The 124,316-nt window shown below is 32.4% G+C and overlaps 15 protein-coding genes and 2 long non-coding RNA genes across 25 annotated transcripts; 10 read left to right on the forward strand and 7 right to left on the reverse strand.

Moving 5' to 3' along the window:
• The first annotated feature begins 8,193 nt into the window (after positions 1-8,193).
• LOC101214830 lies at positions 8,194-12,200 on the forward strand. Its single transcript, XM_004149506.3, has 3 exons — positions 8,194-8,999; positions 10,458-11,227; positions 11,773-12,200. Exons 1-3 carry the CDS (start codon positions 8,286-8,288, stop codon positions 11,975-11,977), a joined length of 1,689 nt encoding a protein of 562 aa, XP_004149554.1. The 5' UTR covers positions 8,194-8,285; the 3' UTR covers positions 11,978-12,200.
• Positions 12,201-12,851: 651 nt separating this feature from the next.
• Positions 12,852-16,090, forward strand: LOC101217459 (ATP-dependent RNA helicase DEAH12, chloroplastic). Of its 2 annotated transcripts, XR_969783.2 has the most exons (4): positions 12,852-13,706; positions 14,119-14,873; positions 15,430-15,601; positions 15,715-16,090. XR_969783.2 is itself a non-coding variant. In XM_004149516.3 (3 exons), the coding sequence occupies exons 1-3, from the start codon at positions 13,083-13,085 to the stop codon at positions 15,536-15,538; spliced, it is 1,488 nt and encodes a 495-aa protein (XP_004149564.1). In that variant the 5' UTR covers positions 12,852-13,082; the 3' UTR covers positions 15,539-15,996. The 2 variants fall into 2 exon arrangements, 1 of the variants encoding a protein (XP_004149564.1); XM_004149516.3 differs by having other exon boundaries at positions 15,430-15,996.
• Positions 16,091-19,051: 2,961 nt separating this feature from the next.
• Positions 19,052-23,294, forward strand: LOC101214346. Of its 4 annotated transcripts, XR_004217500.1 has the most exons (8): positions 19,052-19,719; positions 19,928-20,122; positions 20,215-20,454; positions 20,743-20,960; positions 21,303-21,554; positions 21,651-21,983; positions 22,314-22,709; positions 22,813-23,294. XR_004217500.1 is itself a non-coding variant. In XM_004149504.3 (6 exons), the coding sequence occupies exons 1-6, from the start codon at positions 19,365-19,367 to the stop codon at positions 21,912-21,914; spliced, it is 1,524 nt and encodes a 507-aa protein (XP_004149552.1). In that variant the 5' UTR covers positions 19,053-19,364; the 3' UTR covers positions 21,915-22,246. The 4 variants fall into 4 exon arrangements, 1 of the variants encoding a protein (XP_004149552.1); XR_969784.2 differs by having other exon boundaries at positions 22,314-23,294; XR_969785.2 differs by having other exon boundaries at positions 19,053-19,719; positions 22,345-23,294.
• On the reverse strand, positions 22,300-23,291 carry LOC101214584 ((R)-specific enoyl-CoA hydratase). The gene is made up of 3 exons (XM_004149505.3): positions 22,988-23,291; positions 22,708-22,823; positions 22,300-22,612 (listed from the first exon to the last, which is right to left on the reverse strand). The coding sequence occupies exons 1-3, from the start codon at positions 23,255-23,257 to the stop codon at positions 22,510-22,512; spliced, it is 489 nt and encodes a 162-aa protein (XP_004149553.1). The 5' UTR covers positions 23,258-23,291; the 3' UTR covers positions 22,300-22,509.
• A 1,262-nt stretch (positions 23,295-24,556) lies between the features above and the next one.
• On the reverse strand, positions 24,557-26,282 carry LOC101214103 (adenylate kinase isoenzyme 6 homolog). Its single transcript, XM_004149503.3, has 3 exons — positions 25,973-26,282; positions 25,735-25,880; positions 24,557-25,044 (listed from the first exon to the last, which is right to left on the reverse strand). Exons 1-3 carry the CDS (start codon positions 26,168-26,170, stop codon positions 24,858-24,860), a joined length of 531 nt encoding a protein of 176 aa, XP_004149551.1. The 5' UTR covers positions 26,171-26,282; the 3' UTR covers positions 24,557-24,857.
• Positions 26,283-27,743: 1,461 nt separating this feature from the next.
• LOC101213860 (exonuclease V, chloroplastic) lies at positions 27,744-32,698 on the reverse strand. The gene is made up of 7 exons (XM_004149502.3): positions 31,984-32,698; positions 31,546-31,650; positions 30,935-31,056; positions 29,323-29,472; positions 29,065-29,218; positions 28,548-28,624; positions 27,744-28,285 (listed from the first exon to the last, which is right to left on the reverse strand). The coding sequence occupies exons 1-7, from the start codon at positions 32,359-32,361 to the stop codon at positions 28,093-28,095; spliced, it is 1,179 nt and encodes a 392-aa protein (XP_004149550.1). The 5' UTR covers positions 32,362-32,698; the 3' UTR covers positions 27,744-28,092.
• A 592-nt stretch (positions 32,699-33,290) lies between these two features.
• LOC101217228 (vicilin-like seed storage protein At2g28490) lies at positions 33,291-35,894 on the forward strand. The gene is made up of 5 exons (XM_004149515.3): positions 33,291-33,956; positions 34,224-34,405; positions 34,507-34,587; positions 34,673-35,071; positions 35,173-35,894. The coding sequence occupies exons 1-5, from the start codon at positions 33,644-33,646 to the stop codon at positions 35,722-35,724; spliced, it is 1,527 nt and encodes a 508-aa protein (XP_004149563.1). The 5' UTR covers positions 33,291-33,643; the 3' UTR covers positions 35,725-35,894.
• LOC116404613 lies at positions 34,589-35,302 on the reverse strand. The gene is made up of 2 exons (XR_004217561.1): positions 35,162-35,302; positions 34,589-34,771 (listed from the first exon to the last, which is right to left on the reverse strand). It is a non-coding gene; the product is annotated as an uncharacterized LOC116404613 (long non-coding RNA).
• Positions 35,895-37,963: 2,069 nt separating the features above from the next.
• LOC101213464 (protein disulfide-isomerase 5-1) lies at positions 37,964-40,583 on the forward strand. 3 transcript variants are annotated; one of them, XM_004149500.2, is made up of 5 exons: positions 37,964-38,270; positions 39,156-39,214; positions 39,317-39,492; positions 40,012-40,112; positions 40,241-40,583. In XM_004149500.2, the coding sequence occupies exons 1-4, from the start codon at positions 38,148-38,150 to the stop codon at positions 40,104-40,106; spliced, it is 453 nt and encodes a 150-aa protein (XP_004149548.1). In that variant the 5' UTR covers positions 37,964-38,147; the 3' UTR covers positions 40,107-40,112; positions 40,241-40,583. The 3 variants fall into 3 exon arrangements, with proteins under 3 accessions (XP_004149548.1, XP_004149549.1, XP_031744097.1); XM_004149501.3 differs by having other exon boundaries at positions 37,979-38,270; positions 40,225-40,583; XM_031888237.1 differs by having other exon boundaries at positions 37,979-38,270; positions 40,012-40,583.
• Positions 40,584-42,573: 1,990 nt separating this feature from the next.
• On the forward strand, positions 42,574-45,271 carry LOC101213221 (elongation factor 1-alpha). 2 transcript variants are annotated; one of them, XM_004149499.3, is made up of 3 exons: positions 42,574-43,013; positions 43,447-43,923; positions 44,014-45,271. In XM_004149499.3, the coding sequence occupies exons 2-3, from the start codon at positions 43,462-43,464 to the stop codon at positions 44,899-44,901; spliced, it is 1,350 nt and encodes a 449-aa protein (XP_004149547.1). In that variant the 5' UTR covers positions 42,574-43,013; positions 43,447-43,461; the 3' UTR covers positions 44,902-45,271. The 2 variants fall into 2 exon arrangements, with proteins under 2 accessions (XP_004149547.1, XP_031744096.1); XM_031888236.1 differs by lacking the exon at positions 42,574-43,013 and having other exon boundaries at positions 43,786-43,923; positions 44,014-44,048; positions 44,144-45,271.
• Positions 45,272-49,680: 4,409 nt separating this feature from the next.
• Positions 49,681-51,830, forward strand: LOC116404786. Of its 2 annotated transcripts, none has more exons than XR_004217861.1 (2): positions 49,681-50,620; positions 51,158-51,830. It is a non-coding gene; the product is annotated as an uncharacterized LOC116404786 (long non-coding RNA). The 2 variants fall into 2 exon arrangements; XR_004217862.1 differs by having other exon boundaries at positions 49,683-50,620; positions 51,184-51,830.
• A 465-nt stretch (positions 51,831-52,295) lies between these two features.
• LOC101212741 (proteasome subunit beta type-4) lies at positions 52,296-54,563 on the reverse strand. The gene is made up of 7 exons (XM_004149498.3): positions 54,369-54,563; positions 54,209-54,273; positions 53,969-54,045; positions 53,623-53,752; positions 53,297-53,456; positions 53,011-53,196; positions 52,296-52,638 (listed from the first exon to the last, which is right to left on the reverse strand). Exons 1-7 carry the CDS (start codon positions 54,372-54,374, stop codon positions 52,525-52,527), a joined length of 738 nt encoding a protein of 245 aa, XP_004149546.1. The 5' UTR covers positions 54,375-54,563; the 3' UTR covers positions 52,296-52,524.
• A 4,473-nt stretch (positions 54,564-59,036) lies between these two features.
• Positions 59,037-69,552, forward strand: LOC101216988 (isovaleryl-CoA dehydrogenase, mitochondrial). The gene is made up of 15 exons (XM_011658914.2): positions 59,037-59,240; positions 59,509-59,592; positions 59,670-59,727; positions 60,037-60,161; positions 60,274-60,318; positions 65,781-65,829; positions 65,932-66,041; positions 66,697-66,773; positions 66,968-67,018; positions 67,109-67,173; positions 68,202-68,356; positions 68,434-68,474; positions 68,552-68,606; positions 68,774-68,830; positions 69,073-69,552. Exons 1-15 carry the CDS (start codon positions 59,133-59,135, stop codon positions 69,217-69,219), a joined length of 1,227 nt encoding a protein of 408 aa, XP_011657216.1. The 5' UTR covers positions 59,037-59,132; the 3' UTR covers positions 69,220-69,552.
• A 695-nt stretch (positions 69,553-70,247) lies between these two features.
• LOC101212503 (auxin response factor 4) lies at positions 70,248-77,589 on the reverse strand. The gene is made up of 12 exons (XM_011658915.2): positions 76,720-77,589; positions 76,547-76,603; positions 76,132-76,326; positions 75,947-76,031; positions 75,784-75,874; positions 75,280-75,444; positions 73,415-73,534; positions 73,248-73,323; positions 72,269-72,425; positions 71,435-72,180; positions 71,156-71,346; positions 70,248-70,798 (listed from the first exon to the last, which is right to left on the reverse strand). The coding sequence occupies exons 1-12, from the start codon at positions 77,059-77,061 to the stop codon at positions 70,615-70,617; spliced, it is 2,409 nt and encodes an 802-aa protein (XP_011657217.1). The 5' UTR covers positions 77,062-77,589; the 3' UTR covers positions 70,248-70,614.
• An 11,117-nt stretch (positions 77,590-88,706) lies between these two features.
• LOC101212258 lies at positions 88,707-91,033 on the reverse strand. The gene is made up of 4 exons (XM_004149496.3): positions 90,894-91,033; positions 90,723-90,807; positions 90,168-90,639; positions 88,707-89,238 (listed from the first exon to the last, which is right to left on the reverse strand). Exons 1-4 carry the CDS (start codon positions 90,919-90,921, stop codon positions 88,912-88,914), a joined length of 912 nt encoding a protein of 303 aa, XP_004149544.1. The 5' UTR covers positions 90,922-91,033; the 3' UTR covers positions 88,707-88,911.
• An 11,810-nt stretch (positions 91,034-102,843) lies between these two features.
• LOC101212018 (MLO-like protein 6) lies at positions 102,844-108,301 on the forward strand. Its single transcript, XM_011658916.2, has 14 exons — positions 102,844-103,137; positions 103,244-103,301; positions 103,386-103,642; positions 104,117-104,233; positions 104,343-104,403; positions 104,495-104,583; positions 105,773-105,847; positions 105,970-106,064; positions 106,172-106,221; positions 106,320-106,360; positions 106,509-106,718; positions 106,795-106,862; positions 107,396-107,456; positions 107,556-108,301. The coding sequence occupies exons 1-14, from the start codon at positions 103,015-103,017 to the stop codon at positions 108,030-108,032; spliced, it is 1,782 nt and encodes a 593-aa protein (XP_011657218.1). The 5' UTR covers positions 102,844-103,014; the 3' UTR covers positions 108,033-108,301.
• Positions 108,302-111,610: 3,309 nt separating this feature from the next.
• On the forward strand, positions 111,611-115,619 carry LOC116404593 (NADH dehydrogenase [ubiquinone] 1 alpha subcomplex assembly factor 3-like). Its single transcript, XM_031887561.1, has 5 exons — positions 111,611-112,642; positions 112,730-112,846; positions 112,946-112,980; positions 114,250-114,350; positions 115,308-115,619. Exons 1-5 carry the CDS (start codon positions 112,467-112,469, stop codon positions 115,392-115,394), a joined length of 516 nt encoding a protein of 171 aa, XP_031743421.1. The 5' UTR covers positions 111,611-112,466; the 3' UTR covers positions 115,395-115,619.
• The last annotated feature ends 8,697 nt before the right edge of the window (positions 115,620-124,316 follow it).

Here is a 124,316-nt window from a genome sequence, read left to right on the forward strand (position 1 = left end):
AACAATTTAGATATTTTCATAAATTCAATACTTTCATATTTGATATTATTGTAAAGACCAATGCTGAATCTTGTCAATCCACTTCAAACCTGTGAGTCTTGTTGTTCTCTAATGTAATTTTTCTTTCATTTGTTCGATTGCAACAATAATTAATGAATGAAATTAGAAATTCGAAGTTTTTTTTAGCTTGAAGACAGAGTCTGATTTTGCGCTCCTTACCGTGGGCAGAAGGCCCGCTCGACCCACACGCCCAAAGGCAGGCGAAGGGCGCTCTTCGATATCCTACTCTCTTGTAAGGTCTCCAACTTGAAACAATTATATTCTATACTTAAAAAATTACCAAAGAGATCACCAACATGAGTTTAAAAACCTATTCATGACATCCATAATTACTTTGTTCAAAGTTCAAACATATTTTTATGATCATAAAGTTGTGATTTAATTGGAATTTCAATCTTTGATTATGATCACTATTATTATTATAATTATTACAAAATTCAAAACTACCTTTTAGCTACTTTCTGGTAACCTACTGTTTTTGTTTTCTTCATTTATTTATTTATTCCCTCTAAAAAATAAAATAGTGTGTGACTTAGAAATTAAAAAAAAAAAAAGTTGAAAAATGTTTTGGAGTGTTTGTTTTGTTCAAGAAAGTCAAAAGATAAAACTGACCAACACACTAATCCAACCATAACATTTTGTTTTCTCTTTAACGATCCATTTTGTTTCTTAAGATTCATTAATTCTTATAAAGTTTTGTTTAATTATGGTTTTGTAAATTTTAATCATTACTGTCGGTTTGTCCCCTCAAATTTTTTTATTAAAAGTTAGTTTCTTTTCCTAAAATGATCGTAAACTACTGTAAATATATAACACAATTTTAAATTCTATCGTAATATATCGATAAACTTCTATCACTCTCGATTAATTACTAATAGTCATTCTATTATTATTGAAATTTGATATTTTATAATATTTTGCTTCATTTTTTTATTTATTTAAAAATACTTCATTTCTTTATTACAATTATCTCAAATTTATTAATGAGAAAATTATTGAAAATGTTTATAGATATTTACTATAGTTTATAAATTATAAATTATAGTATTTGTTTTTCCTTTGCAAACACACATTTTGGTTTCTCATAGAAAATAAATATGTGTTGTATAAATAATTACCAAAAATAGAAGTAAATATTTTATTAACCATTTGATTTTTCAAAATTAAATTTATAACCACTAATTCGTCCACAAAGTTTGTATATTTGGTCATTCATTTTTTACTTGTAATTTTAAAAAATAGATTAATATTGTAATAAAGAAAAATGGATAAAATAAACATAAATTTAAGAAATAAAAAAGAGTTGTTACCAGCAACCAAACACAATTCCTCCTCGAGAATGATATAAAGAGTAGAAGAAAATAACTCTCATAATTTAAAAAAGTTGGAAGAATGCTAAAGTTGTTAGATCACGAGTAACTTTGTTATCCCATCTCCAAGAATCATACTAATGAAAAAGCAACAAATAGCCTTTTTTAGTAAATTTAAAAAAAAAAATTAGATTCGAGATATTTAAAAGTGTTTGATTACTTTGAATGGATCAAATTCCACCTCCAACAACCGAACATAAGTAAATGAAATTTCAGAAAAAAATGAATGAAAACTGCTAGTAAATCTTTTGTGTGTCGTTTCCACACATTCTTAAAGTAAGTAAGCCATTAAGTCGAGAATTTTTTTTTTATAAAAAAGCCTTTATTCTAACCTTCAATATCAAATTGTCGATTCATTAATGTTAAATTTTATTTTGTTATATTTAAAAACAACATCGAGAAAAATACACGAAAAAAACTATAAATCTTTTTCGTGATAATTTATTGATTAATCTTTTCTTTTTTTCTTTTCTAAAGATGAAAGTTGGTAGAAATATTTTATTTGGATGATTTGGTTTCATTTGGTTAAAAAGAATTAATTATACACTAAATTATGTTGAGATTTATTGTAGAAAAAAAAATATATATATATATATATAATAAATGACATATTCGTGGTATGAAAATGAATAAATTAAATTACTTTACAATAATAAAGTTGAGTTTCTTTTTTCTTCCAAGTCTACATTAATTTTTTCTTTATAGCTTTCTTTGTTCTCATAGCCTACCAACTTTTATTCATTACCTTTCTTTTGTAAATTCTAACTAATCAACTGAAAATAATAATAAATTCTCAATTTGATATTGAAAATTTAATAAGCTTTGTTTTTCCTCTCAATTTCAGTAATACTTTCTATTCATTTTGGTATTGCTTTTCTTCTGGTATAATACTATACTTGAAAAGAGGAGAACAAAGTTACACGTGATCTAACAATTTTAGCTTTTTTTCTAACTTTGTTTTTGGAAGAGAATTATTATTTCTTTCCTTTCTATTATGTCTATAATTGTTGAGAGGGAAGCATTGCTAACAATTGTTTTTTTAAAAAATATGTTTATTTTCTCCTTATTTTTCTTTATTACAATGTTCGTTTATTTTAAGAAGAATATTTAAAAATTCCAACAGAAAATGGATGACGAAACATAGAAACGGGAGCAAATACGGTTATAAACTTAATTTTAAAAAGTCAAATGGTTGACAAAAATGTTTACTCCTAGATTAAAAAAAAAATCCCAATTTTGGTAATTTATTTATACAACTCGAACTTATTTTCTACGAGAAACCAAAATGTAGTTAAAAACAAATAAAATTACTAGTTAAGTGAAAATTTTTAATTAGACAATCAATGAGTTACATAAAGATATGTAGAACTCAACAACGGTTAGTTTTCTTAGAAAGAAAATCAAAAGGAAGGTTCTTATATTAATAAAATTTTGAAAGAAATTGATTAACAACAAAATTGCTAGTTGAAAGTTAAGACGAGGTCTTGGTAACCATTTTGTCTTTTGTTTTTAAAAATTAAAACCTATTTTCTTTCTATGTCTTATAAATACAACGATAGAATCATACCCAAATTCTAAAAGCAAAAACAATATTTTAAAAGTTTTTCTTTGTTTTTTAAATCATTGGTAAAATGTAGATAACAAATAAGAAAAGTCAGAGATATAAAATGGTAAATTTAGTTTTTAATGGTAAATTTAGTTTTTAAGATTGATAGTGGTAGATAGATCCAGACTTAAGCATCGTTACTAAATTACAAAACAGTCGTCACGAAAGAAATCACATACACGGGGAATTAAAAATGATGGTGAGGAGTTTGTTTGTAGAATAAAATGTTGAAATCAAAACAAAGGGCTTTTCCTTTGTCCTAATTGCATCTCTGTTTTTCCCCCTTGGTGATGACATCTTTGAATTAAAACTGAATGTTTCTTTCTTTTTGGGCATTTTGTTTTGTTATGGACAAACTTCCTATTCTTTTGAACTTCTTTTCTTCTTTCCACTTTAAGTATGACATGTTCTTTCTTCCAAATCAATTTTCACATTTTCATAATTTTGAATTCAATCTTGGCTTCGCTGAACATGACAAATTCTTTCTCTATAATTGTTGGAATTCTATTCCATTTTCTTAAGTATTGTTTCTTCCATTTTCATTTCATTCAAACAAAATATATTTTTTCTATTTTTATCTACATCTTTTTATGTTTTGATTTAATTTGATTAGTTATCCCATGTGTTTAAATAAATGTTTGTTTTAGTCTACCTACTTTTAATATGTGTACTTTTGTTTTTGTAATTTAAAAAAGAGATTCTTGCAAAAATAGCAAAAAAGAAAAAAAAAACAATAGGACTTATGCCACTACATTTTCTAAATTGCAAAAATAGCACATTTAAAAGTTGATAACGTTATGATTATCGTTTGATATCACTAATTTTTCCACATTCATAATATGCAAAAAGTTAGTGCCTTGAGCTACTTTTTTTCTAGATATTTTTGTCATTTGATGCAATTTTTCATTTTAGAAAGTGTTCATGTATCAAAACCGCCCGAAAACTAAAATAGACTACTTGATAATATATGGACTAAAATTGAAAATACATAGATAAAAAAAAAATACAGAGGCCAAAGTATTGTTGAATGAGCATTTTGTAAAATAAACTAAAATATTTATATGTTATAGCAAAATTTTGGATTCTATCAATGATAGAAACTTATAAACTTCTATCTTTGTCTATTAATGTCATCGAGAAAAACATATTAATGTTTATCAATATTTAATACCGATAAAATCTGAATTTTACTATATATTATAAATATTTTATCAAATTTACTACTTTTTCTTTACGATTCTCTGTTGCTTTAGTTAGACCATTCAGAAAAAACTAAACTTCATTTTAAGAATTAAAAATTTATACTCTTGACGATATATATAAAACAATAAATCAAGGTATGTTGTTATTGTTTTATATAATCATAGAGGTTTATTATGTAATTACGAAGTAAAACTTACAATTATAGGAATTAAATCTCACGTTCAAAATCAAATGAACTATATTTTAATTTTTCTTCAAATAATATATGAAATTTATAATTTAATTTAATATATCTTTTATTTACCTAAATATATATAAAAAATGTAATGGTTAGACAAGTTAAGTACAAGATATTTAAATCGTGCCTTTTCTATTTTGCAAAAATATAATAATAGAGTGTGAATTGTATCAATGTATCTTCGTATTTTACATCTCACGAACTGGCTTCTTTTTATCATTTTTGTAAAAATAATAAATTTTTAAAAAGAAAATGGTAAAAGATCGAACACTTCCAAAAAATATTTTTCTAAAAAAAAGTAAATAATGAATTTACATTTGAATTATTTTGTTGTATAAAGTATAAATGGTTTGTAAAACATTGGGTGAAGAGTGAAAAGAGGTGGAGGTAATGTGAGAAAAGGAGTTGAGGTGGTGGCTGATGATGCAACACTCTTCACAGTGGAACAATCCTTCCACACCAAACTTAACTCCACCTTTTTCTTATTGCTACTCAAACTCATTATTTCCCTCTTTCGTTGAGTTTCATGTTGTATAGTAATACGTGGAGTAACTCCCGATACAGTAGTAAAGACAAGATGTGTAGGCGGATCAACTCATCAAGTTTCCATTGAAATAGGATCCACACAAGGAAAAACACTTGCCATTCGTTTGTTATTAGGGGCATCCCGGAAACGTCCCGATCGAAATATGGACACTCAATTTGAATTCTGTTTTTTAACTCTACATTCGAGATCATTCAATTCTTAAGAAATAAAACATTCTTTTTTATTCTTCTCATTGTACCAATTTTAAAATGATTTTTTATTAAATAACAATCAAAATAGAAGAACTATCGAAAATAGTAAATTTGACACAATATTTACAATATATACCAAAATTTTCAGATTCTATTAATAATACACATTGATAGTCACTGATATGATTCTATTAGTGACTGATAGTCGGTGATAAAAATCTATCATCGATAGAATCCAAAATTTTACTATAATTTTTTATTGTTTTAATTTATTTTATTATTTTTAAAAAATGTTTTAACTATAATATATCATGGAATATTGTAAGTTGTAAACTTTTTCTACAAAATTATAATACAATTATAATATGTATTATGATGTAAGATAAATGATATAATTTTACAAAATAATAATTATACAATTTTTTTTACATAAAATATGTCCATAAATATATTGATATAGTTTATTGGTTATATAATTTATATATAAGAGTACTTTAAAAAATAAAAAATATTGAATTTCTTTTATAAAAAAATAGCAAAGTCTGTCAAACTTTCTGGACTTCAATTAAATGTTCTCTCTTTCCTTAATAATAGTATCAAACACATTTTAAACAAAGTCTTAAATTATAATTTAATTTATGAATTTACTGCCAAATACATATTTGAAAACATAAAACTATAAGTTTGGTTTTTTTTGTTAAATGAATTGTTTTCAAATTTCCGACTAAATATACATTGGATTTTGTTGAATAATATTATTTGATCGCGAAAATTAACCTATAAATTCTATGTTTATCTCGAATTTTCTATCATTCATAATATATCTTTTCCTTTCTATCAAAGTGTTTAAGAAAAAAAAAGAGTCTAAAATATCATTTTGATATAGTTTGAAACTTGTTTAATTTTAGTTTTTATACTTTCAAACATCTAACTTTAGTTCTTCAACTTTTATTAAGATATCTTAAATTCAGCTCACATTTTTTATTTATGTTATTCTTTTTTTAAAAAGTTATCTACTAATACTTTTAGCTATAAATTTTGAAACACATACGTACATATTAAACTTGGACACTTAAAAATACATGATAACAACGAGAATGCATAGATTTTTATTAAAGTAACGTGTACATATATATGTGTATTTGTTCTTGAGCTCTTCTTGATAATTGAATTATATTTTCAGTAGATACTTAATAATGTAATGTTTATTTTTAACAAAAACTTCAAATTTGAGTACAACAATTATGTGATAAAAGATTGAATCTCTTATTTTTAGGAATACAAATTGTGTCAATCCCATTTAACCAAACTTTGTTATTTAAGTTTTACTGTTAATTAAATAAGATAGCGTTTATCTATTTAATTTTAAAATACACAAATTTATTTAGACAAATTATGAAAAATGGACTTAAATGGATAGAAAACGTAAATATATTTTATTTGGAATCCGAAGGATTTCTCGAGTTTTATGGTGCAATGGGCCTTATAATCAGACGGGTATGGGCCAAGTTCCCAATTCCTTTGATTTTGGGCCTGCGCCTTGGTGAGAATCAAACATCCGAGCAGCCTAGCCCATCCAAAATAGCTATTGGGTTAAGTACATAGATAGCTCTAAGGATAGACTCATATTTCGTAGGAAAAGTAATTGTATTATTGGTATGACTTTTGGATTAATGATTAAATATATAACCACATCTAACGATAAACATAGAAAAATCTATAGATCAGAATCTGTTTACGATACATTTATAGAAATGAATCTAAAATTTTAGATATTTTGAGCTTGATTGCTATAATTTATAATTGTATTTTCAGAAATTGTGACCCATTACTGTATTTTCAAATTTACAACCAGATACAAAATTTAAATTTTAAAATTTAAAATTAGAGCCAAACCTATTTTCGAATTAAGGAAAAAGAATAATAAAATAAATGAATTATTTATTTTTGAAAGTAGTTTTTGAATCACGACTTTACTTTTCTTGTTATGATTAAATTAGTGTGTATCGAAATGGACAAAACAAAAGATGGGAAACCAAACCTCTCTTAGAGATGTCTTTATCCATATTTTGTAGATGAGATTAGCGTTGATACATTCATAAAAGCACGTCTAAATTTTGTAATATCTACAAATTATTTTGTACGAGTTGTGTTAAAGTTTCAAATATTTTGAACTTTATTGTTATATTTGCGGTTGTTCCTAAAAAAAACTCATATTTCATGGTATAAATCCATTTCGTTTTTCCTTCGACTTTTCATGTGTTTTGCAACTCAAATTTTTTACTTCATTGCCAACAATAGCTTGGCCGAGTTTATATTAATGACCAAAATGATCATTATTTGAATCTCCATACTTTCATATTGTACTAAAAAAGATTTCTTTCTTCGTTATACAAAAATAATATTTGAAACAAATGAACAACTTCCTTCTCACCAAAATATCCTCCATCAATAAAAAGAAAGTGTATAAAATTTTACTAATTTTGTCATTTTAATGTTTATGAAAACTATTTCTCCTCCGCTTTCAAAATGCGAAAGCGTACATATTATCGTGAGATTTTAGTCATTAATACATAAATATAATGGAAACATTATATTCATGAAATGAAAATTTGAGACCTACAAATTTAATAAGAAAATGATTTTAAATAAGTAAACTTTTAAAAAATATTTCAAAATATAGCAAAAATATAAAAAATATCTATTTATGATAGGCACACACAAGAGTTTACATTCATTTATCACGATCCATTGGATAGGTATTGTGATTTTTTTATACTTATTTTGCTATATTTAAAAATAATTTAATAAGATATACAAAATTATTTATTTGATAAAATTAAGAAAATATTACATATAAATTTAACCAAAAAAAAAAAACAATGAATAAATTAGAAAAAAATAGAATTGTTGAACTAAAAGCTTTAAGATGCGTTATTTTTGGTAAATTTTTCAAACCACATTGTTACAAAATTAAAGAAGAAGAAAAATTAAGGATTAAAAGTGATTTTTATAATTACTTCTTGCGATAAATACTGAAAACCAAGTGTAGAGTCCGGCCGGGCCGACTATGGCAGCCAAACCCTCTCTAGATTCCGACGACGACGACTTCAGCGCCATATCGTCTCAGCAGCTTCGTGATTTCATGGACGTCTTATCAATGGAATCGGACCTCGACCTTGCCTACAATCTCCAACTTGAAGAAGCTCTCGTTGCATCACTCGCTTCATCCTCTTCCTCCTCTTCAATTCATCGGCCTGAAGTTCAAAATTTCGAACACGTTGATAGACCTAGAATCGGCACACTCCATTCCAGGGACGTCGAGGAATGCGATCGGATATTCCAAGACTGGCTGCAAACGGAGTTTGATATGCGCAGGACTGGCGGCGAACGTCACCGTCAGGTTCACAATCATGGTTGCGCTAGGGGGATTCTAAATATTCGCGATGATGATTGGAGAGATCAAAGTGAGAATTCTCGTAAACCCTTCGGTGAGGGATGCTCGAATGGCGTTGACGATCAGGGAGTTTTTAAGCTTTACTTCAAGGGTTTGGTGGGCGAGGAAGAGATTGGTAATGAGAAACGTGTTGTGGCTGGAATCGGTGTTGCAATTTGCAATCCGGAAGATAAATTAGTGGTTGAAGTGAAAAGACGCCTTCCAGGAAATGAAAGGAGTAAAATTGTGGCTGAGCTTAAGGCTTTGATCGCAGGATTCAATGTAGCTTTGGATTTGAAATTGAAGCGCCTCTGTTTTTACTCCGACTACTATCCTCTCTTTCAATTTGTAAGGCTTCTCTTTGCTCTTGTTCATTGTTTAATCCTTAACAAATTTCTTGCAATTACTTGTTTATCAATGAACTGCTCCCAATATAATTCTGTATTTAAATACTTTAGCTGTCTTCTACATCGATCTCGAGACATTTATATGTTGGTATATTACTATATTTGTATCACGTGGCATGGGACCCTTGTATATTACTTTAATAATGGTTTGATTTCTTGTGCACATACCACAAGATGGAGGACTTTAACTGCGTAGATGACTGTAAAAAATGTGATGATAATGTTAGTTAAAACCCATTTTAAAACACTTTCTTAAGCTACTCGAGGAACTAGGTCCGTTTATATCTTTTACATGAGTGGATGGAGCTGCTAAATGATGCAATGTGAAGTTTATTGTTTAGTTTCAAACTTTGAAGATAACCCCATCAATTTTAAGTAATTTCGATAAAGAAATAGTGATTAATTTCTTCTTGAGTATCTGATAGATCCCGGATATAATTAATATAAAAGATAGTAGAAAGTCAAAGGACCCTCCCAATCTTGAGAACTACACTCAAGCCCTAATTCACTCACTACAACTAATTACTATTATGTCCTTAGTACCCTAATAACCCCTAATACAAATCCTATCAGCATCATGATAGAAGGGGGTTCTAAATTTATTCTCCATTAGCAGGAATTTCTATCTAGAAGTTAGAACTGAGTCAACTGACAGTCATTGAAGAAGATGCGTCTGCGTTAAAGTAATATTGAAAATGGATATATTAGCAAAAATAGAAGATGATAAATAGAGAAACAGAGACAGTACTCTGCTATGATTCTATTAATGATAAATTCCAGATGAGTTCACAAAATATCCACACAATACACTAAAGAACAGCACAGTAAAATAAGAAAGAAAAGGCAGAAATAAATGCCAAGGTTATTCTCCAGCTCCTTCGAGAAAGCTGGAATCTTCTCTTCAAAAGCCTCAGCAGCGTTTACCCAAATATGACCCGGTTTGCTAATCCCCAAAACATTCCTTATATACCTCATCAAGGGTGAGTTCCCCCCCCAAGAACCTCCCCACCATTGGTCTTCTGTGTAATTCCCATCACACCCTTTTTGTAGGTGTAAATGATTTGGAGGTCTAACATAATGTTGAGCAAAATGTTGTAGATGGATGATGTTTGACTATATTGTAGATGGCTGATGTTTGAATATAAAGGGCTAGTTATATCATTAGGGTGTCTTCTTTCCATGAGTACAATTATTAGTAATTCCTTCCCAAGCCTTTCAAGTAATGTTTTATAGTTTGTTTTTAATGAAAGCAGTGTTCCAAAACAGGTGATTTCGATGTGCTCCCAAGGTTGAGTGTTTTTGTTTGAAATTGTTGATATCAGGTTAAGTTGTTCAACTTGTAACTTATTTCTAGAAACATATCAGACAGTCCAATATCTTATTATTAACCCATGGACAGATCACTGGCAGATGGCCACCCAAGCAGCGCAAGGTTGCTGCTCTACTCAGTCAGTTAGCTCATCTTCGAGTACGTTTTGACTCTTGCACTCATGTGCATGTGGCTCGACATGATATCAAATATGCGTTCAAATTAGCCAGAGATGCAATAGGTCCTCAGGTCACTCAAACTGAAGTTCCTGCTCCAAAGAAGAAGCTAAATGAAACTTGTGTTATTTGTTTGGAGGATTGTGATGTTAGTAGGATGTTTGCAGTTGATGGCTGCTCGCATCGGTACTGCTTTTCTTGTATGAAACAACATGTGGAAGTGAAATTACTTCAAGGATTGGTGCCTAAGTGTCCTCATGATGGTTGTAAGTTTGACCTGAACGTTGATAGCTGTGCAAAATTCTTAACACCTAAAGATATGGCTACCATGCGCCAACGTATTAAAGAAGCTTCCATACCTGTCTCGGAGAAAGTTTATTGTCCATATCCAAGATGTTCGGCTCTCATGAGGAAAGTTGAGGTCTTGGCATACACTAAAGATGTCTTTGGTACTGCCAACCAATCTGGAGTGCGGAAATGCATGAAGTGTCATGGTCTTTTCTGTATCGACTGTAAGGTTCCTTGGCATAATCGCATTACATGCAACGACTATAAAAGATCAAATAATCTTCCAACGGAAGATGTGAAATTGAAGTCCCTGGCATCAACGTGTCTGTGGCGCCAATGCGTGAAGTGCAATCACATGATTGAACTTGCTGAAGGTTGCTATCATATGACCTGCAGGTAGGTAACCTTATTCCTATTTATATCATAGTCATGACAGATTTTTATTCCCAAAGTGAAATATATGGTAAAAAGATAGACAGTTAACTCTGTTATTAACTCTCACTTTAAATTATTATAATTGTGGATCTGTTTAATGACTCTTAGCCCTGACTAAACTCAGGTGTTTACATCTGACTAGAAATTGAAATTCTGACCGATTCTTTACATTTTTTTTTTCTGCACACGAAGTTGAAGTTGATTGAGAATTAAATAATAGTACTCGTGAAAATGGAATGGAAGTGGTTTTATTTGTTTGAATTTGTAAACGTTAGGTTTAGGGATACCTACTGCTTATGTTGGAAAAGTGAAAGGAAGGTTATCCATCATGAAATTCCCATCATCATTCCTTTTATTTGTTTTCTGGATGTGCACTATGAATGTCTAGAAGTTAATAGCGTATTCACGACTGCTTTTCAACTTATACCTGAAATTTATCTGAACCCACTCTAGTTTGCACCCCGATCATTTTGACCTCGAATTAACTTCTCGTCTTTTTGTTGTAGATGTGGTCATGAGTTTTGCTATAAATGTGGAGCAGAATGGAAAAATAAAAAGGCGACGTGTTCTTGCCCGCTTTGGGCAGAGAATCATATTTGGCACGACGATGATGATAGAGACTTTGATCATGATGATCGATACTACGATGACGAGGAAGACGAAGAAGAGCTTTATGATTCAGAGGATGAGTATTTTATTTTATTTGGTTAGCAAAAAAAAAAAAAAAGAAAAAAAAGAAAAAAACCATCCTTTCAGCTTCACTCTTCATAATGAACCAACTTATGATTTCATCTTTTGGTTGTAAATTGGTTGACCATGGATGATACATTTGAACTTGCAAAATGATTCAAATGTTGAAGTGTAACTCTTGTTGGGGCTTCTGTTTTTGCAGCAGCTTCTAATCAATGAAGTTTCCCTTCCTCTAAGTTCTCTATTTCATGTCTTTTTTATGTATGTGTTCGATACCATTGTGTGTATTTTAATTTACATAAAATACTATATTTCTAAACGTGTTTATTGCTACTTATAAATTTTATAAACAATTTCCTTCAATTTATATTCAAGATGTTAAATTAATTTTAAAAATAGTTTGTGCAGTAAGGACAAATCTGATGTTGTCATTTTCCGATTTGTCGTTTTGAGCTTTCTAAATTGTACGACCGACGATCCTCACTCTTCGAGGAAGCGACATGCAATGCAATGCAAAGACAGTTTTTTACCAATGTCCCCACGTCTACATTATTATTAGAGACTTTTTCTTTGAAGGGATATTGTTATTAGAGTTTGAAATCTGTATTGTTGTGAAAATAAACAATTCTAGTTTTATTGTTATTGTTTAATAAATAGCTGTGGGAATGAAAATTGTAAATAAAGTTGAAATTTGTATTCGAATTAGTAATATATAACTTACAATTTATTATCTATTGATGTCATTTAAGAGTAGGAATATGGACAGTAAAAGAACCCATTAGTAATTCAAAAACATAAGTTTGCCTTGATCTAATTCTAAATTTGCTTCCGTAACTCTTAAAACAATACTCTAATCTTACTAAATAAAGATTTGTTAGTTGAAAAGTAGTATTAATAAACTAATTATGTTTATAATTCTAGAACATTCGGAGGATAAGAATCGGTTTTTTCAAAAGGAAAATCACAATAGTTAAACGAATTAGATTTTGACTCATAAGTCACAATCTTCATTTGTTTGAGGATTTTTGTTAGGAAATGAGTAATTACTGAGTCATTCGAAAAGTTTAAAAGAACCGCCAATTGGAATCGGTAACCACATTTAGAGCAGCGTTTCTCGTTGGAATCCATGGCGTCCGGAGCAACGAACATCGATTCCGACCTAAACGACGATGAACTCGCTTACGACTTGCAAATGGAGGAAGTCATTGCCGCTTCACTCAATTTACTCCCCTCTACTTCTCACTCTCCTCCACCATCCACTTCATCTCGACCATCGCCATTCCCCGATGATGATTCCGAGAATCACGATGCGGTTATGTTATCGGACGATGATGCTTCGGTGGGCGACGACGGGTTGGATCATCGGCTTAATGACCTCGTTGCCGGAGACTTTATCAACGTCTCCGATGATGAGTGGGGAGGCTACGATTGGATGTCCTACCGTACGAGTGTATCTGCTCTCAAGTTATGTAATCCTTTGTTTGATCCCGAGGGTTCCAGATTGTATTTCAAGGGTTTGGTTAACGAAGATAGTGTCAGAGACGAAACAGTGACTGTGGTGGCTGTTTTTGATCCGAGAGAGAATTTATTGATGGAAGTGAAGAGTCCATTGGAGACTGTTAGAGAACGCATGGCTATCAATCCAGTGGTTGCTGAGCTTATGGCTTTGATCGAAGGGCTTGAAGCGGCTCTTGTTTTTCCTTTGAGAAGAGTTTCCTTCTTCTGCGATGACCGTGCGCTTTACCGATATGTAAGTTAGTATACTCATCATTTTCACTATTTTTAAACATTTCGAACAAAAATTGTCATTTCTGATGAATTAGATTTATCAATATTTGGATCGTTGCTAAAATTTTTAGTACATGCTTGCTTCATATGATATTTGATTCTGCCCTTTTCATTGTACATTGGCGACCCACCATTGGAACACTCAAGTAGTGATCTGAAAAGAAAGTGACACTGTTGAAAATTCTCTGTTCATTTCTTTTTTAATTCTAGAACTCTTTGCCACTGTTGTTGTCTGTTGATTTGATACTAATTCTTTCCTTATCCTTCAAGCCGCCCTATGGTTCCTTTGTTGGACTGTTGCGAGTCATGATTCTGTTCAACTTTTAGATTCAACAGCAGAATTATTTAGTACTATGTGTGATTACTGAATGCAGATTACAGGCAGATTAAGGCCAAAACTGAAGGAGGTTGAAAGATTAGTCGACCAAGTGGGTCTTCTACGAGGGTACTTCAGTTATTGTGAGCCCTTTTTGGTAGAACGAAATGATGTGAAATATGCCTTTAGATTAGCAAATTGCTACCCTGCTATAGAAACTAAGGACAGTAGGAAGTTTGTGGAGAATTGTAAGATTTGTTATGAAGATAGGGAATTGGATCAAATGTTTACAATAGATGATTGCCTTCACCGATACTGTTTTTCTTGCACGAGAAAGCATGTAGAAGTGAAGTTTCTTGGTGGTTCTGTGGCAAAATGTCCTCATGAAGGCTGTGAATCAGTAGTGAAAGTTGAGAGTTGTGATAAGCTTCTCCCACCCAATGTAATTGAAATCATACAACAACGCTTAAAGGAATCTTCCATCCCCTTTTCAGATAAAGTTTATTGCCCACAACCTAGATGCTCTGCTTTGATGTCAAAAACTGAAGTTTTGGAGTATACCAAAGATATTCATGAGAATGCAGAGCACTCTGGCACCAGGAAATGCGTGAAATGCCACCAACTTTTTTGCATCAAATGCAAATCCTCCTGGCACGTCAATATGACTTGTGAGGTCTACAAGAAGTCAATCCATAACACTCAAACAGAAGATGCGAAGCTGAAGATTCTAGCCAGAGAGAAGTTATGGCGACCATGTGCAAGATGTAGTCATTTGGTTGAACTTTCAGAAGGATGTTATCACATCATTTGCAGGTCTGCTTCCTTCGTTATCCTCCCATTTTTCTTTTTGTATATGCCTAATCTCACTCGAGTTTTTTAATATAGTCTAGTTTAATATAGTATTCGCATGAGAAGTTTTGGATTCTATGGGGTGTATGGGTCACTAACCTCATAAGTCAGTCTTAAATAACTCAACTTCATTCATCGGCGAGCTCCATTTTTCCCTCTTTTCCCTCTCTCTATTGTTTCCAAAATCCAGTCCAAACAACTTAGCACCTCAAACATAGACTTCCTAACTCCAACGTATTAACTCTAACTTCAGAATATGGCTCAAACGATTGGCCCTAAAGTCATTTCTTCTGCATTCCAGTCAATATTGAAAACTACCAACTAGGTTAATTGCTATTTCAAACCTACATTGTAGACAGTGGTGGGGCTTGTTTGGAATGACTTAATGAGTTGCAAAAAGTGATTTTAAATACTTTGATAGTCATTTCAAGTAGGCTCATTTTATGCTTTGAGCTTTTGAGCATAGTGATATAACGGTTTTTGTACTCGTGGTTAATGTGAGGGGGTTATTTTTCTTCAGATGTGGACATGAGTTTTGCTATTCTTGTGGAGCTGAATGGAAGAACAAGCAACGAACGTGTTCATGTCCCATATGGGACGAAGAGAACATCATAAATGATGAACTGTGAAAGGACCAATCCAATCGGAGGTGACAGTTTGTGAGATTTGCTTGAAGAATTCAAATGGTTTCGGTAAATATTTTTTACTTTCCTATGGAATTAGTTAAGATTATAGTACCTGCAGGCTACAAAGTTGAAATTACTTTCAGTACTAACTTCGTTCTTTTTCCATTGAATCTTGATAGTTCCTATACTTATATAGGAGTTATGCTGGCCCTGAGCATATTTAACAAGAATAAAGAGAAGCAAAGTTAGTGTTCTACTTCTCATAGTTTATTTCCATTAAGGCTTATTATTGGTGCATTGATGGTTTCAATTGAGCCAGTTGGTGGGAATTTTGTCCATATCAAATGATGCTTATTTCATTCAGTTATTAGAATATAGTATTTATGATTCTACATCATCCACCTTTTCTTTTTCTTTCTTTTTTTCAATGAAAAAATTATGTAAATGCGCGTTGAATATAATATGTATTTAGTCTTTATGTTTTAAAACGTTACTTGTTTGACTTAGAGTTTATTTGGTCTCTAAGATTTTAAAATGTAACATTTTTTGTCCCAAGTTTTGAGTTTAGTTTCCATAGTTTATATTTAACAATTTTGTACATCTACCTTCGTATTTTCTCTATTGACACTTTTAATCTATGTTATTTGATTTAAAGTTAGCATATACAGTTGGTAAAAAGTGATATATGATAATGGTATGCAAATAGATTTGTTTTAAAAAATTATTTGATGATATTGAAGCATTTCAATCTACATGTCTGCTTGGTTGTCTTCGACTTGATGACTTTGTACCATTTCAATCTTTCCAAGAGGCTGAATTCAATACAGAAGAAAAATGTATACTACTTTTACAAATAATTTCAAGATCTCTATCTCTCTCTCTCTCTTTTTTCTAATAATTTCTAAAACAACTCTATTTTTCCAAAAATCCATAATAAAATAATAAATCTATTATTAGCTAAATATGTTTTGACTACTTTTTAATTTAGAAGTCAAAGGCTCAAAATTGTCAATCTATTATGAAACTTAAACTTCTTTTTCTAATAATTACTTTGTCTTTCAGTACAATTAATAATTTTGGATTTGAATCATTGGAAAAGTAAGGTTGCTTGTCACAACCACTAATTATTTGGTTAGAATATAGTGTCTCTAATTTGAATGATGATTATATCTTTTTCACTATTATTTATTGTACTTGCTGTCCATGTGGTGGTTATACACACACATGTGTGTGTGTGTGCGCTCCTTCCAGCCTAGAAGATAATTGGCTGTGGTCACTAACTTTGAGTTTAATCATTTGACGACTATTCTTAATCCACTTACCTTTTATTAAACGCAAGAGATTCTAGTTTTTATGATTTTGAGAGCTACAATTTATTCTTTATGATTTGGTAAAACCTTAACAATTCCTATAATTTCTCATAAATAGTTTAGTTTGATAAAATTGTCATAGTTAATCCCTACAGTTGAGTGTATTTAAGAAGGTTAAATCAAATTTATCTATTACCAATTTAGTAGTAATAAAGTGATTAAAGAAATTATTAGTGACTAAATTTAACAGCAAAAAAGAAAGAAAAAGAAGAGTTCATATTTGAAAGGGGTGGCTGAAACTGAATTAGCACAAGCACAATAGGCACTGACACAGTAGCGTTTCCTTTACGGTTCCTCAATTTTGCATCTAAAGAAAACAAACAAAACCGGTGGTGGTGGGGTGAACTGGAGGCCTCTTTCCGTCTTTTCATTCATCTGCCTATTAAATATGAATTTATTTACCTTACCCGGTTCGGACCGGAAAAGTGGGCCCTAATCTTAATTGCCAGTTTGAATTTTAGAAAGGAGAGGCGGCGATTTCGTCGGGCAGTGAGACGAAGATCTGCCGTCGTCGCCATCGCCGCCGTAACAGAGACGGTTTCTTTCAACCGCTGGCCACCAACCTTTATCGTGGCCCTAAGTGGAGAAAAGAGGTTTGTTTGTCTAACGGTTTCCAAAAATCTTCTCGGGATTCTCCATTTTTATTCCTTATTCCCTTATTCCCTTATTCCTTATCGTTGTTTATTTCCCTTTTTCTTTTTTCAGTTTCAAATTCGTTGGTTTAAACTCCTTTTTAGAGGGGAATTGTTATAAATAGGAACAAAAAAAAAAAAAAAAAATGCCAAGATTTTTTAAAAATAATTTTAACATTTTGCTCTTTTTTAAAGAAAAAGTTTAGTCCCTTGGTTTGTAATATTTTAGGATCAAATCTAAGTAATTAAGTATTTAAGTATGTAACAATTTTGTGTTTGTACTCTAAAATTATAAAAATTTAATAAAGTGTTTAAATAGCTTCCACAATCCTAATCATTCTAGCTACCCAACATAAATTGTGAATATTTGATCTATTGGATTGATTTTTTTTTTATTGGATTGGATTCGAGTTATATTTTTTAAAATTTGTGTTAGACTAGATTAAGAACATTGTAACTTACTATATTTGTAATAAATAGTTTTGATATCTAATCCGACATAAACTATTAATTTGGACTAGATAAATTTTTATATATTAAGTGAATTAAAAAATATACTTAAAAGAGGAAAAAAAAATCCAACAAACGAAATGAACCTAAAAGATAGAGATTAAATTGTTATAAAATTTGATTCCATTATGAAGACTAAATTAATAGCAAAAATAATGTTATTTTTACGAAAGTTAAACCAAAAATGTCTTTTAACCAAATTTGTAGATGAAATTAGATTTATATCTAATTTCAATAACTTATAAATAAAGTAGCTGTTTAGTAATATTTTATTTGTTATTCTTTACTTAAAAAATAAAAAATAAATTTGGTCAATATATTAAAGTTGATTACATTTTCGATAATTTATTAGCTACTACACTAATTATTATAGAAGTGGTTGGAAGATGCAATCATATATTAATTATTAAATAGTGAATAATGCATGAGGAATTTATTCCTCAATACCTCACCTTCATATTCTTTTCAACTTTAATAATGTAAAAAATAACAACCACACACATTTTTTAACTTTAATCTTAATCTATACATTATTTTTTTTGTTATAGTTTTTTCTATAGTTGATGATTTAAATTTCCTTAAAAAATATTTATTAATAAATATAAAAAAGAAAAAAGAGGTGAGAGGATGGTGGATAACTGGAAAAGTAAGAATTAAAAAAGAAATAATGGCTACCGAAACGGTTGAGTGGTAGAGCCGTCCATACTTTGAAATTAGCAAACATCTTTTGGAGCAATCCCTATACGCTTCTCTCTCTCTCTTTCTCCCATAAATATTTTCTTTATGCAAATTGTAAAAAAATTGTTTGTATATTTTGAAGATATAATTGAAGTAGGAAATGTAGTTTTGTTTTCATTTTTCATAAAAACAATAAAATTTTGGGGACAATTTAATGTTAATAACTAATTATAAAATTAAGGTTATAGGATTTTTAAAAATAGAATAAAACCAAAATAGTAAAATACAACACCAAAATGGTATTTTAATTAATAAAAATAAAATAATTGAATTCGTCTTCGTCTTCGTCTTCGTCCCCACCCACCACCACCACCACCATCACCATCACCACCTTCGCCATTGCCTTTTCACTTCCTCAACAAATTTTTCTTCTCCTAAACCCTAGAATTGAAGATTCTTCTCTTTCTCCTTTTCCCCTTTGCGTCTCATTCAAGCCTTTTCCAACAACATCACTTCCCTTTCTCTTTCATTTCTTTTCTTTTCTTTCCACACTGAATTTTATGCCACACTCTCTCCTTCTCTTTCCACGTCCTCCGGCGACGCCATTCTACTCCTTCCTCATTTGGATCTGCGGACACTATGACTTCCGCACTGCCGCCCTCTTATACTACTAGTCATCCTCCTGGACTAGGACCTTCTACCGGTGAACCGGAGAATTTTGGAGATCAAGCTATGGAGTTTCTTAAAGCGGCTGGAGAGATGGCTCTGGAGTTTGGGAAAGGGTGTAGGGATATTGTGGTGCAGAGTTTTGGTGATAATGAATCCTATCTTGTGAAGACGTTTGGGAAGGGATCGTTCATTGGGAAAAGAGTGAGAGGACCTTGTGAGAAGGTTTTTGGTAAATTGCGATTCTTCAATGAGTATTTGCCTGAGGATAAGGATCCGTTTCATGTTTGGATGGTTATACTGTCCGTTTCGGTTTTGGTTTTAGCAGGTGAATTTCTGGACTTGGGAGGAATAGTAGGAATTAATTCATTTGAACTTCCTTCGTGTTTTTTCGAAGTTTGCTTCGCGCTTCCAACTGTTAGAAGAATCTAAACGGAAGAATTTCCTTTGACTTGCGTTTTCGATTGTTGTCTTCTTGTTGACTGAGGAATTTCCTCTGAAGAATCTCTTTAATGATTTGTTTTGTCTATCTGCAGTTTTAAGTCTAAGTGCTGAACGGGATGATATTACCATCTCACCGATTAAGAAGATTTACATTCATCCTCCGAGCGCCAGGCGAGTTATGCTTCCAGATGGTAGATTCTTGGCTTACAAGGAGCAAGGTGTATCGGCAGAAACAGCTAGATTTTCATTGATCGGTCCTCATACTTTCCTATCTTCTCGGCTTGCAGGTTGTATAGAAAGGGTTCAAGATTTTGGGAAATTTTATGTTAAATTTGAATGACCTTTTCTGAACTTATTTTCCTATGATTCTTATCTTTAGGAATGCCTGGGCTTAAGTCTTCGTTGTTGGAAGAGTTTGGGATTCGCTTGTTGACGTATGATCTCCCGGGGTTTGGTGAGAGTGATCCTCATCCTCAAAGAAACCTTGAATCTTCAGCAATGGACATGTCTTTTTTAGCGAATGCTTTAGGTGTCAACGACAGATTCTGGGTAATAGGGTATTCCACAGGGAGCATGCATGCTTGGGCAGCTCTTAGGTATATTCCTCATAAACTTGCAGGTATGAATAAGGGAATACCATTTTTCTTCTTCACTTAAATGCTCAAAATTCAATGCTGAAATGTAGAATTTATAAAAACGGACGCAATTTGTGTAACTTGTAAGATTCTAGCTCAAATTCTGTAGAACATCTTTGAATTGAAAGTCTACTAAAGTGGGATTTTTTAAGCCAACTGAAAAAGAGAGACAGACAGGGATAGTGAATGAGGATGCCCAATTACATTTTCAAAGTTTCAATGACTATATGTCGGTAAGAAAATTTCTGATATTTATTGGCATCGTTCTGCAGGTGCAGCTATGTTTGCTCCAATGGTTAATCCCTATGATCCAAGTATGACGAAGGATGAAAGACATTGGACGTGGCAGAAATGGAGTAGAAAAAGGAAACTTCTGTACTTCTTAGCTCGAAGATTTCCTACTGTTCTTCCTCTGTTTTACCGTCGTAGCTTCCTGTCTGGGAAGCATGATCAAATTGATAAGTGGTTGGCATTATCACTAGGAAAAAGGGTGAGAGTCTGAGACGCTATTATCTTCAGTCACAGTTGATTTTTAATTGCGATCCTATTGTTGAAAGAATGGCCTTTCCCTATTGTTGATGTTTAAACACCTATGATCTTGATATGCTAAGAATGTTTTCATGTTTCTCAAAGTCTTGGCTGAACTCCTATTATATGCCGATGTCCAATTTCTTGTTTTGGTAATGTTGTCATGTACTCATGTGTAATATGTAGGATTTGTTAACTCGTTTTTTTCCTTGAGATTTCACTTTAACTTTTGAGATTGGATAGAAACATCACCCATGTAAATCATCACTGAGGATATAATCAGAATATTCTTTTCACTTTTCAGGATAGAGCTTTAGTTGAGGATCCAATCTATGAAGAGTTCTGGCAAAGGGACGTAGAAGAATCAATCAGGCAAGGTATTGCAAAACCTTTTGTGGAGGAAGCTACATTACTTGTATCAGATTGGGGTTTCAGGCTTCACGATCTCAGATTACAGAAACTTCGAGTAAAATCCGTGATTCATTGGCTCAAGTCTTTGATAGGTGACGTCCAAGAGGAATTCACTGGCTTCCTTGGTCCAATACATATATGGCAGGTTAGATTTTGATTGATAATGTTCATCTTCCTCAAAATTTAACTTTTAGTAGCTTGCTGATTCCTCTTTGGAGATCTCATATGTTTATTCAAACAGGGGATGGATGATATGGTGGTTCCACCATCAATGACCGATTTCGTTCATCGGATTTTACCAGGAGCTGCAGTCCATAAGCTCCCATATGAAGGCCATTATACATATATCTACTTCTGTGATGAATGCCATAGACAGATATTTACTACCCTCTTCGGATCCCCAGAAGGTCAACTAAACATTTCCCGTTCCGTGGATCAATCTTCCTTGGATCGTGACACAGAAGATCTCAAAGTTCAAACCATCAATGATTCTGCCACAGAGTAAAAGATAGGTGTTGTAGCTCACTATAGATAATGTACATACCACACGATTGTTCTGTTGCTCCTCAACCAGGTACGGAGGAGAAAAGATAGTTTTCTTTTTCATTTCCCCCCCCTTTTTTGCCCCATTTCATATATTTTTTTTTGGAAAATAATGAGTTTAAGGGTAGTTAAGGGTCTAGTGAACATGGTATCAAAGGGGCAAGTTATATTACAAGCAATAGAAATATTACCATATCAGAATCTTCTGATTCTTAAAACTTCGATTACACTTCTACGCTGCTTGGATGTCTCATTGAACACAAAGACAATTGAATAAAAATTCAATTCATTATACTTTCTAGTTTATGTGAATACAAGTGATATTTATGTTTGTGATAGAAAATCTGTTTCATTTTGTTAGTCTCTGTTGATGATAATTGATCATTTTGAAGATGGAAAGGAGCTCATGGCAAATTTATTGAAAAAGAAACAGACCCAGAACGATGGCCTACAATAGAGATGTTGTTCATATCCCATCAATAAGAGATGAAGCAACATAAAGTGGAGGCTAGGAAATCATCTGAAAGCCCTTCGAGACCTGAGTACAAGCTCATCTTCTACTCGTTTGTGGAATGAAAATCAACGGGTAAGATGGCCCTTGCCTCGCCCTCGAGAACAAGCTCGTCTCCATTCCTCAAGCACTTTGTTTTGAATTTAGCCCTGAAACACATTTGGCAGTACCCAAACTCAATGAAATGATAACTTGAAATTTGAATTTGAGAAGGTAGAGATTTGCCCCCCAAGAACAAGCTTACAGGTATCTCTTCTTATTTTCTCTCAACTCGATTGCTTCTACCTGACCAACAATCTTCTCTCCGACGTAAACCGGCAACTTAAAGTTTAAACTTTGCGACACATAGATGGCTCCAGGCTACAATCATCCTCAACATTATAAATCAGAGCATCTTCAAAGATTAGACCATCACCATACATTAAAAGATAAGCATTAAATCAGTTGTAAGAACGTTTCAGGTGCCATTTCTCAGTTCCCCCAAAGTTCTATAAGTGTTAGAAACGCAAACGGGGTAGACTTACATAATGAGAAGAAATGATATGAGGGAACATCGAAGCGACAAGCAAACCGTGAACAAGACAACCGTTGAATCCAGCACGTTGAGCTAATTTGGAATCGAAATGCAGAGGATTAGAGTCATGACTCACTTTGGAGTATTCCAAAACATCTTCACTAGTGAATATTCTGTTATAGCTCAAGATATCTCCAACTTTGAGCACACTAGAAGTTGATGAAGAGAAGCATTTCAAAGAAGAAGAAATATATGTTGAGAATAAACCTTTACTTAGCATACTTGTCAATAAAGGACTTTTAAGTATTTGCTACAAAGCTGTATCAAGAAAACAAAGGAGGCAACCATTAGAAGCTGTAGAGAAGATCAAGACATAGAAAAATATGTAAGCACTTAAAAAGGTAATACTTAAGTGTATTATGGGATGCATCATTCCCTTTACATCACCCACATCAAACAAGTAATTTAAACATTTCATAAAAAAGACCAAAAGGATTTTTCTCAAAGTTTTTGATTCGTAGAGATTTTTGTACGAATGACTCAATTTTAGTGGTGTTAAAGCAGAGTGAAACACCACTAAAAAGACCAAAGAAAACAAACATTTTGCTTACATCATAGAATACATAACTATTCAGAGCTCAATATCGCAACAGAGACGTCTTGTCATTCACGGAATAGTTGTAGCCCTAACCCTAACCCAATGCTTGTTCAGCCACAATTTAAGTATTGTGGTGAGACTTGGGAGGGCATTTGCAAGCCCAATTTAGGAACAATTGATTAAAAATGAAAATCGTAATGGACATGAATCAGTTATGGCTACAACTATTTCACACTGGGTCGACATTCTTAAAGTGATATTAAGTTCCGAATGTCTATGATTTAAGCAAAAAGTTAGTTTTTCATTAGTTTTTAAGAGTGGCTCATGCGGACATTAACACATCTATGATTGGACAATCTATATAAAAATATCATACTTTATGCGTAGGGTGTAACTATACTACAAGAATGCTTCACTAAGTCATTGAAATTCGAATATGGCATTTCATCAACCACCTTCAGGGCAAATTTTAGATGCTGCATAAAAATGGAGAATTGGAAGGAACAACGAAGGAATTTGGAAAGTAAAAGAAAGCAGATTACCTTTAATTACACGATTCTGAGAAAATGTAGAGATTCTGTCCTCTTGAAGAATATAAATGGGTCTAAACTGAGAGAAGGAGAGGAAGATAACAGAGGAGAGATGAAGGAAAGCCAAGAAAATAACTTTATAAAATCACTGCCTATATGCTATATCTTTTTTCTTCTTCTTAAAGGTTAAAGTGGTAATTTCATAGAGTGTTTCATTTTTAACTTTAGATTCTATTTTCAAAGAACATTCTTCTTGTACTTGAAATTGATCAATATATATATATAAAGAACTTCACTAGAAATTTAAAATATATGATCAAACTTGACTTAGGAACCAAAAGTTACAAGGTAAGATCATCGTTATCGTTTGAAATAGTTTACCCAATTCATACGTTTCACAGTGTTGGGTCAATATTGAATTTACTGTAACGAGAAAACCATACAAAGAATATTTTGAACCTAAAATAATTAATGTTGAATGCAACACAGTTGAATTCTTCATAATATCCATTGGGTTTCAATGATAAACATTGATACAAAATAGAGAAGACCTGATTAAACAAAAGGCCTAACTTTCTAATTCTCCAACAATGGAGAATTCAGAAATGTACAACTACAAAGATAAGGCTAAAAGACCAATTGCATCAAGCAGCAAAGCCAACTTTCTTTTACTTTACATAAAATTAGAATCAAGAAAAACAGATGAACATTAAAAAAGTAGTCTCTTCTTCTTAGTTTTCTTTGATCTGTTTTTAGCTTAGAGGTTGCCAATTGTTGGCCCAATTGGCCAAAGTTTCAACATTTGAAGCTACATCTTCTACAGTGTCACTCCTTAGAGCCACCACTATGTTCTCTTCATAATTTTCTTTGGCCTCTTCAAGTAATATCTGAAAGATTTCACATTCAATATTGTTCGAAAGCTTAGCTCCCTCGTATCCCCTGCTTGCCATAAATACAATCGGAAAAATTTGTCAGAAATAACCCTTTTTATGTTTCATCTCTCACAACTAACACATGAAAGCTTGCTCAAGTAGTTTTTCTTCGTGCTTTTTCAGCTGAGATGGTCATCAAGGTTTATATGAAAAAGTTAAGTTTTCATGAGGAATGAGATTCATATAATTTTTCCAAATTTTACTTGAGCTTTCTCGTCTTTTCAAAATTTAAAAGTCACACTGCCAGAATGTTAGGAGAACCAAATATTATAAGAAGTTTAGAAAAATGGTATAATATTTGAAAAAATGAGTTCATCTCAGGCAAAACTTTATAGAAAAAGCCTGATTTCAATATTCATCCTCACAAAATTGTACCGAAAAAGACCAAAAGAAATGTTAGTTAGTTTTGGGCTTTCTCAATGCAATCGTTTCAAATCTATAACTCTTACCTTTTTCAAATTTTCTCCTTAAATCTTTTATAAAAGCTTGTATAATCTCGCAAATCTTATGCCCAATGTTGCTTTTGAGATAGAAAAGATAAAGATTTGAGAAAATTATGTGAATAATTGGTCATCATGACACGATGAAAAAGGTTAACTATCTATACATATTTTCTGACAATTTCACAACAAAATCCCTTGAGCAAGAGAGTCATAATGGATAAACAAACGGCACAAACATGCTTTAATTTCTTTACCTCTTCGTCAATCGGTCGTACAAAATGGAGTTCTCAGTTTGGAGAACGACAACGCGATCAAACCACCGCTCAGGAAAAAAATCACAACCGTGATAGTCCACAATGATTCCACCTTCTTCCATCAAATCCTCCAACTCATCGCACACCTGAGAATTTCGATACGAGGGAAAGACCAATGGAATTCATAATTAGAATACAGGGGGGATGGAATTAGAAGTTCAAGAGGAAAAGAGCTAACCAAATCTTCGTTGATAACATAGCACTGAAGTTCGTCGTCCCAACCATCGTGCAGACTCTTCTCCTTCACAAGATCTCCGATGGAGACATGACGGAGTTGAGCGGCGTCTGCTAAAGCGGATGAAGTTGTTGTCTTGCCAGTTCCCGGAGTTCCAGTGATCAGTATGTTCGGCCTCTGCCTCTTACGATCTTGAGGCATTGAAAATTTTCGGGGCTTCTGATTGTGAGAATGGAGAATGGGAGAGAAGATCAAAGAGGAGATTGAATTGAAAGTGAGGAGAGACTTAAGCTTTGGTTAGGGTTTATTTCAATATATATATATAGTTATGGGAAATTTTAGAAAATATATAGCAACGTTTTCTAAATATTGCAAATTTCGCATCAACTTGATGTTAAGAATGTGTTCCTAAACGAGGATTTAGAAGAGAAAGTATATATATGAGTCTTTCACTCGGAGTCAAAGCTCAGTTTGACCATTATGTTTGCAAACTTTGAAAGTCCGTGTATAGATTGAAACAATCACCAAAAGCTTCATTCTATAGATTTACCATATTTGTAAGGTTTAAGGGTACACTGAGGGGCACTTTTATCACACTTTATTCACAAAATTATCTAAGTCATGAAAAATTACAGTTTTGTAGTCTATGTTGATGACATTATTGTTTTAACTAGAGATGACACCAATGAGATTCTCCAACTAAAAAAGAAGATGGAGATGAATTTGAAATTAAAGATTTGGGAATTTAAAATACTTCCTTGGGATGGAAATTGTCATATTTAGAGAGGGTGTCTCCGTATCCCAAAGAAAATACATAATTGGTTTGTTAACTGAGACATGTATATTAGGATGTCGTCACACTGTTACACCTATTGAGTTCAATGTCAAACTCGAGGATACATGTAACAAAGTTTCGATTAATAGAGAGACATATCAACGTCTTATGGAAAATGTGCTTTATTTATCTCACACTAGACATGACATCTTATATGTTGTGATTAGTGTTAGTCAGTTCATGCAAACTCCTTACGAAGAATACATGGAGACAGTAAACAAAATTCTGAGATATTTAAAAGCAACTCCTATTAAGCGGTGGAGATTCAAGAAAACTGACAAAAGGTGTATTGAGACCTATATAAATTCTGATTGGGCGAATCTATTGTTCATAGAAAATCCACTGTGGGTACTATATTTTTGTGTGGGGCAATCTCGTTACTTGAAGAAGTAAGAAGCAAGGGATTGTTGTCAGAAGCAACATTGAAGCTGAGTACAAGGCCATGGGGTTGGGAATTTGTGACAAAATTTGTCTCCAAAAAGTATTATTTAATTTTGATAAGGACTATGACATGACTAAACATGTGGAGATTGATAGACACCTTATCAAAGAGAAATTGAACAATGGTAACATCTACATTCCTTACATACCTTCAAGCCAAGAATTTGCTAAAATTGTTGAGGTTCTCAAAAAAGGGCTTTTCTCAGATAGAGCTTGAGTCTTGTGTTGATAAGTTGGGTCTTTTTGACATCTACAACCCAACTTAAGGAGAGTATTAAAATTAGCAGGTGGTTGTATGTTGAAAATCGAAAAACTTTTTAAAATGTTGTTGCTTGAATTATCTTTTATTATTTTAATTAGGCTATTGCCTATAAATTAACGCTCCATTTTATCACCAATGATATAGAAAGATCAGTGTGGGGCAAAAAGAGATCAAATGTATTTACTTCTCATGCAACGCTAAAGAGCATGAATACTTGATTCACCAACACAAAATGATAGAACAAGGAATTATTTTATAACTTCTTTAAGATTATAGGTTTTTTCCTCTTGCAATCGCTGCTCAAGCTTGTCAATGAGATGGAATTAGGAACTTCTGTTTGAAGGTTTGGAAAAAGGAATTGAAGATTAATCAGAACTTTATTTCACAACAACGCTTACATCTGCTTCTAAGTGTAAAATATACATACATGATGAATAACAAATTGATATATCTTTTGTAAATAAATCACAAGAAGCTTGCACAAAACTAGAGCCTCCGAGGGAAAGAGGATCAGAAGAACCCAAGGAGAAACTAAACTCCGATATTTTCGAGTTGAATTACTCTGACTTTCGGGTAGCTTCGAGGTTAAGCATTCGTAGGGCAGTCGAAAGCAAATTGACAATGTCGACATTTCCACCGCTCTTCCTGGGGAGTACATTCAGGTTCTCGTTGTCCATGCCAGACCTGTAATTGGGTCTCAAGTTGAGTCTTGAGCCAACCATGATCATATGCAAATTTATCTTCAACAATGATTGACTGATCCTTTTGTGATTCATATCTGCACCATTAACGATTAACCAAATCTTATCAGAACTGAAATATTTCTCTGAAACAAATACAACCCAGATCATAATGAAAATTCTATCATAAAAAGTTTCGGTTTCCAAATGGCAAGAGGCACAAGTGTTGGTTCGATCGAGAAGAAACGGAGGTGTACACAACAGGGTTCAGTTCAAAACCCAATATTACATATAGAACTATTGCAAATCAAGCACAACCATTGAAAAAATAAGAACTTTTTTTGGGTAAATGTAATGTACCTTATTAAGAGTTGATTGTGAGTAGGAGGCAGCATGCTACAACAATTTATGTAGTATCTTACTACATCATCAAGAGTCTGTATAAACAAGATAGTGATAATAATTATAAAAAAATACAAAAACAAATTTGCACAAGCTCGAAGAGTTACCTAATATTGTGGGGACACTACTCTCTCAAACTTTCCAAAGAAAATCTAATTTGTCGGGAGCTTGAAAGTAATAGTGTAAAATATATGCATAAATTATGTGTGTGACACTCAGTGAGCACTTTAACTATTTCTCACAAGACAACCACCAAACACTACTACCTGTATGGATAAGAACACCTGAAATGTTAAATTCTAGGAAGAAAGAAATAAAGCACCCTTTGGACGTAGCTAGCCACTACTTCATCGGGACTATTTTCAACTAATAAGAATCTCCTGACCCCTATGACTTGTAGTGTAAAGTCAGTATCATTTTCTCATCATCCGTATTAGTATTGTGAAAGAAGACAAATAGCAGTTAAAAGATCTACCTTTGCAGTGAAACCAATTGACGTAGTGGTGTCCGAAATTTCCTCGGACAAGGTGGAATGAGGATTCAAAGAAAAGAAATCAAAAAATTGTCTGATAGAGAGGCCATCAGAGATAAGATTGTCCAATAAGAACTTATAAAACATTAATTGAAGCCTGCAAAAAGAATGAAGTGTAGTTAAATCAGTATACATTGCAATCAAGAGAAGAGCATTGACTGGTAATCCAAAGGCTTAAAGAGAACAACCATAATAACATACTTCCCATTTCTTCTTTGTGGTACAGCAGGAATCGTATCCCGCACTCGGGTTTTTGTGTCTATCAACATTGGTATTTTAGTGGTGTCAATCTCCAACATCTGGATCTCATCAATAATACCAACAATCCATACACCTTCCACCAATCCCATTCTGACACCAATGCAAACATAGCTTCTGTGAGATTAAGAGAACTGGACATCCTAATAATAGCTTTAAGTGGTGTGCGCAAGAGAAGGACAGCAGTTGAAAACTGAAAACCGAAAACCAACGGAAGCAAAAGAGAATGATCTTTTTAAATCACATCATGCTAAAAAGTAATCTCAAAACAGAGAAACAACTGCCATATGATAGGGATCTACATAGGAATTCAACTTATTGGTTTTGGTATTTCCTAAATATATATATGTTAAAATTCATTATGACTAACAAAAATAAATATTGTTGCAGTGGCAGAGGCACGCTTCGAATCCCCAAATCATTGGTTCAACACTTACATTCTACACACAAATTAGATGAATTTTTTATTAAATTTCAGCCCAATATATCATCAATTAATGTCCAAGGCGCCCAACATCAACAATTTATGGCATGCTAGCAACTCAATCCGTCATGAAAACGTAAATTGGTTATTGGTGCCCTACTATTATAAAAGGAAAATACGTTTTCTAAAAGAAAAAATCTTGCCTAAACATTTTTCACCACCATCACTTAACAAATATTTTTTAAAACAAGTTGGCAACAAAGTTTTAAATTTTGAGATTTGCCTTACTTATATATATATATATCTTTATTTTAATTAATTTAAGAGTTAAAGACTCCACGATAATTTTTTCATTAATTGTTAGAATATACATATCATGTCATTCACTATGAGTTTAAATTCTTCTTAGTCTATGGATTGCTCATTTCATTGGTTTTTTTACCTCATTTTATTGATTTTACCTATTGCAATAGCTACGATAGATATAACATTTTCTAATATGAATATTGTGAAGATTCAATTGCGTAATTGAATGAAAAATCAATTTAGTTAGATAATAAAGTTATCATGGATCGATTTTAAAATTGTATTAAATTAGTTAATGTATGAAGCTATGAATACTTTTTAAAGCAATTTTTTATAGTTTGTTGATCATACAGTACCCTTCTATAAATTTTCTGGATCTGACTATATATAATAGGTCATAAGAGTGAAAGCACCAACTCATTTTCACAATATGATAGGCCATAAGAGTGAAAGCACCAACTCATTTTCACACTAACACACAGACTCATTTTCTAACCTATGCAACTAATTTGAAAGGTAAATTAGTGTCCAAAGTCAATGATGCTAAAATTGGAGCATTTTCCACTTCGTTCATAAGAATAAAGCATAGTGCAATAGTTAGAATAACGACAGTAATTGATATTAAAGAAACCTGCAAAAGAAGAACAAAAAAAGAACTAATTTCATCAAACAAATCATTCCCCTATTCATCCGGGGGAGTTAAACCAGGCAGTAGCTTTGATGTCCCCATCACAAGGCATAACTATTTACGAGAGTAAGTAGAAACAATGTGGATGGACAAACAATATTGATTGGGAGAAATCGAACACAAAAATTGAGACTTACACAGGCAGTTCGCGAGTCAATCCTTCAAGCACTAGCTGATGTACACCAACTATGAAATTAAGAAGCTTCAGAGCCCAAATATCTTCAATCGATTGCACCTGAACTTTGACTTTTTTGACAACCTACAACGATTCAGAGAAAGTACAAATTTAAGGCGTAAAGAGGAGTATTACAATTACTAATTGGTTCTGTTCACGATGATACATCCCTACATCTAGATTCTCCAAGGTTATTCAAAATTAATATTTACAAGCTTTGGTATTTAAAACTCAAGGACACAATGTACAACCTATACAACAGATCTTGTTAAAGTTATTACTCACAGGTTTTGATAACTATGCTACAGATCGACTCAAAAAGGCATGTAAGTAGGAGAAATATCACAGAAGACTCGGTCTTTAACAGGGTCATATTAAATACATGTGATAAATAGTTTACGTACGTCAAAAGAAAAACCATCGAGTCCCTTCTCTTATTACCAATTGATGGACCATTTTCTCTTGTTACCAATCGATTTTGAGATGAAACTTGGTGAGAGAATTTTTCTCTGCTAGGAGTAAGAAACAGCAAACACAAATGAAATCAGTTCAATTTGAAGACTAGAAATTTACCTCCGCTTCAAGCATTGCATGGCGCGCAATACCTGCTTCCATAGCTTTGGTTTTTTTCCGAACTCCAGAAAGAAGAGAAAACTCCATCTGTTTTTCACACCATTCCTGCAGATGCCATGTCAGGAGATAATTAAATTAACTTTCCACCCCATAGAAAGATGGGAAAAATCAGAAGTTCCTTAAATAACGAGAACAAAAACAAACATAGGGATTTTCCCAACTTTCCCAATTCAAATAAACCAATGGGCTTCAGCTTCAGGCTCTGTTTGGAAGTGTTGAAAGACATCCATAAACTGATAGAATTGCTTTTAAAAAGAACTTATACTGATAGAAACAGACCAATTAGTTCAATGTTTATTCCAATCAATTGAACTATTGAAATAAACTTTTAGACAGCCACAAACAAAACAAATGAGAAGCGCAACAAGAAGCCCATACCATGCGAGTAATATCAGTGACGGCCAAGGGCTTGTTCCTCTTAAACCGTTGAAGAAGGGATTCGTTGACTTTGATCTTCTTCTGGGTAATCGGGATTTTGCCCAGATCTTCGATATCTGGCTGAGTAGAATGGATGCCCCTCTTGGATAAGAGGGTAATAGAGTGAATAGACCTGGTGTTAAAGAGACTATGAGAAGAGGAAGAAGTAGAATGAATGACGGAGGATGAAGATCGAGAAGTGGTGACGGCAGCGGCCAAGGCAGCTTCGATTAGGGCCATTTCCTCGTCGCTCACAATCTCAACCGGAATATTTGGAAAGCCTTCGTGGGTATTGTCATCGTCTTTAAATGGCGGTAACCCAGAATGTGAATCCGCCATTTTTGGGGGACTTAGTAAAGATGAGATGGGTATGTGGAGCAGTTACCGTTGCAATCGTCATATAGTTGAGTTTCAAATACTTCCTTAGAAAGCCAATGGGTCGTTCGTTGATGGGAATCGAAGATTTTCTTGGGATGAATGTCTGAATTACCACATATGTTCCAACATTTTAATCCTCCTATTTTTGGATTTTTTCCTAATTTTCTTTTTTTTTTTCATATAAATATAAAAATATTGGCAGATTTGATAGATTGCAGATAAATTTTACAATATTGTTTTTAAAAATAGTTTCAATTATTCATAAATTAAAATCTCTCTGTCCATTTAATTTCTTGTTTCATTTTTGTTATGTTTGACAATTATCCTTACTCATATTTATATTAATTTTTGAAAATTAAATCAATAACAAAATTCTTCAATTCAATTTTTTTATTAATAAAACTGTTTCTATAATTTGACCAAACTCTTCTACTGAAGAAAAATAATAATAAATAAAAACAATGATATGTTAAAAAATTACGAGAAAATAATTTTAATTTTCAAAAACTATGTGGGTACCATGGATTCTAAAATAATTGTTTTCCCAAATATCCCAAATTTTGTAGGCATTCAAAGATTTAGAAATGATAATTAGAGGAACATCATAAAAGAAAAAAACTCACGAATAAAGAAAAAAAAAAGGAGAATATTATTATAGATGAAAAAGATGAACTATTTATAAAATATAGTGAATTCTTTTTAAAGAGCCCTGAGATTTTAATAAAATATAGTATATTTTATAAATAGTTTAGATATTTGGTTATTTAAAAAAATGTATCCATTAAAAATTCTTAAAACTTTGTGTTTCATCGTGAATTTTATAGTGGAAGATACCCCTACTCTTATCCTTAAGAAAAATACGGTTTTTTTTCTTTTGGGAAACTACAATATATGATTGTAAATTTGTATAAAGTCATCCACTCTTAGGTGGATCGTATGCTTAAGCAGATGGAAAATTCTAAAATGTATTTGTCCAGGCAACAAAATACCAAACACAAAAGTGAAACAAATGGCATATGTTTTTAGCTATTCAAGCGAAAGACTCTGTCCTGGTTCTGAATGTCCCACAAACTTCTCAACTGTGTCTAAGTTAAAACCCGCCAGCAAACCGTATAAACTTGCATGAACGACACGTGTTATCCGCAATCTTCTGATCTTCATCTTCATAAAGCCTCACCAAAACGTCACTCATTGCCACCAACAAAAAAAGAAAGAGAAGGAGAAAAACAGAGAAGCAACAAAGATGGGGAAGAAAGAAGCCCTTTTGATACTGTTGATTGTTGCGGTTTTGGGAAATGCAATTGGGATTAAGGAGGAAGAAGAAGAAGAATGGTGGAGAGAGAGAGAAGAAGAGAAGTTTGGAAGCAAAGAAAGGTTTCTAATGGTGGACTCGAAGAAAGTGATAGAGACAGAAGCAGGAGAAATGAGGGTTATGAGAGGTCCAATTTCAAGAATTCTTGACAAGGCCATGCATATTGGCTTCATCACCATGGAACCTAAATCCTTGTTTGTGCCTCAGTATTTGGACTCCACCTTGATTCTCTTCGTCCGTAGAGGTAATTCACTGTTCTCTCTCAACTCTTTCTTGCTTACATGCATCCACATATCACTATTACAACTCCAAAAGCACACTAGCATAGTGAACCAATAAGTGATTTTCAATATCAATGGAAGGATATGACATGAAGAGCAGGCTAGGATGGGAAATACAGGACCACTGTTATTTAATTCATATTCTTAACATGCAATTAGTTTACGGAAGCTAGAATGTGAACGAAATGGGAGACAACTGAAAGGAATGGGGAATGTTTAAATGATTGCAGGGGATGTGAAAGTCGGATTGATTTACAAAGACGAGTTAGCAGAGAGGAGGATGAAGGGTGGGGACGTATTCCGCATACCAGCCGGTTCGGTATTTTACATGGTGAACGTAGGGGAAGGACAGAGACTTGAGATTATCTGCAGCATTGATAAATCTGAGAGTTTGAGTTATGGTACTTTCCAGGTAAATTACTCAGTTGGGTGATGATGGGGTTGGAATGTAAGTACAAATTTGATTTTCCAAATGGAAATTTCATTCTTGTTTCTCTGTTTTAATAATGGCAGTCCTTCTTCGTAGCTGGAGGAAAGTATCCTGGGTCAGTTCTTGCCGGATTCGACCAGGATACATTAGCTACAGCATTTAATGTGAGAAATTCGACTAAAATCCCTAATCTGCCTCTCTAATTTCCAAACATCAACTAGATTTCTCACAATTCAGTGTACTCCACAGGTTTCTTATACAGAATTGAGAAGGATTTTATCAAGACAACGACAGGGTCCAATCGTTTACATCTCAGACACTGAATCGCCTAGGGTTTGGAGCAAGTTTCTGCAAGTGAAAGATAAAGCCAGACTAAGTAAAGTAGCTGATAACAATGAAGATGGTGAAGAATCGGAGAAAAATAAGCGATGGTCGTGGAGGAAGCTCATGAATTCGATCTTCAGAAATGAAAATCGGGACAAAAGCAAAAAAATAACAAGAACAGGAAAATCCCCCGATTCGTACAATCTCTACGACAAAACCCCAGACTTCAGCAACGCCTACGGATGGAGCGTTGCCCTAGACGAAACCGAGTACCATCCTCTAGGTCACTCCGGAATCGGAGTTTATCTAGTCAATCTCACAGCGGTAAATCTAGTTTATCTAATCCCTAATTCTGCTATCAATTAGATCAATAGTTCATGTACATTCTACGATGTGCGAATCACTACGAACTACCTCAAATACAGGGATCAATGATGGCACCGCACGTAAATCCAACGGCAGCGGAGTACGGCATCGTCCTCAGAGGCACAGGTACAATACAGATCGTGTATCCAAACGGAACCTCCGCGATGAACGCGGAAGTAACCGAAGGAGACGTGTTCTGGATTCCAAGATACTTCCCTTTCTGTCAAATCGCATCTAGAACAGGTCCGTTCGAGTTCTTTGGATTCACAACGTCGTCGCGGAAGAATCGGCCCCAATTCCTGGCGGGAGCGAGTTCGATTTTCCACACCTTGAGAAACATGGAGATGGCGACGGCTTTTGACATAACAGAGGATGATATGGAGAGGTTGCTAGGGGCGCAGTACGAGGCGATAATTCTGCCGTCGGCGGAGATAGCGCCGCCGCACAAGGAGGAGGAGAAGAAGAGGAGGAAAGAGGAAGAGAGGAGGGAAGCGGAAACGGAAACGGAAACGGAATGGGAAAGAGAGAGGGAAAGGGAAAGGGAAAGGGAAAGGAGAGTGGATGAAGTGGTTGGAAGCTTTGGAAGGAATTTGGTTATGGGATTTGCTTAGTTAAAGAGTTGAAACGGGCGGGAAATAAACTATAATTTCCATTGCTTTTTTTTTTTTTCTTTTTCTTTTTCCTTTTTATTTTCTTCTTTTAAGGTCTGCTTCGTTTTGGTTTAGGGTTTGTTCATGAGAAGTTGAGTATTTGTTAATAAAACCCGTAACTTCTTACTCCACTTTCTATTGTTCTTTTTCTTCTTTGCTTAGCATTCCCCCCATAGGCCATATCCATATCAATTTTGTTTTCTTATTTGTTACTTCAATTATTCTTTTCCTGTTTTCATTACTATTATTTTTTAATTTGGGAAAACAAATATATAAAACAAGTCTATTTTAAACTCATTTCATAGAAAAAAGTTCAAATAAAATTTAATTTTTTTATAACCAAGACCCTTAATGAGTGATAAAATTGTACCATGTGACATTTCTTTTCCAATAAAATCAATTATAACAAACAAACTTTCATATCTTCTTCTTAAAAAGGGGGGAAAAAGGTTTGAAATTAATTTCACAAATATTTAAATATTTTCAGTTTTATGAATTAATATTTTATATGTTATCAAAATTCTTAGAAAAAAAATCATTTATATATGTTGTCAATATTAATGAATAATGAATAATAAAATGTTTCTAGAAAAATATAATAACCATCTCTTACTATGTTATGGTTTCATTGTCTTTTATTCCTTTATTTCTATAATATCATGTTTACTATCTCTTCAAATTAAGATAAAACAATTTTATTTTCTCTTCACATTAAAATAGTTTACATTTTACTAAACCCTAACTTCATTTTTTAGATTCATCCATTTGTCTCAAAAACTATTCAACCAAAATACTATAAGGTTACTAGTTAGTTTGTCTATTAGTATACAAAAGCTTTCGATGTGAATACAAATTTGAATAAATTTGAACGTTAATCTATGTAATAAAACTATGGTCGCAGTTGTTTTTCATGGTGAGCAATGGTCACAATAATTACTATAAAAGAACTTGTCACATTGAATTCTATTACTAATATAAGTAATTTCAATTAAAATGCATGTAGTTTATCAATGACATAATCATATTATTATCTCTTTCTTATCAAAATATTAAATGTAAAATCATTAGTATTCATATGGAAAATTTTCACTTTTATCGTTGATATATTTGTATGATAAGTCAATTAGTCAATTACATGCATGTGAGATGTTATCAATTATGTTTGATCAACTATATGCACCAAAGAGGTTTTCTAAAAAGGCAACAACACAAAGGATGAAATGTACAAATGATGATATGCTACAAGTCATGTGATTACCTAACATAAGTGTGATAAAATAATTTCTATTACTATAGAAGTATATTACAAGACTTTATGTTTAAACAAGTGACAAGTAGGTCTAGGTTCGTTATTAGTAACAATATGATTTTTGGAATTTTAATAATTAAACTTATAACACTAGTTTCATCTACAAATTTATTTATTTAATTGTCTACTTTTCATGAAGTGAAGCCAAATTTTGAAAACTAAATCAAGTTTGTTTTTATATATAAAAAAAATATTTTCATTTTTTAAATTTGATAATAAATAAGCAACCTCTAAGTTTAGTCTCCAATGTCATGGTGGAAATGGTTCTTAAACACTAAAAATCACTATTCAGATTTTCAAAGTTACTTGGAAACACATTTTGAATGGTTCAAATTATAATATTAAATCACTAGAGATATAATTTTAAACTTAACAATTGTTTTTTATTTTATTTGAGTACTACAATTAAGGTAGGAGGATTCAAACCTTTAGGAATCGTTCTAGTGGAGAAAATTGGAATGTGAAAAAGATTGGTGGAGATTAAAGATGTATGCGAATAATAAGTTTGAAAATAAAATTATTAGAAATTACATGTGTTTGGTTGTGCATGATAACATGTGTATGTGTGGAATTAATTATTTTTGTTAAATTAATCATAAAATCTATAAACTTTTAATATATTAATTGATAATTCAATTTTTTGAGAAAATAATTATTTAACAATCAAATAAAAATATTAATTAAATTAATAATTAAGAGTATTCGTAAATCTAGTAACTAATTGTAAATTTACTAAGAAATAAATCCATATCATATCAATAACAATATCATTAACTACCTACAAATATAATTAATTAAAATAAAAAAGAGTATATATTGATAAGAAAAGGTAAAAAAAATAACAAATTTGAGGAAATATTATTTAAAATTTTGTTTTATAAATATTTTAATTTATTTTGCTAATTTTATTTGGTGAAATACAGGGAATTTGGCGCATCCTTTTCTCAAGGTTTTCCAGATCGACCGAGTCTCTCATTTCAATTGTATAATGCGAACTCCGGCCACCGAGGCTGGTCTTTTCTTCTTTTGAATTCAATTCACACCAAAACAGAATTTCCGGAGACTTCATTCAACCATGAGATTCCATATTTCATCTGCAATTTTCCCCTTTCTGTTCATTTCTCTTCTTCTTCTAAACACAGCTTCCCTCTACAGAGCTGAAGTCTTAACCCTAACTGCCGACACCTTCTCCGATAAGGTACCATTTTCGAACCCTAATTTACTCATCCGGGTCCATTTATGTGTTCTTTATATGCCAAACACATGTGAGCGATGGGAATGGGTCTTTTGGTTTTTTTAACAGTGTCTGACGATGTAAAGCTTATTTTTATGATTTCGGTTGTCGTTCCTCTAAAATTGATGATACGTAATTGAACCCAGTTTTTTTTTTTTTTTTTTTTTTTGGTCTTTGAGTTGAAAAACACTCTATGTGTTCCTCGGATTTGATCAATTGGTCTGAGATTGATATTGGTACTGTTTTTGATCCGCAAGAACGAACTGTGTCCGAGGAAAAAATGAAGATCCTATTGCCTAAATGAATTTTCTGATTATGTTTATTCTGATTTCCATCGTTTGCTTCCAATTGCGAGTAGAAAATAGCTTTATTCTGATTTTCTCATTTAGAGTGAAAATGTAGGTTGTTCAGTAGGATTCTGATTAGTTACATTTTAGTTTGTTGTTCCTAGATTTAGTAACATTAGTGAAACTTGTTAGGAGAAGGCTGCTCAGAAACTGTGGAAAGGCCGTAATAATAAAATTTGAGGCTTTTATCATTTTTAGTGGGTAACCCATTCTTAGTCTCACATAGTCGTCTAAACTCTTCATTGACGTAAGGTAAAATCAGCTTTCGTCTCTGGCTTACACTTCTTGATGTTTGGGCTTACTACTTTCATCCTTGGCATACATGTTGTATGCTGTTATGTCCTTGGTGTATATGCGAATGGATTTTAATTTTACGTCTATAATCCAAGAATGCCCAATCGAAGTTTCAAAATAACAGTCTCAATTTCTGAAAGAGTTAAGTCTGATTAAAATTTGATTTCATTTAACACTGTTCCTCATGATGAATATGTGTATTTTGCAGATAAAGGAAAAGGATACTGCTTGGTTTGTGAAGTTTTGTGTTCCTTGGTGCAAGCATTGGTTGGTATTCTTTCTCATTTGTAGTTTCCTGGTCTTTGTGCTATCATTATTCCATTGCTTACTATTGCGTAGTTACTCAGCAACATAAATTATGGATTTCAGCAAGAATTTAGGATCATTATGGGAGGATCTGGGGAAGGCAATGGAAGGTGAGGATGAAATCGAGGTTGGGGAAGTTGATTGTGGTTCTAACAAACCAGTTTGTTCTAAAGTTGATATTCATTCATATCCTACATTTAAGCTTTTCTATGAAGGGGAAGAAGTTGCAAAGTATAAAGGTAAGTTTTCCACCCCTTCTCCTCCTTGGCAGTTGCATTGCTTTATTTCAGTGTTACTTCTCATCCATGTTCTGGATATTTTCTATTTTTCTTTTTCCTTCTTAATTTCATAATTTAATAACTGGCAATTTACATAATGAAGTTTTTTTCTTCTATGCACATTCTTCACCAGTCACAGCAAGCACGAATTAGAAAAGATCAACTCGTTGGTCTAAAGTTTCCTTAATATATCTCTCTCCAGTCTCCGTGAGCTTAGTTCTGAATCTTATTCAATGTTGTCAATAGCCATCCTTCAAACTTTAATGGTTGGCAGTTTATGTTATTATGCATGTTAGATGGTATAACCTTTATATATCCACATGTCAGTTCACTCAAGTTATCAACCTCGGTGATTCTACTACAAATTATATATGTTTGTCGATATTTGAAATTAGAATGAAATGCCCCAACTAATTGTTATAGCAGTATAATTTTTTTCTATTCGGACGACTTACTAGCTATGCTACTACGATGATTCAGGGCCAAGAGATGTTGAATCTCTCAGAATCTTTGCTCTTGAAGAATCTGAAAAGGCAGCAGAAAAAGCAGAGCAGGACAGTGACAAAGAATTGTGATGATAGGTAGGACAGATCTTTAAGTTATTCAGAGTAGTTCTTTGCCCATTCCCTCAAGATTCCACTCACATCGTGCACCAATATTTGATGAACATTTTTTATTTTGACAATCAAATAGATTCTTTTTGATGCAGTGTTGGACTATGTACACTTGATGCTCTTGGCATCCAGAAACAATGAATCTAGTTGTTCGTGAACTCTACCATTGATCATCATGGTCCTATTTGCACTATGATTAGAATGCTAAAATTTGGATAGAGATTTGGACCATGATCTCGGTGACATTGTTTGCTCCCCCTTCTGTTTAGACTTCTTTTTCTGACGTTTATTGTCTGGCTGCCTTTTCGGTTGGGATATGCCAAAGAGAGGTAACAAAGATAAGAAGTAGGGAATTTTGTACTTAATAGGTTGATTATATATATACCTTAACCTTACATTATATGCAAACTATTTATTTGAAACGTTGGTGTTTATTTCTGTTGTTGATAGCCATAGGCAAATTGGATATGGCCTATTCTGTATAGTTTGTCTGAAATAAGAATGGGTGATTATGAAAACCAAATCATGGTTTTAGCTGAGGGTTTTGAAGTTTTGACATTTTTCAATGAATTTCCTCACTTCATCGAGGAAAAAAAATGAAAACGAAAGAATACAAGAGCATACAAAAAAACAAGCTCACAAAATAAGGGAGCTCGTCTACCAATAGGGACTATGAAGTAGTGTCTAGAATATTTACGCAAAAGTCATTGAAAATGAAGCTCACAAAGAAACATGAAATTGGATGAGTGATTAAATCTCACTAGGGTCTCCTCTTTCCACTTCTCCAAACACTTTGCTGTTCTGCTCACCCCACAAAACCCATAAGATAGCCTCCAACCCAACAAACCATAACAAGCACCTCCTCACAAAGAAACATGAAATTGGATTGTGATGAACATACAACTTACAAGAGCCTCCTAACGACAACCCAGTTCTTAGGAATCATTAGTGCTTCAAAGGATGCTTACCGATCTCATTATTTGTTCATAAAATTTTGTAAAAACTTTTATACCTTAACTAAACCCATTTCAAATGAGAAGCAATTTTAGGATTCAGTTAAATCCTGTGGAATTGTAAGCTTTATAAACGGATATAGAACAGGGCAGTTGTAGGATGGAAGCTCGGTGATTGGTTGGAAAGAGTGCTTGCTTGACTAGGATTTAATTATCTGCCTTAATTTTGTTTTTAAGAGGTTTGATTTTATTGGGAGAGAAATAGAATAAGTTATAGGTCACGATCTATTAAATTTGGGCAAAAAATGAGATCAAATTATAAATCTTCTCTAGACGTTGTGATCTTTAGGCTTTACATTTTAAGAAAGTCCCAATTTTGTTCCAAACTCTTGATTATGTTTTGTTTATGAACCCTAAATTGACATCTTTTATATCACATTCATTTAAAATGAAATCAAAAGGATGCTTTTAGTTTTTTAGCTTTCGTTATTTGATGTTATTTTTCATACTTAGTTTCTGGTGAAAGGTTGATAAATAGAAGAAAACAACTAAATATATATGATTCAAAATTGAAAAGAAGAAAACATAATACTACTCTTTAAGATTTTAAGATTCCAGTTCTTATGAATGTGTTTGAGATTGATTATAACTTAGAATGAGGGTAACTCGTGAGCCATTGAATTACACTCTCGAGAAACTTTAGATTGCTTATTTGATGGAGATCATATGTGGACTCAAAAGAAGGTTGGTCACATATCGTAGAGTGGTACTTTTCAATCTAGAAAGACTTAACATAGTAATCTCTTCAGTAAGGTCATTCCATATGGTTGTAGAGTGGTAATTTTCTATTGCCATTGTGGATGAACAATTGCTTAAATACCTGCACTTTTGGTTAAGCACAAGTACATCTAAAATTACCTTCAGCTAATTTGCATATGCCTAAGTTCACGTATTGTGAAAGAAGAGTCTCATTTAATTTTGTTTGACGGTGTTTATCAGTATTAGTCGTATTGTGATAGTGAGATCCACTTCTAAATTTGCATTAAAAAACTACGATATGATTGAGCAAGAAATATCGTTATTAACATCATTTACATATTATCGTTGAATGACCGTAAAAAGACATATTACATATGTAAAACGGCATCAAATTATATATATATTTATTTATTGTGTATATCGTTTAAGTCAAGTTCATTTTTTAACATTTATGTATGGAATGAAGAAGTTTAATTAAAATTATGAAATTAGAAAGTGTTGGTTAAATATAATACAAAATTAAAATAATTTATTTTTAAATATAGAAAGGTAAATGAAAGTATTTATAAATAAAAGTAAAATATTATTTATAAATACGAATAGACTATTATCATTTATCACTTGTAGACGTCGATAGATATTTAATTGTTCATCAAATCTTTTTTAAAAAAATTATGAATTTTTATAATATTGAAAATATTATATTAAAACAATATTTTTAAATATAGAAAGATAAACTAAGTTATTAATAAATACACAAAATATAGTTGATAGAAGTTGGTACAGGCTAATACTTCCATAAAACCTACCTCATATGAAAGAGAGGTAGAATTTAATTAAAAGTATGAACATGCATGTCCCTTGAAATGTTTACATGATGTTTGTGACACAAAAAACATCCATATTTTTTGAGAGAGAGTTTACTAAATTTTAAAATAAATTGCAAATTTAAATTTAATACTAAATAAAGTATCACATTTAAATTTCTATTACAAAAATCACATTTAAAAATAGTCTCATCTAAAATTGGTTTAGAAATTACATGATAATTTCTTCATCTTCCGCTTTCCTTCTTTCTCATTTGTATCCCTCCCTCGTTTCTTGAATCGGCGGTATCTCTCATTCCGGCATCTCCATCTATCTTCGTCTTTTTGAGGTTTGGTTTTGTCACAGCTTGATGAATATTTTTTTTGTATAGAATGTGTTAGAACTTCATACGTGTGCATGACGTTTAATCCATTGTTGTATTACGGATTTGTTTCAATAGGTGGATCCATCTACGTTTGATTCGTACAAGGAGGATTTTTTTTTTTTCAGTTTAAGAGGATTGATTTTCTGTTTGTATTTGTTGAAGATGGAGTCGAATTTTGTGATTACGTACAAGAGACGATGATGTATCATTGAATAATTTTAGAACTTTTGGATGATCTTAGTAAATTTCGTTAAGTTTCTGGAGATTGATTATGTGTTTATTTATGGATTCGATGGAAATGTGTTGAGGAGAGATATCCATTTGAATTACTTGTAGAGTGAATGTTGTTCCGTAAACTTACGGTTTGGTTTACGATTAATATTATTAGATCTTTCAGGATACAAGTTTTAAGATGGGGAAAGAGAAGACTCACATTAACATTGTGGTCATTGGCCATGTCGACTCTGGGAAATCTACCACCACCGGGCATTTAATCTATAAGCTTGGTGGTATTGACAAGCGTGTCATTGAAAGGTTTGAGAAGGAAGCTGCTGAGATGAACAAGAGGTCCTTCAAGTATGCTTGGGTGTTGGACAAGCTTAAGGCTGAACGTGAACGTGGTATTACCATTGATATTGCTTTGTGGAAGTTTGAAACCACCAAATACTACTGCACCGTTATTGATGCTCCTGGACATCGTGACTTCATTAAGAACATGATTACTGGTACCTCACAAGCTGATTGTGCTGTTCTCATTATTGATTCCACTACTGGTGGTTTTGAAGCTGGTATTTCTAAGGATGGTCAAACACGTGAGCATGCTTTGCTCGCGTTTACTCTCGGTGTCAAGCAGATGATTTGCTGCTGCAACAAGGTGAGATTCTGCTTCAATATTTGCGTTTCGATCATGTTTGTGGCCTTGGTTTTTTTTAGTTGATATCGTTAACCTAATTTCTGTTTTTAGATGGATGCCACCACCCCCAAGTACTCCAAGGCAAGGTATGATGAAATTGTCAAGGAAGTTTCTTCCTACCTCAAAAAGGTCGGATACAACCCTGACAAAATCCCCTTTGTTCCCATCTCTGGTTTTGAAGGAGACAACATGATTGAGAGGTCGACCAACCTTGACTGGTACAAGGGTCCAACTCTCCTTGAGGCTCTTGACTTGATCCAGGAGCCCAAGAGGCCCTCAGACAAGCCACTCCGTCTTCCACTTCAGGATGTGTACAAGATCGGTGGTATTGGAACTGTACCAGTTGGTCGTGTTGAGACTGGTGTCCTCAAACCTGGAATGGTGGTCACTTTTGGCCCTTCTGGATTGACCACTGAAGTCAAGTCTGTTGAGATGCACCACGAATCTCTACCCGAGGCCGTTCCTGGTGACAATGTGGGATTCAATGTGAAGAATGTTGCTGTAAAGGATCTCAAGCGTGGTTTCGTCGCTTCCAACTCAAAGGATGACCCTGCCAGGGAGGCTGCCAACTTCACTTCTCAAGTCATTATCATGAACCACCCTGGACAAATTGGCAATGGTTATGCTCCAGTGCTTGATTGCCACACCTCTCATATTGCGGTGAAATTTGCCGAGATTCTAACCAAAATCGACAGGCGATCAGGTAAGGAACTTGAGAAGGAACCCAAGTTCTTAAAGAATGGTGATGCAGGTATGATTAAGATGATTCCCACCAAACCTATGGTGGTGGAAACCTTCTCTCAGTACCCTCCTCTTGGACGTTTCGCCGTAAGAGACATGAGACAGACAGTTGCTGTTGGTGTCATCAAGTCCGTCGAAAAGAAGGATCCAAGTGGTGCTAAGGTTACTAAATCCGCAGCCAAGAAGGGTGGAAAGTGAACCGTATTTACAAAACTTCACACAACTCTCTCTAACTCTAAGGTTTGCAAGCATTACAATCAAAATAAAGAACTGGCAAGTTTTCTTGTTTATGCTTTGTGGAGTCTTTTAATTTACATTGGTGATTATAGTTGTTGGCATTGGTTATTAAGTACTCGGTCTCAGAATTGGGTGCTTGATAGACGGTGGCACAACTATTCTCTATAGTCTCTCTTTTCGTTTTGTATTCTGCTTTATTGGTCCTATTTGAGTTGGATGTGCTTTGGTTCTTCCCAAATGGATAAAAAAAAAAAAAAAATCGATTTCTATGTTGCTGAGGTGAAGACATACTACATTTTTAATACTAAAAACGTATTTCTAATTTATTTGATAGCATGTGTTCAATTTGGTGCACTCTTTGAGCTTTGGTCCTAAAATTGTTGTTTAGGATTTGTTCTTGTTATAAATATTTCGTATAAATTTTGAAACTCTTTTGAATCTCAATTACGCAAATGGGAAAAGGAAAGGAAAATTAAAGAAAACTGCATTGCCATAATGGAATACAATGTCATTCCATTAATAGGAAAAATGAAACAAAATGATTTATTATTAAAAAAAAATTTAAAGAGAATGAAGTCTGTCAAGTCAACCTTCCTTCAAACTTAGGCCATATTTATTTTAGAAAAAATGTAATTTGTCATCAATTATGAGTCTCATTTCATTACGATTGTTGTTTATTAATGTAATGAATCTAAGGTCTATGGTCAAATTTGCAATCAATAAATGTAATCTACTGTGAAGTTGGAATTGCATTTGAAAATTATTTTTGGTACTCACTACGATATTTGGAATAGAAGAATTATAAATCTGTTATGACTGCATATATAATTATCATTTGACCCTAAATGGTAACTTTAGAAAGACAATGATACCATATAGTACAAACTAAACCCTCTCAATCATAGTCAAATTATATTTGCAAAATGTGTAAGTAAATATGACATGTTTGTGATTGAGATCACCTTGTTCTTTTCCCTCGGATTAGTAATAGCTTTTTGTTTCTTTAATTCAATGTGTGCAAGGACCATCTAGTAGAGTTGTATTACAACTTTAATTTCATAACATACAACTATGTCGTTCATTTTGTATGGAATGACCACTCGGAAAACAACATGGAGCTGGACAACCTATGAATTTACTAGAAATGTTAGGACAAGGTTTGTTTGATATTATAAGCCAAAGAGATGTGAAACGTGGTCTCATATTGTTCAAACATTTCTGCTTTAATGTCCCAACCTATCTTCTCTCCCATCATTTTCCCACCCCTTCACTACAATTTATTTCACCTTTATTCTGTCCATTGCTCCATCACTTTGTTTCAATTCTTTTACCAATAATGAATAAAACAGTATCATTTTGTTTGTTTACTACATCTTCATCAATTCAAATAAAGAAGTTTGTACTAAATGACAAACAAGTTCTTGAGTTTTTCTAGATTCCCATTCATAATCAGTCAATTTTTTTTCCCAATCTCACTTAACATGGTACATGAAACAAAACAAATCCCATATCATATCAAACAACAACAATGCATATAAAAAAAAAAAACAAACCCATACCAAAATTAACAACATATATCAAATCCAAACCCAGATCATGGATACTCTGTTTTCCTAATCTAAGCAGCTTTTGCAGCACAAATCATTAAGTCGTTTTCATTGACGAAATCCTCAAGATCTCCTTCTCTAATCGCTTCCAATAATCTGTGCTTCATGTTGCTTGATCTTTTCGTTCTCGTCTTCATGGCTTCCCTTCTTCGATCATGATCTGCTATCCTGCAACTCAAAAAACAGAGCAACGTGATAATAGGAGTGTATTATGGGTTAAGAGAAAGAGAAAAGTTGGTTTAGAGTTAAGGGGAAATACTGAGTAGAGAGGGAATGATTTGAGAGAGTGAAGGCTGAAATACAGAGAGGAAGACCTTGAGATCCAATCTTAGACTGCATTTCTCTGACAAGAAGAAGAAGAAAAAGAAGAAGAATTGGTTTTTAGTTGTTTGATGGAGAAAAAAGAAAGGAAGAACAAAAGGAGAGAGAATAAAGATCGTAGAAAATGTGGGTTTTGGCTTTGGGGTTCTTTGAGGGGCCTTTGGTGTTTGATTAACTCTACTTGGGTCTTCAAACAAAGAAAGTTGTAAAAGTGATAAAAACCTTAAATTTATTATAACCCAACGACATAAACTTTTAAGTCAATTGATAACACTAATTAGATCGAGAATGATTAGGGAAAGTACTCCATCCTATCTAATAGCACAAAATCAATTGGATATAGTTAAAAAGATGAAAGAGTAGAGGTAAAAACCAAGATGTGAAGCATCCCAACTTATAAGTGTTCATATTTATGTAACTTGTCCTTGCTGAATTTACCATCATTTAAGTCTTTTATTACTATCGTTTTAGAACTTTTTCTTAAAGTAACGTAAATTTTGAAACATAGGTCAAAAAATAGGTTGAGTGCAAAATTATTAACAAAAACAGGTGAGTTGAGATGAAGTCGTGTACTGATTTCCATGTTATAGATTTCACATCTTCTATTTTTTTTTTCTTTCTTATTTTTATATATATACTACACGAGTTTCACATTTTTTTTTAATTTTCTCATTATTTATATTTGTAGGTCTCACACGTTTTATTTTTTTCTCATTATTTATATATACATACCCACATATAATATAATATATATATTAAACATTCAAAATCTAAAAATATTTTTCTTTATTAAATTAATTAATTTTTTTCTTTATATATATTTAAATATCTCAATCTTCAATCCTCAATTTTTCTTATTAAATTCATTTTTTCTAATCTAATTTAATTATTACTTAATCAAAATTATACATATTTTTTTTCCAATTTTCAATATTTCTTTTTAAAAAAACTCGTATATTAACAAAATATGTTATTAAAAAATATATTAAACAAATAAAAATAGTAATAATAATAATTAAAAAAAGTTGAAGTTACTCATTTTTTACAATAGTTTTGCACTCAACCTATTTTTGACATATGTTTCAAATTTTACATTATATTTTTAAAAAAATCATCGTTTTATGAGCATTATTATTGAAATGATCCTACTATATATTATGATCGAACATTTTGGTGGAATATACAAATATAAGTGTAAGATGGCATACGATCATTTTCTAGTTTTATTATTTTGTACCTTTTTCTTTTCTTTCGATTTTAACTCATGCCTTTTTTTTGTTGGGTTAAATAGTGTTTTTAAAAATTGAATTTATAAATACTGCATTGAAGTTTTAGCTATAGTTTTCTCGTTTTTAATCAACATTTCAAGTTTGTAGAAGCGAAGAAATGAGAATCGAAAATAGTTTACTCAATTAGTTGCTTATTAACTACAACTTAGGGGAGTACAAATATAGGTTGAACCCGACAACTATGACTACTCAACCCCCTAAACCCTATAGGTTGGTTGGGTTAAAAAAATATATATTTTATTTATATTGGGTTTGGTCTCAGGTTGGAGGGTTAATTTAGGTATTCCTCCTCTCCTTCCCCTTCAAAACTTAAAAAAAAAAAAAAAAAAGGTTTTTCTCTTCTCCTTCACCTTCACACACAATATTTTCAAATATAACAAAATAAACCAAAATATAATAAAATTTTAGATTCTATCAATGATAGACACTTAGTATTTAAACTTAATTAGTCAATTATTTTAGGATGAATTTCACTGTTTAAATTTTTAATTTCTTATTTTCATCTATTGATTAAAATTAGGACAAATATGAATAAAATTCATTAATTTTAGTCAATTTAAATCTTAAATTAATAATTATATCTATTTAAACTCTAAAATTTGAGAATTTGTATTCACTTAAACTCTAAACTAATAATTACAATATAAACCCTAAACCCTAAAACGTAAATGATTTTGTTGCAAAGTTTTGTCCTTCCAAGTTCTACCAAGATTTTAACTTTATACGATCATCTTTTTTTATTTTCCTTTTCTCTCTTTCTTGTAGTTTTAATGCTATTTTGGAATATATCATATTATTTGATAAAGCCAATGAAAATGTTTTCAAAATCAAATATTCTAAAAACTTACGTTTTCGAGGTAGAAAATGACAAAACAAAAGGGGAAAAGTTATATACATAATGAATGAGTAAAAATGAAAACAGAGCAAAAAACAAAGACTTGGAAATAAACAGAAAACTTTGAACTGTTTTTGACCAATAGAGAACAAGAAAACACTTATGAACATTAGTGATTAGACAGCACCACCACCAACAAATGTTGATTTCAAGAATCTAATACATCTCACCCAATGTGTGTTGCCAACAATCTGAATTTTGAAAAACAATGAATTCTAATTGTTTTGCTTTGGTCAAATATACTTCCCTTTTACTCTTTCTGCTTTTGCCTTCTCATGCCCACACTTCTTTCTTCTCTTTCCTTTTGATGAAAATGACTTTTGATCTAAACCAAAATACAAGAGTTAATGGAAAATGAATTGTTAACAGATTTAGCATTCACAAAGGGATATATATATATATGAAAGCATGCAAGGAAGTTTCTAAATTCTGGTTGTTCAAATAGAGACTTTCCACATTGTTACTGTTCCTTTTGTCATGATTGGGTAACTATGCTTGCTTTTAAAAAAACAACTAATTTTTGCTTTATTGTTTTCTTCTTCCATTGATTTTCAACTTTTTTTCTTTGTATATTATCGATTCCATTCATTCTTTGACGATTGCATGTTTGAGTTTGAATAGTCAACCTCGGAAAACAACTAACAATCACAATTTAGTATTAAGTTCAAGCCAAATTTTGCTTTTAAATCCACAACAATGGTTTGGCATTTGGCACTTACACCTTCTCTCTCTTGCTTGCCTTCAAAACCATTGCTTGCTTCAAAGGACACTCACACTCGCACGTCATGCCATCGGCATCGACCGACTATTTCATCATCCCCTCCAACAAACTCTCACACTCGTGCATCTAGCCACCTTTCAATCATTTATTGCAAGCACAAGAATCCAAGTGGAGGATGCAAGGATTTTCTCTGCTTCCAATGTTTGAAAACAAGGAAGAGAAACAAAAGCACAAACAAAAGAACAAGAAAGAATAGTCAACGAGAAGGAAGTGGTAAGCGATACAAGTCAAAGTGTTAATATTCATTGTTTTCAAAATCCAAGTCATGCAACATCGCTAAGGTAAATCGGGTCTTGTCTAGGAAAATAGTAACATTTATCATGATGTTGTCCTTCCTGCTTCTATATAACTGCTGCTGACGTACAAGGACTGACATCAGAACAACATGATATTACAAATGCAATAGATAACCAAGCGCCTGCCCTTTATATCAAAACACAACCACCCAAAAAATATATATAATAATAAATAAGAATGAATTAAGTTGACTTTTCAAGCTCTAAATAATGCATTCACCAAATAAATATAAATCAAACATTAAAAGATTGCAGCTGGATCCATTCTGGATGGAAGAGCTAAGCTTTTCTCTCTATACAATATAGAAGCCAACAAAAGAGTCTGCAATGAAAGGTTTACTTCGCAGAAGAGATGGTGCCGTCACCTGTTCTTCTCGTTCGAGGTTCTGGTATCGGCATCATATCCTCTGCGCAACAAACCGATACATTTGAATATAGATTGAGGAAAACAAGAGAGCCTTGTGTTCATCAATCCTCTCATTGTGGTTCATGTGAGTGTTTTGTTTGGTGTATACCAAAGGTTGATAATGTTGGGATAGTGTTAGATTTAGAGTCGTATTATACTAAAAGTTTGATTCTGAGTTTTTGCTACGGGATTTATTATTTATTTTATATAGTAATTTCGACCTTTGTTTTGTAACACAGTAGTTTTTAGTTTTTAGTTTTCAGTTTCCAGTTTTTGAAATTTATATTATTTCCTCCATGTTTCTCAACTATAATTTTCAGACATTTGAATTAATAATGAAACTCTAAAAACAAAAACCTTTGTTTCTGTTTGTTTTCAAAGCTCAACTTGATTTTTGAAGTCATTAGTAGAAGAAAACATAAAATGTAAATCAAAATGGTTACTAAACCGACCTTAAGAACCAGTGTGGCGTTGATACCCAGATTCATGACAGTAAATATGTTAAAAGGAAGATTGAGTGCAGAAAAGTGCATTTATCCTAATCTTTCCAATTAAAAATCTAGATTTTATACTAATTGAAGATAGTTCTTGGAATGTTTTTGTGCATTTCTGGCTGATACAGATAATTCATAAATGGTTGATTCCTAGATGTAAAGCCAACTTGACTGATATGAAGCAGTGAAGATTTTACGGTAATTGAAGATAGTTCTTGGAATGTTTTTGTGCATTTCTGGCTGATACAGATAGTTCATAAATGGTTGATTCCCAGATGTAAAGCCAACTTGACTGAAATGAAGCAGTGAAGATTTTATGGTAATTGAAGATAGTTCTTGGAATGTTTTTGTGCATTTCTGGCTGATACAGATAGTTCATAAATGGTTGATTACCAGATGCAAAGCCAACTTGACTGATATGAAGCAGTGAAGTGAAGTAATAGTAAGGTTCAATAATATATATTTTCTTTCTTTTGGAGATCGAAGGATTTGAATCCAACCTTTTAGTCGAGAGACGCTTAAACTAGCGGAATTATGTGAAAGTTGGCCGAGTGTCTTTGTTCTGTGCTAGTTGCAGCAATGAATCTATTTTCACATGTGACGAGGAAGTGTGGGGATTTTGAGTGGTATTGAGTTAATTGAAATGGAGTTCAAAAGTGCTTTTGAGAGAACTAGAAAATTCAAAATATAAAAAGTTGGTGGGCTGCCATAAGATGGTAGAGTTAATAGCCCTTGGATGCAAATTCAAATTCATGTCATTATGAGATATAAATTCAGAGATGTGTCATTAGAACAGTGAAACGTTTTTCTTAATTAAAAAAAATTATTAGGTGCCAATAAACCTTCAAAACAAAACAAAAAAACAAACCTTACGTATTAGGAAAGTCTCGTTCAAATTGAAACAAAGAAATAACCAAGAAAACATAAATGTGAATATATACCGGAACATAATTAAACTAAGATAGAGCTTACAATATTGACATTAAAATTAAAACTTTGAATCTATGACCAATCTACTGTCAAAAGAAAGAAAGAAAGAAGAAAATTTTTCTTGATCAATTTTGGCCTAATTGTATCTCGCCCCTAAGCAAAAGTAATTGAAATGATTCTGCACTTTTGATTGTGAAGGATGAAGGATTATAAATACACATTTATGAAAACTTGAGAAATAAAGTGTATGATGCTTCAGCTGTAACAAAAATAAACCAGATTTAACTTTACTTTATGTGAATCAAAGAAGTTCAAGCAGTTGAGTAGGCAGATTAATAATGAAAAAAGAAATCGATTGTGATTATAAAGAAATCAAGACAATCAAATCAAAGCATTCACTGAGTTGGATATAACTGATAATAGTTCAAGTAGAGATTCCATACAAATCCAAGGTAAGAACAAGTATCTAAGACATTCTAACTTTGATCTGTCAATTGTTTCACATCTGATGATATGAAGAACAGTTCACGAAATTGGGATCTGAGATAAACAAGATAGCTTCAATCTACCATGAACCTTCAGCACCAGAAGTCGGATTCTCAAAAGCAGAGTAGTTCCAGAATGTTTTCAAAGAGTAGGGTTGGGAGATTGTCACACCTTCCTCAGTTATTTTTGCAATCTGAAAATTCCAAATTCAAAATGCATGAGAATAACATCCCGCCATTCAAATCAATAATCAGTGAATAAAAACATGGGTAGTAAGTAGAAGGCAGCTGTGATCAAATAACCAACTTGGGATGTGATGGTTTAGGATGGTTGAGTGGTTTTGTTAGGGATAAGATAAAGAAAAACAAAGGGACTCTAGTAGAATGAGCCGGAAACATTAGATATTCAACTCTTTCTAATATTAAAATCTTACAAGTTTCATGAAAACCAAATGCTATAATGTTAGATGGCTATTCTCTAAGATTTGTCCATATGCACAACATGTGTACTCACAAATGTGTGAAGCAAACAAAGCAAGGATTGTAGTTCATAGAAAAATCCAAACCTGGAGCTTGTTCACAGCAGACCTATCACGGTACAAGAGTACCCTCATGCATTTCTCCAGCAATTTCACACCTTCTTCAAAAGTCAGATCCTCACGCCACTCATCACGAAGAATAGGCCGTGCAAGGTGATTGCCAAAACCAGTAGTAACATGGTTATCTTCAAAGGTTACACCTATCATATTAACCTGAATAAAAAGGAGTTTATTGTTAGCTGATGAAGCATCTAAATTGAAAATACATGCTACGAACTTATTTGAATCAATATGAAGAGAACCAAAGATCTACCGTGCCAAGATACTTTTGCCCATTCTTCACCCCACCTAGAACAAGTGCGTTCCAATATGGGTCGAACTTGTTCCGCCTGTTATACATCACTCGAGTTAAGTAGCTATGGATCTCCTTTGGCCCCAGAGCATTACCATCATCCCACATGTTATCATACAAGCTGCACCGTTCAATACAACAACAGATTTCACCCAATTTCTGAATCAAAATAGATGACAGTAAAACTACAAGCAACTGAATTCCAATCCAGAACACCATCCAATTCCCTTGTGAATACATCTATATAAAGCAGCATGAGAATAAAAGCAAAACCGTCCTAAGCTTACATGAGCTGGTCAAGATCTCGCAATAACTGCTGAAAGTCACTAATTTCACCACTAGCACCAAGAAGAGAATGCTTTCCAATAGCTTTTATTCTCTCCACACTCTTATACCGCAGTGTAGAACCATAGGAGCCTGTAGTTAGTTAAAACGCCATATAAGTAATAAAAAAACACGGGATTGCCTTATAATTTGGCCATACATACATCTAAGATTCAGAATCACATAACGAAATAAACATCATTCCAAGAAGTGTTATCCAATCAACTAACAAAAAGTGATAGACATGCTGACAGCCGTCATCAATTTTCTTACAGAGATATAATAAAATGGGAAGGATTTTCCACTAACCTCCCAAATCAGAAACCATTAAAATCCCATCTTTATATTTGATAGCAACCACGGATGTACCAGTCACATAAGGATACCTATGCAACAGAAGAAGTAGACGATTCAAAAACCTCGATCTCGCCAAACTCTATATCCCAAAATCTTAGGTCTTTAAAACCCCAAAACTCCCAGTACCAAAATACGAAACTTATAGTCTAAAACCAAAAAATACCCATGAAAGAAAACAGATAGAGAACGTACTGGGTTCTTTGAATTGGAGCTTCCGGGCAGAGAAGACCGTGGTTCGCCTGGTTGGAATCAGAGGGCTGCATTGAAAAATCAAAAGATCGATGAATGTTAGAATTGGAATGTAATGAGAAAGAGGGGGGTGGGGGTTTGGGATTTCAACTGAAGAACTTACACTCATATTCGGATCGATTAACTTTGGGAAAATGAATTGAAAACAGAATCAATGTCGAGAGTTGCAGCGAGGTTTGAGTTTTCTTTTATCGACTGCTTTAGTAGAGCTCTTCTTTTCCCTTCGCTCAAGAAATGATTATTCAGATCGTCCTCTTTTCCCCAGCTCTTGCCCTAAACGGCGTCGCTTGAAGCCTTTATTATTATTTATTGTTATTGTTGTTGCATTTTTTGCTTTTCTGTGAATTACTTTTGAGAAACTATTGTGAATATTTGGGATTCTATCCCTAATAAACATTATTCTCTTTCTTTACTAATGTTTTAAAACATCAAATTGAATTTTTAAAATTTAAAGAATTTGTTTTTCACTTTTAAAATTTACTTAGCGGAAAGAAGTCCATAAAAGATCAGAAGTCAATAGGTTTAATTGACTGTAAAGTGTTTATAAACACTTTTTTTTTACACTTTAAATATATTTTTTTCTACTTTGAAAGTTAATTCATATTAATATTTAAAAAATATATGTAAAAGTTAATACTTATGCCTAAACACTTGTAGATTTCTATCAATATTTATAAACACTTGTAGATTTCTATCAATATTTATCATTGATATTGATAGATAGTGATAAAAGTTTTATCTACTATTAATATAATATAAAATTTTGTTATATTTTATAAATATTTTCAATAATTTTATTAGTTATAATAATTTTTCAAAAATCATGAAAAAAACACCAATTTTAAAAATTAAAATAAAATAACAAACTAAAATCTTTAGTCTCTAAGCCAAGCCAATGGTTAAAGAAGCCTTTCATGAAACTCCCCAAGCCAACAGCGTGGAGATTGACAACAAAAAGTTTGACAATCTTTGTAAGTCCGTAGTACCCAAAAAAATGTAAGTTCTTCCTTAGGACCGCCCTAGATAGGAAAATAAAATACTATAGACGTATTGCAGAAGAAACTTTCAAACTTCTGTTTAAACCTAAACTGTTGTGTCTTCAGCTGCTCCAACAACGAAAGTATAGATAATCTTTTCATGAATCACAAAGTATCAAAGGATCTATGGGATAGGCTTTTGCCCCAAAATGGAGGAAACTTCGATAGAAATAGCACTACATCTTTATGTGAATCTTTGTGTAAGCTCAAACAAACAAACAAAAAGATGTCAATAGATACAATGCAGTTACAACACTCCTCTAGACGATATGGTTGGACAGAAATAATAGAAGAAATGTTAGAGAATATTTAGAAAGATTCAATTATTGTCGATCGGTCTTTGGTTAAATAGACACAACTATTGTAAAGATTACGACTCTAGTACTATCTCTCTAAACTATAGGGCATTGCTAGATCAAAGAATGGAAAGACCAACCTCTAGCCTACTCACCATCTATCAATACTTTATTATTAATATAATGCCTCTAGAGACCTTTTTTTTTTTTTTTTTTTTGAAGGTCTTATGGCTTGTTTCTTGCTTAAGAAAAAAAAAAAGAAAGCTTAGTATCTAAATATACATAAAACCTAAGGGGATTGGTAAGAATAGCACCAAAAAATCAATTTATCTATAAAAATATAACAAAAATTTCATATGAGCTATGGAGTAAATTTTGTTATATTTTGTAAATAGTTTTAATTTTTTCCAATTTTTTAAATACATCTAAATCCAATCGCTTAGAATCTATTTGTTTTGTGTTTTTTTATTTTAACTAATATTTTTTAAAAAAGTAAGAATTTTGTCTTTAAAGTTACCAAGAAAATTTGAAAATAAAAAAAAAAACTTAGAAAGGTTAAGTTGTTTTAAAAAAATAGAAAACATAAATCAATCACCAAACTTTTTTTTTTAACAAACAAAAATATAAAAACATAATTTAAGAACAAAAAACAGAAACAAACAATTGAAATAGTCATCCTATCTCCAATTAATATTGGTTCCAACCAATTTATGCAAATCAACATCAAATAAGTTGTAAGTATTCACATTTCAGGTAAAACAGAGGACGACCAAATGATCATTTTTTTAACTTCAAAAGCCATATATATTTTGAAAATTCATTGGGCTAGGGCTACAGTTTAATACCTTGAATTTAAACAGTCAAAAGGTTTAAGTATGCAAATTGAAAGTTCAATTAGAGTTATGCATATGTACTTTAATGATATGCCATATGAGACATTCAAATATGATCTCTTTCTTAACAACATATTCAATGTAAATAAAACAAATAAGTGCTACTTTAACGTTTAGATTCATTCAAATAGTTTGGTATTTATTTCCTTTATTATCTAACTAAAGAAGGAAGACAGAAGGGAGAGTGAAGCGAGAAGGGAAAAGAAGGATTTCAATCCCAAGAGACTACGAGCAACTCTTACTAGCCAAAACTGCTATTGCTACTGCTTTTAGCATCCTCAAATGCTTCCTGTCATAAAAGATCCAATGCAGCCTTAACTAGAACTAGATAGATTAGGCAAACTCCACTAATACCTTTCACGAAAGCGTATTCAAGGTCCATATGGAGTTCATTCTTCTGCTAGTGGAAAGGTTGTGCCTTTGATCTTAGGAATTGCATAGATAGAGTTTTCCCCCTTGAGGAACCTGTTAACCTAGTCTTAGAGTAGAGCGAATTTCTTTTTTCGAGTAGAGAACGGGTAGTACAAAACGCAAATAAGGTAATGTTGGAATTTATATACGAGTTTGTAAATTACATTCAATAATCTGATTACTAAATTATTTATTAGTGAAATAGAATACAATAATCTTTAATCCAATAAACTAAGGTTTTAAAGCTATTTTGTAGACTTAATTTTAGGTAGAGACATAAATGTGAATCCAATTCGAGTTCATAACCTAAATAGTCTATAGTATATGAATAAAGTTTTAGACACCTTATTTTGGTGACATTATTGACGAGACTTGTTATGTAATTAGTACAAACAATGTAACACCTTAACGTGGGGACATCCTATGTAAAAAATTTGTATAAGATTACTATTTCTTCTAATTTGATTACCTAGGTAACTTAACCTCCTTAGCTACCTATGAACTTCTGTTCACATGTGATTATTCTTAGATCTGCATAGGTGAGGGCAGCTCATAAGCACTAGTCCAATATGTCTACCATTTCAGAGGTAATACCGGGTGGATAGTTGGAGACATAGAATGCAAGATGAAATTCACTCATTAGCTCTTTAGAGTTGGGAGATACGTTATTCCCTTATGCAATGAATTAAAGTCTTGAACAATGAGCTCTACCCTCTCATTGGCTCGAGAAGAATTTAGTTTATAGGTAACCTTAAACTAGTTGTTCATTAGAAAATCAGTGGTACTTAAGGAACAATAAGTAATCTTAAGGGTAAAACAATAAATCATGGTTATATCATGTGAACATAAATATATCTATAGTGAGGAGAGTGCAACTACAATACTTGGAATGAGAATAGGGTGATCGAAAATTCGAATAGTTTAAAATTATGTTAGTGAGTTAATCTCTAATTGTTAGAGCTCATGATCTATAAGGCCTTCTACAAGCTCATTATGGTAATAAAATTTAGATTGGAATTAATTTTTAACCATTTTTTAGAAATAAAAGATATTTAAATATTAAAAAAAAGTCGAATAGAGACTCAATTAATTCAATTGGATTCATCTAGATTTAATTTATTATTATTATTGATTAATTAGATTAATTAAATGTTGAATAATAAAATAATTAGAAAATTATTTCATTGAAAATCAAATTTTAAAACAAATTGAATTTCTCCTTCAAAGATGATATTTTACCACTTCTTCCACCGTTTTTCAATTGTGAGGTGTCATGCTACTGCAAATCTATTCTGATGAGATTGATGGATAATTTTGAAGTTTTTTTTTAATATTTATATTCTCATTTTTTCTAAAAAAAACTCGTTAAATCGATCATCAATTTGACTCCACAATTGCGTTTCATGATAGGTTATAACATGAAATCAACAAAAATGATCAAGCATGGAACAAGAATTTTGAACTAAAAAATTATTGTTCTTGAAATGGTTACTTGATACACATGAATAATAACAAATAAGGACAAAATATATTTTTGGTGTTGGGCATTGGAAGTTATATCTATTTGGAGTTTGAAAATAAATGATTTGGCGTGTTTTATTAATTTAATAATATTGATTTGAATGAGTTGGACTTCTTTTCTTTTCCAATATTCTTCAACGCTCCTCCACCAAGAGGTGTAGGAGAGGACGGACCTGCCAATAAGGTGTAAACGATATGCACCGCCAGAGAATGGAAGTTGAAAACGAGATAGGAGGGAATGAAGAAACATTCAATTTGGCCATTGCAAGTTTAGAAGGAAAAAGGAGGAATGCTTTTTTGTAATAGAAAAAACAAATGAATTAAATGAAAAGAAGATAAAATTCAATTTATAAATTAATATTATATGGTAATAATTGCGATGAGATGAGATGATGCTGAGTCATATCCAAATCCAATAAAAGAAGAGGTTTCCATACCCTGTGGTTATCACTACATGAGCTCGGAGTCCAATTGGACGATATCTAGCTTTTTTTTACTTCCTCTTCCACCAATCATAACTCCCCACGTTTCACCCTTTTCTAATTTTACCCCAAAAACACTTCCGCCCTATTTACGTAAACTCCTTCTCTACTTCCAACTATTTATATAAAAACGGCACCTAATAAATGTGTAACTTTCGAATTATATTCCCCGTTTCTCTTCTATACTTCTCTTTGTTTTTGTTCAACCAAATTTCTTTGTTAAGAAGATGCAGAAGCTCTTTGCTGCAACAACTGCTTGTGCTTCGATTCTTCGGACACACAGACATTCTGCTTCTTTCTCTTCTGCCTTGCTTTTTGATGATACTCAATTACAGGTATCGCTTTATTGTTTGTTAATCACGGTGGAATGGGACTTGTTGGATTTCGTTCTCGATGCCTTTGTATTTTGGATTTTTCTCGGTTAACTTACTTTGGACAATCTTCATTTTACCTTTGATTAGTATGTTTTGTTTGTGGATGGTTGGATTGTTTTGGATCATTTTTGGTTTTCATGAAGCCTTATTTATATAATGTTATTGGAATTTTTAGTTTCTCTTTAGTTTTTTTTTTTTTTTTTTTAAAGAATTGATTAATTAATTGCAGTTTAAAGAAAGTGTTAAACAATTTGCTCAAGATAACATTGCTCCCCATGCCGCGAAAATTGATCAAACCAACACTTTTCCAAAGGTCAGTTCAGTTGGATATCCTTCTCTGTATGTTTAATGGGTTGCTCTATGATTTGACTAAAATGTATCGTGTTGTAGGATGTTAACTTATGGAAGCTCATGGGGGACTTCCATCTCCATGGAATTACAGCACCAGGTACAGGGTTAGAAATCTAGTTTCGATGCTTCCCTCGTTTTCTCTTATTTGGAGGGGTTCCATGCCTTGAAATTTGTATTTATATTCTCTTTATCAATGAATTTTCATTTTTCCGCTTCTAGTTTTTCTTTAATTGTGCTTTTACAGTCCATTGTATCCTGAACCTGAGAGTTAAATTTGATTAAGATATTTGACACATGGTAAGTGCCTCCTTATATTAGATGAACATTGAGATGATTATATATATTATTGCATTTGTGTCTCATTCTTTCAAGATATTTTGAAACTGAATTGTTGGTTGTCTTGTAGAGGAATATGGAGGACTTGGTCTTGGGTACTTGTATCACTGTATGGCAATGGAAGAAATAAGCCGCGCTTCTGGGTCTGTTGCACTCTCCTTTGGTGCACATTCTAACCTGTGCATCAATCAGCTGGTAAAGTGAAGTATGATTACACATTTTGTTTGTGATGTCTTATCATGATTATATATTGTCTTAGACAATATGGACTCCATTTGTTATCTTAATCATATATTTTCTTCTTCAGGTGAGGAATGGAAACCCAACTCAAAAAGAGAAGTACTTGCCTAAGGTTTTATGCATTTCTGCTTACACTCATTGTTCCCAATTTCCCTAAGAATGTGTTAGACCTCCAATATTATTTCAGTACAGGAGGAGAGGAAATAAAAAGTAACACGTGAGGGTGAGGCACATGTGAGTGATGGGTTGGTTAGGCATATAAATAAGTTTGTTAAGGGCGGGAGAGGGTATTGAGTATTTTGGTTATTTGAATTTTTCTGTTATTCCTTGAGAGAGAGGGAAACAGAGGTTGGTTACTTTTCTGTTATTTCATTCAATAATATTGAATTCCTATACACTTGCTACGAGTTCCATCAAATTGGTATCAGAGCCATCGATTCAGGGCAAGAAAGAAGAAGATGGTACAGACCAGAATGGAGGACAAAATGGAAACGTTTGATCAAGAGATTCAAGGAATCAAAAAAGAGATCGGGAAATTACCAGCGATAGAGAAAGCATTGAACGATTTAGTGAAAGGATTGGAGAGACAGAATCAAATGATGATATGATTCATGGAATCGGCCACCCAGGAGAGATCCACGATGAACGAAAAGATTACAGAGCTGTTGATACGGAGTACTCCGATGAAGAACAACGATGACGGCGAAGGATCTTCCATTCGCAAAAACAAACCCTAAACCCTAAACCCTAAATAAAAACGAATGAGGACGCTAATGGCGATCGCAACAAATTCAAGAAGGTGGAGATGCCAATCTTCAATGGAGACGATCCGAATTTGTGGTTGTTTCGCGCTGAAAGGTATTTTCAAATTCATAAACTGACTGATTTCGAAAAGATGACTGTGGCAATAATTAGCTTCGAAGGAACTGCGCTGAACTGGTATCGGTCTCATGAAGAGCGAGATAAATTCGTCGATTGGGTGAACTTAAAAGAAAGAGTGTTGGTCCGATTTCGATCAACAAGGGAAGGTTCTTTGTACGGGCGGTTCTTGCGCATTCAACATACAACTACGGTGGAAGAATACCGAAATCTGTTTGATAAACTAGTCGCACCTCTGTCGGATCTGGCCGATAAAGTGGTAGAAGAGACGTTCTTGTCAGGATTGAAGCCATGGATACAGGCTGAGATGGATTTATGTGAACCTTAAGGATTATCACAAATGATGATAATCGCGCAGAAGGTAGAAAACAGAGAAGATATTAGAAGAGAAGCGAACCTTCCTGGTTATTCGGGAGCGAAACTGAGTAATTCTGGAAGTGGAAACAAAACCAGCACATTTGGGAATTCTGGAGAAAGTAAGGGAAATTGGAACTGGCCGATGAGAACCATCACGTTGAGAGGAACGGCTGGCGAAGAGGTACGGGAAACAGGTCCAACGAAAAGATTATCTGATGCCAAATTTCAATCACGAAAGGAGAAGGGACTCTGTTTTCGGTGTAATGAGAAATATTCTCATGATCACAAGTGTAAGATGAAGGAACAGAGAGAGTTACGTATGCTGGTAGTAATGGGGGATAATGAGGAATATGAAATCATTGAAGAAGAGGAGGTAGAACAGAAAGAGTTGAATGTGGCTGAAGTTATCCAAGAAGAGCAGGCTGTGGTGGAGTTGTCGATAAACTCAGTAGTGGGATTATCTAATCCAGGAACTATGAAGGTGAAAGGAAAATTACTAGGAAAGGAGATCATTGTGTTAATAGATTGCGGAGCAACACATAACTTCATTTCAGAAAGTTTAGTTGAGGAATTGCAGATAAGCACGAAGAGTACTACAAATTATGGAGTCATATTAGGCTCTGGAACGGCTATAAAAGGGAAGGGAGTTTGTGAAGCCATTGAAATGATGATTGGAGAATGGTGAGTGACTGATGATTTTTTGCCGCTGGAGCTAGGAGGCGTGGATGCAATATTGGGAATGCAATGATTATACTCTCTTGGTATAACTGAAGTAGATTGGAAAAACTTAATTCTGACTTTTACTCACCACGGAGAGAAGGTTGTTATAAGGGGAGATCCAAGTCTAACAAAGGCAAGAGTCAGTTTAAAAGCCCTTGTGAAATCTTGGGGAGATAGGATCAAGGGTTCTTGGTCGAATGCAAAGCCTTAGAAAGAAGGGAATCTTTAGAAGTGGATGATACGTTTGATGAAGTCTTGACTGTAGAAGAGTCAGTGGCAGTAGTGTTGAAAAGCTTCGAAGATGTCTTTGATTGGCCCGAAACCTTACCACCACGAAGAGTGATAGAACACCAAATTCATCTAAAGAAGGGAACTGATCCAATGAATGTACGACCTTATAGGTATGCATATCAACAAAAGACAGAAATGGAGAGACTGGTGGAAGGAATGCTGGCATCGGGAGTAATACGGCCGAGCACAAGTCCCTATTCCAGTCCAGTATTATTGGTGAGAAAGAAAGATGGAAGCTAGCGTTTTTGTGTGGATTACAGGGCTCTGAATAATGTAACCGTACCAGATAAGTTTCTAATCCCAGTGATTAAGGAGTTGTTTGATGAGTTGAATGGGGCTACAATTTTCTCGAAGATTGATCTAAAATCAGGGTACCATCAAATTAGGATGAGTATTGATGACATTGAAAACACAGCATTCAGAACTCATGAGGGTCATTATGAGTTTATGGTTATGCCGTTTGGGTTGACCAATGCACCATCCACTTTTCAATCATTGATGAATACTATATTCAGGCCATACCTGAGAAAGTTCGTTTTAGTGTTCTTTTATGACATTTTGATCTATAGCAAGGGGTTGAAAAATCATTTGAATCATTTGAGAGCAATATTGGAAGTGTTGAGGAAGAATGAACTTTATGCAAACAGGAAGAAATGTAATTTTGCTCAGTCTCGTGTAGACTACTTAGGACATATTATTTCAGGAGATGGAGTTGAGGTGGATCCTGAAAAGATCAGAGCTATAAAGGAGTGGCCCGTTCCTGTTAACGTGAGGGAAGTCAGGGGGTTTCTTGGTCTGACAGGGTATTATCGCAAATTTGTCCAGAATTATGGGACAATTGCAGCCCCATTGACACAGTTATTGAAGATAGGAGGATTTAAGTTGACAGAGGAGGCTCAAGAAGCGTTCAATAGGCTGAAACAAGCCATGATGACGCTTCTGGTATTAGCTCTGCCTGATTTCAATGTGTCTTTTGAAATAGAGACTGATGCTTCTGGATTCGGATTGGGGGCTGTATTAATCCAGAACCAACGTCCAATTGCATATTATAGCCATACATTGGCAGTAAGGGATAGAGTAAAACCCATATACGAGAGAGAGTTAGTGGCAGTGCAAAGGTGGCGTCCATATTTGTTGGGGAAGAGTTTTTTAGTCAAAATTGATCAACGCTCTTTGAAGTTTCTGCTGGAACAGAGAGTTATACAACCTCAATACCAGAAATGGATATCCAAACTTCTGGGATATTCCTTCGAGGTGGTGTATAAACCGGGGTTGGAAAATAAAGCCGCAAATGCATTGTCCAGAGTACCATCAACAGTACAATTGAATCAATTGACAGCTCCTAAGATGATCGATATCGAAGTCATCAAGGCAGAAGTGGCGCAAGATGAGAAGTTGAAGAATATTATGCAGAAGCTAAGCGAGACAGAAGGGTTGGAGGAAGGAAGGTATTCAATTAAACAGGGTATGCTGATGTACAAAGATCGAATAGAGTTATCTAAAACTTCTAAATTGATTCCAACCATCTTACACACTTATCATGACTCGGTTTTTGGAGGTCACTCGGGATTCTTAAGAACGTATAAAAGGATGGCTGCAGAGTTACATTGGGAAGGAATGAAGCGGGATGTGAAGAAGTATTACGAAGAGTGCATGATTTGTCAAAGAAATAAGATTTTGGCGCTATCACCAGCTGGACTATTAACACCGTTAGAGGTACTCGGTCGTGTGTGGGAGGATAATTCAATGGATTTTGTGGAAGGGTTACCTAAAGCAGCAGGATATGAAGTGTTATTTGTAGTGGTTGATCGGTTCAGTAAATATGGGCATTTCATACCTATGAAACATCCATATACAGCAAAGACGGTAGCTGAAATATTTGTGAAGGAGGTCGTTCGACTTCATGGATATCCTAAATCCATTGTTTCGGATAGAGACAAGGTGTTCTTAAGTCACTTTTGGAGGGAATTATTTCGCGTGGCAGGAACGAAGTTGAACCACAGTACAGCGTATCATCCACAAACGGATGGTCAATCAGAAGTGGTTAACCGTGGAGTAGAGACATTCTTACTTTGCTTTTGTGGGGAAAAGCCAAAGGAATGGGTTAAATGGATACCGTGGGCAGAATATTGGTATAACACCACGTATCAGTGTGCACTTGGAGTCACACCGTTTCAGGTTGTATACGGACGTTTACCACCTCCTTTGATATACTATGGGGAGAGGGACACTACTAACTCCATGTTAGATGAACAGCTGAAAGAACGAGATGTGGTGTTAGGAGCCTTACGTGAACATTTGAGAGTTGCACAGGACAAAATGAAGAAATATGCCGATACCAAAAGAAGAGAGGTTCATTACCAGGTCGGGGATTTGGTATTATTGAAGATAAGACCATATCGACAAGTGACGGTCAGAAGAAAAAGAAATGAAAAACTTTCTCCTAAGTTCTTTGGGCCGTACAAGGTGATAGCTAAAATTGGTACAGTGGCTTACAAGCTAGAATTACCAGAGAACTCTACCATACACCCGGTATTTCATGTATCTCAGCTCAAGAAAGTATTAGGAGAGCACAAGGAAGATAGGAATGATGTTCCCTGTTTAACGGAAAATCATGAATGGAGAGAGATTCCCGAGGAGGTTTATAGTTATTCCAAAAACAAAGCGGGAGAATGGGAGGTGTTAGTTCAGTGGGAGGGTCTTCCACAACATGAGGCTACTTGGGAGTTATATGAGGATTTGAAGCAGCGTTTTCCAGATTTTCACCTTGAGGACAAGGTGAATTTGGAGAAGGAGAGTAATGTTAGACCTCCAATATTATTTCAGTACAGGAGGAGAGGAAATAAAAAGTAACACGTGAGGGTGAGGCACGTGTGAGTGATGGGTTGGTTAGCCATATAAATAAGTTTGTTAAGGGCGGGAGAGGGTATTGAGCATTTTGGTTATTTGAATCTTTCTGTTATTCCTTGAGAGAGAGGGAAACAGAGATTGGCTACTTTTCTGTTATTTCATTCAATAATATTGAATTCCTATACACTTGCTACGAGTTCCATCAGAATGTTCATGTTATAATGTTTACCTAACTGCAGACAGAAATGTCATACTTCATTTTCTTTGGTCATAGCCATATGGCATTGTCATACCAGATAATTTCTGTTTTTTCATCTGTGGAAATAAATTTTGTCATCCCTTAACGATTTTTAACTGAAGAATATAATTTGTCTTTCATGCGTTCTCATTCTCTATTTCCTTCTCATTGCTCCTTTTTTTTTTTCTATTGAAGTAATTCTTTTTGGCTACTAACTTAACTATATCTTTGTTAATAAGCTTATTAAAGGCGAGCATGTGGGAGCTCTTGCAATGAGTGAACCCAATGGTAACTTCAGTGAACTTTTGTTTTTCATGTATGCATATAAAGGGCGATCTTCAAAAGGACTAACAATATTTTCATCCTTGATAATGCACTTCCTACTTTCAGCTGGGTCGGATGTTGTGAGCATGAAATGTAAAGCTGACCGGGTGGATGGTGGATATATCATTAATGGAAACAAAATGTGGTGTACAAATGGTCCAACTGCTCAAACATTGGTATTTTTTGTTTCAAATTTTCTAAACGTGTTAAAAAGAAATTCCTCTCTGTTTCTGGTTAGCATGTATTTGTGTGTCACCTAAGGAAAGATGTATCTGTAGATAATGCACATTGCCTGAAACTTTTTCACTGTTGCTATTTGGTGAGAAGAGAACTTTACTTTTTTCAGAATTCAGGGGTTTATCATGAAAAACTTTGAACTTGTTCACTTCCATGTTATACTCATGGTGAAAGTATTTGGCTTATATGGAAACCTTGTTTTGATTTGTTATATGCTTGTTACAAATAGTGTCTTAAACTTAGTCATTCGTTGTTATAGTATGTTAGTATGAACCACCTACATTTCCAGTGAAATAGAGACCTTTCCCTACAATTATCCTGGTGAAAGCTGATTTTTTGTGTGTAAACAATAAAGCAACAAACTAAATGGTGAGTTATGCCGTGGTTTTATGTTTTTATGTTATGTCTTGTCATTTAATGTGGGAGGGAACAAGTAGGTTGAGGGAGTAACATTCTATAGTACCAGGTCAGGTTTAGCAGTTTTTCTTCCACCTTAAAATCTTAAAAGCATGTAGGTTGAACAATTCATGTTGCTGAAAAGTGTTTTCCTTGCATATTTCATTAACCCTGAGCCAATTTACACAATTGCAACAGGTTGTGTATGCAAAAACGAATCCAAATGCTGGCTCAAAGGGAATTACCGCATTTATCATTGAGAAAGGAATGCCCGGGTATTTAAAAATCTGTTGGTCTGGTTCATGCAAGTAACGGAGTTTTCTGTTCAGTTTCTCTAGGATGCAGTAGTGTAGCAAATTTTGAAACTGTAATCATAAAATACCCCTAAGCTTCTGATTCCAAGTTCATTTAGAACCTTCCAACGTTCCTCATACTTGATTCTTATATCGGCTGCTTCTATGTTTCTCAGATTCAGTACTGCCCAGAAATTAGACAAACTTGGGATGCGAGGAAGTGATACGTGAGTCTAATGTGCATGGAATTTCAAATTTTTAAAATAAGCACAAAATTTTCTTTTCTCTTCCACTCATGTTGGCAATGGATTCCACAGATGTGAGCTTGTCTTTGAAAATTGCTTTGTTCCTGAAGAAAATGTGCTTGGACAAGAAGGAAAAGGTATACTGCTGATGTAATCTTGGTATTCGTTCATGCATTAAGTAAATAGTTATATTTTTTTATAATTTATCTCAGTAAGATCATTTCAATAAGGTCCGATGCACAATTGATGAGGTATTTAATGGCGGCAGATTTCAATGCATGGTTTCTGGTTTAGGGTCCTGCCTAATTGATTAATCTGTCTGGTATTCTCAGCCATTCCACAAAAGAAAACAAAATATTCTGTGATCCTACCGTTAGGAGTCTTTGGACAAAGACATTCATATTTGTTGTGTAGGTAAGGGTAATTTTCTGACCAAATGTTGTGGCCGCTAAATGTGATGTCTCCAAGAATTAAGAGTAAACTCCAATGGCATCTCATAGGAGAATTTTAGAATTATTTTTTAATCTCAATGGAAAAAATGGAAGGGATTAGACGAGGGTCAGTAATTTGATGTGCTGAAATTTTTACTTAATACTTAGTACCAGCATCGGCCCTTTCATGTCTGGTTTGGGTTTAATGTAAGGGGATTACTTTGGCACCGTCAACCACCATGGGTTGGCCTCTTGGTCTATTGGCCATAAAAAATCCTTGAAGAAATGTGTTCAAATCATGTTTACCTGCTCAAAATTTAATATATCCCTCTATTTATCTTGGTGACCAGATATAGTAGGGTGAGACATAGTTCTGTGTGAATAATCTAGCAAGTCAATCTAAACAATTTAGAAGATAATAATAATAATAATAATAATAATAATAATAATAATAATAATAATAATAATAATTTTAAAAAAAGATAAGAAAAGTTTTGTTGTTTGTGGTTGAGTTCAACAACACATCCAGGTTTAAGATTCAAAGCTTTGACCTCTTGGTCAAGTATATATTTTAAGCATTTGAGTTATATATTCATGTTGGTGATAATTAGAAATATAAATGTGATTAAACGCTACTTCATCTTGTTTGCAGCCATATTGGACGAGAACCAAATTATTATCATCTTCATACTAATCATTATCTAAATGACGTAATGTACAATGTTTTCTTTCAGGAGTTTATGTTATGATGTCTGGGTTAGATTTGGAGAGGCTTGTTTTGGCTGCTGGTCCCCTAGGTCTTATGCAAGCATGCCTTGATGCTGTTCTTCCTTACGTTAAACAAAGAGAGCAGTTTGGTCGTCCAATTGGGGAATTCCAGTTTATACAGGTTCTATCACTGAGAGTATCTTCACATATACATAGCTCATAGTTCCTTTAAAATTACTCAACTATCTGCTATTCCAGGGAAAACTTGCTGATATGTATACATCTTTACAATCATCAAGGTGAGAGATTCTGAAGTAATCATGTTTGTCTTTCACTTTTTTGTTCTCATGTTAACTTTCTCTCTCCCTCTCCACAGGGCCTACGTTTATTCTGTTGCTAGGGACTGTGACAACGGAAAAGTTGATCCCAAGGTTTGAAGGACATCTAAAGCTTTTTTCTGTTGCTTCTAGTTTATGCTTTTGATCCATTTTTTCTTATTCCATGGCCATGAGAGCATTTGGTCAAGGGAACGAGATTGTGGTTCGATGTCGCAACTTAAAATCCTTCAAATATTCACCCCATGTGGTTTTGTTTCCAGGATTGTGCTGGAGTAATATTATGTGCAGCAGAAAGAGCAACGCAAGTTGCTCTGCAGGTAAAATTTGTGTTCTCAAAAACATTTTCTTTTTCTCCAATAGAAACATATAGCTTCTATCATTCTATGTTCCATGCCGTAGCTGAACCTTGTGAAAAAGAAAGTAGCAAACTACAATTTGATAGGGAAATATTTATGAAACTATTTTGTGAAAAACAAATTGATGTCATTTATGCATTTTGTTACATCACATTATATACATGTGGAAATCATTCATTTTCATTTCACATTCAATCTTGCAGGCCATACAATGTTTAGGCGGCAACGGTTACGTTAACGAGTACGTAACGGGTCGACTACTCCGAGATGCAAAACTATATGAAATAGGTGCAGGTACTAGTGAAGTGAGAAGGATGATCATCGGTCGCTCACTGTTCAAAGAGCAATAGGTGACAGACTTTTACTCTCAATTGGTTTGCTTGGCTCATAGAGAACATCCCACGATCAAAGTTAACGATACTCAACACTCAGTAACTCATAAGAAGCAAATGTGAGTTGATGGTTGAGGTCTTTATCTACAATGTGTAATTTTAAGGGAACATTGTTCAAAATTGTCATCATAAAATAATAATTGCATTAATAAAAGAAACAAATGTCATTCAAATCAGGGATAGGGTGCTAATTTTGCTTCACTTTTCAAGTCTTTTGTTTTAAATTGACTGAATTTACATCAGGGCACTTATATGACTTGTCAAATCAACCAACAAATTCAATTGTCTTTACTATTATTAGTATTCCTTTCTTGAAGTTGATTCAAATTCTATTACATTATACTATACTAAAAAGATGTAATTATATATGTATAATTTATGGGTTTGTATCAATCACTGTAGAGGTTGTATCAATATGAATTTCAAACTAAGAATGTTACTAATTTAGATTACTGTGTCAAATTTTATAAATGTATTCCAATAAAATGAAATCGAGAGTTTAAATTAATCTAATTATTTAAGTTTAAAGTTCTCATTTTCCTCTCTCACCTTTGTTTTCCTTTCAGTGGATTGGCCATTTTGTTTTAATTATGCAAATGAAAACCTGGATTTTTATATTTTTCGAAGTTTTTGTTTCAAAATTCTCATTGGCTAGCCAATATTTAGAGAATATTTTAATCAAAATGTTAATTTATCATTTTGATTGCTTTTGTTGAGGGGGAAAAAAGAAAATCTTTAAGGAGAAATACCAAAGATCAAATGAGAACAATAAAAATAGAAACATGTATTGCAAAATCAAACGAAACTACAATATATACCTTGCTAAATACTAATATGCCCTCCTAATAGTCATATGCTAATATTCTCCTAATAATCCTATTATTTCCCAAACTAGGTACCTTATAAAATGATATAATTTGAAAAGGAAAAAGTTACTTCTTTTTCTTATTAAATATTTAGATAAATAAGAAGTGCAACTAATCCGATTAGTGGCTTTCAAACAGCAAACCAACTCCATGAACTATCTTACAAAAAACCAAATCTACATGATCTCTGATTCCAATTACAAGCAGCTGCTGAACAAATTTATTCTTTTCTACAAAGTTCAGAATCTTCAATATCATACCATTTCACACAGCTTAAAAGATGAGTAGAATTACACAAACAGTCCATTAGAAAAGCACAGATTTGAAACAGATTCTAACCTATATGGCAGAGAGACACGAAGCTACATGACGCCGTTCATGGCAGCCAGCCAAGCTACCAACTTCGAGCTTGACATATGAAGCGATAGATATTGAAAATACATGCTTCTAAGGAAATATGGGAAAAACACTCAATCTTGATTATTAATTAACCTCTTACTGCCGTTGGAGGAGAATCAGGTTGGCCCACTGAAGAGGATTTTGATGCTTCCATACATAAAGGAGCCTGGTCTAAGCAGCTTTGAGTATCATCGCTGATCACTCCATTTGTCATCTTTTCCACTTCTTCTTGAGTGTATATGTGGATTTTCGAAACCGCATCACAGAAGTCACTGCACGGCATGAATGAGAGATGAAAACAATCGTTCAACAAGATCAAAAGCTGAGTTTCCTTACGAACTAATATTTGAAAAGCTTCAACTTAGTTTTTAATGAAGGGGTCAATAATAATATAATCATCTACTTTGCTACCAAAATCATCAGATGAGACTCTCTACTTAGCTTTCTTGGGCGTTCAAAAGTTTTATATAGCTCTATGAAGAAAAAAGCTACTTTCACCTAGGTTATAAAAATTCTTTAGCCAACTAATCCAGTTTATACTTAACGTTTCTGGAAGTTCCTCTGTCATAATTCATTTTAGTTTGTTCTCATGAAGGGAAATAAAGAGGATTTCAAGATAAAGAACTTACTGCCATGGATAATCCCCAACAACCATTACATCGTTCTCGTTGTCTGTGTACAAAACTCGCCATCCTTTATCGGGATCTTTTAAGAGACCTTCCATGCTAAACAGCCGCTCCAGTTCAGAAATCAGATCAGTATAGCCATTCAGCCTAGAGAGATCGATAGCTCTTCCCACCAAGCTGCCTTGTTTGTGAACCTTCACTTGATAAGAGAAAGATAAGCATGGATGAAAAAGAACAGTAAAGATAACATTACCGGTCAAATTCTCTGCAGCCAATTCTTACTTTGGTACAACTTCTCTTTCCTGAACTTTGCACGTTTGTAGCAGTTTCCGTAGTCAAGGAAAAGCCAAAAAGTTTACAGCCAGTTGCATTATCATTCACATGTTCATCCTTGGAATTCCGCATATTCGACCCTAAAGTTGGAGGAGCAGATGCCAGATGTAGAGATTCCCGATCAAGAGAACGACTAGTCCTTTCCATTTTAGTCCTGATAACATTAGCACCAACAGCAGATGGGTTGAACAAGGCACTCTCTCTTGGAAAGTTGCTATCATTTGAGAGCATCATGGCCGCTTGGCCAGTACTGTGCATCTCACTACGAGGGAAATACATCTTTTGGGCGCTGTTAGACGCCATGTGATAAAAATTGGAGTTTGGTGATTGAAATGTGTTAAAAGAGTTGTCACTAAGATTGAACTTTCCCCAAACACCTAAACTATATTCTGGTTTACTAGTTGGTGGCCTCAATGAGCATATTTCTTGACCTTGCAAGACCTTCAGAAATCTATCAGATTCCATAAAGCCTGTGAAAGAAGAGTTCGCATGAACCTTTACATAATCAGCTATATTGAGTTTTTCAACTCCACCTGACACTTGGTTTTGTTGTGCAGAAGATCGCACATCAAACTCCAGTGAACGTTTCACAGTATCACATCCATAAAAGGGTGATACAATACCTACATTTTCTTGACCTTGCAAGACCTTAGAGGATCTAACTGAATCCTCAAAGTCCATAAAACCGCCCCTCCCTGTGTAAGAAAAATTAAAATGATAAGGATTTTTTAACTTGAATTTAGAAGAAACACAATTCATCATTTTCAACTTGGACGCTCGTACCAGTAAAGGCGTTGTTAGGCGGGGCTGCCTGCAGACTAGTCCTCAGTTTCTTCAGCCTTGGAGAAGACTGAACACTCAAAGGCGGAAGAGAAACAGAAGGATCGATCTCCCAGGGTGACACACGTTCTTGATGATCACTGTCTTTATCCCATCGGACCTGATGGATTGTACTCATTAGAAAGTTTCCTATATATTGTGATAACTTCCACAAGGTTCTTACTAGCATCTAGTCTACAAATTTGCAAGGTGCCCAATAGATAGATTGTGCATATTTATATGCAGCAACTCCCTTTTATACAACATAATTGTCACGAATCAACAAATAGAAAATGTGGTTCACTAATAATGTGCTAGCTACGTCGACAGGCAAAGGGAGAGATCGGATTTTAGTAAAGAGAAAATAGCAGAGTACAAATTCAAAGAACGACCTTACTTGAGTAGGATCTGTTCTATTGGTTGTACATGTATGTCCTTGAATTCTAAAGAGTACAAGTTCATAGATGTTAGAGAGTTTGCATAGTGCACTCCTTTAAACCCAAGGACCAACCAATACCATAAATAGCATAAATATGAATACAAACAAGACCCCTTGCACCGAACTTAATCATTTAAAGCGTTAAGATAACAAATTCAACGTTCTAACAATAATGTTTAGTGATGTCCATATTCTTCCAATATCAATGCCCCTAATTAATTATTCAAATTCTGGGATTGATTCCGGACAAATCACATAATTCAGGATGCAATTGATGCCTTAAAAGACATGCTAAGCGAATAAAATTGCCTAGAAAACTTTTCGACGAGCCTTCTTTAAATTAGACTACTTGAGAATAAAATTTACTAGATCAAACACAATATTCTCATTTTCACATAAATAAACTCCTTGCAGTTGCACATTGAAAGTATTAAGATGCTGCAACTGAAGATATGGGGATGTTTTTTTTATGTGAACCAATATGGGGATTACAATAACACTTACCGTTAAGCATCTCCATTTTGAGTTCGGCCATCTAAAGGAATCCATGTCACTAATTCCAACAACTACACCATTAAACCTGCAAGAAACAAATACCTATAAACATAATTGTATTATAAGAATGGATGAACAAAGTAAAGCCCATTGATCTTGCTTGTGTAGGGATAAACCTTCTTTCTGGTGAATCATCCATCTCAAATCTCATTTTGAATCTTGTGCCTACACTCACTGGATTATTGATGCTCTTCACATACTTCTGACAAGATATAATAAATTGTGCATGATATGCCCTGCAAGTCAGTATGTTCTAACATGTTACCATATTTTCTGAGCAAGTAAAGGCTGGTCAAACACACTATCAAGTTCTAATTGTGGATGAGTAATAATACAAGCCAGTAAAATATAGCACATTAACCAGTATGAAACTAAATAGAGAATATATGAAAGAACTGACCATAGCACGAACAGTTCTGATTCTTACTAGTTCATAAAGTTTTACATCTGTCAAGGGAAACACCATTTGGCTACCACAACTTACACTAGAGGACCCTTATTCATTCCCATGGTTTGAACTAATAAATTTGCATGATTAATAATCCACTAATAACCATTAGTTTGAACCATAGGAATGATTAATGATCCCCTATTACATGATCCAGGGTCATAAATATCAAATTTACAAGATCAAGTTACAAATATTTGTCTGGCCTCAGAAAAGTAATGACCATAAAACCAAGAATAATGAAGTAGTAAGTAAAAACTGTCTTTCATTGTATGTAGGGAAAAAATACAAAAGTCTGCTTGTTGTAATTGCTTTTAATATTTGTAAATATTTAATTCTAATACTTGTGAAGCTTTCCTCATGAAAGAACAATAAATCGGTTCTAATCTGGGATTCTGGAGTAATATTGTCTAACTAGTATAGGATAAAGCAAAATGATATTCTCCTTTGCTTGTTCCATAAACGTCCGTAAATTTAGAGAAATAAAATCAATGTATACCCTAAGCTTTGGAGTGTATCAATTAAAACTAGATCTAACAATTGAATCAATTTAAACTCTAAACTTTCATGAGTGAATCAATTTAAACCCTCATTTGGAGAAATAAAACTACTTTCACTTGATTTCATTTAAAACAGCTCTAGGTTCAGATTTTAAAAAATAAAATAAAATACTTCTCCCAAAATTCTACCAAAGTAGCAAAAAAGAAAAATTATCACGCAGCCTCTAAATAAGTAAAAAAAGATGGGAGAAGATGAGAAGATGAAAACCACTCCTAGCAATGAAATCCCTTACTATCCATTTGATTCTAACATTTCTCTTCAATGTTATGTTAATTTGTGCATTTAAAGAAGTCTTATGTATGTGTGCAAACCAAGGAGTAAAATATCAATATTTCAATTTTACGGATATATCAATATCAACATATATTTTTTAAAGTTGCAAAATTAATAAAACTTATTCAGATTAATATTAGACTCCTAAACTAAGTTACAAATATTGTTATTCTATTAATATTGGATTATATAGACACATATTTTGTGTTTTACAAGCATTTATAAAAGATGTTAAGAGATATCCATGGATTTTTAATATGGATACTGAACCCTTAGATTTAGGGATATATCGACATATCAACGGATATTTTCGCCCTTCATGAAAACTTTGCCTTAACAATTCTAAAACGAAATCCTAATAAAGGAACTGTGTCGATTCCTTTTCCAAAATTTAGGTTATGAAAGCTTAGGATTTTAAAGATACAATTATTAGTTCGATAATTGAAGTTTTACAAGCCTTGAAGTTTAGGAGGAATTAATTAATTGTAATGGATTGACTCAAAGTACTAACTTACAAACTTCTACATTTTTTAAAAAGAACTTACAAACTTCTACATCTCTGAATTTTCATTTCCAATTCATCTCCCACAGTCAGAGTGAGACATCTAAAGTGCAAAAACCCTCTAAGGCAAAGTGTTTCTTGATGTTGCAAATTCTCTTTCATGATTAAAAATAAAAACTACTGAACCATGATGGTACCTTGGATTATAAAACACATCAAATGTGCTCTTGGTGGATATTGCTTTCACCACACGAGCAAGATCATTTGCACAAGAATTTTGGTTGCCAACAATTGAATCAGGAAGACCATTTCTAGGCCGAACAGCTCGCCTTATTCCCAATCTTAACTCTCCATTCTCACCCCTGCAGACACAACACAATCACTTACGTGGTTTGAGATCTCAAACTTCATTTCAACACTACCGGCATAATTTTGTATCTAATTTGACAGTCAACTAAGCGTCTACATATGTTTTAGTTTTTTAAAAAAAATTATTATTCTATAGATTATTTTATATTTATAGGAAAGTACACTTATCTTGATCTATACTTGGCCGTATAGACAATATTTCAGAAATAAGAAATAGACACCTATTTGATCTCAACTAGCTAAGTTAAGTCCATGGTAAATAATGCCGGGGTCGCAAAAGGAAGGATTTGCATAAATATGACCAATGAAGGGGGTACTACGAAGATAAATACCTTAAAAAGAGCACTGCATCACCAGAAATAAGATTCTTTTGGCTTACAAAAATACTCCATCCAGTAGTGAGCAGATGCCGCCTAGGTTGACCTGCCAAGTTATTAAGATTGAGTTCAATTACGTCAGCCAATCAACAAACACAAAAGGAATCTCACAATATACCTCTGTAAATATGTCTAAATCTCCACTCCACGCCATGCAGGTCCTTGGCTATTAGCTCTTGAGACGGCCTAAGCTGAGTGTAATCCTGCAGTAACCATCAACTTCACTCAGAATATACCCAAACAAAACCCAATTCGCTTCATCTGAGGAAAATTAAAATTAAAACATGGGAAAGCAGTGGCAACCAGAGGAGGGAAACAGTCTTCAGCAGCTCTGCGAGGAACAGAGAATCCTCCATGGGTGCTGGTGTCAGACGCTGTAAGTGTTTTGCAGAACATGTGAGGTGTAGATCTAGTAGGCGACCCCCCGCTCCCATCTCCATCAGCTCCATTCAACGCCAACTCCTCCAGCTCTTTGCCCGCTACACCAGTGCCTAATAACTATAAGATATCAAAATTTACCGTTCAGCCACTTTAAGAGTCATCTCATCCTCAAGCTAAATTAAACAGAAGAGAATACTAGATTAAATTTAGCTCCAGAACATGAGCATATTAAAAAAGCTACAAACTTTATTAACCGTCCCAAATTTCAAATTAAGATTAACATAATACAAAGTCCCAGGTAGAACAGGAATAGATAAATTGAGTAGTTGGAAGCTACCTCTGGCAAGGGACGGAGAGTAAGTTGCGTATAGACCTCATCATTCTCCTTATTGGCCTGTTCAAATGGTAAGAACAGTTAAAAGTCGAAAGGGGTCAAGGAAAACTGAGGATGAGGCTAGTTGAGAGTGGAAAAGGCAGAAATTGAATTTAAAATGTAAACCCAGTACTTACGAGTAGGTGAACATTGATGACCCTGCAGAGGATATGTGGCTGAAGGTCAAAAGTGCGCATCTCCATGGGGGAAAAGGGAGACGCCGAGGCAATTTGCTCCAAGTGACCTTGTGGGAAATAGACAACTACATTTCCTTTCTTGGGCAATGAGGTGAGAGGACCAGCACAAGCATGCCAAAGCTCCAAATAGGTTGAAGAAGAGACGGGAGTTGACGATGAATTTGAGGAACAAGAAGAAGTTGAGGAGGATAAACAACAATTGCAAAGACCCTCTTCACAATTTCCATAGCAATATGCATTCTTCCCCACCTCACTGGCTGTTTGGTTCAGATCAATTTCCATGAACAACCCAGGGGTTACTCAAGTGTCCTATTGCTATGCTTCCCAACAGAACTAAAACAAGAAAGGGGAATGGCACGGAGTGATCAATTGGCAATAAGGTGACAAGAAGACCAGAGCTGTAGAAAACTGGAAATGAGGTCAAATCATGGTAAAGAATGCTGAAAACATATCCTGAATGGATACCAATAAAGCTAAAAACAGGAGAGAAGTGAAAGGAGATGAACAGAAAACAACAAGAAAGTAGTGTTTGGATGGATGCTAAGCCAGTAGGCTAAAAAGATAGTGAAGAAAAAAAAAAGAAATGAAAAAAAAGAAAAGGAGGGTATCAAATAATAACAAGAAATTCAAAGTATGATTCCTCTCCCATTTGCAGGTACTGAGAAGAGGGAGCAGAAGCAACAGACATAGACAATTGCATAGGAAACACAGAAGCAAAAGGCGAAAAAAGGCCAATGCTTTGGTGGCTTTTGGACTGTTAAGAGAGAGAGAGGAGTGCGTATATGTGTGGGTGGGTGGGGGGACAGGCTAAGACAGAACAAAACCCACACTCCCCCATCCCCTTCTCCTTTGCTTTGCCTTGGCTTTATCTTTTTTTTTTTTCCCCTCCCCTCCTCCCTCCTTTCCCCTTTATTAATAATTTCCTTCACTGTAACAGAGTGTGTGTGGGGTGAGACCCTGGCCCTCCACCAAAGACAAAAAGGTTGGTTTTCATTAATGCAACAAAAATAATATTTCTTTTTCTCTTTGTACAATCTTTTCCCCTAATAAACAAGAAGATCCTTCTCTTAGTTATTTTAACAAACAGGTACTGGGCATATTAAGCCAACGCAATTAAAATCTCTTAAACCCCATTTTGCCTATCACCCAAAGTGCAAAAAGGAAACTGATAATCACAAACCCAGATGAATTGAATCCTAATGTAATAAGAAAACAACCCAAGAAAGAGAGAGAATTGGGGACCATGAACAAAGCCATCGGTGGGGTTAGAGAGTTTGGATGAAAGGTGTTTGTTAAAGACTGAGAGCCCCCGCACATTGCAACAAAATTACAAATTGAAAAATGGGAAATGGGAAGACAGAGAAAGCTCAAACAGCGTTACCAGTTAGGAGTGAGCAGTATGAGTACAACTCTTTTCTGCATCTCACGTCTTATCAAAGCTTTTGTTCTTTTTTCTATTTCTAGTTATGGAATCACTGTTTTTCACTCCCTTAAAACGCGCGTCCTCTTCTTCCTCTTCTTCTTCTTCTTCCTCTTCCTCTTCTTCTTCTTCCTTTATTTGTTTCGTTTCTTCCTCTAATTTCTTTTGTTACCCTTTTTTTCCTTTCTCCTCAAATTTGCTTTTACAATAGTATTGCAAAAGTTCTACATTTTTTAATAGATTTTCAAATATTTCCTACAAAATATTTGTAGAAACGTAATAATATTTTTAAGAAAAATGGTCAAAAATATAGCAAATTCAATCTCACTTTCATCTCAATCTTAATACTAAAATTAAACAAAATAATAATAACTTTAATCAATCACACAATACTTTCTTATGTTTTAAATGTTTTTAACAGTTTTTAAATTTATTTTATTGTTTTATAATTTTATTAAAGGTTTGCGTTTTTGTATGAACAAAAGTTAAAAGAGGATTTAACTACCTAGTGATTATCCATACTTTATCTCCTGCCTTGTAAAGGTTTCAATCCAATAATATACTTTTCTGTATTTTATATGTTTTTTTGATTGATGCGTATTTCTTCCCTAACTAATATTGTTCCATTCACAATTTCTTTAGTTCAATGATAATTCACAATTTTAACTTTTACATGATTGGATAATTTTATTGAATAGTGTTTAAAGACTTGTAAGTATTAAAAAAGATTATCATTAATTAACACTAATGATATGGTTTATCGTTTATAAATTATAAGAGCTTGATCTAAATTTGTTATATATATATTTTGTATCGTGTGTAAGTTAGTATTTGTAATTTTGTTTTTTTATTTGACTAGAGGAATTCAGTAATCATAAAATCATTTTTTTTAGCAACATGAAGTGAAATTTTGAAGGTCTGATTTCACTTTTATGATGAGATGTCCTTTTATTTCAGTATATGACTTTGGCAAGTAGTTTTCAAGAATATTTAATATTTAATTGTCAATTTATTTACATTGTCCTTTATTTTTCTAGATTATCAAACAGAAATGAACGTTAATCGGATGTAGATTTGTGGTGTAAAAATTTCAATAAATATCTAGCTTACATTTCAAATTTGATGAATGAAGAAAATTTTTAATCTATTCACCTCCTCATAAATTGAACTCCACCAATTTGTTTGAAGCAAGTAATATAATGGATATGCAATGTAATGTAATTTAAAATTGATGTTTGAAGCATCTTGAACTCGATTTGTAATTCTAAACTCATGTTATCTTCACACTCCAATCATCTTTCATGTTCAACGATTATATTTTTGTTAATGGTTGATTAATTGGTGGCTCATGCCAACGGGTCGTAATTGAGAGTGTACAGAAGGAGAGAGGTGGAAGAATAATAGAGGGATGGAATTTGAGAACTGATCTAAAATGTATGAAACATAAAATGGGGAATAAAATGATAGTGTTGGAGATGAAAATGGTTGAAAAAGAAATGAAATTATTTGGGGGAGGAGGTGGTGGTAGAAACGCGAGAGAAGGGCGAGTGAGATGAAGAGAGATTGGAGTTTGAGTTAGTCGTTTTAAAGAGAGGGAAGTGACCGAGAGGGCTGCGTCTTTGGCGCTGCTTCAATGCCCCCACCACTCACCACTCACCACCCACCACTCACCACTCATCACTCACCACTCACCACTCACCACTCACCACCATATATATATATATTTACCTTTCTCTCTCTCTCTCTTCTCAATTTCACATTTTACCCTATTTACCCTTTTTACCATTACGGTTTAAAAATCTAGAAATGTTTGATATTTGGTACACTTATGACTCTTTTTATTTACAACGTTACAAAAACTCTATGAACGACGTTCTATCAAATTTTGTTATATTTGTTCATTCTATTTGAAAACATATTAATGATGTTTGAGATAATAAATGAGTTATAATAGTTTGTATTTGGAGTATAGACGATTTTTTATTAAGTTGTATTAGTGTATGAATATATTTTCTTCTTATTTCTTTTGGATTTTTTGATTCATCCGATAAATATTTGTCTACTATTTCGTAGTGTTTATTTTATAAGTGTGGTATTTATTTTATTTTTTACTTCATCTTATCCTGTTCGTGGATATTAATATCAATGTGTCAGTTTTATATATATATTAATTATTAATTATACTCGATGTTCCTCTAATTTGTTGTTTCAAGATTCTAGTTTGAAAAAAAAAACAAGAGTAGGGTTGTCAAGCAAGGATGTGAGAGATTTGAGTTTCAAGAAAAAAAAAATAGTTTTTGGGTTTATTTGATTCAATAATGTTGGTAAATTAGTAATACTTATTGACTATTTGTCAATTTAATTAATATGACGAATATGGAGTATCATAATAGTATGGACCAAAGCAACTTTTTTTTAACGTTGAGAGACTAAAACAAACGTTTTTTTTTACAAAATTAGGGACTAAAATAGAACATGATATAAAGTTTATATACCAAAATAAGATTTAAATCAAAATTATTTTTGTTTTTTAATTTTGGTTTCGAACTTCAATGCTTTTAACTATTATACTCTACAATTATTACTGCTTTAGAACCATTTTTTACAATATTTATTATTCCACGGTTGTTTTTCCAACTCATACTCTCTTGTGTTTACTATTTAATGTTTATATTAAAATATTTGTATCTCGAACACAAACTATTATAACTCACATTACAATAGCTTTTACCTAAAACACAAACTAATATAAAATTCACGTTATTATAACTCTTATACTATGGTAACCACTAACTATGATAATCAAGTCAGCGTCCCAAACATCTTATAATTTTTATATTTTTAACAAATCTTAAATTTAGTCTATTGAAGTTAAACACGGTGAGTACGTCATTATCATTACCATGTGTTGGTCAATTTTGTTTTTATTTATTAATGTGTGGAATGCACATGTTATTGTTGTAAATTCCACTTTTTTTTAGTTTTCAAAATTATATTATGACTTTTTAAATACAATAAATAAAAACGGGATAACAAAACATAATAATTAATTTTTTAACGAGAAGGAATATGTATGAATTTAATTTTAGAAAACAAAAAATTAAATGATTTACAAATGGGCTCTATGTAATTAGGTTGTGATATCTTTTGTTTTACAATAAATTTTAAGCCATTTATTTTAGTTGATATATGAAAATTTGTCTACACCTTCAAGTTGAGTGTTATTCACTTACCAATTTGATGGTAAATAAAGAAATACTCATTTCAATAATCACTTTATTTTTTAAAAAATATATAAATTTCTATCCATAATTTTCGTTTTTCGATTTTTTTTTTATCTATTTTCAAATCACGATTTCAAAAAAAAAAAGTTTCTAACGTGATTTTCCAAATCGACTAAATCAAATGTTTTATCATGTTTGTTTAATTGCCACGAAAATGAGAAATCGAATACTACACTTATTGGATTTATTATTCATATCATAATAGTGACAAGCAAACTAATAAATATTTTCTTATATATTTAATTAAATCAATTATTTGACTTGGGTGGTACAAATTTAACTAATTACTTTTATTTATTTATTTATGACAATGGATTTCTTGCCAACTTCATTAAATTGCCATTTTTATGGCAAATTGAATAATGGAATATTATTTTGTCTTCCAATAAATTAATTAAATCGAGTCACCAATGTAGCTCATAGAATTTTATAAGTGAAAGCTATTGTGTTAATGTTATGTTACTTCCATAATCAAATTTGGCATTGAATTACATTTATTTTAACGAAAAATAAAACTAAACTAACAAAAATTCCTAGATCAAACATTTTATTAATTAAAAAAAAAATCAAAATTTACCCTAAACTCTAGACGTATATTCATTTCGACCGCATGATTTAATTTCATCAAATTAAAATCAAAATCTAATCGTAATATTCATCGGATAAACTTTAAAAAATATTACAATTTTCATCTTATAAAAACAATGCTTAAAATAAAATTGATAAGACTTAAGACGAAAATTAATGACATAAATTTAGTACCAATGACCCCATATTAGAAATCTAGATAGAAAAAAAAAAAAACCCTATGTTTTAGAAAACCAAATTATTTGCCTTCAACATTGCTTCGTCACACAATAAAATGAACGTAGTAACCAAATTGTACCACATGTAGCGTGACCTTCAATGCTCCATTTTTGCAAATTGCTCTTACTCATCTCAATACTCACTATATACCTAACTTAAGAATTGTCTCCGTCGAACTCACTCACTTTTGGTCATCTCTCGTTTTTTATTTTCTAAATTCATTAATACGAGAAAATAATAAAGAAAAAATAAAAATATGAATGGTCTGCCAAATTTTGAAAGTAATATAAAGTGAGAATTTAGAAGAAATAATGAGAATGAGAGGTGAAGGAAGTGTGAAGCCAACCAAAGGTAAAACCAAAGTAAATATGAAGATATGAAGATAAGCGAAGGTGAATAGGTTTTTTGGGTATATAATTTGATGAAGATATAATTGAAACAAAAATTGGAAAATTTTAATTGAAGTTAATTAGAAAATTTTCTTACATGAATGAATTTGGGTAGATAATTTACATTAATAGTGAAGGTGAGAATAGATTGAGTAGAAAGGTAAGGTATGTAGTGAAATTGGAAGACTCATTTATGTTGAAGAAAGCTATTTAGGATAGTAATAAATTTAAATTAATGAATAGTAAAACCGGCCATCAGTATTTAATTCTCCAATACAAAATGACAACAAAGCAGCCCAATAAAACAAAACAAATAACTAAATAAACTTTCGTTAAAAAGCCACACATTCATAGCTCAATCAGACAAAATTCAAGATTAAAATATACAAATTAGGAGACTAAAAATTAAAAAAACCAAAATATATCATATTTTCCGAAACAAACACAACTGTAATTCTCAAAATAGCAACTTTTTTTTTGTTAATAATATAAATTAATTTAGGGTCTAGGAAAATAAATATCCTAATGTAGTACATGTAAATATTATTTAAATTTAAAGTTTCTAACTTGCTATTCTTTTTTGTTTTTTTTGACAATAAGAATTGATACTGTCCTAAAAGCTTGCTAGGGTGGAAGTCATCTCCACTTACATACATTATAGGAAAATTCTCAAAATGTCAATCAACATAGAATTGTTGTAAACTAAACATTTAACTTTTGAGTTTTTATGATCAAGTAACAAAAAAAAGTGTTGAAAAAACATGTGGGCCCTTTGGCCCAATAGAAAGTTACCTATATTGTTGTCTCACGTTGCGGGAATAAAAATGTAATTTTTGATACTCATCGGAACAGTTTTTCTAGTTTCCCTAACTGTCCGCCACGTGTCACTCAGCAACACAGTCGTTAAAGTTTTGCCACGTGTGGCAATCTCAGTTTCATCTCAATCCGAATTGTTGTTCTTCCACACTCCACACCCCCGTCGATCTTTCCTCCATGCCTTTCTTTTGACAAAATTTCATATGGCAATCGAGGGAGACTCAATTATAAATAGAGCCCTCATCCAATTCATTTCATTCATTTAAATACACATTCTCCACTCTACCGATACACCATCCTCCCTACCAATACAAAGTTCTAAGCAAGTTTCTTCATTGTTTTTATTTCTATTTTCGACGAGTGCACGTTAGAAGTAGGGAGCTGTGTTAACCTCGGGAAGCAACCAATATTAATATTAGCACCACGATCTAGTTGAATTTGCTTTCAAAGCAGTGATTCGTGCAACAAAAATGATAATAAACAAAGTATTTGGTTGGAAGGGTTTTGAATGGAGATTGGTTTAACATGCACCATTATGGCACACGTGGGAATGGAAGAAAGATATTAGTATGAATAATTTAGAGAAATATATAATAAATATGGAAGAGAATGGAAAGAAAAAAAGAAAAGAAAAGGAAGAAAGATACGTAACATCATGGTTAGAGACAGTGAGAGGTCACACCAACAATTGTCGCAAAAATAAATAAATAAATTTGTGTATATATATATAATGAAAATAGAGAACACTTTATTAAAGACGTAAACACCCACTGTCCCCTTTCTTCTTCCTCTTCTTCTTCTTCCTCTTCCACTCTCCCAACCCCCACTCTTCTCCAATATCACAACTTTACCCCTCCACGAAAGAAGAAAAAAAAATAATTACCTTTTTAAAGCTTAGATCATCTCACTCTTTGGTTTCTAAGTTGTATGGTATATATAATGGCATAAATCTAACTGGGGCTTCTTTTTTGGTTTAGAGGGAACTTAATCTTGGTAGTTTTATCACTGTCCATGGTTGGTTGACGTGCAATTAAGGGTTACAGGATTTACATGATACACCACTCTTAAACCTTAAATTGAATACACCTTAAACTTTTTCTTTTCTTTTTTTTTTATAAAAAAAACTTTCTGTTTCTTCCCTTCCAAAATTCTTAAAGAAAGAAAGAAAGAAAGGGAGGGGGGGGTAAAAAGAAAAAAGTGAAAAAAAGAGAGAGAGAGAGAGAAAAGAAAAGAGAAAGAAATGAAAGGTGTGTTAATTAAGGAAAAAATAGTGAATGGTGTTGTTGTTTTATTTGACACTTAAATCAATGTGTGTGTGTTGTCTCGTAGATTTTGTTTGTATTACTCTTTCTTCTTTTTATTTGCTTTAATCGCCCGCATCTTTCGTACTCTTTCTCATATGTCCTTGTCCCCCTCAAACCCATTCCTCTTCTCTTTTTCTTCCTTTTTCCAACCCCTTCTTTCTTTTTTTCTTTTTTTTTTCTTCTTTTTTTTTTATAAAAAAAATGTATGAACTTATTATTTATTATGTGGTCATACCCAAACAAAGGAATCCAACCAATTTTAATATAAATTTTCCAACTTCTTTTTTTAAGAAAGAAAGTAAATAAATGAATGAATGAATAAAAAAAATAAAGGCTAAACTATGTGGGGCCTTCTTTAGAGGGGGACAAATGGTATCCCCATGATGGCAAACTTGCAATTGGGGCATCATACGAATAATTACTTGCTTTTAACAAAGTTTCAATCCTCTACTCCAAATCCAATCCCTACAACTCTATTTTCACCATTCCCCCCCTCCCATCATCATACCATTAATTAAAATAAATGGATCTACTTCCCTTTTCCATTTCATTTACTTTACATTTCTTTTCGGTTGATTTTTTATCTTACACAAAAAAAAATTCAAACCTTCACGTTCAAATGTAATCACAATCACTAGAAATATGTTCGATGGTATTAGGACGTGGAAAACAAACTTAAATTAAAATACGGAAACAAAATGAATTTGGTTACTAATGCTCAAAATCCAAACATGAGTTTTGAATTATATTACAACCTTGTTTTGTTAGGAGGAGAGTGAGTTCATAACAAAATTTTAAAATCTGAAAAATGGTTTGAAGAAAATGATATGAATAGACATGATGTACAAGTGGAGGGCCCTATTAAAAATTTCTTTAAATAGGAAGACTAAATGGACATCACTTTGATATTTAAAGGGACAGACATACATATATATATATATATATATATATATATATATATATATTATATATATATATATATATATATATAATTTAACCTAAAATTTATTTATAAAAATAAAAAGGGGAGTAAGGTGATTGAGGAGCATATGGTCTTGCTTTTTAATTGGATAACAATAATGACTCTAAATAGGTACCATGTCTTCCAAAAATATTTGTTAATTCATTTGTTAAATAGCATATTCATACTTGTTTGAATTCTTTTTCCTAGTTCAATATTGTCACTCAAGGTTTATAGTATGTGTGGAAGAAGATTTAGTTTCAATATTGATCAATTTTGAAGGAATTTCAATTTCTTGATTGATGAATTTCATGTAACTGTACACTACGTTCATTGAGTTGTGAGAGCTTGTAATTTCCAAAAAAATAACATCATTTACTTTGATTGTAATAGTTTTGCTTTTAGGAGCGACTATTTTCTTTTTCTATAGAAGATCTTTCTTCAAAAGGTGAATCATCCAATCGTTAAAAAAATCACTCAAAATTGTTGTCGCTGGACGCAATTTTTTGATACCATAAAAGCTTTGAGAATGAGACAAGGGAAATGACCACAATATGAAAATCGATCTATTTGAAAAAGTGATCAAGCATAGTGTCTTTTATAAAAAGTAAACTATATGACAAGAAATAAACAAAGAATAGAGCGAAAAAACATAAACGAAAAAGCCAATTATTCTGTTATAACAATACGTAACTAATACACTGAATGAAAGAGCTGTGTAAATAGAAAGTAATTCATACCTCTTTTAAAGATTACGAGACCTCTTGATCATTTGAACATAGAATCCTCAACCACGTAGGTGAGGATGCAAATGATTAAGAAAAAAAAGTTTAAAATAATAATAAAAATAAGAGTAAGTGGTAAAGTTTTGATTGATTAAAGTAGTAAAGTCAGAAAGAAACAGAAATAAAACTCAATTATTCCATAAAAAAGGAGAGGAAACCAAACAAAAGAAAACAAAACAGAATCTGAAGGAGTGCTTTTTTAAAAATCATTTAGGAAGATTTGATGTATATGAAGAAAGATATGAAAGAAAATGAAATGGGCCTGGTGGGCTCAGTGGTTGTCTGATTTTGGACTTGAAATGATGTAATCAGTGTTTTATGTTAAAAACATTTGGGACAAAATGGGAACACATGTTTTGTTGGATAAGCTTACTCTCTCATATTTCAATTTTCAACATTATGGTTCATGTCGAATATCTCTAACCCATCCTATGGCCCAATATCAATGCTTCTATTTCCCCTTTTCCCACTTCTTTTTTACTCTCTAAATGAAGTTCTATATACACAACTCCAGACTTCAATCCAGCCACCATCACCTAAACCCATATCATAAAAGATTCAAAGTCCGATAATCTTTTGTAACTTAGTTCTCACAAAGTATTGTCACTTTTGTTGTTAGGTCCAAACGAAGTCCCGCATTGAGTAGGAAGAAGAGAGTGATTATAGGTATATAAACGAGAACAATTGTCTTTACTTGTATGAGTGATTCCAAAAGCAAAGTCACAAGTGTTTATGTCTAAACTAGATATATATCGTACCATTGTGAAATGTGGAGGCTTCGTTGCTCTTATAATTTATTATTAGGTTAACTAAGTTCCGCCCAAATTAGAGGGTAAATTAGATCCAACCTTGACCAATCCATCACATCAAACCTTTTTGTGACGATTGTTGTGAATCTAGTCACTTACTATATGCATCAACAACCAATTGTGTAAATCATTGATCTTAGAGAAGGCAACATGTTCGTTTTTGGAGATCAAATGTTTGATCTTAGATTAAGTGCATTTTGTATTATAAGTGCAAAAAATGTGTCTAGAAATACGTACAAAGTCAATCCAAACACACCCTAAATAATATATATCATATTTTCCAAACTAGATAGATACAAATGGCCAGGTAAAGTTGATAGAGGAAAAAAAAGGGAAAAAGAAAGGAATCATATAACAAGAATGTTAGGGGGGGGGGCAAATTAGTGAATAAATGAGGTGTTGTGGAGGGTAGGGGACAAGGTATTGGATGAACCCAATTAATTGGGGGAGTGTTATTGTATGCACATAAACCCTAGTGATTAATGTGAGAAATGGGGGCCAACTTAGAGGACAATTATGTGATGTGAACAACTAAAATGTTCCCCTTTTTTTCTTCATTTTTTTTTATTCATGGGACCAACTTTGTTTTCTTAATCATGTTGATTGGGAGACATAGGCCTACTATCTTCAAAACAAACTTGGCCTTCTTTTTATGTCCATTACACCACCTACTTTGGGACAATTGAGGGATAAAAACAATCAATTAGTCTCATCAGTCCCAATCAAATCAATCAATCACGATTATGTTTGATAATTTCAAGTAATGGAGTAAATACACTTAGATGTTTAGTTCCATAAAAGAGATGAGGGTATTAGGCTTCGTTTCATAATTATTTAAACAAAAGAGTTCCATTTCTAGCCAAAGTTAGAAAACATAAACAGATTTTAAAAAAGTGTTTTATAAGTTTTCAAAACAAGGTTTGGCTTTTGAAAATATTGATAAAATGTTAATAATAAAAGCAAAAAATTTAGAGAGGTGGAAGAGTGTTTATAGGCTTAATTTTTTAAAACTTCAAATAAAAAATTAAATAGTTCTCAAATTATTTGTAAACTTAATAGTTAATATAATCTAGTAGTATTAACGAGTGATCGATAAAAGATTCCATACTTGCACCTAAACATAAATTTAATATACAAAAATGTTAACTTGGGTCTAAAGGGAAGTCGAGAAACAATTTTGAATTTTAGCACTGAACAAACTTCTAAATTTAATATTATATCAATTATATATATATACATAAATTGAGGGGTCGAGTCCTTCGAAACCTATGCTAAATCCGTCATTGCCAACTACCACTTTAGAAGTTCATACACTGGATTCAAAATGGTTGAACAAAAAAGAATACAAACAGTTGAACATGCGAGGCAGAATACAGATCTGTATCATATATTGTAAATATAATGGGAATAACATTAGCCAATGTTTATGTCATTAGCGTAGTCAAAGAAATAGAATGTGAAAAAGGCAATGGCAAGCACAAAAGACAATACATATCATTTATACAACACAGACACAGTAATGGCTATAAACTAAGGCTACAAAATCAAATTCACCTGTCAACATTGATGGATGTGTCCCAGTTGTTCGATAGACAAATAATTTACCCATTTCTGGGTTGTCTCTGTTCCCACCTTGCCAACATCGGTTCCCACAATCTCATCTTTAACAAGTTTACTGCTACTGATTTCTGGTGTCACAGTTTGAAGATCTTTGTTGATTTCATTGCCACAAGTTTCAGTGGAAGGATTGTGAGGGGAGGCTCCATTGATGTCGTTTTGAAGTAAGCCGTAGCTAAGACTCACATCTTTCCACTCAGTGTTCATAGATAGATGTTCATGCCGAGTCAAGTAACGCTTTAGTTCGACTTTGAGGTTCCTGATCGGCTGTTATGATAATATGTACCACATATTAATATAAATCTGAAGGTAAAAACTGAATTATGAGCAAACCCAAAATGATCTCTCCAATTAGTTCACAAAGACACGTTAAGAATTCGACAAATGAAAATATAACAGAAAATGTAAATGGTAGAGAATCAACGCAAATACATAGTTGAATGGCAATGCAATTAGTTTGTCCATAAACAGAGGAGAGCAGTTTATTATTACATAGAAGATATCAAGTTATAGACCAAAGGTACTCATAGAATTGAGAGTTTATCAACGCACTTTTACTCGAAACTTTTAAGGTAAAATCTTAAATAACATAAATCAAATACAACTAGTTTGAAAAAAATGGTAGTGTTTGGTAAATTAAAAAACAAATTCAATGTAAACACTTATAAAAGAAGTCTAACCAAACATTAAGTGTTTAGATTTTAAATTCATTTAAAAAAGTGTTTAAAAGAAAATGTATTATCGAAAATCAATTTTTTCTTAATTCCATCCAAACGGACCATTAGTCGTTCGGAGCACCAAATAACAAATTTAAGGCATTCCAATTAAACATCCTCTACCGTTAAAAATAAAAGGGATCACCACAGGGATCACCCCGACTCCAATCCATTAACTGATTTATGAAATAGATCTTTCTCCCGGAAAATCCAAACCCATATTGGCAACTCAACGTTTCACATCAATAACAATCTCCCTTTTCTATAGTTCGCGTTATGGATTGGGGAAAGGAATTAGCTGTTAGACCTGCCACTCGGGAAAATGCTTAGAAATACGAAAACTATTTGTTCTTCAAAGCTATGTAATAAACCACTTTGTAGTAAAGTAGTTCTAATCAAACTATTTTTTCTAATTTTAATTATCATAAAAAGCACTTCCAGATATGATGAGAGGAAAAGCTAAGATGTTCATCACTTTACCTCAGCATTGCAAACATAAGCAAGGCGAAAGAAATCAGCAGATACCCAATGCTTCCCAACTGACTCAGCCAATTTGATCTGAGCAACCCAATACGACGATGTCTCCATCTTGTCAAAACGGCAGTTACTACATTTCTCCGCCGTATGGTAAGGCGTGCCACCGTTCTTCAATTTCAACAACCGAGGCCTCGCAACCGGCGTCTGAGGCTCTACAACGTCATTCCCATCACGCAGACCCTTAACAGCCGTTTCCGTAACTTGCTGTTGGATACCAGGGCTCTTCTTCTTTAGCCTCGGATTCAATTTCTCATTAATCTTCCGATCAACAGTAGCATTGACCGAGATTTGAGCTAATCGGGATTTGGGTTGTTTCTTGACACCCCCAATAACGGGATTAGTTAATGGCTTTTCATTAACTACAGGTTTAACCGGTATGTTTGAGCTTCTAACAGTTCCAAAAACGCGATTCTGCCTAATTGCAATAACAAGATTCAGACGCTAGTACAGAAGAACATGATTCAAAATGAAATTGAGAATAATACTGCGTAGTAGTACCTTGAAATTTGAGGTTGATGGGCGGTGATTTGGGGTGCTTCGGAAGGCTTTCGGGTGAATTTAGGTTTAGAGGAAATAGGCTTTGCTGCGGATTTGAAGCAAAATTGAGAGAAATCAGTCATAAAAATTCAATGGAAATGAATGTAGGAAAATAGGGAAAAAGATCAATACCTGGAATATGAGTGAGTTTAGGATCCATGAATTGCAAGGAATTGAAAGAGCTTGAGTTGAATTAACGCCGATCTTTGTACAAATCCAGATGTTGTGGAAAAAGGGGAAAGATAACGGATGAAAATTTTGAAAGTTCAAAAAGTAAAGAAGGGCGGCAACGGATCCTGATTTAACCAAATGGGCCGTCATTCAAAGTTCATAGCTCTGTTTTAGAGCCCAAGATAGTATTGGGCTTCATTTCTGGTAATGAATGTGGCCCAGTTCATTGTTTGGGGAATTTTGCTATGATGCCCTTTTATTTTATGTTATTTTGCCATGGTTTCAAACCTTTTTTATTTTAATTACATAATTTCTCAATTCGAGCGTGAAACGATTTACTCCATAAAATTTTACATTTGTAATAATTTAGTCACTAAACAGAATTTTAGTTATTATTTTAAAATTTATAAATATTTATTATTGTGATAATTTAACATGACTTAGTTGTAAGAGATTTTGAGATTATATTTTAATCAAAATTTAAAGATTAAGGGTTGAATAAAGTAGTTCAAATCTACTATTTAAAGCACATATTTGAAAGTTGCCAATCATATCTAATAGAGTCATGGTCACATTACGTTTTTAATATAAAAATTGATAGTCTTTTAAATAACAAAAAGTTTAGGGTAAGAGTGGGCCAAAATTCATTTCATAATACATTGCTTTTGAATGATAATAATTTTTTAGAAAAAGGATTATAAAATAAAATACTAATTAAACTTAAGTGTTCTTTTTTTTTTTTTTAAGCTTTTGGTGATTCTTAAACCAATAGTTTATTATCAATAAAAAAAATAAATTGAATAGGGCTTTTAAGAGGTCAAAAGCATCCTTTTACCAAAATTTCAAATTGTTAATCAAATTCTACTAATTTATATTACCATTTTTTTAATCATATCTATAAACTCATTTAACAAAGTCTAACGATTTCACTTTTGTAATTTCATGAATCACGACTTTGTTTTTTTTTAGCCAGTAGAATAATAACAAAAAAAAAAAAAAAAAACCTAAAATAATAGCATATATGATAAAAGAATAAAATATTTGCATATACATTACAAAAAAAAAAAATGGTAAAAGAGTAAAATATGCATGCCAACTACTGTTTTAACCAATTTTTTTGTCGAATTTTTTAAATTAAAAGCTATCATTGATAGCCATCTATCAGAAAACTATCACTGATAACAATCGATAAGGAACATATCTGTGTCAGTTGAGTTGAGCTCATGTTGACATAATTTTTCTATATTGCTATTAACGTAAAATGATTTCACTAACATTATCTATCAAATGATTGTATTAGAAGGATATCGTTGATAACAACTATAAGCATTGGAAGAATATTTTTTATATTTTTGAATTGATGAAGTTTAATTAGGTTATCAATTGATATTTTTTATAGCTATACTATCAATGATATTATTCTATTGCTATCAATAAAAATATCTATAACGATAGCAACATGAGGATATCACTGATAACATTTATAAGTAATATCTGTAATGATACTATATATCAATGATATTAAGGTAACACTACTAGATGTTGTATTTTTTTTTTCTTTTTTAGCATAAATGGACAAAGAAAAGAGATCAAATAAGCATGCTATCGGTAATAGCTTTCAATCACTAATAACATACTATCCATATGATACTTTATATCGTTGATACTATAAATAAACTGATATAGAGAGAACAACGTCACAGAGAGAGAGAGAAAGAGAGAAGGAACAAAAGCTTACTGGTGAAGAAGGTGACGACCACAATTTGAACTTTGAAGAGATTGTGGCGGTTTGGAGATGACAGACACGAATTGAAAAGGTTGAGGTAGATGATGTTTTGTCGTTCGGTAGAGGAGGTTGTGTCAGTGCTGGATTGAACAGACGGGCACGAGGGGGCAGTGGTAGTGACAGGGCCGGAATATGGTCGGATTGGAGATGGCCTTCTTCGCGGGAGGATTTGAGAAAATGAAGGATTTTAGATTTGGGGAAAAGATTTTGTAAATTATTTTATGGTTTTTCTATGACATCAATTAACTTTCACGGAAAATGTTATTCGAGAAATTCCTTCTTTTTTCACCAAAAACGCAAATTTTTCCAATTTGTGACAGTTTTTTCTTCTCCCTTCCATTTTGTTATATACACAACTTTCATAGTAGACAATTTTTGTTGTAGTGTATAGTTACAACTTTTGTTGAAATAAGTTATTGATTTCAGGTTATGCTATATATCAACATTTATATGATTTAGAAAATCAAAATTCAAGTTATCAGTGACAAACTTATGAAATACATATTGACATATGAGACATAATGTCATTGATAGAAGTTAGAGACGAAAGAAACTGAAACATAAAATTGGCATTTAAAAAAAAATATATTATTCTCTTGTGCTACATGTTATCTTTATTTCTAATTTGTGCTATTTGGTGCAATTTTTTCTTTTTTTTTTTCCTACAATTTTCATTTGGTTTTCACATTCTTAATCCTTAAACTTAAGTTTGATTTCATTTGTCATTGAATTTCAAAACACTACAGTTTTATAGTCGAGCTTTGAGTTTTGTTTCAATCTAGTTCTTAAATTTCAATATCTATAAATCTATACTTGATTTTTTCCCCAAATATATATAAAACTCAAATAATTAAAAGTGAAATTATAATATTTTGAAATCTAAAGATTGAATTGAGTTCAAACTCTAAGTTTAAGGATTAAAAGTATGAGATTATAAAACGCATAAACCATTTGGTGTTCACAGGTTAAAGTTAGTAGAGATGTTCAAAATTGGTTTGATTTTGTTGTTCATTTTTCTATAAGGTTTCTATCAAACACATTAAATTGGAGGACCTAAGTAAATGGGTGGTTAAAAGCCAAACCAACCTTTGCAAAACGGAAAATATAGATATTCAAAGAATGGCCATTCATAAGGTCTTTATGTAAATATAACCAACATTCACTATACATATTTGACTCTATAATACCGTTTTCTCATTGTTTTGTCTCTCTTTTCTATTGGGTTCTTTATTACAAACACTTGACTTAAAACACACATACTTGGTCAATATATGCACATATTTTTGTTCTTCTAACTTCAATTTTGGTTCATTGTGGTCTATATACTTTCAAAATGTTCATTTTTATCCTACAGCTTTAGTTCATACATTTTTATAAAAAAAAACTATAATGAATTAAAAATATAAAAGTAAATAATAAAATATCATAGTAGTATCAATAATCTACAAGTATTGAGATATGGATATATTTTTCATGGGCAATTAATTTTGAGTTGATTTTGTATGTGAATAGGCATTATGCTGTTTCATGGAAATTGTAGTCAATGTCTCTTTTACTCTCTTTTTTTTCCCCTTCAAATGGTTGCAATCATTTCCTCACTTTCCCTTTTAATTTGCTCGCCTTTCTTCCTTTAGTGAACTAAACTACAAATCCTCTGGAAACACAATTTATTTTTATTTTTAGATTTTTTTTAAAGATTTTGCTATTTATTTTACTATTTTTTTTATAATACTCTACATTAAATATATATTTGAATTATTATAAAACTAATTTATAATAAAAGTAATTTCCATTTTAAAAACCAAAATAGAGTTAAATTTCAAATTATTTTATTAATGAAATGTATATCTATATACTAATATATTAATAAAAATCTATCTATATACCCATAAACTTTGATATAAGTCTCAATATTGCTATTAGAAATAAAATTTGAAATAATGCTATATATTTTGTAAATATTTTAGTTCATTCTACTTATATTTATCAATAAACTAACCTATGAATTTGCTTCCAAAATCTACCACAAACAAGTAAATGAATAATAAAAAGTTTTTAAAAGGTCAACAATAGACTAAATTAATAGTAAAGATTTAAGTAGGTTTAAAATTTATTAAAAATATGATTTGTAGTTTTAGAGAGAAATTTTTAGGTGTAAAGACTTGGTCGTGATTCACTTCTCTACTAAATTCCAAGCACCAAACGAATCCATGGTTTTTTTTTTTTTTTTTTCTCATAAACTATATTATAACAATGATGAACTTATTATGTCAATTACTTCTAGAAAGGAGAGATAAATTAAGTTTTAATTAAAGAGAAAATTGTACTGTTTTTCTATCAACAATTAAAATGTCAATTGTGTAGTAGGCTAGCTAGAACCCAATAAAAAATTTAGGTTTCAACTTTTTTATGAAATAATATTTCAATCTTAATAATGTTTTGTGAAAACATTTAACACTTGATTGTAATAATAATTAACTAACTTAATATCCTCTTCTTTCTTCTATTTTGATATGATAAATCTTTTTTATGTTAAAATATTTTGTATAATAAGTATGGTGGTATTATTTGTATTGAATCACAGACTAATTGTTAAACTTTCATATGTTTGGAGGTGAGTTGTATTAGGTTTTCTTTAACTATTATTCTTTCAAATAAAAACTTGATATATTAGAGCATTCATTCAAACTATTTTTCCACATAACAAAAATAATTAAATTTAGATTTTTTTCAAAAACAAAAAAAATTGACGAATTATTACGCTCCAAAATAATATCATTAAAAAACTACATTTTATTATATTTTTCTATTAAAAATTAACTACATATACAATTGGATAGATTTTGTTTGTAAATTTATTTTATATTTTTATTTATAAATAAATAGAGAGAGAAACCCCAATTTTTTATCCAAGATAAATGATAAATTTTTTATTCAAAAAAATTAATGATGGTATGCTATTAAATTACCATGGAACATTTTAAACTAAAAAAAAAAAACTATTTTGCTTACACTTTTTACTACAATGATGAGAAATTTTTCTATTTTCAAAGGGTTGTAATTTAATAATGAAAGTTTAAAAATTGGGTGGGTTTCTTATGTTGACCCTAAAATAAAATAAAAGAATAAATAGCGGTGGGTTGGATACGTTATCCTCTCCAATTCGATGTTAAATATTAAATAACTTATAAATTATGTGCTTTCTAAACATACAAAAACAAAACGACATGTTTAATTCAAACTCTTTGTAAATGATTTACAAACATTTATGAACATAGACTTAGTTCGTATTTTCTTTTAAAAAAAAACAGTCCACCTTGATCTACAGATCAAATTTAAATTCATTCAAACTAAATGAATGACAAAAAGAAAAAAAAAATTCTATTGATAGACTTTATTTGATAGAATCTAGTGTTAGTTATATTTTATAAATATTTGTAATGATTTATCTTTTACTATAAATATTTTGTTTGTTTTATTTTAATATTATTTTTTGAGTAATGTGGTTTCAATATAAATGAATAATGAAAAAGAAGCAAAAGAACAAAAGCATGTGAAGGAGGCGTTGGATTGGATTTGTTTGTCCACAGATATCTCTCGTACATATATTTATTATTCTCCCTTTAATTTGTAATTAATAATTAATAATCAATAATCGTACTTGTTTTAAACATGATTAAAATAAAATAAACTACACCTACACGCATCTAATCTCCATTATCACTGTCATTTAAAAAAAAAAACCCTAAACCAAAGGGGGAAAAGAGAAGATAACTCCAGATTTTGAAAAGTGTAATGGAAGATATATTTTTGTTTGTTTTTATCCTATTTTCTAAGCAATTAATCATTAGACATTAAAGGTGATTAAAGTGAGTATATAACTAACCCTAATATGGATGGCATCAAAGAGTCACCTGACCTTCATCTAGCTGGTATTTATACATTAAAAGATAATTTCAACGTATTTTCGTATATTTTTCCACATATGTGCATCAACAGATCTCTTTTCTTGTAGTGTATGTGAAATCCAATTCATTTACACTCCAAATTTTAACTATCATCAATAAATATAATATAATTTAGTTAGTACAGTTATTTAAACTATTGACTTCAACGTCATAAAATAACTCTCGCCAAACAACACAAATTTCATATTCTCTCTTCATAGTCACTTGTTTTTCTAGTATAAGTTGAGAGTGAGATTTTAATAAATGAAATCCACTTTGTCTTCAACACATATATATACATCTATTGAGCTAAATTCTTGTTGCGGCTTATCTATATCATTTGTTTTAATAACCATTCATTGAAATATGATGTTTTTTTAAAAAATTTAAACTTTCTGAGTTATATTCAAATTCATGTCCCATGGTAATTAATTAAAAAGTAATTCAAAGACGACAGGGTTTTTTAAAACAAAACTCCAAATTGTTATATATAGGAATTATTCAAGATGCTTTTATGAGGTGAGGACTGGGGAATGGAGATTATATAAATATATGCATATAAATCTCTGGTATTATTATATTATGAAGCCAATTTAAATTTAATAATGAAATGCATATTAATTAAACAAGTCTTTTTTTAAAAAAATATATATATTAATTTATGTGAGATAATTAAAAAAAAAAAAGAGAAGGGTTGATAAGAAGTATTTGGCCCTTCGGCTGCGATTTATATTATAAACGATTTACGTAATGAATATTAGAATAAAAGTAAGGGTCCAGAATTGCGGTCTAACAAGAGACAACCAGGTCAGCGTTCTAAACTCAATTACGTGTCAACACGTGTAAGATCTATTCTTAACTGCTGACGTGGGTAAAATTGATTCGCTGCTAACTTTTGATCCGGGCTCAACAATAAAGACTATAGAGTCAGAATATTATTTTCTTATCTCCATAATAAGAAAAAAAAACAATTAAATTTTAAATTCTCTATTCCACTTTGAAATTTAAACTACAATATCTGAAAGCTTTAGTTCTTTTTTTTTTTTACAAAAGAAAATTAATGTATAAAGAATATCTAAAAGGAAAAGAAAAGTTATCAACTTATCATATTGATTTTCTGCCTGCAAGTTTAGGTGGCTGAGCCGGCAAGTTGGTGAATAAAGAACAATATATGTGTGTGTGAATTTCTTTTTCTTCAAAACTTCACAATTTAAATTTGAGTATGAACAACAACTTTGAAGAAGAAAGATGCTGTCTCCTTAAAAGTGGATGTAGACAAAAATCACAGATCCACCGTAGTCCTTTTGTGTATTCTTCTAATTCTTATTCCTTTCGTCTTCATATTTGTGTTCTTTTGCATGACTAATATACTAAAAACATGAAAGAAAAGTAAAGTGTAAAAGGGAGATTTAACTACAGATAACACTGATCTTTTTGTTAACAAATTCAACGAAGTTATTTAAAAATGGCAGCTGAAACAATCCACTCATAAAAAGAAATACATTGATTAATAAAAGATTAAATACAAATTGGAAATTAAAACCCAAGCTAAATCGTCCATTATGATATATAAGGGTGTGATTAATGTGGTGTGAATAATATCGTTATCAAGACATGCTTACCTAGGAATGAAGAATATGGTGATATGTCATTGTTTAGTGGATGTTGACAAAAAAGAAGGCAATATTTAAAACCAATTGTTATATATAGGAATTATTCCCCACATTTTCGTGACTATGAAATTTCAACTTTGTGTTATTTAATTTAGACCAAGTCTCCACAATTTTATAGAATTAAATATACCATATATAATAACTCATGATTAACATTATTGTTGAATAATTAAGTTCACTCTATTAGATTTTCTCATCTCCTAATGTTATTGGATTATGAGTTAGAAAAAAATGATAAGAAGAAAATTTTATAATTCATTTATTATAATAGTGATGGAAATATTGTATCATATATTAAAATGTTTTCTACGATTCAAAAAAAAAAAAAAAAAAAACTAAAGAAAATAGTATGTATATATTCTTTTCGTTTGACAATATAGAAGAATATAGAGAATTCTAAACCTTAAGTTTGAATGATAAAGAATGAATTTCAGGAAACTTTGAAGGATAAAATAGAATATTTTATATTTTAGGATATCAATTTGAAAATTGTTCATAGCATTCTAAATTTATGAATTGTTAAATATGGAGTAGGAATATTTCAACTGATCAAATAAATATATATATATATATATATATATAATTCCTACATTCGTGATAATAATAATAACATAAACCATAATAATAATAGTAGAATATATATAGTATGCAAGTTTAACTCGTTTAACACATCCAAAGTTGTTGTATTAAAATTAAACTTCAAATCTCTATTCCATCCTCAGAATTATTGGTTTTTATTGTCCAAATCACAAAAAATAAGGTTTAGAAAATTGAACTACATATATATAGATCTTTTAATCATTAACACTCAATTGCCAAATAAATTATGTTCACATTGAATATATTATATATATAAATTGTCAAATATAAAAAGATTGATAAAATATTTACATTTCATAAGATATTGAAGCATATGTATAAATTGTCAAATATAAAAAGATTAATAAAATATTTAGATTTCCTCAGAAAATGAAGTACAATTTTAATTTTAATTTTTTCATGAAAATTAGAAATATTAAACCCACCATAACTTTTAATAGCTTGCCCAAAAAGGAAAGAAAAAAAACTATATGGTTTGAGCAGAAGACTTTATTTATCAAAATATATGGCTTTTAAAAAACCATGTGAGTATACTAATTGCTATATTAATGGTTTGTAATTTTGGTCAATATGTCATAATAAATATTTTACCATCACTAAATTAATATAGCTCAAGATGGTCGTTCAAGTTCAATATGTAAAATTTTGCATTATAATTAATTGTGATTTTGAGTATTTGACAACTCAAGAAATTAGTAAGCTTTTCTTCCAATACAAAATAAAATTTATTAAAAAAAACTAAAATAATATCGATAAATAATTGAAATATTCATTTTTGAGAGAAGAGGGTCCAAATCTACATTTTCTTTATTGCATCACAAAACAATATGTAAAATCAAACTTGATTTATAAAGTCTTCTTTAAATTATGTATGCTTTGATTTTTTTAAGTACATATATTTCTTTTTCTTTTCTTTTTTCAACTACAAAATCACAATTTTTTTCACCTAACTTTACCAAATTCTTTGTTCAATACAATAAAAACGTTGAGAAATACTGCTGGAGAAAACAAACATGTGATCATAATATATATAGTATGCACACACATTTTTGATAAAATGTATTTTTAATAAATTTTCTTTAAGGGAAAGAGTTTGATTCACAAAAAAACTACTTTTCTAACACATTATTTTTCAAAATTTAGATTGTTTTATAAGATATCGATAAAACACAAGAAAAAAAAATTTAGAGGCAATCAAATTAAATGTTTATAAATTTGGTTTCAGTATGATTTGATATTTGAAGCTTTAGCATTATAAACTTGTGTTTTGAGTTTATAATTTTTCAAAATGTGTACATCTCCATCAATCATAAAGTTAAAAGTTTTAAGTTTTATTATTGTACACAAAATTAATAGTTTTAAAGTGAGTATAGCTCAACTGACACACGTATTCGTTAACCTAAAGAGATTTGCAATTCAAATTTTCTACCTCTATCGTACTAAAAAAATGTTATTAGATCGGTTTGTTTAAATTTTTTTTTTTTTTTTGTGTGTGTGGTAGAAGACGTTTGACTAATTAAATTATAATAAATTATGAAGACAACTTGGAGGATGATCTATGGCACCTTTTTTTTTTCTTCTTAGGTAGGATAGATGTATTATATTTGCTTCTTCTTCTTATGATGACCATAATAATAATAGACAATAAAGACTAATTAAAGTTATAAATACTGCAAAAAAAAAAAAAAGCCAATAAGAAGAAAAAAAAAGTATTATTAGACAAGCAATATATACTTTTATACATCTCTTTTTCATCCATGTCAAAAATAAGAGATGGTGACAAGTTGAAAGATACGTATTCATCCATAAAAACATACTAATTAAGCACGTAGCTCTCAATTGTTTATATGTAACTCAGTACTTCTCTTTGATTATAAATAGTAATTAAATGCAGTTCAATATTTACTCATTTCTATACGTCTCATTCTTATTCACACACAATGTAATAAAAACAAAGGAATAATTTGATACGCAACAAAATAATATTAATGTGATGTTGTGTTGATAATCCTATATTAATTAGAAGAACCAAACAACTATCACATTTCTTATAAAAATAGACGAGTTACTTATCTAACTCTCATTTGATTATGAGATTAAACTTCATGTTATTTAATATGAACCTAAACATGTATTCAGTCTAATAAAAAAATTGATCTCCCACTTATTATAAAACATATAAATAATTACTTTTCTCATTGTCAAATGATTTTCATAAAAACTTTTGTATTACAACTCTCAAAGAGCCGTTTGGAACAAATATTATCTACGACTATAACAACCACATTTTACTATAGGAAACACTATTTAAAAATCTTCAATTAATTACAATAAACATATTATTTTTAAACTCTTTTATTTATTTATTTTTATTCTTTTATATTATTACGTTTACTATTTTCTTATCAAACTAAAACAGTCTACACACTAAACACATACATATTATTACAATCCATACTGAAATAACGTACACACCAAACACAAACTTTTCTAATAAACTATAATAACTTATAGGACTATAATAACGCACTTCATAGTTTTAGTGTTATGTAATGGATTGAATAAGATAATACGTATATGAAAAGATGATTGAAGTATGTTGATTATGGGTAGTGTTTGAACAATTAGAGAAAGTGAATAAAAGTGAGTGTAGATTAAGATGGAGGGAGATGGAGAGTAGTTTTATATGTTGGATTGTTGTGAAGTTGACATAGAAATGAATGGTGGATATGGGAAATTGAAAAATGTTGCGATGCTTTAAATATGGAATTAAATTAACCGTAAGACGTCAATTTTAGAAGAAATAAAAGAAAAGTTGATGTGTTTATTATGGATATTGAGTGACACACAGGATTTGTTTGACCTCGGACCTATCATTATTTATTAACAAAATTATGAAAACTCACCACCTAACAAATAACACATAATCACAACAATTTTATCCAATAATCATATCAATTTTTGAATTTCCATATTGATTTTATAACTTAGTCACTTTGTTACGTTACCTTTTGGGGTGTTTTGTTTTCATTTAGTAACTAGGTTTCCAATTTGACAATTTTACTATTTGGGTTGGAGTTTTAATTGGTTTAATTTGGTTAATAAGTTTTAAGAATCACACTAATTTGAATTTTAGTTTTTTTTATTGGATACTCACTTCCGTTGATTAATTAATCTAGTATTTAGTTGACAAATTTGAGATTAAATGTAAATCTTGAAATAAATGAATTAACTACAAGTAAAATTATAACATTTTAAAACTAAGGTTTAGTTTGGACAAAATGTGTAATAGAAATCAATGAGAATAAAGAAAGAAATTGGATCCATCTGTGTGTTATGCAATTGTATTTGTACATAAAGATCACATCCAAATATGTAATGAAATAACACAATTTGATTGATGAGTTGAACGTGTTTAATTTGATTATGTTTGAGAATTCCGTCATATCGTTATTGTTATAGCTATCATCATTGTTACTATCGTTACATTTTTAAACTTTGATATTTGTATTGCCTACCAATACTACTTGATCCTTAAATTCAGAATTTTAAGTATATGTAATAAAAAAAATTCAATTATATTTGAAATTTAAGCTTATTATCACATTTATTCATGAATGAAATTTGATTGTGATTACATCAATTTTGTTTATAGTTTAATAAACAAAATCTTATAAATACTAAATGGAAGTTACTCAAAATTGAGGGTAACTTTTTGAAACTCATAAGATGTTTGACTCACTCTTGAACTAAGAAATAAAAAACTAAACTCAAAATCTGGAGAAAAAAATATTTTTTTGAGTAATAGTAATAAAGTATAAGTGTGGTATGAAAGGAGGAATCTTCATAGTTCATATGTACAGTTCTAATTCCCTTCTCTCTGTTTGTTTCCCTACGCGTTCTAAAGTCAAAGTCATCGCCTTACACTTCCAACCTTCCCCATTTTTATATTTCCCTTTATATCCCCTCCCTTTCTTTCTCTTCAAATACATACATATCTCTCTCCTAATTAACCCCTCTTTAACAATTTATTTACATTTCTTCTTCTTCTTCTTCTCTCTCTCTGCAAAATTTTCATGGCCGGAGGTGGCGCCGGAAGGTCCTTGGAAGAGACGCCGACATGGGCCGTCGCCGCCGTGTGCTTTGTTTTGGTTCTGATTTCTATTATCATCGAACACATTCTCCATCTCATCGGAAAGGTACACCCCAAACCCAAATACGGCATCGTTTCATCACTTGATCATCAAACCCCATTATTATTTCCTTCCTTTTCTTTTGTCTCACTTTTTCAAAATTGGATTTTAGTGGCTAAAGAAGAAACACAAACGAGCTCTCTACGAAGCTCTGGAGAAGATTAAATCAGGTATCTATTTGTCGGAAAATTAGATAATTTAATTTAAATTAAAAAGAGTAAAATGAAGATTTGATCATAACGATGAAATGGCAGAACTGATGCTGTTGGGATTCATATCGCTGCTGCTGACGGTGGGACAAAGCCTAATCACAAATGTTTGTATACCACCTGACGTGGCAGCCACGTGGCATCCATGTAGTCCTCAAAGAGAAGAAGAATTAACTAAAGAAGCTGACCTCGTCGATTCCGACCAAAATCGTCGAAAACTTCTCGCCCTCTCCCATCACGTCAACGCCACCTTCCGCCGTTCCCTCGCCGCTGCCGGTGGTACCGACAAATGTGCTGCCAAGGTATTTACAATTATTTACACAACCAACTAAGAGATTCATTAATTATTAATTAGTTAAACAAATGTTAGTTTACAAAAAAGTATTTGATTACGAAAACGACACGTCGGAGTCTTTGTAAACGATTTTGAAAAGTGAGTCCTTTTGAATTGAGTCTAGTTATCTACATCCACAAGCAAAAACTGTTTAATTAAATTTGACATCACCATTTCTGTTGCATCAAATTAAAATTCGACACCTGTCAATTTACCAAAAAAATCTTAATATGTACATTAATATATATATAATACTGTATTTAGACTAAAAATATTAAAAAAAATGAAAAACTAAACTTAAATATCAGTTTGCACGTATAACAAAATTTATATCTAGTTTTTGTTTTAGAGGTTTTATCATATTTATGGTTTTTAGTAATTGATTGCGACATACTCTTATTTATTGATAACTTTAACGGTGAGTAATTTAAATATGACACAGGGTAAAGTTCCATTTGTATCGGAAGGGGGTATTCATCAGCTACATATATTCATCTTCGTACTGGCAGTTTTCCATGTTTTGTATTGTGTTTTAACTTTAGCTTTGGGCAATGCCAAGGTAATTTCATTTAAATTTTCATATATATATATATATATATGTATGTATAAAGATTATTTTTTAGGATGATCCAGTAATATGTTTTTTCAAAATTGAAATATATAAACAGATGAGAAGTTGGAAGTCATGGGAAAAAGAGACAAGAACTGTGGAGTATCAATTCTCACACGGTAAATCCAAATATTTTAATTTCAAACAAACTTAATTAAAAATGTATAGATAAGAATTATTTATGCTAATGATTGTGTTCAAACACAACAGATCCGGAACGGTTTCGATTTGCAAGAGACACGTCATTTGGGAGAAGACATTTAAGCTTTTGGACAAAATCCCCTTTCCTCATATGGATTGTAAGTTGAAAAATAATCTCTCTTTATTTACATTATTAATTAAGCGGAAACAGACTTTATGAGGTTTTATGGACTTTGGTTAATTAGATTAGGGACCACCACTTAATTAATACCACACCATGTGCTTCCCCTTTTCTTTTTTAATTTCTTTCCAATTTAATTACTATCCATAGTTTTGGAAAATTACTATTAGCAACTCCTAAATTTTGCAAAGCTTATGATTATACTTTTCTTTTTTTTCCTTTTTTCCTATGATCAATTTTTTAGGGCGCTGGGATTGTAAAACGTAGCGTCATTGAACGTGTTTGAATCATTATGTTATATTAATATTTCTTTTACCGTTATTTCCTCTGTTTTACGTATTTCTTTTGCCTTTTTAGGGGACACTTTTTTATCCTTTCACATTTCTTTGTCTATGCCCTTCGCCCCCAACTTTTTGTTCTTTTATTTTAATGTTTAAATATTCATCTCTCTAACTTTTATTTTGATATTTATATTCTTAATTTTGACTCATTTGGATGGAAAAAATACCTCTATTTTAATGCTTTCAAAAATGGAACCTACATATCATAATAGTCATTTTTAAAAAAGTATAATGACTTGAATGAAAATAAGTACATATTTTTATTTATGATATGTTTGAAAAACATTTCGAAATGTTTTTAGAAAATAAATGGTTTTGTGGCAAATTTTAGTTAATAAAATAAACAATTTTTTTTCTCTAGTCTTTGATTGGATTCTTTGAATGATACACTCTAGAATTTTATAGTTTTTATTTTGTTTAAAAATATAGTATGTGATTTTAAATTTCATACTATATTTATTTTTTGGCCACATAATTATGAAATTGATGGAACCTAAGGTAGAAATGGTTTTACGATGTTGACTATTTTTTGGTTATTAACCAAAATTCTTGCTTTGGCGATCAATCTCTTTTAACCCTTAGCGTGTGCATGGCTTCTAATCATTATCATTGGCTCCTGATTTTCCCATACTACTAATTTAGAAAATCATAATATGAATAATGAAGGACATCAATCAGTGCAAATTTATTATTATATAAAAAGTCAAAAGAATTATTGGAAGTACTCTTTCTTTTGTCGATCTTTTCTTCTCTTTAATTCTTTGTTGGTTGCAGCCCTAATTAATGAATCTTTTTTCTTTTCTTTCTTTCTTTTTGTGTGGATAGGTTTGTTTCTTCAGACAATTCGTTAGGTCGGTTCCAAAGGTTGATTACTTGACCTTAAGACATGGTTTCGTCATGGTTAGTTCAATATTGTTTTTAAATAAATATATATATATGTGTGTGTGTGTGTGTGTTTTTGTGATAATTTGAAGATATTTTTAATTTGAGGTTTAAAGCAATTAGCATATGATATTGATTAGGCACATCTGGCACCGCACAGCGATCAGAAATTTGACTTTCAAAAATACATAAAACGATCTCTTGAAGAAGATTTCAAGGTGGTGGTCAGTATCAGGTAAAATGTGTTACCAATTCAGCCCCTCTTCATTTTACTTATTCACATATTATTATTCCCTACCCCCCTCAAAGCTTTAAATTAATTTAAACATCTTTAATTAACAGCCCTCCGATATGGTTCTTTGCTGTCCTCTTCCTACTTTTCAACACCCACGGTGAGTGGAATATCATAATTAATTATTACTTAATTAATTAAGCTAATTAAATTATATATTATAATGAATCAATCTTAATTTGTTTGTTTGTTTGGCAGGGTGGAGGGCTTATCTATGGCTACCCTTTGTTCCGTTAATTGTAAGATTGAGAAATATATGGTGTCAATTTGATATTTAGGGATAATTAATAGCTTTCTTTTTTGGTCTACTTTTTATTTGATTCATTAATTTTGGTTTGTGTTGAAAATGTTATCGATATAAAAATGGTGGTGGTGGTGTGTATGCAGATAGTGTTATTGGTGGGGACAAAGTTGCAAGTGATAATAACGAAAATGGCGCTGAGGATACAAGAAAGAGGAGAAGTGGTGAAAGGAGTGCCGGTGGTAGAGCCAGGGGATGACCTTTTTTGGTTCAATCGCCCTCGTCTTATTCTTTACCTTATCAATTTTGTCCTCTTCCAGAATGCCTTTCAGCTTGCCTTTTTTGCTTGGACTTGGGTATTTCTATTTTCTTTTTTTTTTAAGTATTCTTCTCTCCTTTTTCTTCTCATCTATATGTTTTTTATTTTTCCAGAAAGAATTTGGGATGAAATCTTGTTTCCATGAGCACACAGAGGATTTGGTCATCAGAATAACAATGGGGTAAATTTCACTAACCACACCCAACATATTCTTATTCCATTTACACTATGCATCAAAGTTAGGTAAATTTTATATTCCCCTCATTAATTTTTTAAATTATAAAGTCTCATGTCACAAATATTGCATTTTTTCTTCTTCCAAACATAATTACATCAGCCTCCGTATATATATAATGTGCATCAATATCCTATCACATAATTTCATATGATAGAGTTTTGTTTTAATACTTTTTTTTCATTTCACATTTAGTTCTTACATTTTGGTTTATTAATTTATGTCTTTTCAATATATCTTTAGGTTTCCAATTTTCAAATTTCATAAAAAGAAAGGCTAAAAGAGACTAATTTATATATTTATAATAGTAATAAAGTTATAAAAGTAAGACATGTTTATGAAGCATTTGGAACACGGAGTTGATTATAATTATATGGTGGGTATAGATCAAAATGGTATAATTGATGTTCAATCAAGTTATCTGCTTTAGTTTGTGTAAATTACAATAAAGTGATCATATTATTTGATTATTGCATCAGGGTTCTCGTTCAAATCCTTTGCAGTTATGTCACATTGCCACTTTACGCTCTAGTCACACAGGTATGTTTCACTAAAAAAAAATGCATTACATCTCAAACCCATATAATATAAATTCTATTCCATTATCATTAACTCTAATTAAAATTTTCAATTATTAAGATGGGTTCGACGATGAAGCCCACGATTTTCAACGAAAGAGTAGCGACGGCGTTGAGAAATTGGCACCACACCGCTCGTAAACACATAAAACAAAATCGTGGCTCAATGACGCCGATGTCGAGCCGCCCTGCAACCCCCTCCCACCACTTGTCACCCGTCCACCTCCTTCGCCACTATCGAAGCGAATTAGATAGCGTTCATACGTCTCCTAGAAGATCCAATTTCGACACCGATCAGTGGGACCCTGATTCCCCTTCCCCTTCCCCTTCTCACCACTTTCATCGTCGTCCCCATCCCGGCGACGGCTCCATTTCCAACCATCACCGTGATGTGGAGGCCGGGGATCTTGATGTCGATGTTGAATCGCCTCAACCCGACCGAACGACCCAGTCAATAAACCCAACAAATATTGAGCACCATGAAATTGACGTGGGGTCTAACGAATTCTCATTCGATAGAAGAGTTGATAGAGTATAATGCTAATTTTAACTTTTTTTTTCTTTTGTTAATTGCTATTATTGTAGGCGAGATTCAATCTTGACCGTTGATGATTGGAGTTATTCTTTTTGAAATGATGCAATTTTTTGGTTGCATTGTTCTGTATATTATTATCACATCATTTGGGGTGAGGTTGGGGGTTGGTATAATTATAAAGGAAAAAATAGAAGTAGAGCTTTTCTTTTTCTTTGGTTGTATTTATACACTTTATTGTTGGTTGATGTAAATGGGAGATTTTTGTGGTTTTTTTTTTGGTTTTAAAAAGCCAATTTCATTTAAAGAAACTAAACATAACCCATCAGACTTCTCAATAGAGGTTGAGAAGAGCAAAATCCAAAATAATACAAAGAAATGAGTTACTTAGGTAGATTGCAATAAACAAACCAATCCAATTTGTCATTACAACACTGCCCATGTAGGCCAAGCAATGTGGCATCCTATTTGCACCACAGGCACACCAATCAAAGAAGAGGACATGAGTAAACTCGCTCAACTTCACAATCTCAACAACGACCCCCCGCTAACTCCAACGAAATCATACTCTTTATCATTTTTAGTTTTTGTCAGCATCCTCCTATAAGCAATAAATTTATTTTAAGGTTACTTTTCTTTCTTTTTCTTTTTTTTTTTTTTTTTTGACTTTGGGGATACCTTTTACATTTGCTTTGCTTTTTATTAATTAAATAATGGACCACTTTCACATGGGTAATTTAGACTTAGATTCTCAATTATTCTTTTGGTTCATAGTGTGAATGTGAGCCATCTTTTAATTTGTTGACATATTTAAGTTTGGATTGAATCTTCAAAATCAAAATAAAAATGAGACCAAATCATCAAATATCATACATTATTGAGTTCATTACCATAAAATCTAGTTGCTTTTACCACTCCAATATAAATGGTCTACGACAATAGTTATTTTCTATCGCGAACAAAATCTGTGACAATTATTTATAGTCATAGTATCGCCTGTTGTGGAAATAAATTTTTTATGACAGAAAATAAATGTCATTATTTTTTATTCTATGACAACAAATAACTGTCATATTTTATTTTATAACAACAAATAACTGTCATCATTTGCCTATTAACGACATTTACAAAAATGTTGCGAATTCGTTTATTATGACATTTTTGTATATGTCAAAGATATATCAATCGTGACAGTTTTTATAAAAATAAATGTCATCATTTCGGTATTTATGACAGTTACAAAAATTTCTCAAATTCATATATTATGACAATTTTTCCTGTCAAGGATATGTCAATTGTGACAGTTTTTTATAAAAGCAAATGTCATTGTTTCGCTATTGACGACAATTATAAGATTTCACGAATTTGTATATTATAACATCTTTTCCTGTCAAAGATAGGCCAATCGTGACAGCTTTTTATAAAATTAAATTGTCATTGTTTTAATATTGACAATAATTATAAAATGTCATGAATTCGTATATTATGACATTTTTTTCTTGTAGTATATTCCTCAAATACTAGAGTTTTTCACTGTTCTTCTTGTCGCTATTCCATTACACTAACCAATACATCACACTCATATGGAAACAAAGAGTCGACCTTTAATATATATACGCTATAATACACTTTGTAATATTCGTACATCCATTGAAAGGTAGTTTACACACAAAAAGAATAAACATTAAGATCTTTAGGTACCAACAAGTTTAACATTAGTACATTGGAACCAAAATTTTTCTACCAACCATACAAAGGTCCTATATCAATCCATTGCTCCATGTTGGCTTCACTGCTCCAATGGATTCTTCCAAACCTAGTAAGAAGACAAAATCTCATTTTAGAGTAAGAACATTTAAAAGAAGGTTTTATTTAAAGCTAGTTAATACACAGAAGAGAACAATAACCATAACTTCAATTATAACATTTCCAATCAAGTTTGAAAGATTTTACAAGTACATTAAAAACAATTGTGAGATTATAAGAGAATAACTAGAGTGTTGAAACTTGTAAGTATATAAGCGGTAAGTTACAAATTATGAAAAAAATATGTATATACAGTCAAGAGGGCTGAAAATAACAATGCAAACTGTCAAGAGGGCTAGAATGCCCTTAATTCCCCCCTTCCCCTAAATGATTAATCAATTCAAGTCGAGGGCTAGAAATTGACCCATGTAAACTGTCCAATTCCAGCCCCCTAATTCCCTCATTCTCCCCCATTGCCCTTAATTCCTCCACCCTCCCCTCTGCCTTAACTAAAAACGCAAAATCTATATATATATATTTTTAAAATGAAGAAATCAATATGTATGGAAGGATGGTAAAGTTGAGAATACATAAAATAAAAAGGAAGTTACAAATAAATTGAGGGTTGGAAATTGACCCATGTAAACAATCCAATTCCAGCCCCTAGGCACAATTGGATGTGAAGCAACAGAGTATATTCAAATTCTAAAATTACAAATAATGCTTTCCTAACTGAAATATAAGTATATCCTTAAGTATGCGTCCTCTAAATGAAATATAACTTAATTTGCAAACTCAACATGAAACATGATCTTATTCAAACTTGCAGAAAATGAAAAACGAAAAGCTTGTAAGATGCACAATTCTTCATGAAAAACCTGAACTTAAAGAAAATGGAAAATGAAAAACGAAGTAGATTCAAATTATAAAATTAGAAATAACGTAATTTTATAATTGAGAGGTCGGGGGTCGAATTGCGACAATTTCTGCTTGTTGTATGCCCTCAAATAAAAGGGTTCCATGAACACAGACTTATACTTCAAAAATACATGAGTCTTCCTAAGAAAAAAAATGCAGAAACATTCATATTCGTTTAAATTTAATTCTCAGTTGGGAACATATATGTAAATGTGAGATGGGAACTTTTAAACTTACCTCTATGGTCCTTTAGTTTGTTAAAAAATATGGTTTAAACATTTACATACATGTCCTTCATGTTCAACAAAATTATATCCACAAAAAAAGATCAACAAAATACTTCAAAAAAAGTTTACAAAAAAGTCTAACGCTAAGCACGATATATGTGCTTAGATAGGAACTCTGTCCATTCAGATCTAACTTCATCGATGTCACCTTGATAGTATGTACATGAGTTTGATTCAAAATAAATGACATGATGATATTTTTAAAATTGGTATACTTACGATATCTACAATGCAAATACTGCTTGACAAAATTATTTCACGCATGAACGGCATGACATAGTACTCGCATTCTACTACCCCTGATTGTTTGGAAGACTATGGATGCACATACAACAATATACATGTATGTTAAAAGTAATAACTAATTTACAACTATCCTAACAGACAAATTTACATACCTTCATGACCTTCCAGTTTGACTTTTTTTTTTTTGTTTTGACACTAGAAGAAAACTACCCTACAATGACAGTTATATATCTCAAAAAATGAATGGAAGAAAAAAAAACTGTCACGAAATATAAAATTTCGCATTTTTGGCGGGAAAAGACGGAATTTTTCGGAAAACACTTTTCGTGACAGTTATTAACTGTCATAGAATGTTAGGGTTAAAATTTTTTTCTTTTTTTCTTTTCTTTTCTTTTTCCTTTTTCTTTCTTTTCCCTATTTCCTTCTTCCTCCCCGTGCGTCCTTCCCCTTCTCCCCAGCCGCAACCGCCGCGCCTCTTCTCCTTCCTCCCGTACGCCGCGACGACTCCACCGTCTCCTTCTCCTTTCCTTCTCTTTTCTCTTTTCCTTCCGCCGTTCCCTTCCGTCTTTCTTTCCGCCGCAGCCCAGCCGCCCCATCCTTCCCCTTCTCTCCGTTCGCGAAGCAAAACCGCCACCGACCGACCTCCATTCCTCTTCTCCTTCCCGTTCGCAGCCCCGCCGCAAACCGTCGCCTCCCTTCCCTTCCATTTTCTTCTTCCGTCCGCAGCCCTGCCGCAAACCGCCGCGTCTCCCCTACTGAAGCCGAGCGCCGCGACCCTTCTCCTCTTCTCTTCAGTTCGCAAAGCAGCCGTACGCGTCCAGATCTGCCGCCGTCCAGATCTGCACCGCAAGACCGCGTCGTTGCCCTTCCGCCGCTGCCCGGTCCAGATTTGCGTCGCCGTGCACAGCCTCACCGCCGCTGAAACCGTTTCCGCGTCTTGTTCTGTTTCCCGTCGAAGCCGAGCCACCGTGTGAAGCAGTAACCGCCACGTCCGCCGCTCACAACCGCCGTCCACCGATCCCTTCTCCTCCGTTGTCTGCACTGCCGCGCGACTCTCCGGCCGTCTGTATACGGTCTCTCCGTCGCACGTCGTCTCTTCGCAAAGCTACTGCTCGATTTCTTTCGCAAAACACTAAATGAAAAATGCAATTATATCAAAGTTGATGTCCTAAAGAAGAAAAGTAAAAGAGAAAAAGGGATTTGGGGGCGAAACTCCGGGACGGGGACAGAGGGCCTGAGAAAAATGGCGGCAAGGCAGAAAGCGGTGGCGACGCTGCCTAATCTAATTAGAACCCTTAAAAATGATCGCCGGAAGCCTGGTTTCAGCCAGCCTCTTCCGTCGTTGAGACGTGCCTTTTCACTTTACGATCAGATCAATCTCATCGACAATGTCCCTGAAGATCAGCTTCGTTTTCAACGGTACTGCCCTAACTTCTCCTTTTTGTCTTTTGCATCGATTTCTTTCCTCAATTTTATATCTTTGACTCTTTTATGCGGGGATTTAAGGTATACTGAGACGGGGTTCACTGTGAATGGAGTGGATTATGAGGGCAGCTTGCTTTGTGTTGGGAATTTGTTGATGTCTTGGACTCCTAAGAAATTTTCGGAAATTACGTCTGATAGGTTTGCTTTGCATTTCTTGTTCCTAACTTACAATACTCAATTTACTTCCTTTGTTCTTTTTGGTGATTGAAATGTTTTTTTTTTTTTTTTTTTTTGCAGCTTATCTATCTTCCAGATTGTGCGCCCTATTCCAGGTAAAATCTGTTGTTGTGTTTGGAAAATGTGTTGAATTATTGGGCATTGTTGAAGTAGTTTTAATACGAGTGTCTAAAGATACCTAGATTTGACGTTTCTATTGAAATGTGTTTATTACTAAAGGACGTCTGTGATTTTCCTTGGCAATTGGTGCCCAAATGTTATATGGTAAGTTGTATTGTCCTGTCAGATTATTGAGGTGAAGTGCAAGCTGGCCCGCGACTGTGGACGAGTAAGGTTCTTGGACTAGTTTTTCTGTGCTTGAGCATGAGCAAGACTTTAACTTTATCATTCCTTTCCTTCTTTCAATACTGTAACATGTGGGGTAAGATTTTCACGTCTGCCTTAGACGAGGATATCATATGAGATAGTGCAGGTTGTGGCCTAATTGTTCCTTTGAAGTATCCCACAATACAACCATGCCTTAGTTTTGCTGTTTAAATAATTAGATTTTTGATAATTTGACTCGTGTACCTAGTTAAAAATGTAGACGGATCTGAAGCTTTTAAACAGGAAGATGATGAGGATTTTTTTTTCTTCACTCTTTCTCGTTTTTTTCTTCCTTCTCTCTCTTTCGGCTGATAAGCAAGTCTACCCTCCATATACCTTTCTTTGGCACTCCGGACCGGTCTTAATACTCCATCCAGCTAGGTGATAGCTTCTAACCTCTGCCGATATTCACACCTTCCCGATCCCGATACTCTCTCTATTTTGATTATGCTAGAAGAGGGAAGAGGACCAAATGAGATATTTACATCAGCTAGCTAATGTTGTAAGGGACGTGTAATATGTTATAGAGGAGATGGGAGAATGAATCTAGAATTTGTAAATTTGTTATTGAGAAAGGGAGGAATAACATAATTAGAGTGGACTCGTAATATTTATCAATTAAAAGCTTCTTGAATATGTGAAAGATTTGCACTTTTCAGCCATTGAATGAATTACCCAAGACCTAAACTCTTGTTTCTTTATTCTTTCTCTGATTCTGAGATGAGGATGTCAAGTGTACGTTTCTGTTAACAAGGTTTATGGTTTTCTTTCTTAGGCATTCTTCTAGAATCTGACATGAGAGATTACTTCCATTTAAAGTTGAATGCATAAGCTAGCCTGTAAACCAAATATTCTGTTTATTTTCGAGCTCTGCCGTCATCATCTTAGTGCCGTGTATTGTTCATATTTGCTCTTTGCTAGCACATTTTTGTTGATTTCTACTGTCAACTGATTAATTTTCTTAATTTTAATTTTTTTTAAATCTTTCTTATTGTCAGAAATTCTAATACTTGGCTGTGGGAGATATACTGAACCAGTAAATCCTGAATTGAGGCAGTTCATTCGTTCCACTGGCATGAAGTTGGAAGCTGTAGACACGGTACTTTTGGTTTGAAATTATGTTGTTTGTCGAATTTGTCTTGATCCATAAGATAATTACTTTTCATGCATCTGAAAATCAAGATTTTGAGCTATCTTATGGGTCTGTGACTATTGGTGGGAAACAGTATATTCTTTGTTTAGGATAAGAAAATAGGTGGGAAAACATCCACCAACCATAATAGCCTCGTCAAAAGAGATTGTAGTGGGTTACTGTATTGTCTAGTTTGTGATAAGATAAATTAACGTGTCATCAATTCACCAGTAACATCCTCTTTTCCTTACAATCCCTTGATCAGATGGGTATTAAAGACTTTTTAGTGTAGGATATTAAAAACCACATGTTTCTTCATCAATAAAAAGAAAAGAAAAAAAAACCAACCCACATGATGTAGTGGAAATAGGATCTGAATTATAGGTGATATTTGAGAATGATGTTAAGTTCAACTGTTCAAGAACTATCTTTAGAGCCATATGTCAACTTTTGCTTAAGAAAGAAACAAGTGGGTTGTTGTTGAGTAAATTACCAATTACAATGATCAACCGGGGACTTGCTAGTTTAAACAGTGGGCTGTTTGGAATCTCGAATGGTCTCATTTTGTCTAAATTTAACTAGTTTTTGACACGATGGATAATTTGTTACTGTAGATCAAGTAGTTATCTGCACTCTCTCTTTCTCTCAAGGCAAATCATCCATGTCCAGCAATTCTCTTCATATCCTATGTATTTCCGTACACTACAAACCTAATCGATATTTGATATTTGAAAAATGAGGGTACTTCAGATATAGGGCAGAATTATGCACTCTACTTGGGAAGAGGGCTGTCTCTTCTTGTACAACTACTTTTCACTTAACCTTTAACCTCAGACCTTGGGGAGGTTGAGAGTACATGTATAGACCAGTTGACCTATGTTCGAGTTGGCATGTTTATCCTTAACAAAGCTTTGTTATTTGCAGAGAAATGCGACATCAACTTATAATATCCTAAATGAGGAGGGTAGAATTGTAGCTGCAGCGCTTCTGCCTTATGGAGTTTCTTCATGACCCACCGCCCAGAGCCAGACTCGGTTGTTGTTATGGATGCCTCTAAATTGCAGGATTCTTCTACCTCTCAAATCTTACAAGTATTACTTAGCGCTTTGATCTCTACTCATTTGTAGACTGACTACAACTATCGAGTCATTTGGTCCTTTTTGCTGTATAGATATACTGTTATTGTCATAACCTGCCATCAAGAATTATAGTGTATATATATTAAAGTGTTGGCTATTTTTTTGTACATTGGTGTGAAACTTGTATAATTTCAAATTTGTCATTCTCAGCTACATTATTGTCATTCTAATGGTTCGTGTAATGGTGGAGCTGCATGGAGAACAGAATAAAACTATAGGAAATTGAGAAATGTGATAGTTAATAGTTGTTGTAAATTGGAGAACGATGACAGTTATTTAACAAAATAAATTGTCACGATTGCTCTATATGTGACAGGAATAACATGTCGTCATAAGATAAACAATGACAATTTTTTTTAAAAAAAAAACTGTCACGATTGCATTATATTTGACTGGAAAAAAATGTCGTCAATGGCAAAACAATGACATTTTAATGTTATCGAAAAACTGTCACGATTGCACAATCGTTGACTGGAAAAAAATGTCGTCAATAACTAAACAATGACATTTTTACAAAAAAAAAACTGTCGCGAAAAACATATTCATGACAATTAATACATGTCACGATAATAGAATTCGTGACAATTATTTAACTGTCGTTAATAAAGAAATGATGATAGTTATTGAATGTCATAAAATAAATTATGACAGTTATTGAATGTCGTTGAATGTTGATTAACGACATTTATTTCATGTCATAAAACAACCTATTGCGGCAGTTTTCAAAAACTGTCGTCGAAGGCCTTTCCATGACTCCCGCTTCTATGACTGAAAATAACTGTCGCGAAATCCGTTCGCGACAGTAAATAACTGTCATCGTAGCCCACTTTTGTACTAATGTGAATAACCTACAAAATAATATAGGAATGTTACGTACTTAAAGTAGTTGCATACAGAAAAAATAAATTAACGATATAAGTATGTCATACATTTCAAGTATTTTAGACATGTCTTTTCAATTCGGTTCTTCAAAGGGTCAATCCAAAACGCAATACCCTTTATGTGATTTACAACGACCAAACTCCAGTTATTGCTAAGAATACGTTTCAAACAGTATGACTTCATATTGAACTAGTGGTTTCAAACATGAATGACAGTGAAAATATCATGATCATGCACTTACTCGGAGTTGTAAGGGAACAGTTACTAGTTGGTCATACTCCGCTGCAAGCAATCGAGTATTCAACAACTGTGCGCACGATTCTTTATAGCTCAAAAACTGACAGATCCAACATTCAAGAACTTGTATAAATTCAAACTTCTGTCTTCATCCATAATTGTGTAAAGGTAGTTACAAGTGTAATGACAAGCAAATGCAATAAAATGAAATTACAATAAGTGGAAATACAAAAAATATATATGCTTCTTAGGGGTGTACAAATATGGGTTGAACCCGAATAACCCGAACTACCCAACCCAAATTAATATAGTATATAAATATAAATATAAATATAAATATATATATATATATATATATATATATATATATATATATATATATATATATATATATATATATTATTTTAACAAAAAAACAAATTAAACTAGAAAATGGGAAAAAACCTTTTAAAAAATATTTATATATACAACCAGACAACCTATCCCAACCTAACCCATATTTTACGGGTTGTGTTGAATTGAGTTAGAAACTAAATTTAGGTTATCAACCGAAACAATTCGAAAATATGGGTTGGGTTGAGAATGTCTCCCAACCCAACCCAATTTCACTCCTAATGCTTCTTTTACTGTAATAACAAATCTTACATCATGTACGCATCGAGACATGCAGTACATGTTGGCTGCATCGAGGAGAAATCTTCCAGCGACTCAATCATTATGCAACATTTCCTTCTCATACCGAAGACCTCAATGGACATGATTATTTGAAAATGTGACCCCATATGCTCAACTAATCTTACCAAACACCTAAGGGTCACTGGAACACGCTCATATGATGCATTTGAGAATTTGGGCGGATCCTTACTCAAAACTCGCAGTCTCCTTGTAACACAAAGATTACAACTAATGTTAGCATTAATTGATGCATGGAATAGCAATGCAAGAAGACATATTATCTTCTCATTCCTGGTGACGACAATATGTCATGGCCACATTAAGTGTGAACCCACATTTTGTGACATTTTGATGAGTCATTTCTTCATCGAGATGGGAATTGCACATTCACCATCCAAGACAACATCAACCGACACCTCCATGTTGTCACCATCACCTTTTGAATCAAATATTGTCCTGTGGACAATGATATTATCTTGTGTTTCAAATGCCAACATACATGAGGTTCCAACCTATGTATAAGTATTTGTTAAATATGTGGATGTACACGTAAATATAGTAAATAATCGCACAACACTTTAGAATCATGAAATGTGATCAAAACTAACCTTCATTTGATTTGATCTCACATCCGCCACAGTCTCTTCTTCCCCTTCCACGTTAACCCTTAGTAAAGAAAGTGCCTTGTTAGGAAAGAATGCAAAGAAAACATCTAACTTTAAAGGATTAAAGGTTCGTAAAAAATAAACATCCATTTCTTTCTTGACTTCGGCCACGTCATCTGCGACTTTCTCTGGTTCTAAATTAGTGGCTACATCTTCAACCTCATTATCTGAATCCTCTTTATTTGATGGTGTTCCTCTTGAACACATACTACGTTATTCTTGTTTGTCTTTTACGCTACCCTCACCTTTTTTCTTTTTTCCTAGCTCTGCTTCTAACTTCTTAATTCTTTTCACCATTCCGTCCCGTTCTTCATACATTGTCTTCTTCTCTTACTTTGTTTCGATTTTGAAGTTGTTGGGGTATGAAAATACTTTTTCTTGGTGGCGTACTTTCCCACTCCTTAGACTATTCTCGATTGATCTTTTTCACCCAATGCTTAGGTTAGTACATCGTCACCACCTGATAAATCCTTCTGGTTGGCTAATAGTTCATCCCTAACAAAGTAGGAAAAATGGAAATTATTAGTTGTGCAACAATGCAAAAAATGTTAGTCAATGTATCAACTTACAATAAGATGGACAACGTCCTTCGTCTCTTTGAATGCAAATTCTCCCTTGCGATCCAAATGCGCATGTTTTCGTATGACTGATCGATCAATTTGATCGGACGAAGAAGACACACGCTATATATAAAGAATAGATGTTATATAATATAACAAAAATATTAAATAAATAGATGTTTACTACTTGAATAACCAAATATGATAAAAATCGCGACTTACCAACTACTCAACCAGATTGACATACCTCTTTAGATGTACGATGGTTGTATTTGTTTTGCTTCCTTTTCAGTTTCACTTCTTTACTCTTTTTCTTTAGAAAAAATTGTATCAACTCAATGTCATTAGCATATGCAGGTAATAAGTGTAAATATAGTCTAAGAAATGGTTTGAGTCTTCATACTCACTTCAAAATCTTCCTTTAAGCGTGAAGCGACAAATTCAAACCAATGGTCTTGATCGATGAATGAGTACTCAACTGGTGGATGTTTTAACTTCTCTACATCGTTCTTAAATGGTAGTACGTACGACGTTGTCAATCTGGACTTAAATCCACGAAAGCATACTCTTGCATCTTGAAGGACACTTTTTTTCGACTTTGGGTCAAGAACGAAGCCGACCTACAATGTGAAAAACAAATATGAAATATTCAATTCGATCCATTATAAATTTTATTATACTTAAAATGACTTAGAAGGATTCTTACGTCAATAAGTTCTAAGATCTTATCCTTCATCTCTTTGGGAACCGTAGGCCAACTAGAGTATGTGATCGGAACGTGAAACCTTACAGCTGTTCCTATAAATTTTTTTAGCTTTGTTGCATTCTGACCTATTGGTTGACCTAATTCGTTGTAGTCAACCACCCTTCTTTTCCCCTCACTACTAACACGTGTTATCTCATTCATTCGCGTAGGGTCACATTTTCTCTTATGACTCTGCTTTCCCTTCTTTCATGGGGTGTAGCAAGCTGATCGCATACCGCATCGTCGTCCCCTGAATGAACCATTACTGCAAATGTAGTTTTAAACATAACACATTAGACTGTTAGTAACAATACTTATGTAATTGTAAGAAAAAAAAAAAGAATGCTAGTTTGAGAATCGTAACGGGACTTTGATAGTGAAATGTGAATCAACTATTGGTTCTAAAATAAATAAAGAAATTGTTCTTACATACTTACTTACGCAAAGTTCATAACAACTATGATAGAACACATAACACTTTCAATATAGCATATCTAAGATATAATAGTGTTCAAATTTGAAAGAAAAAAAACTTGTGAACATGAAACTAAAACTTGATAACGATACATTTTAAAGTAGTCGTATCTGAAAATGACATTGTCCTACAAAAAAAAAAAAAAAACGACAATCATTAACCATATGCAATGAACATTGAACACAACCAAATAACTGAATGTACGCCTCTTAGTATACATACTTCTGAAAGTCAAGTGCTAACCCATGTGCCTTCATGGTCAGTTCTAGTGTATGTTTCCCACTTTCATCAATATCACACGTTGTTGTACATTCGAGACTGGGGGATAGTGCGACAACATGTCTCCTATGTCATCATCAAAACATTTATAAGGAAAGTCCTTATCTCGTGGCATCACAACAATTGACCATCTTGCATCAACATGATCTGTGACATAAAATGCTTGTCTACCGTGCGTGGCAATAATGAAAAAATTTGAAGAGTGTCCAATTCGGCCGAGGTCAACCAACGTGTAATTAAGATCGTCCATTCGAAGACCTCATTATTTTCAATCCAATTTCATTTGAAAAGAACAACCTTAAACGTATTATAGCCGACTTCCCAAATCTCTTGAATCGTCCCATAGAAAGACATGTCACAAACGACTGAGTTTTTGTCCTTCACACTAGACACTTGCATTATTGTTGCGACTAACATAATCACATTGTTTTGAACAGTCGATGGTCATCACGGGACTTTGTGTGTTAACAAGATCCATTAATCATGTACCCCTCATACGTCGTTAAAGTAGGGTGGGGTTCATGTGCAAGCCAACGTATGATGTTAGAGACAACATTTCCTAGCTGTAATTCACTCATCCCTTATTGAAGACAAAAATCATTCCTTATAGCTAGTAGCCAATAAGAAGAAAACAAAATGCAAGGCTGATAGTTCATTAACTTGATCATGTATCCATGCATCAAATGATCAATTATGTTCAGCTTGTAGCCATTGTTCATTTTTTGCTCTTCTTTGGTTTTCCACTTTTAACTAGTTCAAATGTCATAAACAAAATGTGTCATACACTAAAATCATTCCTTGTGAAGGGTAAATAAATGGGGGTGTTTAATCATAGGAATGCTTAGAATTGTATGTATAGGTGTACTTCTTCAGTGTTCTGTAAAACGTGAAGATGTGCTTGCTTCAATTGTTGCACATCGGGCCAAACATATATTCATGCTAACAGTGGTCTATCGCTTTGTCTGGCTTTCCTTGAAATGAGTGACCCAAGCCCAATAGAATCTAATCCATAAAGAAAATTCAAACAAAATTCAACAGCCTCCTCAAATATTTGTGCTTCTGCAATGCATCATTCCGGTCAAGTTCTATTACAAATATAACTTTTCAACACTTTCATGTATCGTTCAAATGGGTATATTCAATACAAATATACAGGTCCACAAAGTTTTACTTCTCTCACAAGATGAACCATAATTGTGAAAAATGAGGGTGGAAAATACTTTTCAAGATTGCATAAAGTTAGAACTATATCTTCTTGCAATGCATCAAGCTCCGAAACAGAAAACAACGTAAATTAGATTGAAGAAAAAGTACAATCTATTAATAGTGTACCTCACATTCCTCGGTAGGACCGTGAGGTACACTATTAATAAACTTCCCTAGCTCAACCATTTCAACCATGTGAAGCTACAATAGTTCATTTCACCCAAGTCCCATTGAAAATCACAATACTATTAAAATGTTGAACATATGGAGTTAGAAGCTAAAAACACAAACTTACTTCAAAATTTGTATGTTAAATAAAGTTTCACTCTCAGAAGGAGAAAACAACATTGTATTAGAAATTTGAGGTTGAGGACCTGAGGAGATGCGACCAATGGGCAATGATAACCGATGACAGACGGCGTTCGAAGATGGTTGGGTGCATTAGAAGATGGTCGACGATAGCTGATGACAGACGACGTTTGTCGCGACGTGATCGCTACGCGGAGCGGCCGACTTCCCCGTTTATTTAATTTTAATAAATAGTTTTGGAGTCGCCACCAACCATATTAGGGTGTGATTTGTCACCCAAAAAAAGAAAAAAAAATGGTCTGCCTACATTCAGAGATTTAAGTTCGGGAGTCAGTTGTATGTAGGGAAGGAGTTAGCACCCTACAACACCCAAAAAATGGTTACCCAATTTTATCTTTTAAATTAAATTATAGAGGTTCACAAAACAAAGTTTTTATTTAGGTTTTGTTTAAATGTCCCATGTTTATCAATTCATATCGAAGAAAGTAAAACCTAAGCATGAATTGATGATTATGGGTGGCATAGGAGCCATTAGAAAAATTAAGTTTATTTTTGTTTTAAAAGATTTTTATTCACCTTAAGAATATTAAGATACCAAAATTTGATATTTTAATCTCTATCATAGGTGTTTAATGAGAAATTTCATGTATCTAGAATGAAAACACTACTCAGTCTCATTTAAAATATGAAATGTGTTTATTTAAAAACAATCTATTAATTAAATTTCAAACGAAAAATTTTCATGTATTCATGGAATTTAAATTATAAAATCCATAAAAAACAATACTTTTTTCCAATTTACATTTTTATATTTCAATTGGAAAATAAATAATAACAATGAGCAAAACATTATGAAATTTGAAAAATACTTAAAGGGTAATATGTTGAGATAAAATAAATGCATAAAACAAATACAGGATAATGTAAGCAATATGCAAAATGTACAAGATAATTAATTAATACAGCACAAGCAAGATAATTAATTAATTCAGAATGATGCAAAATAATTAATTAATTCAAAAGGATACAAAATAATTAAATCATGCAGAAAGGTGAAAAATAATTAATTAATGCAGAAACAGAAATAAGCAAAATAAATAATTAATTCAGAAATATGCAACATAATTAATTAATTCACAAATATGAAAAAATAATTAATTAATTCAGAAATATTCAAAATAATTAATTAATTCAGAAATATTCAAAATAATTAATTAATTCAGAAATATGCAAAATAATTAATTAATTCAGAAATATGCAAAATAATTAATTAATTCAGAAATATGCAAAATAATTAAACGAGGATGTCAAATGGGTGAAATAATAATTAACTGCAGAATGCCAAAATAGGATTAATGCAAGATGTCAATAAATAATCAGCAATGAATGTCAAATAATTTTAGCAATATGCATGCTGATTAATTAATTAATACATAATACAAATAATTCGAATGAGTAATTGACATGAGAGGCCAAATGAGTGCCAAAATAATTAACGATATGCAAATAATTAGCTCACAATGGAGGATGCCAAAAATTAAAAGTGTCAAATACATTGTGCTAATTAATTAACAATGCATAATTAAGAGAGCTTGTCAAATGAATAGTTATTTTCAAATGCATAATTAACACATGCCAAATGGATAATTATTAAAGCAAGATACCAAATGGATACACACAACACAGAATGTAAAATGGGTGCCTAGATAATTAAAAAGATAGCAAATAATTAAATCAGTATGCTAAATAGGTGTCAAATAAGTGTTAAATAATTAAGACATCAATCAAATAATTAACACATCATTTAATTAATTAACCAAATGAAATAATTAACATAACACTCAAATGGATGCCAAATAATTAATCGCCAAATAATTAATCCAGAACACATTGATTAATTAAGGCAGTAGCCAAATAGATGCAAAACAACTAATTAATTAGGGCAGCAGTCAAAGAGTCAAATGGGTGCCAAATGATTGCAAATAATTAAAAGATGTGAAATGAATGCTAATTAATTAACCAAATAATTAATGCCAAATAAGATAATTAACTCACAAAATTCAAATGGGTGCCAAATGATTCAAATGATGCCAAATGATTCAAATGATGCAAATAATTAAAAGATGTGAAATGAATGTCAAATGATTAACACATCAGCTAATTAATGAGTGATTTAAATGAATAATTAAGACAGCACCCATTGGGTGCCAAATAATTAAGCGAGTATCATCAAACATGAATAACAAAAAAAACTTACAAGGTCTGCCTTAAATGCAAAATGTTTTGAGTTGATCCTCTTCACCTTTTTCCAAAAAATTTCTTTTACGTGTCCCTCTTCTCTATCAAATAATTCTCCAGCAAAATTTTTTTTTTCCCCAATTGAATCTTCTCCTTCTCTTTTTATAGGGAAATGACTCATTTTTTAGATAGAAGTGAAGTAGGTTTAGATAGTGAAATGGAGTATAGAGAAATGGGGAAAATGTGGAAGAGTGGGAGAACGTGAGAGATTGAGGAAGAAGGTGGAAGAGTGGGAGAACGTGAGAGATTGAAAGAAAGTGGGAGGGTTGTGACTCAGGAAAACAGGGTATGGTTGAGAAAAATAGGGAGAAGAAAAAAAATATTTACTTTTAAATTTAATTTTAAATACGTTTTTGTTTTAAAACATAAATTTAAAAATTAAGATTTAAATTTTAGAACTTAAATTCAAATTCAAATTCTTTTTAAAAAATAATAAATAAATTAATGAAAAAAATAAAAAGGT

This window comes from Cucumis sativus, chromosome 6, assembly GCF_000004075.3.
Source record: "Cucumis sativus cultivar 9930 chromosome 6, Cucumber_9930_V3, whole genome shotgun sequence".
Taxonomy (NCBI): Eukaryota; Viridiplantae; Streptophyta; class Magnoliopsida; order Cucurbitales; family Cucurbitaceae; genus Cucumis; species Cucumis sativus.

What these genes read in the sequence shown, in the direction of transcription:
- LOC101213464 (XM_004149500.2), top strand. Translation starts at nt 38,148, where the DNA reads ATGAGATTCCATATTTCATCTGCAATTTTCCCCTTTCTGTTCATTTCT. An exon ending in CCGACACCTTCTCCGATAAG is followed by an intron (nt 38,271 to 39,155) that starts GTACCATTTTCG and finishes TGTATTTTGCAG; the next exon opens with ATAAAGGAAAAGGATACTGC. An exon ending in AGAAGTTGCAAAGTATAAAG is followed by an intron (nt 39,493 to 40,011) that starts GTAAGTTTTCCA and finishes ACGATGATTCAG; the next exon opens with GGCCAAGAGATGTTGAATCT.
- LOC101212741 (XM_004149498.3), bottom strand. An exon ending in GGCAAAAGTATCTTGGCACG is followed by an intron (nt 53,197 to 53,296) that starts GTAGATCTTTGG and finishes CTTTTTATTCAG; the next exon opens with GTTAATATGATAGGTGTAAC. An exon ending in CTGCTGTGAACAAGCTCCAG is followed by an intron (nt 52,639 to 53,010) that starts GTTTGGATTTTT and finishes TGGAATTTTCAG; the next exon opens with ATTGCAAAAATAACTGAGGA.
- LOC101217459 (XM_004149516.3), top strand. Translation starts at nt 13,083, where the DNA reads ATGGCGTCCGGAGCAACGAACATCGATTCCGACCTAAACGACGATGAA. An exon ending in ACCGTGCGCTTTACCGATAT is followed by an intron (nt 13,707 to 14,118) that starts GTAAGTTAGTAT and finishes TACTGAATGCAG; the next exon opens with ATTACAGGCAGATTAAGGCC. An exon ending in TGTTATCACATCATTTGCAG is followed by an intron (nt 14,874 to 15,429) that starts GTCTGCTTCCTT and finishes ATTTTTCTTCAG; the next exon opens with ATGTGGACATGAGTTTTGCT.
- LOC101214103 (XM_004149503.3), bottom strand. Translation starts at nt 26,170, where the DNA reads ATGCCTCAAGATCGTAAGAGGCAGAGGCCGAACATACTGATCACTGGA. An exon ending in ATGTTATCAACGAAGATTTG is followed by an intron (nt 25,881 to 25,972) that starts GTTAGCTCTTTT and finishes CGAAATTCTCAG; the next exon opens with GTGTGCGATGAGTTGGAGGA. An exon ending in TACGACCGATTGACGAAGAG is followed by an intron (nt 25,045 to 25,734) that starts GTAAAGAAATTA and finishes TATGGCAAGCAG; the next exon opens with GGGATACGAGGGAGCTAAGC.
- LOC101214830 (XM_004149506.3), top strand. Translation starts at nt 8,286, where the DNA reads ATGGCAGCCAAACCCTCTCTAGATTCCGACGACGACGACTTCAGCGCC. An exon ending in ACTATCCTCTCTTTCAATTT is followed by an intron (nt 9,000 to 10,457) that starts GTAAGGCTTCTC and finishes ACCCATGGACAG; the next exon opens with ATCACTGGCAGATGGCCACC. An exon ending in TGCTATCATATGACCTGCAG is followed by an intron (nt 11,228 to 11,772) that starts GTAGGTAACCTT and finishes TTTTTGTTGTAG; the next exon opens with ATGTGGTCATGAGTTTTGCT.
- LOC101212258 (XM_004149496.3), bottom strand. Translation starts at nt 90,921, where the DNA reads ATGGATCCTAAACTCACTCATATTCCAG. An exon ending in TAAACTCACTCATATTCCAG is followed by an intron (nt 90,808 to 90,893) that starts GTATTGATCTTT and finishes TCAAATCCGCAG; the next exon opens with CAAAGCCTATTTCCTCTAAA. An exon ending in CTTATGTTTGCAATGCTGAG is followed by an intron (nt 89,239 to 90,167) that starts GTAAAGTGATGA and finishes TTATCATAACAG; the next exon opens with CCGATCAGGAACCTCAAAGT.
- LOC101212503 (XM_011658915.2), bottom strand. Translation starts at nt 77,061, where the DNA reads ATGGAAATTGATCTGAACCAAACAGCCAGTGAGGTGGGGAAGAATGCA. An exon ending in ATTTAGACATATTTACAGAG is followed by an intron (nt 75,875 to 75,946) that starts GTATATTGTGAG and finishes ATAACTTGGCAG; the next exon opens with GTCAACCTAGGCGGCATCTG. An exon ending in GATGCAGTGCTCTTTTTAAG is followed by an intron (nt 75,445 to 75,783) that starts GTATTTATCTTC and finishes TTGTGTCTGCAG; the next exon opens with GGGTGAGAATGGAGAGTTAA.
- LOC101213860 (XM_004149502.3), bottom strand. Translation starts at nt 32,361, where the DNA reads ATGGCGGATTCACATTCTGGGTTACCGCCATTTAAAGACGATGACAAT. An exon ending in ATGCAATGCTTGAAGCGGAG is followed by an intron (nt 31,057 to 31,545) that starts GTAAATTTCTAG and finishes GAATCGTTGTAG; the next exon opens with GTTGTCAAAAAAGTCAAAGT. An exon ending in CCACAAAGAAGAAATGGGAA is followed by an intron (nt 29,219 to 29,322) that starts GTATGTTATTAT and finishes TTCTTTTTGCAG; the next exon opens with GCTTCAATTAATGTTTTATA.
- LOC101212018 (XM_011658916.2), top strand. Translation starts at nt 103,015, where the DNA reads ATGGCCGGAGGTGGCGCCGGAAGGTCCTTGGAAGAGACGCCGACATGG. An exon ending in CCCCTTTCCTCATATGGATT is followed by an intron (nt 104,584 to 105,772) that starts GTAAGTTGAAAA and finishes TTGTGTGGATAG; the next exon opens with GTTTGTTTCTTCAGACAATT. An exon ending in CCTACTTTTCAACACCCACG is followed by an intron (nt 106,222 to 106,319) that starts GTGAGTGGAATA and finishes TTTGTTTGGCAG; the next exon opens with GGTGGAGGGCTTATCTATGG.
- LOC101213221 (XM_004149499.3), top strand. Translation starts at nt 43,462, where the DNA reads ATGGGGAAAGAGAAGACTCACATTAACATTGTGGTCATTGGCCATGTC. An exon ending in TGATTTGCTGCTGCAACAAG is followed by an intron (nt 43,924 to 44,013) that starts GTGAGATTCTGC and finishes TTCTGTTTTTAG; the next exon opens with ATGGATGCCACCACCCCCAA.
- LOC101214346 (XM_004149504.3), top strand. Translation starts at nt 19,365, where the DNA reads ATGACTTCCGCACTGCCGCCCTCTTATACTACTAGTCATCCTCCTGGA. An exon ending in CATTATCACTAGGAAAAAGG is followed by an intron (nt 20,961 to 21,302) that starts GTGAGAGTCTGA and finishes TTCACTTTTCAG; the next exon opens with GATAGAGCTTTAGTTGAGGA. An exon ending in GTCCAATACATATATGGCAG is followed by an intron (nt 21,555 to 21,650) that starts GTTAGATTTTGA and finishes TTATTCAAACAG; the next exon opens with GGGATGGATGATATGGTGGT.
- LOC101217228 (XM_004149515.3), top strand. Translation starts at nt 33,644, where the DNA reads ATGGGGAAGAAAGAAGCCCTTTTGATACTGTTGATTGTTGCGGTTTTG. An exon ending in CATTAGCTACAGCATTTAAT is followed by an intron (nt 34,588 to 34,672) that starts GTGAGAAATTCG and finishes TGTACTCCACAG; the next exon opens with GTTTCTTATACAGAATTGAG. An exon ending in ATCTAGTCAATCTCACAGCG is followed by an intron (nt 35,072 to 35,172) that starts GTAAATCTAGTT and finishes CCTCAAATACAG; the next exon opens with GGATCAATGATGGCACCGCA.
- LOC116404593 (XM_031887561.1), top strand. Translation starts at nt 112,467, where the DNA reads ATGGCGGCAAGGCAGAAAGCGGTGGCGACGCTGCCTAATCTAATTAGA. An exon ending in TCGGAAATTACGTCTGATAG is followed by an intron (nt 112,847 to 112,945) that starts GTTTGCTTTGCA and finishes TTTTTTTTGCAG; the next exon opens with CTTATCTATCTTCCAGATTG. An exon ending in GATTGTGCGCCCTATTCCAG is followed by an intron (nt 112,981 to 114,249) that starts GTAAAATCTGTT and finishes TCTTATTGTCAG; the next exon opens with AAATTCTAATACTTGGCTGT.
- LOC101216988 (XM_011658914.2), top strand. Translation starts at nt 59,133, where the DNA reads ATGCAGAAGCTCTTTGCTGCAACAACTGCTTGTGCTTCGATTCTTCGG. An exon ending in TGCAATGAGTGAACCCAATG is followed by an intron (nt 65,830 to 65,931) that starts GTAACTTCAGTG and finishes TCCTACTTTCAG; the next exon opens with CTGGGTCGGATGTTGTGAGC. An exon ending in CAACGCAAGTTGCTCTGCAG is followed by an intron (nt 68,831 to 69,072) that starts GTAAAATTTGTG and finishes TCAATCTTGCAG; the next exon opens with GCCATACAATGTTTAGGCGG.
- LOC101214584 (XM_004149505.3), bottom strand. Translation starts at nt 23,257, where the DNA reads ATGCTAAGTAAAGGTTTATTCTCAACATATATTTCTTCTTCTTTGAAA. An exon ending in ATATCATTTCTTCTCATTAT is followed by an intron (nt 22,824 to 22,987) that starts GTAAGTCTACCC and finishes GGATGATTGTAG; the next exon opens with CCTGGAGCCATCTATGTGTC. An exon ending in GAAAATAAGAAGAGATACCT is followed by an intron (nt 22,613 to 22,707) that starts GTAAGCTTGTTC and finishes AATGTGTTTCAG; the next exon opens with GGCTAAATTCAAAACAAAGT.